Source organism: Sebastes umbrosus, chromosome 11 (genome assembly GCF_015220745.1).
Source record: "Sebastes umbrosus isolate fSebUmb1 chromosome 11, fSebUmb1.pri, whole genome shotgun sequence".
NCBI lineage: Eukaryota > Metazoa > Chordata > Actinopteri > Perciformes > Sebastidae > Sebastes > Sebastes umbrosus.
In genome coordinates this window covers 30,315,855-30,436,460 of record NC_051279.1, presented here as the reverse complement: position 1 = coordinate 30,436,460, position 120,606 = coordinate 30,315,855, and the positions used below count along the sequence as shown (strand labels likewise).

Sequence of the window (120,606 nt, the reverse complement as noted above, 5' to 3'; positions counted from 1 at the left end):
CCTTTCCCACCCCCAACAATAAACAAAAGACCAACAAGGTCTTGAGCCTTACCAGCCAAATAAAAAACATGTATGTCATAGTCTTAGCCATTATGTCAAGGTTGAGAAAGGGCCACAGACTCAGTTTAACTGACTTTTTAACTCCAAGGAGACGCTTACAAGTCTCTTTTTAGCATCAGTGTTTTTGCTCACAATATGTATTGTTGGAAAAGATTGTATTTCCCTTTATTTCACATGAAGATTACACACATGTTCCTCTTTAAATGTACTTAACATAGGTACATAGTTGCTCATTTTTCAATAAGGAGTCAGTCAGAGGTTAGATGAAGAGTGAAAAACAGGCAGCAGATAGAACTGAGTGGTGAAGTGCTTTTGATAATATAGACAGACTATAAGAAAGACGAGAAAGAGAGACAAAAATAGGAGGCAGAGAGGGTCAGACAGAGAGAAAGGAATGCTGTTTACTCATTGCACTCATCCATAAGAGGGCTCCATCTCAACAGTCAGTCAGCCGGACGTTGCCTTGAGTTCAGCACCACATCCAGCCAACACCCCCCTTCTCTTCCCCCAAACCCCCTCCAACCCCAACCCTAAACCGCCACCACTTTACCAACACAAAAAGATGCAGCACGGCACTTTCCTTTTCACCCTAGCATGCAACTCCCCCCACCCCACCCAACACACACACACACACACACACACACACACACACACACCCCTGGCCTCCCCCTTTCCCACCTTTGTATCAGTTGAAAGGCATATGGTTACTGCCATCCGATTCCCCTCGGCTGAAAGTGCCTTTCACTTTACCGCAGTTCACAAAGGGGTCAGACTACAGCAAACAGAAATATTGTGTGAGAGCTCACTTTTTCTGTGCCTGAGCTAAGAGATGTGAGAGACACAAGAGTAGCTGGAGAGAGAGAGTCCCTGATAAAGTTACATCTGGTCAAACAAACCTCACTCCATTCCTCATGCCAGAGCGGGAGAATTTATGCTGCAGTGAATAAAGAGCGGTATTTGAAAGAATTGACAGAAGCTAACCTCGGACATGGTCAGCCATACATCATTCATTCAGCTCCACATCCATGCACTGAGATTTCCCCCCAGGTCGGATTTCCTGATGTAGCTCAAACAGCTGCAGTGGAAGTTTGCTGTTTGGAGCCACAACAGAGGGATTTTTTTTTCCCCTGTAAAGTCAAATCATGAGACAAGAGTGTCTTGTCTGAGGTGACCATCGCAATGAGAAAATCAATCAGCGCTGGGCAGGTAGGGCTGATAGGAGCGACGAGGTGTCAGAAATGTCACAGTGGCCGTTGTGTGTAACTTGACAAGGCAGTGTTTGAGCCACAAACCCCGGGTCCTCTGGGCTATCTAGTCTCTCCAGCTCTCTTTGTGCTACTCTGGTAAATCATTAATAATGAGTGTTCCTCTGCTGACCTTGTTTGTTAAAAGACTTGTACCTGACAACTTTCCACAGTTTGTGCACGACAGGAAAACTATTTCTGACTCCTATTACAGAAAGCCTCTCTGTGCCGGTCACACGAGTCATAGAATAAGTTGCACTCTTTGAAGCTTTGCGATCTCTACCCCAGCGTCCCTATTGTTAACCTTAATAATTGTAGCCATGAGTTGAGGGTAAATTTTCAGTCCGCAGCCCTGTAATTAGACTGCCTATTCAGGCACCAATTTATGGCCGATATTTTTCTTGGCATAAAAGCTACCGAGCTAAAGATTTGATTTCCAAACGGGAACACTGGGGGAACCACACCAAAACAGCCTCTGGAAAGAAACCGCGCAGCCAAAGAGTCGTCAGCACTTCAAACACTTTACTGCCGGCTAAAAGAGATTAATTCTGAAAAGCTAACTGGTGTTTGCTTTGCCCTTTATGATGGTTCCTTTTAGTAGGATAACATTTGGTGAGAAAGTGTCAGACTTGGTTTTAGTCGAGGCCTGCTGCTTCTCGCAGATCGGGGACTCTTTGAGGAGATCTTCCCCTCAGCAGCCTCCCTTACACCCCCTCCTTGGGTAACAGGCTGACGACCGGCCTGGACGTGTGCCTTGTTCCACGGGGCCATCAAACATTTATTCATCACATGAGCTGCTGCCAACAGCCTCGCTCACAGCCGTGGGCACTGCAGTGAGCTGGGTGAAGGGAGGGCAGGTCAGGCTCACAGTTAAGACAGTGAAGTTATATGCATTTCTGTTTCGGTGTGTGTAAACACATGCGTGTGTGTGTGTTTGTGTATTAGGGAATGCGGTGGTGAGGTTTTTTTTTTTTACCCCTGAATGGAAGACTGCCTTGCACCATAAATCTGTCCCTCATTGGGGAGACAAAATGAAAATGGCCCCGTCATAAAACATCTGTAATGGCTCCATCCACCACCAACACATAATGGGGCAATTACCAAGAAGGGGGCTGGGACAGCATGAAGCCTTTAGCTCTCTGTGGTACACCACACAATGCTTTGGTGTATGTGTTTGTGTCTCATATGCATATGTCTGTGTGTATGCTTATGTTGGCGCTTCATTCCATCATAGGACCACAATGTGATAGATATTAAAAGACGCACAGAGCGAATCATATTGCAAAAACTCTCCACTTTGTACCTGCTCATTGACCCCGGACCCTGTTCCCCGAGAAGCCGCTCTGTCCGTTCTGCACAGTGACAGACAGGCACATCTAATCCGAAATTGCATTATTGATGCCTGATCTTTTGCACGGCCCGGCCCGGGCCCTGCGTCTTCCACACCTCGTAATCAAGCATAATTGAGGTTAACTGTACGGCACGGCTGAAACGCTAGACAGGTAAGCCGCAGCCTCTCATGATTAATGTAGTGTGTTAGTGTTCTGGGCTCTGACCTTTTGAGATAGGCCAGGCACCATTTTTAAGTGAAAGCTCTGCCTCTGCCGAGTTGTGGAGTTGTCCATCAAGTCCTCCTGCAACCCCCCCCCCCCCCCCCCCTCCCCCCTTCCAAAGTCAGATCCTTGTCTTGCTGCCTCATTGCCCCTGACCCATGTTTGTTTGCCTACATGTCTCGTTTTACAATGCAGAATCAAAACCTCTTTTTACCACCCAGGTCCCTCTTTGAATTTGGGTATGTTTTGTGTATTGTAGAGAAAAAGTTAATGGGCATTGATTGAGCATGGATGAGGAGAGAAAGAATTGTGCCTTTGACTCTGAGATGCTGGGTTATTCCTTACTTTTGAGCCATAAAGTCTACTCCTGGCTACTGTGGAGCTGCTTCGCTATTTAATTCCTGTCTTTTCCTTTGACACTGCAAGTTAAAGCATGCACTTTAGACCTAATTTGTCCTCCCGCGGGCCGAGCGATCAGGCCAGTGAATGCAATTGTCCGGCCCCCGTTGGTCAACGACCCTCCCTCTCCTCTCCACAAGCCTCCGCGGATGTGAATTGGCAGCGAGGTCATGTCCTTGCCTTGCTCCCAAACATGAGCATTGTCAGAGTTAACTGAGTAAATTTACTTTTGACTCGAGCCCATTCAGACCCTCACACAAACCACACGGGGACACAAAAAGATGAACTGCGAGCATACAAAAAGACAAGCTTTCCTTTCTACAGAGATTTGCAGGAGAATCAGGAGGTGTACTTGTTAATCAGAGATGGCGAGGACCCGGGTCACCATCTGTAACATAGACCAGGGGCAGTAAATGGATGAGGAGGGGTGAAAGGGCACCCTCAGACATTCCTTTAGAAAATAAACAGAACAAAAACCGGCCTTCTCTGGACAGGTATTCCAAGCAGATCTATCAAGTTGACTTCAGTCTTTGCTGTTATTTGAGTTTATAAATGCATTCAATGCAAAGATTTTTATTCCCCAAATACAAAATGCACTTCAAAGCAAAGTTTCTACTGCAGTTGAGATAAGCAACATTAGCAATGGCTTCATCCTCACATTTCAAACACCCAGTTGGGAGTGGGTTTAATGCAATTAGCAGGTTATCTGTGGTGAAGTGGAGGTGTCTGCTCTCTTCCTGTTGCCGTATGGTCTGACAGGAGGGAGGGATGGCTTTCTGTCGGACCACAGAGGAAGAGACGGGCAGATGCCCCGTTAGAGGAAACACCCTGATCTTTTGTTACACTATAGCTGCTGCTGTGTTTGGGGTTTATTATCTGTCTCTGCTTAAACAGCAGCTGCCAAGTGCAACCAACCGTTGCTATCTTAAACAGTTTTATAGTTTTGGTTCTCGTTCGGCAAACGATTTGTTTTATTTTTCCAAAAATAAGTTTTTGAAAAATTGGATCGCAAAAAAATAAAAGCAGTGACCTCTGGCATTAAGGCACAAGCAAATGTATTTAATGTTTGGGGCCTCCCCTGCCTTTGTGTTGAAGCCAGTGGTTCAATGAAAGGCGGCAGTAAGGGTCACTTCAGGCATCTGCTGCTCTCCTGCACCACTCATCTGTCCATCTGTGTACGCTGCTGCCCTTCTGTCCACTCACTCGCAGTCACACAAATACATACAGAAAGAGACACTCCTCAACGTTGCGTGTGAATGCACATATTATACTGTAGACACGTACGTCTGTCAGGGTGTTTTTGTTCTGCATCTGTTTAGCGCAGAGAAGCACCACCTTGCATTTGGCCTGTGTTCTTGGCTGGAGAAAGGTGTCAAGCTTTATTATAGAGGGAACTACGGTATCTGCAAACCATAATGGTGGGAACTAGAAGAAACCAGAGAAGGAGGGACCCCTCTGGAGGCAAAAAAAAGAAAAAGAAATCTGTGAGGAGAGAAGCAGTCGCTGAAAAATAAATAAGTTCTTGCTGGATTGTATCAGTAGCAGTTTAAAAGTCAGGCCTTGGCAGCGTCCAGGCTCCTCTTTTCTCTTCCCCTCTCTACATTTAAATGGTATCCGTTCAACAAATCACAGCACAAGATCTAAGTCCTCGCGATAAATTTTCTAATGCTCCTTAATGCCAGTTAAACAAATTTCTGCTTGCTTAGAGGTCTTCGCCGTCTGAAAGATCAGCGTGATTTATGCCCTTCCTGTCGCTGATGAGGACATCACTGATAACGGAGAGGTTAAGTATGAGGAACATTTACGTCTCCATACGAGCCAAGACTTTCTTTTACATCTTGGAGAGGCTCCCGGGACCTTCCACTCTGAGCAACACCTAGTAGATCTTCACATATGTAGCCTCACAGATCTCTAAAGAGGAGCCTCCGCGCACAGATGTGGGGTGTCAAGACTATTTGTGTTTCTGACGAAAAGGACCCGTCTCTTTGCCAACTTGGGTCTGCTTGGACTAATATATTAGGACCGAGTTTCAAATAAACACGACTCTCTGTTTTTGCTCTCGCTGCCTCGCCGTGGAGCGGAGGGACAATAAGGCGGTTGTGATGAAGAACTTTATAGGAACATTTAACTTGAGAGTGAGGGATTGAAGCGGGTAAACAAAGCATTCCTTTCCCTTTCATCACCATTTAACTGTTCCCTTAACATTCAGTCCCACCTCCAGGCCAGTGCCCACCAGACCGGGGAACTTGTCAAATAAATATAAATCAAAAAGGAAAAAGGGTTTATCCCACAAGTTACATGAAGCTGCTAAGAAAATTTAGACTTGATTGTGCAACACAACAGTATCCAGAATCAGCTGCAAAGAGTATCTCCCATAGTGCACTTGTGATGTGTGAGGGGATAGCGTAGCACCCCGGCGATGGTGTTCCAGACACATAGCCTAGAGGGCCATTTGGTTATACTCAGGGGAATGGTTGTTGTGTCAGTCATTTGCGGCGACCGCTAAAGAGTGCACTTAGCATCCTCTGTTTCCCCCTAGCAAACATGTGGGGAGTGACATGATACTGTACAAGAGCCTGGACAACATATAACATTTCAAAGCAATTTCCTAATTGTTTCCAGGCCAAGGTCGATAGCCTATATGGAAGCAATCCCTTCTTTCAAACTTTTTTTTTTTGTTTCTTCATCCACAGATTGGGAAACATTAAAGTGTTAAGTAAACTTGACCCAGGCGGGCTAATTCATTGGGAAATAGCCGGGGTTCGTACATTCGGTGCCATATCAATGACAGTCAGTCAGTGGATTTCCTTCTGCTTGGATGGTCACCATATGTTTATATGGCGCAATCTCGAGCCAGCCAGTCACTGAATGGTGACATTTGTTGTCTCTGATGAGAGACTGTTTACAAAGGGGAAGGATGTATTAGCTAGAATACCTGAAGGCAAAGGTACATGTGCTCCATATGCACTGTACACATCTTATTGGGGGATTCTGGTGTTGGTTTTGATGAAATCTTAAGCTTCTAAAGTCTCTCGAACTACGTGGAATGGTCTAAAAATGCCACAATAAAGTATTTTTCTTAAAAGGCCATTTAGTAAGATCTTAAAACTGTGTTTTTTTAAGATGTGTGTGTAATTTAAGCACATCTAATCATCCAGGAAGAAACAAATATAATGATTTTTTTCTCAAATGTGCATCATTGAAGACTTTAGAAATATAGGCTATAAAAAGTTATTCAGGCCTACATATATTTTGTATTTATTTATTTAATCCATTGACTAAAAAGACAAGCTTTTGGCCTCCTATTCCTTCATAAAGAAATACCATACCTTATTGATTTATGTGCTTTCTAGGGAAGCCACACTCTCTTAAAAACACTTAAAATGAATGAAATGAAAGCTAAAAATTAATCATCAGAAGTGCCAGACTGGTAGACTTTGTTTTGAATTTTATTTGTACAGTAATGGTGTGGAATATTATCCAGTAATATATGTATATAAATGATCTTATATATCATTGTAAAAGCTCTTTACACTCTAACTGAATGCACCTCAAAACTCAGATCCTATATGCAATTATGAGGTAGACATTAATAATGGTATTTTCCACCCTCTGCAAAAAACAACAACAATATCGAATACACCTTAAATTACTCTTATCAATGTAAGAAATATATGATTATCATGGAACTCTGTACATCACAAATAATAAAATAATTATAGAATAGAAATTATACCGATTTGAGTGCATTTTGTATATTTACAAAGAAATGCCGTTTTCCTCATTTCTTCATTCGTTGCACTTTGTAAAGTTTTCGACTGTACAAATATTTACAGCTCAAAAAAAATAATGAACAGCAGTGCATTCAAAGCTAATGTGCATTTAAATATCGTCTCGTTTGCGAGTCTTTTTTTCTCTTATATGTTCGTCATCAGAGAAGACAAACTCTCTCTCTGACTGACCGCGTGTCCTTGGCGCAGTCAGGTGTGGAAGTGCATTTCGTAAAGATGCAGACTTTTGAGCAAAAAGTTCGCCTCAGTAATGTGTGCTTTTTCTTTTTTACAACAGGGCCCCAGTCAGGCACAAGTCTGGTTTTGTGTCCTTTTCTGTCCACAAAGGCGCACGACGCCTCTCAACTGGTCTCCAGTAAGGCAAAAATCTCTTGAAGGCATTACCACCACCATCTTATCTCCTCTCCTCAGACCAGTCTGTGTGTGTGTGTGTGTGTGTGTGTGTGTGTGTGTGTGTGTATGTGTATGTGTGTGTTTGTGTGTTTGTGTGTGTGTGTGTGTGTGTGTGTGTTTGGTAGATTAGACATTCACCCCCTTTATTTGGAAAACGGGTACTTGCTCGGGCCTGTAATGACTCCAGCTGGACAGTGGCAATTACGGCCTGGATGCACATACCCAAAGGAGTCCGGCCTGGCAGGCAGGATCACACGGCAGAGCTGCAACAAAGCGCTGACAGGCAGAGCTCACTGTCCTCTGGCCTCGGCACGAACAGGTGCACAGCCTGACTCAACGGGTTCCCATCTCGCACTCTTGTGCCACATGGACGCATCTCACTCTCTGGGAAAAACAAAAGCCTGTTTGATGAGCGACGACTCGTTGCGTGGATGGGAATGAAGGCGTAACACGTTAAAGGCAGAGAGTGTGAATTATTGTGAGTCTGAATAAATAAGCAGAAATCGCCTTTGTGCGCATCCCTTTTAGAATAAAGACAAGGCGCGTCATGCGTCAAAGACCTGTGAGGACTTTATATCTTCAACCTGGGACCCATCAAGACTTCTCCTAGATTTGTTTCTGTCTTTTAAAAGTTTTTGTTGTAATGAATAAGGAGCGCTACCTGCACCCACACTGCTCCACCACCATGTCCTCGTACTGTTTGTACACCACGTTGTTGCCTGAGTCTATGTACAGGATGCTGATGGGGCTGAGTTTGGTGGGCACGCAGCAGCTGGGTGGGGTGCTGTTGGGGTCCATGGAGTTCATGAGAGTCTGTATAATGGCGTGGTTGGTCGGCTCCAGGTGCGACCGCAGGGGGAAGTCGCAGACCCCCTCGCAGTGGTACGCCTCGTAGTCCAGAGGAGCGATGATCCAGTCGTCCCAGCCCAGCTCTTTGAAATTCACGTGCAGCGCCTTTTTGCTGCACCTGGATTTGGATTTCTTCCCGTGTCTCTTCCCGTGCCGGTTGCTCAGCGCGGTTCTCCGTCTCCGCCGAGGCCCGTCTCCTCTAACCCCCCTCAGAGACACCCCATCCTCCTCATCCTCCTTCGTCTTCACAGCCTCCTCATCCTCCCCCACAGACCTCCGCGACTTGATCTTCTCCTTCATCTCGTTGAACAGGTTCTCCCTCTTCTTGGAGCGGGTGTAGGCCACCAGGATGGCCTTGTCCTGCTGGGACCGGCCGCTCCGGTCCAGCCCCAGCTGTCTCAGGTCCACCTCGGTGTCTGACTTGCGGAGAGTGACGCGGAGCTGGAGGCAGAGCTGGTTGCCCTGCTGATAGTGATGGGGATGATGATGATGATGATGGGGGTGATGATAATGGTGCTGGTGTGCTTTGAACATTTCCCACGCGTCCAAAACCTCCCAGCCGGCCTTGGTGGAGTCCAGCGGGTCCAGAGACCTGGAGTCCAGCAGCCTGTCGGAGCGGCATGGGTAAAGCTGGATGTCGTAGAGACCCGTCGTCTGCAGGGACGTCTGCACATCCCCGGGCCCTCTCCTCAAGATCCGCAATTCAGCCCCGACCAGCTCCTCTTTGTCTGAAAGGGTTGAGACATCAAACAGATACTTTTGTCTTCGCAGAGGAGAGTGCAAAAGATCGTCTGCAAGGATAAAAGAAGAAAATAATTGCAGTCAGATTCACTTAGGGTGTACAGTGTTCAGAGGGATGGAGGGAGGGAGGGAGGGGGGAGGGGGGAGCACATTCTCCCACAGAGGCCTTCTCTCTCTCTCTCTCTCTCTCTCTCTCTCTCTTTTTCTTGTTTTTCAAATGTCCACCCTGAACCTGCCTGAAACAAACTGACAAGTCCTCAGTTTGGAAAAGAATAAAAAGTTAACACCCCACGTTTATTATTGGTAAAAAAAAAAAAAAACTTTGGTTATCTATTATACTTATAAATCCATTTGACCAGTACTTCCCACTAATTTACTTTGAATTGATTACATCTAACTGAATTATCCTGATAATAATATATTTGATCATGCTAAAGGCTAAATAAGGGTTAAGTTTAACAGAACCTGCAGGCTTCCTTCCTGAAATTGTAGTTCCCCAAGTTTCTTAATTTCATTTCATGCGAATTTGTTGCACATGAACAATTTCAAATGATATTATGATGCAAAGCAAACAATGTTCATGATATATATACAGGAAGTTTCGAATCTCACTTGTTCCAAAAGAAATGTATATATTATAGATATATCCACCTGTCATTATAGGGCTAAAATTCGTTTTTGCTATTGCAGTGACAATAATCCAGTAGATGCTGGCTAAAATGTAATGCCACGCCACTTGTAATCAAAACCAGCATGTTTTAATGAAAATAGCTCTGCTTTCATTTCACTTGATGACAGATTGATTATTAATTTCCAGCTCTTTGACAGAGTGGAAGTGAACTTTTCCTTCTTTACAGACTCAAAAGCTCTTAAATCTGAGAAGCAGTCAGAACATCACAAATGTGGTTAGTTTTCTTTTCTTTCTTTCATTTTTTTGAGAACTCTTGCAAAGAAAGAAAGAAAGCAAGAAAAAAAAACAAGGGGCCTAGTGATGTGAAGGCCCCTGGGTGCTGCCAGACACAACGAACCAAAGGCGACATACTGTACACTCAACTGAACAATACACAATTAATGCATTATTCCCTGCTGGAGACCCAGGAGGCCTGCAAATATCCCATCAATGAGACTGGAATATAACACTGTGGAACAATGCACGAAAAGGCGTTAGCTTATCTGCATTTAACTGACAAATAAGTGTTTTATGTGTTATTTTACAAAATATATTTTGCATCAGAATGATTTATGTTTAGCGTTTGTTATTCATATCAAGCTGCAGTTTACAGCCTAATAGACACATTGTGCACGTTTTCTTGGTTTTGCTCCAACAAAATCCACTATAACCAGTTATTTTGTGTCATATATTTATATTTTATTTCTTATGAACACCTGAAAAAATTTAGCAAATAGGAGTTAATGTTGTTTTATTTTTATTTCCTGCCGTTTTTATTTTTTCCTCGACATTTTGATTGAGTAAATGCACAATCCGGAGCAGAATTTATCAAGAAAATCGCATTAAATTCAAGAAAATTCTTAAAATAGGTTTATTTAGTTATTAGGATACGTGAAATCCTTTCTTTTAAATGTCACATTTTTCCACTTATTAAAAACACAAGGTTTTAAACCTAAAAGCGGAGTTGAATTGGTTGTTGAGATGAATGATGTGTGGTCTTCTCTTTCTTATAAAATAAAAGTTGCTTCGGTTGATCGTCTCTCGTCTATCTGAACGTCTAAAAAATAAATAAATGAATAAAAGTGACATGCCTACATCTAAACACCCCTGTGCTATAATTTGTAAAGCTTGTTCTAAAGAGATATATGAATCTAGTTGTCAGTTTCCCCCCGTGAACCCTGCCGAGTCAAACAGTAAAAGCAGATTGAAACCTTGTGCTCGTTTCAGTGACTTTGCGCGTATGGTCTGCATTAGGATCCTGCTTTTTTTTATAAGACCTCAAACAAATCGAATGCAAGTTCACCAAATAATTAACAGTTCTGAATTCCCAACTTCCTCATTAAAGCACTTCCCCTCTTATATTTCATCTCATCCTGCCAACGACAACATTCCCCTTAAAAAGCGCCTGCACGGACTGACTGACTGAACACACTGTTGGAATTATTGAGACATATTCGTGTTGACAGTTAAAAAAATTTAGAGAGTTTTCTTAATTTCATTATTATGTAAAAAGCCAATTTTTTCCATTACGCGTAAGATGCTTGACGGTGGATAATTGGGGGAGAGTGCGGTGGACTTTATTGCTCGGTTAAAACGGCATCCTGTGCACTTTTGTTTGACCTTGTTGCTTGTATTTGAACAAATGCAAAACATGTTTTTGTCATCTATGCCTCTGTTTAGAGAGAGAGAGAGAGAGAGAGAGAGAGAGAGAGAGAGAGAGAGACAGAGAGAGAGAGAGAGAGAGAGGCCGGGCTGCACCATCTGCGCTTTAATGAGTTACCCCAAGTGCCAAAACTAATTTTCAGATTCGGGTTATTCTTTTCTGATCTTGCCTTTTCTGACCTCCAGGAAACACCCTGCCTGGTTTTATAAGAACATTTAATTTACCTACAAAAGTGAGAAAGCCAAAGAAGCCGTAGATCATAGGCGCACTCACTAAAACCTGTCTGTGCGTGGATGAATAATGCGTAAAAGACGTAAAACCTGTTACTTTACACTGCCTGCCCCCATGAGGATTTCTTTCCTGATGGTGGTGGTGATTTAAATAACGAAAACTCCCAGCTGAGGTCCGTTCTGCAGGTTAATGCAATGCAACACGTAGGGGATGCTGGGAGGAATCCCAAAAGAAACCAAGGCGCTTGAGCTGAAAGAACGGGAAGAAAAATAATTTTCCGTAATTAAAGTGGCGGTCGCAAAGGGAGGTTCCGCAGTAAAAAAAAAAAAATACGAACCACTTCACAGCAAAGGAAGTGCTCTTTCATTTTTCCCCCCTCGTCGTTTTTTTGGTGATGTGCCCATCGTGGCCGAGCTGGGTCATTATGGAAGAATAGACAGTGTCTGATATGTTATGACATGAACACTCAATTAGATCACCGAGTTCAAATACTCCAATCAGCCGTTCGATGCCAAGCAGCTCTCAGAGGGTCCAGCTCGGGGTCAGAGCCAGTGACACATCACATCACGATCACAGGAGAGAGTGAGGCGTTTTTATATCAAATCACTTCACACTGCAAGAAATGGCCACACGGACGAGCCTCTCAGTTTTATATTCATTCTTTTTCTCTCTGAAAAAGAGCAATTGTGGAGAGAGAACATCACTTATTTTAAATGCAGTTCGTTTTTTTGTTTTTTTTTTAAGCAAAAGGTATCAAACCTTGTAATAAGTATTGTAAAAAAGTACATTTAATTGAACATTAGTCTTGAAAAAAAGTTGATTTGCACTAGGAATAATTGCAGTTGCACCTTGCCAAGTAGGCAGATAGCAGTAGGATTTAAGCAGCCGACTCTGGAGTAGTGATGAGGATATTTTTTACAGCGCGCAGTCTCGGAGTGTTCCAGACCGGAGGGAACGCAAACAAAGATAGCTTTTATTTCTCCTGCAAAGATTAACTCGGCTTATGTCCCCTTGTGCGCGCTGGATGTGTTTGTGTTTATCAGATTGTGTTTGTCCTCGCTGGCCAGTCCAATCACTTGGTTACACATGTTAACTGACCCAAACACCTGCTTCTCACACCGACAGTACGAGCCGCTCTGCCATGGCCCCCAGCTCCCTTTGTCAGCACAACTTGGACAAACTGGGCACCAGAAAGGCAACAGACAAGACTTATGATTTGGGGGGGTTTAACCTCAGTTTGTATTTGAAATATTCGGATTTATTTCACGGTGTTTGTGTTTGGAGATCAATTTAAAAAAAATCGAAAATGAAACAACCACCGAGTGCTCTCATATAACTGAAAAAAGAGTTTCCCTGCATTCACGTGGAGGTTGGGAGCAGTGTAGTTTTGCTGCAGCCTGCACTGACAGTGATTTACAGCCTTCATTTAGAGAGCGCCTTAATTAGTGTTTTACTGTTGTGTTACCCAGGGGTTAATTTAAGTGTAATATAAGTTAATACTCGGAAAAAGTGACATAATTCGGCGACTGTGCGGCAAATAAATCCGAATACAACCACACAACTGCTCATGAACATCATATAATCCTGCAGCTTTCTAGACTTTTCTTTTATTTAACACTTATTCTTATGATTCATTGATATTTTGTGCGCGTAAAAGTGCATTTGCATATTATTTTTGCCTGATCTAAAACGTGCGTAAAAGTTGCTAAAAGTTTGTTTTTCTGTACCCCCTATGCATGACTGTATTTTTTAGAACACATTTTATTAAGATCTATACAAGAGGAGAATATTAGACCAGTCTGCTGAGGAAAAACTTTGCCACAGAATTATGCAAGAATGAGCTGATGGAGCTGGCAGCGGACTGAAACCAACCTGTTCCTCTGTCCACAAAACTTGTTATGGTGTTGGCAGATTTAGAGGAGCGGAAAAAGCTTGCGTTTAGTCCGAGCTTCTCTGCAGCCGAGTATGTCCTGTATATGGAGAGCATGTATTCATGCGGCACAATAGCGTCCTTTGGGTCTTCTTTGTAATGGCCCACGATAGGGTGCGTGGACGCGAAGATGTCTTTTAGGATTTTGGATGACCTTTGTCCGTCCCGATGAGAGATCCGGGCTCCTCTGTGTCTCCTCGGCGCAGAGGGAGAGATGATAGCAGCAGACTGGAAACACGGTATATTCCCAAGGAAAGCAAGGAGCAGGCCCAGATATAGCGTTACCAGTCGAGATGCGTCCATGGCTGGAAGAGTCACCGGGAGATGTCAAGAAACTCTCTATTTTCCGCTCAGTAGAGTTGGATTCGGGTGGCCGCCGGAGTTGGAGATGGTGTGCGCGCGTCAGGGTCGGAGATCTGCTACTTTTGCGCCCTCCAGTCGCACCAGAAGAAGTGCGTTTTGCGTTCTGGACTCCACACAAGAGCGGAGACTGTTGGGCCGAGGGAAACACGCCCACATGGTCGCTCAGTGCAGGGCTTCTCAAACTATTTCATGTCACAGACCTCCAAACAGACGCGCACTAGAGCCAACGGACCGACACAGACAAGAGAGTCCATGTGGGAAAGTTTTTGTTGGAGGAGGTTTAGTTGCCAAGTGTTCATCTACACTCTTTATAGATGATAATAATAGTTTACTTTATTTTGGATGACAATAACTTAAATTGCGATATCAAGTATTGAATCAAACAATGAAATTCAACTATTTTTGCAACAATTTTGTTCCTTCCTCAAACACTTATTTTAGACACAGGTTTAGACTAAAATGACATATTTCTGAGCAGCATATAGAGCTGTTGCTAAGTTTATAAAGTTGACCAAAGTAGATGTAGGTCCACACAATTTTCTGAAAAACTCAAATAGAGCTATAGTGCTCCTTATCACAAAGTCTGAAAGCGTCCAAGGACACGTCAGATCAGATTAGATTAGATTTTACGCACAGATAGACTGAATACACAATTTGTGCACAAGGTGATCATAAAGCGGCGGCATTTTTTTAAGAAAAACATCATACATTTTGATACTGAGTTTGACGCATTAATTAAAGGAATATTTTTGTAAATTCTATGAAATAAATAATATAACAAGGCAGATGAAATTTCAGTCGCCTATTTTCTTTTGTGTTGAGCCATCCGCTCAATGGCATTTGAAGAGAAGAGAATCAACTCCTCAGAAACAGAAACGTGGTTTGATAAACTGAGGACATTTAAATGTAACTAGAGGTGCGATCATAGTAAACATTTAGCCTTGATGTGCACTCATTCAAATGCACCAAACATGTTTAAATAACACTAGTGACCTCTAGTGGACATTGTCATTTATTACAACCCGACGTGTCCCCACATACAGAAACGAGGACAAATGCTGCATTCATGTCCTCTGGGAAAATCTGGCTGCATGACTCTGTGTTTAAGCAGCTTCAACTGTACAGTACAGGCCGGTGCTCACCCGTTCAAATGGGTTTAACCTCGTCCATTAGCCCTGATGAGATTTCATGCACGGACTTAAACGTCTGATTTTTGTCAATGAAACATGTCAATGTAATTCACAAATAGAAAACAATGAGTTGAGGGGTTGTCATCTCAAATGGTGAAAATAAGTAACTTAGTGAACATATAATGTCCAACACTTCTGTACAGGCCAGAATTCACATTTCAGGAAGTCTGAGACACCATGCAGGGTTCATTGAAGAACAGTAGCCATTGAAAGAATAATCAAGTATGTTACCTGAATGCATCATTAGGGCAAGCAAGATGCACGTGCAATCAGCAGACAGTAATGTATTTGTACATTTGACCTCATCTAATTCCCAAACTGTGTCATAATGTGTTTTATGACTCTTTAAGGTAGGCTTACTAAACCTCGCCATGTCAAATAATATTGTACCACATGCAGTCATTTGCCATATTACAGTCCTTTGCCATATTACAGTCCTTTGCCATATTACAGTCCTTTGCCACGTGTTAACATTATTTTGTCTGCTCTTTTTATCCAAACAATTGAAACAAGGCACAGTAATGCAGATCACTGAACAAAGAAAGGTGAATGGAATTTGTAAAAACATTTTAAAGTTTATTTGCAACATAACAAATAATGACAGACATGGGTTTTAGACTGGCATGGAGGGCTGTGTCACTTGCTTTAGGCCTAAAAAAATAATAAGTTGAGAGTTGCAGTGATCCAGCTCATAGTGATAGGGATCTTTATGTCAATCCATATTTAGTTATGTTAACCTGCAGCCCACTGTGTGACATTTGTGTGACATTATCTTGTCAGCCAGCAGAGGGCCTCAGTGATAAGAAGAAAAACTGCTGCCCATAAGTCACATGCTAACAATTGATTCAGTACCACCCAGTGCCCAGAGCTTCTTCACAACCCAATCTGACACACTTGAAGTGATGGACGCCTGAACAAGCGAAGACACAACTTTAATGTGTGGCCTACAGGTTATTTCATAGAGATACATGGCACCATAATATAGGCTACAATGACTGTCATTAGGGCACTAATTTCCCTACTAGATTCAGTGGTGCAGTTGTCCAGGCAAACACAATGATTTAAGGCAAACATGATGTTTTTCCATTACAGGACCTGTAAGTGTCACCGTGATTAATTAGCATTTAAAGCGCAGGCGCTGATTGCGAATCTAAACGGCTGTAAATGTGGACAGGGGCAGCGCCCACCTCCTGGTTTCAGCACCATGGAGAGCAAACTCTCCCTCACACTGAGAGGAAGTCCACACACAGACCTGTACACACAGACCTGTGTGTGTTGAACATATGCTAGGCCTCTATGTCATGTTGTGCATTTTCTAGTTGGCATCCTTTATAATGTGACCCATCAACAACATAGCCTTGATGAAATATTAAATGCCACAAATCCATGCAAGAGCATGTTTGGATAAATATTCTAAAATATAAAATAAATTCATATCATATTAGAATAGGCATCTATGAATAATGTATCTGTGTCATGTGTTAAAATGGCATTTAGATTTACATCATACGTTGACAGGCATGTCATAAATATGTTGATCATAATGCCAGATCCTCATGTAAACATGTCAGTACATATAGCCTATCATACGTCAGCCTGTCTACAGCTGTATGATGGAGGGCAGTGAGTGGTTAAGTAATGCCTCACGCGTTATGTAACACACTTGGGATGGTAGTCATATTGTGCATGCACTGTGTCAGTGGTCTTGCTTCTCGTCCAATCGTGTGTGTCCTCCTCAGTCTGCACACAGCTCTCTCATCCACCCGACATCCAAACAGCAGAGCAGAGCGGAGCAGAGCAGAGCAGAGCAGAGCAGAGCGGAGGCTGGCACCGCCGGAGCACCACCACCACCAGCAGCACCAACAGCACCGGAACGACCCTTTGTGCTTCACCGACTGACGCGCATCCTTCTGAGAGAAACCACCATCATCACATCCAGGCAAGCATTTCATTTACTGTCCTTTCACGAAAAAATCATTTCAAACCAATCCATTATTACCGTTAGGTTAAAACAAATCAACTATTCAGGGAGCAGGTGGGCTGAGGAGAGGAGGAGCTGTTTACAAGTTCAGTCTTTTGTCGAATCATCCAAATGTTCGCACACATCATCAACATACATGTTTTTGGGTGAAATGTGGACACATGAGATCTGAAGTTGGATGTTAAAATCACCATTGGTTACATCCTATATCGTACTTTGCCTTTTATTCTAGAGTCATCTCCCTGAGAAAAAAAACAACAACATTCCCAGCATCTGTGTGGGGGCGCCAGATGAAACAAAACAAAACCCCATCGCTGCATACAACATGATAGAATATAAAACAAGCTATTTGAAGGCAGTGTGGGAGAAGATGCTGACATTGTTAGGGGCTACCAGGACACGAAAATTGCACATAAGCCTTTATAAACAATGGAAATGGCTCTGAGGTGAGATGTGGAAAACAAAGGCAGGCATGTAGACATGTAAACACATAGGAGGGTCTTTTCAATGGTTAGAGCAGTGGCTCTATTTGATGGTTGGTATTCTAAAAAAATGTTCCACTTAGTTTATTGTGATAATTTTGTGTATTTTTAAAAGGTTTTAGCACCATAAAGGTCCTATATGGAACCATTTTGTGCAACAATACAGAGAATGATTTTGTAGAGTTTGTCATAGCAGTCAGCTGTGTTTTTGGTACAAGCCTAATAAACAATTTCTGGACTATCAGGAAACCATTTTATCAATATGCTTTATGCTCCCTGGAATGATTACTGAAAGTGAAAGTGATTACTCAGTCATGACATCATGCAATGATGACGCAGTCTCTTTAAGGGTTGATGAGCTCAGAGCAAGTGATGCAAATGAGGTGCTGCTCAAAAAGGAATGAAATCTTTCCATTTCCAGAGTACGATTACACCTTTCAAAACTGTACAACAATCTGTCGCTTAGGAGTTCATCAAATGTCGTCATGATGAACTTACACAACCTAAAGCCTTAAAAATCACTAACAATCAACAGAACAAATGGAGGAAGTGCATCATGGGGTTAATATCAAAACAGCATCCCATTATTCCATGTGCATGATTAACATTAGAAAGCACATAGACTGGGGTGGATTAGGGGAATTTATCATTCACGCCCACGCCATGCTGTTTTGAAAATAGACCATCTGGATAAGGGAAATAGCTTCAGTGGAGGCTTAAGGACTTGTTTACCAGTCCATGTACGCATGATCACAGCATCCCACTGACAGCGTTTATCCAAGTCTTCCTTTCCCAGTAGGCCTACATCTATTTCCTAAATCAGGGCACTCTTGTGTTTGGATGAGTAGTTAGGAGTGATTGTGTATTGCCTATGCAGGTAGTTTGGAGCAGTTCGTCATGCTTAAGAGAGCTTCAAATCCTGTGTTTGCAACTTAGATAATGCTTAGCCTGTCTCCCAGTGGGTAGCCAATCAACATTGTCTGGAGTCAAGCAGAGGATCCGGGTGCAGAACTGAATGAATAATCCTTCTTTACAGGAGCTAGTTCAGGACAAGTGTTAACACAATGGAAACAGGCAAAATGTCACCACAGCTAAGATGAAAAAAAAATCTAATTATGGTAACTAACTTCAGGCAGCAGAACATGCATGGGCAGGCATCTGTATCCAAATACCTCACAGGGTTTCAGGTTACAAGCTGACACTATTGAGTGACTATCAGCATATTATTTTATCCAGGCACTGGAACAAATAACATGATATGATTCCTTTTAAAATGATTTGGCTCGAGGACGCTACAGTCTCTCTGACTCGTTATTTTTCATGTTCTGATGCCACCGCCCTCCTGCATTTCCTTCATAATAAGGCTGCTAATTGCATGAATTTATAAGTCACTTTTTAAGATGGAAAAACACCCCTCAACCACACCCTATTTATTGAATTATTTCTCCCCCTATTCATTCAACTCAGATCTTATTTGTTTTCTATCACTTTACTACTGTACATAATCATTCCAGGCTCATTGGAAGATTTCTTTTAACACCCACCATCATGGCTTTATAACCCTGTTGTCTTCAGCATTAGTCTCTTTTCTGTGGTCATCTATGAAAATCTGTGTAAAGAAAAGGTAAATATTCCATATAAATTCCAAAATATACCATAATACTAAGCTACAAACAGCTGAAATGAAAGTCAGTAGTACTTGTATAAGTATATACAGAAGCTCCCTAAGCTCTCACACACACTGACTCAAGGACACAGTGTTCATTCAGTCTGAGAAAAATGTTGTACAGCTGAATGGCGAACACCCCCACACCACCTAGGCACACTCTAGATATTTTCTCAGTGAAGGACAGCGTCTGCAGGATGAGCAGCAGAAGCCTACACTCTGTGCAGATTTATACATAATTGGTCCCATCTAGCTGGAGTCGTTCGTGCAGCGCTTTCCCCTCGGTTGCTAAGACTGTTGCTAGGGCACGGCTCTGGTTGCTCTGCCCTGCTTGGTGCCTATGATCTGATTCTGCTGTGCCAGTACGCCAGGGCAGCTGTGCAATGCTACAGTGTGATGATGCTGTGGATGCCTGAAATTAAAAACTGTAGGCAAGGTGGTGTAGGCCACCCAGAACGCAAATCTATTTTTTGAGTCAGATAAAAGGAGGTTTGAGTTTGATTCCCACGAGTCTCTGCTCTATTTTTGCAATCCTCTTTGTGCCTCGGTGGTTTGAAGAAAGAGGATTTTGCATGAGTCTGGGCTGCTTGTACAGGGAACGTGGCTTATATTGGGTCAAGTGGTGATATCATTCTGTTATTGATGGGGGATTGTTTGAGGAAGCAAAATGATCAAAGCAAAATGTAAGAAATAGTGTACCATCTGGATGAAGCGAGGGAAGACAGGTTCAGGTTCACTGATGCGACAGCAGCACACAAGCCTTGGGGTCAATTACATCATTCCCAATGCAAAAAAAAGGAGAAAAAACACGTGTATACCTTACGCAACTGACCCCCTTAGGCACCGAGAGGAAATCAACAGGCGTGAAGAAGTGAAGTGATTGTATAAAGTTTATTCGAGCGTTAGAGAAATTCTGCATTATTTAGCTTTAAAGCATCAATAAAATATGTTTCTTCCTTGTTTAAATGTGTATGTGCAGAAGGAAAAGTTTTGACAAGAGTTCATTTATACTTTGGTCTCAACTTGTGACCTTTTTTTTTGTAAAGAGGATATACTGTAATATCGGTCCATCATCTATTATATCTCAATGCTAGAAGCACTTTGTGGCTCTTGGCAGGCAGCCCCACAGCTTTGGCACAGAAGGCTGATGAGGAGAGATAGCGTAGTTTTGCGTAGCAGAGTGATATACTGAAGTTGGGCACCTTTCATCTATTGGTGTGCTTCATCGGATCATCTTAATCCAAGATGACTTTGAAGAAAAGCTATATCTGTGTAGACATCTGAACTCTCTACTCATTTGAAACCACAGATGAGTTAATAGAGTTGTTTTTAATCTATTTGTTTCATAAATTTGCATTTGTCTTCTCGCTTATACTGACTTTTGCCACACTAGCATGGCTCTATGTCAATGTTTGGTCTGAAAAATTTCACAACTGTCAGGTGCATTGCCATACAATTTTGTACAGACCTTCATGGTCCCCAGAGGACGGATCCTAAAGACTTTGGTGATCCCCTGACTTTTTCTCTATAGTGCCACCATGAGGTTGACATTTGTGATTCAGAATGAAATAGCTCAACAACTTTTGGATGGATTGATATGAAATTTTGTACCAACATGCATGGTCCCCAGACAATGTATCCTCATGAGTTTGGAGATCCCCTGACTTTTCCTGTAGTGCCACCACAAGGTTGACATTTTTGTTATTTATTGAAATATCTCAACAACTGTTGGATCTCGGGCCATCTTTGGGTCAGACTTACTTTCTTTTTATCCAATACTTTGGTTTATGACCAAATACATGCTAAGCTAATGACAATCTTACCAGCATCAGCTGTTTGCTGATGAGCAATGATATCATGCTTACACGCTAAGCTAAAAATGTTAAACATATACCTGCTAGAAAGAAGTAACAAAGCAGGGGACTCACGGATAGAGGGTCAGCTGACGCTGCTGATGGCTTCTAACTGAAACACATTTTTTTTTTTGCCCACAATAAACAAAAAAAGACCCTTTATCTGTGAGTGCCGGTGCTTTGTTTCTTCTGTCCTTGCCACTACCGTGCGCTACTACTGTTCAAGATTTGGATCTGTGCTTGCTGCCACTTCCCAATACTTGCTAAATGTCAGCATAGTAGTATTATCACTGCAAGCATGTAAGCAAGCAGACTAGCAGGCATTTAACTCAAAGCACCGCTGTGCTTAAGCCACTAGCATTGCTATAGACTCTGGTCTTGTTATCTCATATATTTACACCTATTTATTCGATTTTGCTGTTAAATCCACTTGCCTTAATTTGACTGTTAAAAGACTTTACAATTTTTTATTTAAAAGGACTGTTTATTTTTAGAGTTGACCTGTAGAATTTGTTTCATAAGGTCAAAATTCAGTGTGTGTTGGTGGCTCTGGGCTTCTTGTGCCATCTGTACCAGACAGGATATGTGTGTGTGTGTGTGTGTGTGTGTGTGTGTGTGTGTGTGTGTGTGTGTGTGTGTGTGTGTGGTGGGTGGGATTTAGTGGCGTAACAGAGTTCAGACAGAGGGCCCTTGTTTGTAAAGGGTTTGAGCGCCACGTCGAAACGCTGCCTCATACACAGACCACAGAAAAAATGACTTACCTGATTTTTCTCCTCTTCTTCATTTAACAGAGGAAAACGCTGCGTGAAGCACAATGGGACCGTTCCAAGAATATGAGGTGAGACTTATCATTGCTTCTGGTTACTGGTGATGGATTTCTGCATGTTGAATGAGTCTTTTCCAAAAGTAAGTTTTTAAGCAATGCAGTAAAGAAAAAGATGGATTAAAATGTGACCTTACAGTTATCATCAAAAGGCAAACATCCAAAAATCTTTTATGAATTTGAAAATACTGCCATCTTGAAAAAGAAGAAATGCTGAGTTAAGGTGGGTGGCTGCGTCCCTGCCTGCGGCTCTGACAGATGTTGCTTCGAACAGGAAAAGAAGACACCTGAGAAAGGAAGTCCCCGCAGCCGCATCCCACGTTTGGTCCTCCATCCCTTCCGGCCAAAGGACAAAGGTTCGCCTCTGTCTGACTCACCTTTTTCAGAGGAGGAGGGGAAGGAGTGTGACGTCAGCTCAGACCACTCCAAAAGGACCATCAGCACCAACAGCTATTGCTCTGGTAAGAAGTTCAGCTCCAGTCTGAGGACACATGAGTTATTGTCTGAATTTACAGGCTGTCAGGTGTCAGATTGTATTGGTTGGTCGGGTAAACGTTAAATCCTTACTGTATGAAAGCAGTGGTGGCAGGTATTCAGATCCTTTACTTAAGTAAAAGTATCGATACCACAGTGTGAAAATACTCAAGTATAAGTAAAAGTCATGCATTAAAATCCTACTTGCAGTGTTATCAGCAAAAATGTGATTAAAGTATCAAAAGTTCAAGTGCTTATTCTGCCGAAGGGCACTTTTTAGAGTGTTTATCATCTATGCATTAATATGTGAGCTCCATTTTAATGGTGGAGCTGATTTGAACTGTTTTATATGATGATCATATTGTGTTTATTCCCTAAAATAAGTGAAAAAATCTGACAGTCAAACTAGATTGTTTCAACTGACAGAAATAAACTTGTTTCCTCCTTAGAAACAAGTGTGAGAATCTTGAAAGAATGCAGAATAAGTGAACAATGCTTTAGATTCAAAAGAAATGTCACCTTGTTCTAAAAAATTCATACAGCTCTTGTTGCGGTGGCAGATTTTTTCACTTTATGGACACAAATTACTCAGTAAAATTAAGATTTTTGCAGTGTTTGCACTATGTAAAATGTTAATCTGCAAAGTAATCAGTATCAATGTAGTATAGAGTAAAAAAGTACAATAGTTCCCTCAGCAATGTGATTATAAGTATTGTTAATTACCTCAAAATTGAACATCAGTACTTGCGTAAATGTACTTAGTTACTTTCCTGCATTCTGGATTATACAATCTCAAACAGAAAATGTCATATGTTTCTTTTATGTTCACCTAAATTGGCCTCCTTAACAAACAGAGCAAATGAAAGACAAGGACTACACTCCATAAAATGCCTGTGTGTGTTATGTGTACAGAGTGTAAAACACCACACAACGTGCACTTGACAACAACTTTCTGAACTCTGAGAAAGCTGTCACGCTATCTGTCAGATAACACCCAGTCTGAACCTTGAGCTCTGACTGACTGCCTGCCTGTGTGTTCGCTGCCTGCCCCGTGCTGCCTGTTCTTGGCTATTACTGTCTGTGTGCCTGTCTACAATAGATGACACCGGCTGCCCCACTAGTCAGTCTGTGTCCCCCTCCAAAACCCCGTCAGGCTCAGAGCAGAGTGCCCACGGCTCACCGATACTCCCCGAGCGCAAGGCCAAAGTGAAGAGGGTGAGGGTGATGGCCGAGTGGAGCGGCGAACCACGGAGCGCCCCGAGGCACAAGAGGGAGCTGAGGTCGGCCATGAAAGCCAGAGGTAAAGAGGAAGACAGATAAAGATAAAAACATGGAAATGTTTTTCAGAAAAGCTAAATGTGGATCAACGACATTTGAAATTATGATCTGATCCTTTAAAATAATCTGATTTGTGTGTTATCTTTTACATGCACAGAATTATACACAGCACACAGCATGTATATATACTGTACTTCTGCATGCCAGTGGTTCCCCAAAGACCAAAGTACAATAACTGTGTATTTGTCACATGTCAGCAGCAGATTTCCCTGGTATGTTAACTTGAACAAACACTGGCTGGGAAGCAGCTGCTTGCCTAAAAGGAGAATAATAACTGGAGTGAATTGTCATCTGTGCATCTATGCTCTCTTAACATCATATTTTAGAAACAGTGCACTCCAGACTTTATCCCAAAATCTCCCCACTTTTAATCTGAAGGAGGAGAGAGAGAGAGAGAGAGAGAGAGAACTGCTTGATCATGAGTCAAAATGAGGAAGAAAGCTGATTGGTTGAGGAAAAGGTTTGGGAGCTTAGCCAATTAGGCTGATTAGCAGGAGGTTAGTACACTAGTTGAATGTGCACAGACCATCAGTCGACTCACAAAGTGGTGGAGGATCACTTGAAGTTTTGAATTATTTTGTTTGTCACAGTCATCACTGTACACAGTAATATGGTTTTGTTTGATGGTAAAAGATGCTACTCAGGTACGGCTTTGAATTTCATCTTTGATCATTTCAAAAAGAATATTTAGTGACCAGTTTTATCTGCTTAAACAATTAAGATGGAGATGTTCTTGGCTGTGTCTGTCATATGACATTTGAAGAGATTGTGTTACACGCAATGAGTGGATGTTATTGGCTAATTCTCCAGCGTTAATGGCATTTGCAGTCTGTATGTCCTCTTCTAACTCACGTTAGTCTAACAAAGGGTATGGATTATGGGGAGTAGCCCATCTCAAAGCTGTTGTATGTTTCAGGCTGTGTTATCTAGTTGGTCCCTCCATCAGGGAGACATGATGGAAGTCCTGCTTACAGAAACTGTAACATGATACTCCTGTTTCATTCTCCTAACAGACGTTAGATGGTGTTTATTAAAGGCTGGTATTAACAGACAGGAAAACAGGAAAATTGGACCCATTTGCGATAACAGAAAAAGAGTGTATTTGTGTTTATGTTAAGCTGAATTTTGAGGCTTAATGTGAGACTATAGATTTTTCTGAACAGTAACTGAGAGTGAGTGGAATGGGACAACAAACACTATAATGTCTAAATATGCTGTTAAAGTAGCACAAGTAAACTGACAGCAAACTGACTCAATATAAATTTGCCCTCATTAGCTAATGTTTGTTCATTAGCCATCAGCAGCAGCTAAAACCTTGAGTGTGTTGAATTGAGCAAGGGTGTTTAATTTCTTATGAATTCAACTTTTCATTTAAGGTGAGACAGCCCAGGCAAAAACATTGTTTTTCATGCAGTCATCACTTTTGAGTTTTTGTGCTATTTTGCTTCCAAAAAACCCATTTAGGTGGTTATTTTACTGGACTTTCTCTATTTGTGTCTGTAGAGTTCTCCTAAATTCACCAGAAGTTATCATTAGATAATGCCTCATGGTGCTGGGCAATATGGCCAAAATCTTCTCTCCCGATATAGGTCATTTAATATCTTGATAATGCTATACTGTATATCATGTTTTCTGGTAATTCAGTAAATAAATAGTCTATATGAAATAACCACATGGTAAAACCTATTATTGTATACTCATGTGTTAATCAAATACTTGACAAATGAAAAGTATTTTTTCATTTTTTAAGAACTTGAGTGAATGAACATAGCAGTTTTGAGTGGAATTTTATATAGAGAACAAAATAGATGAATATAGGCCTAGCCAAATCGTTTTGATGATACATATCATCATATTGCCTAGCCCTAATGCCTCTTTTGCATATTTAGACAGAAAATTTCAGAAAATCTTTAAATACAAGAAAACAATTGCTTTAATTTAAGTAATCAACTGGGGAAGTTTCATATTCATATCCATTGGTTAAAATGTTCCCCTATTCACCTGGGGTGTCTCCCCTTAAAGAGGAAGATTGTATAACTGGTATATCACCTTTCAAAAATGATAGTGTCTCACTTTAAGTCTGCTTTAAGTACTAAAACACTGATGCTTCTCCCTGCAGGTAGCGAGGCTGACTTCAGCTCCTCCAGCAGCTCAAGCAGCCTAAAGACCAGGGAGAGCCTCGCCTCCATTTCAGCTGGAAAGAGAGCTCCTTCACGCAGGTATAAGGTTCATATATTTGTATCCTCAGTATGGTTTGCTGGGGTCACTACGAGACTAAGGCAGTTATTTTACTTTGGAATTAACAAGTCAATGATTTTTTTTTTTAATGCTTTCTTTTATGAAGTCGCGGCTCCCACATCAGACCGGTCCCAGTGTTCAAACCGGCTGGGAGCCCTACAGCCAACCGCGATGCAGAGCTCTACGCTCCCTACAGGACTCCTCCAAGAGTTGAATCCTCAACCAACAGCAGCAGCTGCAACTCCAGCCCCACCTCCAGGTACCAAACATGGCGTTCATATCATGCATTATTAATAATCACCGAACAAAGATTGTGGCTTTAAAGTTGAGGGATTAAAAATTGTGACGCCCCCTGGTCATGTCTAACCTTTCCACATTTCTCCTTTTGGCTTCATTTCAAATCCAACCTTCCCTGCTTGAGGGGGAAAACAAGATTTTTGAGAGATTTGGACTGTGGCTCAGGCTCATGCGCAGCATAACGATGAGTGAATGAGTGGGTGGCTGGATTAAGCTCAGACTGTTTTATCATTTCCTCTCTTGCAGTCGTCTGGGATTATATTGGTCATGATTTGGCTGTGGTTGGGATTAATGAGGATTTAATATAGCAAATGTCTGAATACAGTACCCAGACAGTGACCCTACAGACAGCATCCAATTCGTAACAGGATTAGAGTGAATGCACCTTGGTTTGGAGGAGAGAACAGGGTCATAAATATTTCAGAATTGGTATGTGAACTGAATAGCCTGAAGTGTTTGAGACCACCACGGATTTCTGACATGGTGCCGCAGGCTCTGTATTACTTTGAAGGTTTACTTCTTAGGTTTGTTGGCAGCTCAGCCCTGCATACGGTTTCACCTAAAAATCCTCTCTCAGTAGTATAAATGACAAACATTCAACCCACAGCCTTTTGAGCTTTTATGCAGTGGCAGAATCTGCCCTCTTTATCTCATGTTTACAGCTTCCATAAATGCATTATAACCCTCCACTCTTGCCACTTTAGGACACCTTGCTGTCAGCTTTCCTAAGAGTCATGTGACATCTTTTCCTCTGCTATGCTACCTTCTCCTGGGCTGTTTCTATTTCTGGCAGGGATGCAGAGCGCTCGCATCTAAGCCTGAAGTATCCCAGGTTGCTAGGATATTGTGCTAGTGAGGGGGGGCTTACATGCTGCTTTGCATATTGTCCAAATCCACCCACTCATCCTCTACCGAAAAAAACACAAACCCTTTTATCAGTTCTCTTTGAGCATGATAAAACACTGATCATAGAACATGGAAAGGGCATTTGAATGCTAATGCAATTAGCTTCTAGATTAACGTTTTTTTTCCAGTAAGGTGATTTCTTTCCTTGCCGACTGTGCTTGCATTTAGATAAACCGGCATTTTAGGGTTTTTTGCCTTTAGTCTACATGCCAGTAATCCTGTGTCAGACAGTAATTCCAGGCTTCAGAGAGCATCTGCCCTGACAGCACTCTCTCAGCCAGACAAATTACCGTCTGCAGGGAGCGATTTTACTCTTAAGCGTCAAATTGGTTTGTTTTCTGCTGTTGCTTCTAAATGTCTGGAAACGATGGTTCTAAATGGATAAACTTGGCCTTTAACCAACATAATTGTCTCTCTCTAACCTACAGAAGAGCGAGCCTGGGCCGCTACCACTCCTGCGGAGACAATCATGGCATCAGACCCCCGAACCCAGAGCAGTATCTCACCCCCCTACAGCAGAAGGAAGTGGCCATCAGACACCTGAAGACCAAACTGATGGAGTCTGAGAACACCGTCCATGACAGGTTAGTTCAGATTTAGCAGCACAGATGCTCCTGATTGTATCTGTAACGTTTTATGGTTTCAAAGAAAGATGATAGTGGTCATATCAGGGGGGAAAATGAAGTACGCTTCTACAACATAGGGAGCAGATCCTCTTCCCACAGTCCGCTGTGTTGCACCGGCATGTTTCTACAGTAGCCCAGCACGGACAAATCAAACTCTGGCTCTAGGGAGAGCCTTTCCCATTTTTACGTTACCTAAAGGCCACCGTAGTTCTCTGACACGCTTGTGAAACTGCGGTAATGGTGAGCCACAGAGTACAAATTGTGGGACCGCCAGCCGCCGTTTGACATCCGTTGGATGTCCCTTCCCATCTAGCGGCGGGAAGGGAGGATAGAGTGGATAGTGGGTATTCAGTTGGTTGCAATCTGCAACCACACCGTTATATGCCACCAAATCCTACACACTGTCCCTTTAGGTAACTCTGGACATTTTCTTCCCTCTTTATTAGAGAGACAGAGGTTGAGGAGCTTAAGGCCCAGCTCGGCAGAATGAGGGAAGACTGGATTGAAGAGGAGTGTCACCGGGTGGAGGCTCAGCTGTCCCTCAAAGAGGCTCGCAAAGAAATCAAGCAGCTGCGTCAGGTGGTGGAAACGATGAAGAGCAGCCTAATGGAGAAGGATAAGGGAATACAGAAGTATTTCATCGACATCAACATCCAAAACAGGAAGTTGGAGTCCCTGCTGCAAAGCATGGAGCTTGCCCAGAGCGGCACCAACCTCCAAGACGAAAACACCCTGGACTTCATGTGTGACAGCCCCAATAACGGTGAGAAGAAGATGGTGGGGGAGGAAGAGGGTGGGATGGAGCTGGGAACCCAAGGGGCTGAGGCGATGGCGGACAGCGGGCTGCTGGTAAACGATGAGATGGCCAACAGAGCGGACATTTTGGAGCAGGTCTTCATGTCCACTGTGATGGATTTTAGTCAGGACTGTAGTGGCAAGCTGACAGAGCCTGGGCCTGGGGTGTCTGCGCTGACAGATGAGGAACGGTTGATTGATGAATCTACTGCACCCCCACCAGCTCTACCAAACACAGTTTCCACCACCATCACCATCTCCTCCCAGCAGAACACAGAAGATAAAGGAATCCAGACCGACATACTGCCCATGTCTCCAGACCTGCAGACTCTGCTCCTCCAGCTGCTCAAGTTCCAGGGGGCAACGGCGGGGGAAACAGCACTGTCAGCCTCCAGCAGTCTTCTGGGTCTCCCAAACCTGCCCACCTCCACTTCTACCACTACCAATCTCCCTGACCCAACACCTGCCCCACCCAGCATGCCCAGCCCCGCTGCCCCCGAGAGCCCCGACACCTCCACCAATTCCGGCATGTGCTGCTCGGAACCCGCAGAGAGCCGACGGTTCATGGAGGAGCTGGATTTTAGTGTCGGCGAGGACGAACCTCGTCGGTCAACGGGACTGGATGTGGTCGGCAAGCGCTACTGGAGCAACAGCTTCCTGGTGGATCTGGTCGCAGTGGCAGCCCCTGTGCTGCCCACGGTGGCCTGGCTATACTCACGACACGGTGTGGACGGAAGCGCTCCGGTGTACAACATTGCTGCACTCATCAGGGGCTGTTGCATCATGGGATTGCACTCTCTTCGTCACGTCACTCACAGGCCGGATGCGTAAAGGCTTCCACCTGCATGCACACGCCTAACCTTGAACTAAAAGCACTTAAGCATCTTTTCAAAAAGTATTTGTGAGATTTGTTGCGTATTTGTTGAACACTCGATATCAATGCAGTTATTTTGGTTCCAACACTGTTACTTTGCACTGTACAGTTACCATGAGGTTGAAACTAAATGGTGACATGAGAGGGATTATTTATAAAGTGGGTTATTTATGTATTAATTTATCATTTACATGTATAAACTGATCATCTGGGTAGATGGTTGTGTTATCATCGTCCTGTGGTGTCCCTAGTTGTCCTTGTGTTTAAAAAAAAAAAAAAAATCTTTATGTTAGGATGAGAGTTTTAGGAGGTGAAAGATTGAATGTTAAGTTTCTGTTTGATGGGTTTGAAAATTCAACTGTTTTGAGTTATTGTTCAAGAAGAGACCTTCAGCCAAAGCTTTAATGTGAGTTCACTGTTATTGTTTTGTGAAAAAGTATATATATTTTTTTTCCTCCCTGGGAGTAGAGCTTTATTCGGTACAGCCTGTGTATTGTTCATAGAAATAAGTTGATGCTTCAAAGCAATTGACACTTGTTATGTGCCTGAGCTATGTGCAATACCAGTGGTTTACATCAAATGTCCTTGTATCTTTATTATTAAAGCATGATAAAATTCTAGCCATGTGTTGTGAGGCTTTTTTTGGTGCGACAAGTATGTAACGGAGGAGGAAAAATGACTAAACGGGGACAAATTGTTAAAAGTTTGTCTTATGTAAGACGTAAGTGCTAGCAAAGACTTGGAGAGCCCAAGTTTCTTCATTTGCACAAGATGTTCATATAAATTAATAAAGAGGGAAAATATCGAGTCTGAAGCCAAGTGCAACCAAGCAGTGTTCTCATGACAGCTCGGCTTACGTAAAAGCTTTCCCGGCTTGTATTTTCAGATGTCCCTTGAGTGGTGGAGCTGACAATGTGAAGTGCATTAGATCCACTTAACTCGGATCTCTAAGAAGCTGTAAAATGTCATCCGTGCCCTTATACTGGTGAAAACTGGGTCACTGCCAGAGCAAATGTTTGCCCGCCAAAAACTACCAATGCTCTCAGTCATTACATAACATCATCTGAAAGAAATAGCTGATTAAATATAAATGAACTAACACTTGACGTCTCTGCCATATGGTGATGTATCTTTAAACTGCATAAGCATGACCTCTCAGTTCATAAGGCATAAGACTAGTGAGTCATCAGATGCTGTAATCCTCACATTAGGGTCTATGGATGCTGGATTAAAATGAGTGGGGAGCAATGGTTGTAAATTAAAACAGTTGAGAACACACACAGTCTTGTATAATCAGTATATATGATTCTTTCAGGACAATTATTCACCCATTTAGCTTGTTCCCTTTCTGAAGACCCATGACGTGCATTTTCCCTTTTAGAAAGTGGGTCAGTCTCCGAGAGGTTTTGGCAGGCAGGCTGTGTCCCCTGACAGATGGGAGTGACATCATTGTGATGGGGATAAAATGAGTGACGACAACGGTCTGTCAATCCAGGTTAAAGGCCACTTCAGTGTCAGACATTAGAACGGTATTATAGTGCTATTAACACGACTAGTCTATGCTTGCAGCTCTGTGAGGCTGTACAGCAGTGAGCTAAATGCTAACATCAGCATGCTAACAAGCTGATGTTTCACGGGTATAACCTTTTATGTGTAACAAATTTTATGACACGTCATCCAAATAGTTTTGTGAGATATTGCAGCCTCGACCAAAGTGGTGAATCAAATCATTTTATTAAAAACCTGTGTAGGACTGATAACAGCAGGTATACAATCTGCCAAACCTTCTGGATTGAGTGAGCATGTGTTCCTCATTTGTGCTCAATCATGACAACTATTATAACATGAAGTCTTACACATGAATGAGAAAAAAATGGGTGAGAAGGGGTTCTCTGCGATTCATTTTTGGAAAACTAAAATGTGCAAAAAATGACAAAAGAGAACAACATGCAGCTTTTCTCAATGAAAAAAAGCGCATTTCCAAAGAAAACACAAATCCACACAGATAGTTTGCTGAATTCCCTTCAAATAAACACAACTTCTTTCAATCAGACTCCTAAACCTGATCATGCATTAATCGGCCATTTTTATCATATTACGTCTTAACAGAATCAGCGCCTCTGCGTGTCAACAAATCATTGCTAGATAACATCAACCCATCAATTAGCTTGCAAAGCTTTTCCAATTGTAACATTCAGTATAGAAATTTGCCTCCCTCACCTCTACTTAAGTCATTTTATCAGTCATCATAGACCAGAGACATTTTGTATCATGTCTGCACATTTCAATTCATAAAAAGGGCCTTTCTTCACCTTCCAGTGTTTCCATGACAACAGCTTGTCTATTGGCACTTGTACCAACTTTTTCCAACACTGACTGGTAATTTAATTATTATGATGCATAACAGGATGCTCGGTCAAAACCATTAACTTTATTTTTATTCATCTTCTTATCGGCCAAGGTAACCGGTCTGACATTACACTGTGATGGTGATCCATGTTTTAGAAAGACAGCGTCTGTGCAGTGAGTGCATCAACTATTTAAGAGCAAAGTAACATTCCCACCCCCTGAAAAAAAAAAAAATCAATGCAGCAATCTCTGTTTTTTCCTTTCAATATCAAAAGCTGACAAAGGAGGAAAATGAATAGCAGATCAGTAGCCATGAGATTACCATAGGAACCCACAGCTAACATTTATAGTTGGGCTAGATTCTAGTCTATGGTCGATCCTTACTCAATCTTCAGCCTTCATTGTAATACAGATTTCCAGTGTACGAAGGGCTGCACAGCACAGGGAGATGATGTGAAATATCAAGCAACATTCATTAGAAAAAAAATATGTTTTCAGACAATGAAAGACATAAATATAAAAGCACAATAATCAAGCAAACGAAGGGATGTCACTGGTATACAGTGATGCTTAAAATCAATTACACTCCTTTGTCCTTTGAGGTTATAAATAAGACAAAGAAAGGGAACTGTACTCCCTATTTGAGTTTCAAAAGGTAGTACAGGTACCTGTTTATTTACAAATGTTCCTGGGAAAAAACTAAACATTTTTCTACACTACCAATCTGAATCTAAATGGTACCCTCTAATGCTGCATCCAACCTTTAACCTAAGATGAACTGGATCGTATAAATACAGCTTTCCCTTGAAGACCAGAATGACCTTGCCACATGAACAGAGAGTACACCGAGAGGTGCGTTATCTTCCCTCGAGAATGATGCATTTTACACTGCTGCAGCTGGAAAACAGACTAAAATGGCTGCTTGTAGGAAACAGGGTGGAGATGACAGTTTGCTAACAGATAAGTAGTGTTGGGTGGTAATCCTGGTCGGTTTGATGATTTTAAAGACAGAGTGACGATTGATTCAGTGTCTTTGCCCCCTCCCATCCCTTTGGCTCAAAATTGAGCATTTCTAAAAATGTTACGAGAGCTTGACGGCAATCTTCTGATCCTTCTTCATCATCCTCTGAGCATCTTTCTCCAGCTTCTTCCTTTGCTGCTCCATGGTCCGCTTTTCTCTCTCAGCCATCTTCTGTTGTCTGTTAAATAAAAGGAAAGACAAACATACGATTGCAAGTGATGTCATTACAGCACACATCAACAGAAGCGAGGTCAGCTGGGAGTGGGGGAAAACAAGATCTTGTTCCTTGCTCTCATGTGTTGTAATAATGGCTTACACTGTCACCTGCTGGCCATTGTGTGAACCTACATCCCTCCAATAGAAAAATTAAAGTGAACTTACAGTATCATTTTCAACATTAGTAAGGTGGCCAGGAAACCTATTTTAAGTGTTCTTTATATCTTCCTTTCAACAAAAATCCACAATAACAAGAGCAGACCAAGTCCTGTGTGTTACAATTATGGTACACTGGTACTTCTAATACTGTATGTTTGTTTGTAGATGTTTGCATTATGTGAGGGTCCTCTACAGTTACAAGGAATCCTAAAGCTTAATAGATTTAATTTCCCCCAATTTCTTACATACAAAACACAATCTCGTGCACTTGTTTGTGTAACTGTCTGGTAAATTAATGAGGTTGAATAATTAACTTGATCAACTGAAAAAAATCCTGACTAACAGGTACTACTAGACGTCTATGTACTGTGTATAGGCACAGAAGCATTCTTGAACTATTACCTGAGCACAACCTCTGCCTCCCAGGCAGCATTACCCTCGTCCTCCCAGGCATTTGCGTCCTCCTGCCAGTTGTCCATTTCTCCCAGTTCGCCCTTTACAAAAGGAAAGTTTACAGTTATATCTAATTTCAGCATTTCTGTTTCAAGAGCTCTACTCTCTAAATTAGGCCAAAATTAAGTCACTCTTAACTAGACAATTAGTTTTGATTTTGTCTTGTCTAGCTTTATCAGAGTTGAATTGTATACTGTACAATTCATATTGTTGCATCGTTACTAGTTTCCACTTCAGTGTTAGATAATTACCTAGTAACTGCGATGGCTGCGATGACTACACAATCTAATGTGCAAGCATAACAGGGAAACTGTTACATCTGTCACAAACTAGTTTCTCATAAAATTGAAGGAAAATTCTGAATTTTTTACATCTCTGGTCCATTAAATGTGTATATTGAATTTAAAAAAAAAGGTCTGATTTGTCATTTACTATGGCCTGACAAATATCCATTAATGACCAATAGGATGAATAAAAAGTGATATGATGCTCTTTGCTGAAGGCTCACTTTGTCATTTTGAGTGATAATATGGGTTCTTGCCTCCTGCAGCTTTAACACAGTTCTTTACAAGCCTAACAAGTTACACAATCATTTTTTCCTTTTATATATAAGCAACCTCCCCAAATATTAAAGAGGTACTGCACACAAACGTGTTTTTTGAGCAGTAGACTAAATGATAGGACTGTAGTGTGATGAATCGTACCAATGTTGGTGTTAATATTTGACATTTCTTACCAAATTTATAAAAATCAACATTTCATGGGTTGAAAATGGATTAATATGCCATCTGCTGTTTCAGTAGTAATCAGCTCTGAACCTTGATAGGCCAATGCTGACAGAGAGTTGACTGGTTGGGACTCATCTACAGTGCCTTCAGAAAGTATTCAGACCCCTTCACTTTTTTCACATTTTGATATGTTGCAGCCTTATGCTAAAATCGATAAAATTACTTTTTTTCCTCATCAATCTACACGCAATACATCACAATGACAAAGTGGAAACAGAATTTTAGAAATTTTTGCAAATTCATTAAAAAGGAAAAACTGAAATATCACATTTATTTAAGTGTTCAGACCCTTTACTCAGTACTTAGTTGAAGCACCTTTGGCAGTGATTACAGCATTGAGTCTTCTTGGGTATGACGCGACAAGCTTTGCACACCTGGATTTGGGGAGTTTCTGCCATTATTCTCTGCAGATCCTCTCAAGCTTTGTCAGATTGGATGGGGACCGTCGGTGGACAGCCATTTTCACGTCTCTCTAGAGATGTTCGATTGGGTTGAAGTCAGGGCTCTGGCTGAGCCACTCAAGGACATTCACAGAGTTGTCCCTAAGCCACTCCTGCGTTGTCTTGGGTGTGTGCTTAGGGTCATTGTCCTGTTGGAAGGTGAACCTTCGGCCCAGTCTGAGGTCCAGAAACGCTCTGGAACAGGTTTTCATTAAGAATATCTCTGTACTTTACTCCGTTCAGCTTTCCCTCAACCCTGACCAGTCACCCAGTCCCTGCCGCTGAAAAACACCCCCACAGCATGATGCTGCCACCACCATGCTTCACCGTTGGGATGGTATTGGGCAGGTGATGAGCAGTTCCTGGCTTCCTCCAGACATGACGCTTAGAATTGAGGCCAAACAGTTCAATCTTGGTTTCATCAGACCAGAGAATCTTGTTTCTCACAGTCTGAGTGTCCTTTAGGTGCTTTTTTGCAAACTCCAAGCGAGCTTTCATGTCCGTCTGGCCACTGTGCCATAAAGCCCAGATGGGTGAAGTGTTGCAGTGATGGTTGTCCGATTGGAAGTTTCTCCCATCTCCACACAGGATCTCTGGAGCTCAGCCAGAGTGACCATCGGGTTCTTGGTCACCTCTCTTACCAAGGCCCTTCTCCCCCCGATGCTCAGTTTGGCCGGGCGGCCAGCTCTAGTGAGAGTCCTGGTTGTTCCAAACTTCATCCATTTAAGAATTATGGAGGCCACTGTGCTCTTGGGGACCTTCAATGCAGCAGATTTTTTTTGTAGCCTTCCCTAGATCTGTGCCTCGACACAATCCTGTCTCTGAGCTCTGTAGGCGGTTCCTTCGACCTCATGGCTTGGTTTTTGCTCTGATATGCGTTGTCAGCTGTGAGACCTTATAGAGACAGGTCTGTGCCTTTCCAAATCATGTCCAATTAATTGAATTTACCACTGGTGGACTCCAGTCAAGGTGGAGAAACATCTCAAAGATGATCGAGGAAAATGGGAGGCACCTGAGCTAAATTTCAAGCGTCATAGTGAAGGGTCTGAACACTTAAGTAAATGTGATATTTCAGTTTTTCCTTTTTAATAAATTTGCAAAAATTTCTAAAATTCTGTTTCCACTTTGTCATGATGGTGTATTGAGTGTAGATTGATGAGGGAAAAAAAAATGTTTATCGATTTTAGCATAAGGCTGCAACATAACAAAATGTGAAAAAAGTGAAGGGGTCTGAATACTTTCTGAAGGCACTGTATGTCATGAAATTAATATCAAAAACGTTATAAAACCACTTCTGATGGTGTAAAACTGTAACTTACTGAGGGTGGACTGAAGGACATCATATCCCCAGAGGCTGCCAGTCTGCTGGAGAAACCTGCTGAGCCATCAGGCACCAGGTAGTTCAAAGGCTCCCTTTTCTTCAGCACTATCTGCAACATGGAAACCAGAGGGACAGCACTTTGTGACACATCAAAATCCCACTACACATTTAGCAGTTTTTATATAAAAAGTTGACTGCATTCAAGCAAATTACAATGTATTGTACAGTATATGTTTAACTACGAAGCTGCACTATGTCATGCACTCATGCATTTACATTATATTTATATAATGAACAGACATTATAAGCATCTCAAGAACACTATTTCCAGGAAAATCAAGCGAAGTTTGAGGACAAGAGCATTGAAATCAGTCCGCTTATATTCCTATTACACTTGAGATTTGTTGACAGACGTATTCATTGGTCTAACCTGATTTTCCAGTAAAGGTTCGATAAACAGAAAATGCAAGTTAAGTCCATTATGGTCACACACGCCCATATTATTATATAATCTATCACTGCAGGATCATGTTGGTTTACCATTTACTTATTGATTTTTTTTTTATTCGCTATTTGTCATCTTATCGAGAGGTACATGGGTTTCATCTTTGTGTGTCCACTACAAAGATAGATCAGAGGCGTGTTTTGTCTAGTTTTGCACAAATATTAAAAGTAGGAGAACATAGTTAGCCAAAGTTTATCAAAGAAGTCTTCCAACAACTCAAAAAAAATCTCTTATTTACACATCATTGTATGTGAGTATTTACTGTAACATGTCTAGAAATAGCAAACTCGACACTGCAGTTTAACAAATTTATGCACTGCAGCTTTTCTTGACAACCGCTGGGAGCAGTGGCTGCACACAGTATCTCAGAGGTTCTAGTCCTCGTGGTTAACTTCCCAGCTTTGAACACTTTCTTAATTCTACAGAAAACCTGTCTGAATCTAGAATATAGTGGACACAAGCTTGGTAGCTAATAAGATACAACGTGTACAACTCCACTAACAACATAACAACTAATAACACTATTATGAAATAAAACAACCTTTAGGAAGAAAGAGCATATGCACTATTTCGAACAGTAAATGCCACAATTTGAATGGCCATTGTTTGTGCTGTCATCTACCAACTAAATTGATCACAAGATGACGTGTCACGCACTGGGTGGCTTACCACCTTGACTAAATCATTTCCTGGGAGAAACCCTGCATTGCTAGAAAGCTTACCCCTACTTCCAGTCTTTGTGATAACACATCAAGGAGTAATATTGAATGTGCAGAGATAAAACTGATATTATTTAAAAAAGACAGCAAACAAACACATTTCCCAAAATGTCCAAATGAGTATTCCTTTATTTAAATATCTAATCTATTTTAAGCTGCAACACGATGCCAGACAGACATGTAACGAATGTCACCAACTTGGAATATAATGTGTTCAGGATATTCACTATATCATTAGTTTTGCACCTGCTGGGTAATACTGGATCAGCTGCACCATCTGTGGACATACCTTCTGTGTTTTCCTGATGGTGGGGGTCATGTCTTTGAAGTAGTCGGGCTCTTCGTCCATCTCGTTGGGTTGAGGGGAAACGTTTCCGTTGCCACCTTCAATCTTAATGCTTGTAGGAGCCTCTTCATCCCAAGAGCTCCATTCTTCAATCTCTGGCTGCGCAGAATAGATAATAAAACTCTATTTGAAGTCAAATGTATAGGTGGAATTCAAGAGCAGGAGTTTGTGTAGTTCATAAGCAAATACAGATGTTTAGAATTTGTGTCCAATGATAATCTGTAGTTTACCTTTCTAAATATTGAACACTAGGCTCTGAACTTCTCAGGGCAGGTGCTGTTGATTGACACAATACTGACCTGTTTTGGTACCGATGATGAAAAATCCACAGTTGTCGGAAGAGTTATTTGATCACCACTGAGCTTGCGGCCCCTTCCAGTCCTGCAGTTAATAACACAATAAAAAAGGTCAAAAGGAACTAATTAAATGTTGGAAACAGCAACAACTGACAGAACATTGTTATCAAACACTACGGTCAGATCTCTTAAGAGAGATCTCTGTAGAGAGATCGATCCACTGACAGGGATTCAAACTGCCCATTTAATTTCCTTCCAACCTTACAGATGCTCTCGCCTTACAACATGAATTGAGACCCTTCCTGAATAACTACATTCCAGTGCTAAATCAGCATGCATGTGACCCTCCAAGCAATGATCTGGTTTGTGTTCAACCAAAATATACCAATGGTGGGCGGTAGCGAGTATAACGAACAAGTACTACATATAAAAAAAATCATTTAAATAAACAGCTATCTAGTTGTGGCTCAGATGTGTGCAACATTTATCAGTATATCCTGTCAATTTCTCAGGATATACAGGTATTAGGTTAGATTTTTTTTATGTATTTATGTTTGCCACTGAGCAAAGTAGTGCATTAACAAGCTCTTCATAAAAGACAATAGTATGTACCAGGGGTACATGCCATTACGCTTTTAAGTGTTCAGTTGTGCTCACCTGCATATCAACCGTTTAAAGAAAGAAAGTAAGGTGGCTAGACATGTGCAGATCTTGAAAAGTCGGAACTGAGTGATGGCCATGATGAAATTGAGCTGGTGGGAAAGAGAAGAGGAAATATTAGCATTTGGATTTATATTACCATGACTTGTTTTGCTCCAAAGCACCAGGATGTACAGTAAAGCAAATCTCCAGTACACCAATAAATATGCAGGGTAGCATGAAATACTGTAGTTGGCCAGGAATCAGTCCTTAAAAAGAAATGTGTTGGCGTACATGAACATTACGTCCCAATAAGCAGTCCTATTATTCATAATGTGGAGAGTCTGAGTCTGACACTAGCCTCTTATCTAAATGCTACCCTGCTTGTGGGCACACGGATACACTTCTGCTAGTAGAATGTATGACAATTTAACAATATATGCAATGAACATACTTAAACACTAATAAATGCATTTATACTGACAGATTTGTACTTTAGTTTAAATACACAGTGTTTACCAGACTACAACAAGGAGCTAAGGTTAACGTTAGATATACAAGTCCTGCCAATATGTATACTAAATGAACGTACAATAATATACAATAAAATCATCATATCAAAATGATCATACAAATGCTCACCTTGCAAGATGTCAGTAGACCGTCTGCAGAGCAGCTGCTGTCTTCTCGTGTGGCAGAAGAGAGCAGTTCATGTATGTTTCTGACCGCTGCTAGCTAGCTGAGCCCACAGCAAAACATCATATCTCTCTATCCTTTAATTGACTTCGTTTGACGACACATTGGCGGGGAAGAATTATATCGCTGTCATGTTAAAAGCGCGCATGTAACAGCTGTTCTAACCAGTGTGGTTTCATGACAAAGCTCCTAAATTGGTGTCGTCTATCATCTCTGTCCCATGGCTGCCATCTTTGAGCTGGGAGGAGCAGCAACCCGGAACAGGGAAGTGCAGCGTGGTGCTGCTGCGTTCAGGTACCGTCGGATATTGAAGAATGGTGTGTGCATATGTGGCTAGCATTCTTTCAACTCAGTGTATCCACTTCATTTCTATGGACGTCATGCAATTTATCTATTCAACTGTATTTCTTAGCTTTTTTATTTCCTCACAACATACTACGAGAACATCTCACATTCAGGGGTTTTCTTCAATAGCAATTAGTTATACAACACTCGTTATTCCTGGTTTAATTGTGAACCTTTGAATTTGTGTCTGAATATTTCATACATATTCCTATATGTTCGTAGATACAATTAATGCAAGGACTGTGTACGTTTGTATTCTTACCTCGAATTTTCTCCCATCATTATTCTTTTTTTTTTTCAGCAGACTATTTTTCTTCTACTGTAGACCTGGCTATTACCTTGACATCACAGGTCTGTAATATGATGGAACAGATGGTTAATCAGTACTTCTTGGAGAAAAGAGGTATGCGCAACACCATACCAAAGGATTTAGGAAAGGAAGGGGCACAGTGGAGTCAGTGTTGTGTCTGGAAGATGATATAAGAAAAGTTCAAGTCAAATCATAACATGGGAAACTGCAGCCCAACAGGCAACAACAGCTGTCAGTGTGTCAGTGTGCTGACTTGACTATGACTTGCCCCAAACTGCATGTGATTATCATAAAGTGGGCATGTCTGTAAAGGGGAGACTCGTGGGTACCCATAGAACCCATTTTCATTCACATATCTGGAGGTCAGAGGTCAAGGGACCCCTTTGAAAATGGACATGACAGCTTTTCCTCGCCAAAATCTAGCGTATGTTCGTAATGTTATTTAGCCTCCTTTCATATTAATCTGATATCTTCAGTCTAGCTTTAAAGCCCGCTACTACCTCCAAAAGATCGATTGCATTAATGCATTAAAGAAATTAGTGTTAAAACGACTTTGCGTTAACGCGTTATCGCATTAACGCTGACAGCCCTAATATCTATATATTTTTATTAAATATTTTAATCTGGAAATCACTTTGTACATAAGCTCGAAAAATGTTATACTACCATAATAATGATACTAATACTAATAATAACAATAATAATAATAATAATAATAATAATAATAATAATAATAATAATAATAATAAACCATAATGTAACTGTAAATATGTAAAAATGCATTGTAATTAATTCATTGTAAACTATTTATTACACATTTAGATGAAAAGTTGTCTTCGTGGCTGAGGTCAAGAGCTGGTCTGTAAACATAACCAACGCTGTCGTCACCACAAACTGTCCAATCAACACACGACTGAGACGGAAGTGGCAGATTTGAAAACTGGCAGTTGAAGGCTTGAAGGCGAGCCTCTTTCCTGCTCCATCAGATAACTAACTCAGTGCAACGGGATTCATATCAGCATAAACACGGTGAGAGGCTTTTGAATAGTTATATATATATATATTTTACTGTAAATGAAGATGCCTTTATACGTGTTCTTTATACTTCTTGAGTTTGCGGAACCAAGTCGCTAACCTGCTAATCGTTAACTACAGCGCTAACATGTTAGCTTTAGCTTGCTAACGTTAGCTAACTGAGCTAGCTCAGATTGTAAACACGAGAGAGTATATTGTTTTGTAAAGGAAACACGGTGTCTAATAATGTGTCTTGAATATATCAGTGGAACTCTTTCTTGCTTCGCAGCAGTTATACATAGCAGGTATTTTCAATAAAGTGAGTTAATAGGTGACTAAATAAACGATCCGCTAGGCAGCAGGTCATTGTGTTGACGTACTATTACATTGTTGGTGTGTCTTAACGTTACTCTGTTCACTACATCCTAGCTGCTATGTTATGTCACTTCTAACGGGGCCAAAGTGTCTTGTGAGGATTAATAAAAGGTCTGAAGTCATGTGTATCACTAATGCACACATTGTCATACCAAGTGAGGAATCATTAAATCCTCATTCTTTTAAACCATTTTTTTGCGTCCTTGGTGTTTGTCTGTCTTCATTCAAGAGAGCACGCTTAACCATATCTGTGCTGATGTTATGTATCTGCTCCTCAATTTCAGATGGAAGAAGAGGAGCATACAGACAGGAAGCAGAGGCTTGCCATGCTTTGTCAAAATATCAACAAATTTATGAAGTGTCTCAATGAAGGTAATGGCCCAGAAGTCTTGTCACTGTAAGATCCATACACATCAGTATCCACATGTACATACTTAACACCTTGCACTTGTTACAGATGACACAGGAAATCTTAATCGGGTTATTGGCTCAAACTCACCTGAGTCGTGCCTCTCATATTTGACGGACCTGGAGAGGAAAGGGGACCCTCACCTGGATCGTAACCACCTCACCAGACTTATTGACTTTTATACCAGAGTATTCTCCAATATGCCACTAGGAAAACATTGTCAGAATGAGAGCTATGCCAGGTTGTTGGTCAGATTTGCAGAGCTAAAAGCGTGAGTAACCAAAGTTATTACTTGTATATCAAATACCTTTGTCCTCTTTCTTCTAATTCTGTGTTCATCAGTGGATTGAGTAGGCTGGATGAATTAAATAATTGTAAAATGCTTTGTCTGTTTTCCCTGTTTTTTTTATTTTCTTTTATTAGAATTCAAGATGTCAATGAGGCAGAAGCCAACTTCAACGTGGCAAGATCTCACAGCCCGGACTTTGCATTTGTTCACATTGCACATGCAGAGTTTGAACATTCTCAATGTAGGTTGGTTTGTTTGTTGTTCTTGTACATATAAGCACATTCTCATGACATGTTATCTGGGGTATTTCAGTGTCTGCTTCATCATCTTACCAGGCAACACAAAGAGAGGCATTTACATATTGCAAAATGCTATTGAACTGGGTGCCAAACCAAAGGAGCTGCTGGAGGCTGCCTTGCAAAGAATGCAGACAGGGAAAACCCAACTCTTCTGTTCAGAAGATAAGGAAAATGTACCACGTGAGTATTTATTTATGTTTTATTCCATTCTATTATATGGTTCAAATATTTGACTGGTGTACAGCAATTAAAAAAATGGTTACAATGCTATATTATCATATGATGTAGAACTTTTCATTGTCTAATCTTCACATTTTGCTGTGTTTTCTTTCTGCCAGTATTGTCAAACAGTTATGTGCACAGTTCTGTCAAAAAAGGCTCTGCATCACAAAAAGTATGCAGAACATCAGACGGCACAGGCGACTTGCAGCTCTCCAGTATTTTTGGTTCAGGGTAAGAATAAAACAACTTCCAACATTTAGTAAGGCTTCTGTTTGATATAGAGAATATTGACATCTTATGTTGAACTGTGGCCTGCAGGACAGAGGCTCTCGGTGGATCATCAGATGACCAGCTATCAGGCTGGAGATCTCATAGCAAGAGAGCAGTTGGCATGGTGAGAGTTACATTTTATCCTTCCTTTTTTCTTTCAAAGATTGTATGAATTGAATTACCAAATAGTCCATGAAGTTTTGAAGTTGAGTTCTGACCTTTTGTATTTCAGCCAGGGAGAGTTCCCGTAGTACCTTTCTCTATCCCAGAAAAGGATGTTGATGATGAGGACTACAATAATGGGAGGCCCTCAAAGAGAAATGATTCATCACTCCACACCAGTTTCTCCAGGTAATTATTTATTCCAAAATATATTTACAAATGTGTTTAATTTGATTATGTCTTGAGGAATACTGTGTGAAAAACATTTTGTTTTTTTTGCCAAATTAAATACAATATTCTACATAGTATTGAAAATAGCTTCTTATGCTAATGATAGATTGAAATTACTTACTTGCTTTATTTTGTTTGTGTTAAATCAAACAAACATTTTATTTAACATGCCAGTATTAAATGAAATGTAATGTAATGTAATTTTGTGATTTTTTTTTTTTTACATCATAGTTCAATTTGCATGCATATTCTTGATTATTTCAATCAGATGTGTAATCATTAATTTTAAATGTTGTATTTTGATGATACTTAATTTGTTTAATTTTGTTTCAGGCAAACATCTGGTTCAAATGTGAACCCACTGTTTGGGCTGTCATCCTCAAAGAAAAATCCTGCCGATAGAGATAGTTTATATTCTCAAGTAAGTGTAAAACGAGCTACAGTGGTTTTGGTCTAGCAATGTCAGAATCAACACTCAGTGGTTTTCATTATCAGTGCTCTGCGAAGCAAAGCTGTTCAGCGTGAGTTAGAGAAAGAAGTGTATTATCTTTATCTTATATTGCTGTGTTCTCAGCCACCAGCTGTCAGCCCAGAGCATTGTCCTTGGGAGGACCAGGCAGCTGTGGACTCCACCACCACACTCCTTCACACTCATGACACGAGGGACGCCTCCAGAATGGAAGGTAGTATACTACTTGCTGACTGGTCAATAAAACGTTTAGAGCTGTATGAACAATGCGCATTTAGTGTTTTGACTGTTTTGATGACATTTACGTTACATTTTTCCCTGGCAGATGTAACGTACAGCTTCGACCAGGTCGTCAAAACAAATTCCCCCGAGTCGTGTTTGACATACCTGATGGACCTGGAGAAAAGAGGCAACCCTCACACAGACATCAACCTCCTCAATAAGCTCAAGGACTGTTATTCTAAAATCTTCTCCAGGCTGCCAATAAGACAGTTCAGCAAAAACGCCAGCTATGCCAGAATACTGGTCAGATATGCAGAACTCAAGGGGTGAGTGTGGAGGAAAATACTATATCTTCATTACAATCTTGGAACTTTGTGGTGTATGTATTTGGACATTGCAGGAAACTGATTAAGATCGTGATCATTTTCACAGCATTATCTCTATCAACGTGTTATCATATTTTCTGAAAAAATGCACAGAAACCCATTAAATCAAATGATTTTTCAGTGTATTACTGGAAGCTCAGCCTATCATTTTTATTATATATTTAAGTCGTCAAACTGTCATTCAGTCATGACACTGTGAATTATGTCGATGGGAATTTTGTCACACTACAATTTTATGGAGAGAAGTCAAACGACATAAATGACTAAATGCCCAGCCCCAAGTGTTGTGTGTTGTTGGTGATCTAGAGACAGAATTAGTGGCCCTGTATGACATTTATTAGCTGCGACCAACAGCTTGTCGGTTGGTCGGTCGGTCCACAAAAATGTCCCCATCCTTTGGCGGCCACGTTTTTGCCTTAGGAGGCTGAAATTTGGCATTGGAGGTCAAGTGTTTGTGAAGTTCTGTGTGTGTGAATGCATGTGCTTACAGGTTGCAGCTATTACAAATTTGCGCTAACATTGTCATCATGTCTCACGTATAAAAGCCTGTGTATCTGGATGTAGGCGTTTAAGTGTAATCAGATTTCTTTCTTTTTTTATTTTGAAGGATCGAAGACTCCGATGAAGCCAAGGACCACTTCATAGTTGCAAGATCCAACTGTAAAGGCTTTGCCTTTGTCCACATAGCACATGCCCAGTTTGAGGTTTCTCAAGGTACAGTAGAATGGCTTTGTATTTTAATGTCAGAAATCTGATATATGGAATAGACCGACACAGGCCTAATGCACACAAACACACATTTCATGGAATACATACAGGTTTACTTTTGGCAAAATTTATATTAAGATCTTTAAAATGACTACACAAGTGTTCACTCACTATCATGGTGAAATTGCAAATGTTCTTCCTCCTTTCCTTTTTAAGGTAATGTGATGAAAGCGACTTCAATTCTGCACAAAGCCCAGGCATTACATGCCAGGCCAGCAGAGCTCCTGGAGTTGGCCATACGTAACCTGAAAGCTGGGGAGAAACAGCTGGTGCCCACCAGGGAGGAGGAACAGCCCTCAGGTAGAGATTCACTGAGGAGCACTGTTTACATTAAAGCACTGAGTTGGACATGTTGGTCTGGAATTGAAATGTTTCTAATTTCTATTGTTTTTCTTGTAGATTTGCCAACAGGTATTCCAGAAAGTCTGCCTACTTGTGGGAGAAACCAGGAACTTCAGCTTCCTGCTCGGGTCCTTGTGAGGCGGTCAGTGGAACAGCCTAAACCTGCCAACAAGGAGCCCATATCAGAGTGGAAGATGCCAACTTTCTTCAACCGGCATGTTTCTCCAGAGGTCTGATGACATTCTTTATCTTCTATTTTCTGTGCAATGCATTTAGAGCAAAGTGTTTCATAAGAAGATAATTAAAAGTTCTTAAGTAAGCTTGAATTTGCATTTTGATAAGCTGCTGTGGAGTCTATGTTAGCCTGTGAGTTTATTATGTTTTGTCTGCTCTTTCTTGCTGACAGATTTTGGCACTAATAACTCATTTCCCTTATTTGTCACTATGATGACGAATAAGGGAATTTCTACAGATATGACAATGTGATCATTTTCTCTTAATTTTGCTGACTCATTTCCACCTCTTCATTCTGATAATATTGATTTGTTTTTTTTTGTTTGTTTATGTCCATCATTTATCAGTTTTAGTCTCGAAACCTTACCCTAGTGCTGATCAAATCGTTATTAATTATTTTCTTCCTAGGATAAACGCACAACACCCCCAGACCCCAGACCTGTTCCTCGTCTGTTTGAATCACTCCCCACTCCATCCGTCCATCTTCCGTCCAGACTGAACCCACAAACAGTCTGTCAGACACCAGACGGCTACAGGAACCCCTGTGCTAACAGGTATTATCTTGACTTGGGTGTCTGCTGGTCTGGAACATAATCAGTTAACACTTCATTTGCATTAAATTACTTCTCTTGTTTCTTTATGTGCTGCTTTTCCCCATTATAAAATGTTCCCAGTCACATCTACATCATCTTTGTCCCCCTCAGCTTTATGACTCCTGTTGTAAAGAGAGTTCCTGAAGTGTCTTCGTCTGCAGTGGCAGCACACAGAGCTGGACCTGTTCAGCAGCCATTCACACCAATAAACAAAGCTCCATGTTTCCAAACTCCACAGGTACAGCATGTTGCTTATCTTGCAGTATAGAATACAGAAAGGCCCTTTTCTGTTTTGAAAGTACCCACACAAGGAATCATTTAAACTTTAATGACATGATATACTTTTGTTTGAATTTCATTTTAGGCTTCTTTTACTGCATTATCCAATGAAACCATTACCATAAAGGGCAAGCAGTTCTTCATACTCAAGATGATTGGACGTGGTGGATCCAGCAAGGTCAAACATTAATAGAGAATTCATATTATGTTACAGCATTTATACATTTTTGCTTTTGTTGCTGTTTGCAACTATAATCACTGACCGTTGTTTTCTGTTTTTTTTCAGGTCTACCAGGTCCTTGATCACAAGAAGCAGCTGTTTGCTGTGAAATACGTCGACCTTGAGGAGGCCGATGCTCAGACAATAGAAAGCTACAAAAATGAGATTGAACATCTGAACCACTTGCAGCAGTACAGCGATCAAATTATCAAGCTCTATGACTAGTAAGTACATGGCCATGTCCAAAAAACAATGTATCAACGCATTGCACAGGAATCACCTTGAAACAGGTTTTAAAGTCATATTTGTATACAAAAAGAAATGTAATAGTTCATATCACCATGTTGGTTTTATATGTGTTTGCAGTGAAATAACCAACAGCTACATCTACATGCGGATGGAGTGTGGAAACTTGGATCTGAACACTTGGTTACGAAACCGCAAAACTGTGAATCCGCTGGAGAGGAAGTTCTACTGGAAGAACATGCTGGAGGCCGTCCATACCATCCACAAACATGGTACTTCTTTCTCTATAGCTCTCACTACTGTTCCCCCATCGATTCTCAGCATTGTTCACTCGATGGCACACTCAAATTATGAGTCATTTTTAACCATTCCAAATATTCTATATGTCCTCTGTGTCCTCTGTGCAGGAATTGTCCACAGTGACTTGAAGCCAGCTAATTTTGTCATCGTGAATGCTTCACTGAAGTTGATTGACTTTGGCATCGCAAACCGAATCCAACCAGATGTAACGAGCATTATGAAGGATTCACAGGTAAGATCTCTGTCATGCACTGAATAAACACATACGGTCTCTTACATGCAGTGTTAACATGCAGCCCTGGTGTTTGGATTGTGAGTTCTTTGCTGAAAAACAAATGAAATCCGGGTATAAATGCCCTTGATATGCATTGATAACCTGATCATCTACACTAGCTGCAACTGCTCAATGGGAGTTGTTAATGCTGAATACTGTGTGCACACAGTGTAGGAGTTGCATTCATGGAAACAAAACTTATGAGTAGACAAACCAGGAAATGCATGCAAAACAAGCCTATTCTCATGGGTGTGCAACAACCAAAATAAATGAGTCTGTGGAAAACATATTTTACTATAAGCATAATTAAGCTCTATCAGACCTACACTCCAGGTGGAAAGGGCTGTACCTATGTAATACATGGTTGTTTGTCAAACACAGGTTGGAACCTTGAACTATATGCCCCCTGAAGCCATCAAAGACACTTCATCCAAGGCAGGAAAAGCACGCTCAAAGGTACTCTTACTTAAATCAATTAAACATTCTAAGCAATCATTTCTGATTGCAGCGCTGTGGTGAAAACATTTTCTATTTGTTTTCCTGTTTTTCCCCAAAGATCAGTCCCAAAGGTGACGTGTGGTCCCTTGGATGTATCATGTACTGCATGACTTATGGGAAAACTCCATTCAACAGTATCACTAATCAGATCGCCAAGCTGCACGCCATCATCGATCCTTCACATCAGATTGAGTTTCCTGACATATCGGAGAAGGACTTGCTGGATGTGTTGAAGGTGAGAGACCACGACTAAACTATACTAGTCTGAACACAAAATGTCAATTTCACAAGTCTTACAGTATTTAGAGTTCTAGAGGGCATTTTAAATGAGAGATGTATACTTGTGTATTGGTTGACCTCTCAAAACACTTTATTGGGCTTGCAATTTTGTGTCCGTGCACTTGTGTACGTACAGTGTTTGTTTTGTTTTCGCTTTTTTAAGTACAAATGTACGAGACACAAAATAATGATATGAAGACATTAATTATTTTGTGAGTAATTAGTGAGTAAAAGTTACTGTGAGGAGCATTTAACTGGTTATGTAACCATCTCAAATTAATACCGATGCCTCTATATGACCTACAAAAGCAAACGACCATCAGCAAGAAGATTAGCTATTTCTAGAGTAATTCTTAATGCTTGGGATCGGTGCCACCGGGTCGGATTCCACGCTGAATCAAGCAGGTTCATTAGAAACTCAGCTCAGGCTCAAGTGCAGCCTCCAGCACCTCGCTGCTCCGCTGGTCCCCGCTAGGAGCCAACGCAGACACCACGCTGCTGGAGGCCCAGGCCGTATTGCTGGGGCCCCCGGAGGGAAGGGAGGCACCAGATAACCTAAACCAGGACTACGCGGGGCAGACCGTCAGACCCGGCTGCAGGAAAATGAACGGTTTTCTAAATGGACTCTGGTGCTCGGACACACCGCCGCTTCTGTCCACAGGGACCAACCATATAAACACAAAATTAAAGTTCCTCGTAGTAGCTTTAAATAAGAGTTAAACATACACTGAGGCCACATTCTGCTCTACAGACTGCTGTATGTTACGGGTTTAACTAAAATATTGATGCATATTTAGCTACAAGTTCATAGATTACAACTTAGAAGCGTTGTTGCAGTGATGTCAAATACAAATAAGATGTTTTATCTGGTTGTTTCAGAGGTGCTTGGTACGAAACCCCAGAGAGCGAATCTCTATTGCAGAGCTGCTGGAGCATCCTTACCTGCAGCTGAAGTCACAAGCATCATCTGGACCAGGTACACACACACACACACACACACACACACACACACACACACACACACACACACACACACACACACACACACACACACACACACACACACACACACACACACACATTCTCTCTCATCAAAGTCTGTGTACTTGGAAGCCAACTTTGCTGATGTGATACTGACCTGTACTCAATTCATCTGTTTCAGAATGTCCCACTAACAGTGATCTGCAGAAGATACTAACGGACCTCGCAGCCCTCCAGTCTCCAAACAGCATCATCCGAGCTGCTAATGTAAGATTCACTTGGTAGAACGTCAGACTTTGACTCCATCCATGAGTTTCTTAAATACTAACGCTGCTTTCTGCCTTTCACAGAATCTGGCCAGAATGTGCAGCAGTGGCAGGAAGTTGGACGTTGCAGAGTGTGCAAAGCCATCAACCTAATTATCCAAGAAAATGTGATGTGGATATTTCTGTTTCTTTTCTTTTTTTACCCCTCTTAACCACTTCAGTACAGTAACAGTACCTTCTGTAAGATGTAGAACTAACAAATCTATATTTGTATGTTTGTGCCTTTGACACAAAATCATTATATTGCTTCACCATTTACTTTTGTCATCCGATAATAAATTTAAGCATACAACATAGTCAAATAAAAGTACTGTATCCTTAGGAGTTGTTTCTTTTATTTGTCTCCACTGATACAAAGGATGCGTAACTGACAAGGTGTGCAATTTGAATGTGTTACAACATATTTCACCACAAAACTGCACAGTTAATGTTATAATTTCATAGTCAAGGTCATTCTTAACAGGACTCCATTGAAACTGCCAGCAAACCTCTGAAGGAAAATGTTTTATGTTTTAATGATTTTATTTTGCCTTTGGAGCTTATTTTCCTTTAATTTTCTCAAAAAAAAATTGGTGAAATCCAACATGGTCAATCTTCTAGCATCAACATAGAGGTAAACACTGTTGGATGATGTGCTTCTATTCCGTTATGTGTACAAAATAATCCCCCCCAAAAAAATACTCTGTATAACATTAAATAATTACACTAAATATCGTGTATTTATCATGTTATTTTGTTCATTTCCACGTGACCACGAGTAACTACACCTCGGTGTATATTGAAAGTGTTATCTTGAAAGGATTTACCGGAAGTGTGAGTATGCTGTAATATTTGCATTGACGCTATTTTGACTAATTTAACAGTTCCTCGCTGTCACCACTAGAGGGAAGCAAATACTCGTGATTTTATATACACAGAGGTAGACTCAGGAACTGTGAATGCTTAAAAAATAGAAACATTATTCAGGTTAAACAAATGGTAAATAAAAACAGTCTGATGCTAACTTGGTGAATTTGACACTCTGAAGAACTGCAATATATCAAATTCATCAAGTTAGCATCAATGCACTGGAGAACAATAAAACTCATCATTTTAAATACACAGGTCAAGTCTTTGCTGTGTACAACCGGTGAACATTTTGTTTTGCCTTTTACCTCAGATGTAACAGCGGTGACTTATATCCAAATTTAGCCACTCTAAACCCTTATTAATAAGATTTTAAAATGAAACCAAACAGTACATTAAAACCATTTTTAACGAAAAAAAAATAAGAAAGCTGCGAAAAACTTTATTTGTGCTCTTTGTTTAATGTTTGTATTTAAAAGATTGCCCCTAGCTCTGACATTGTTTGTCTGTATTAAAGAGTCATTTGTATGTATATATTTTGTTTGTATGTGCACTATTGCAATAAAGAATTGTTTAAAAAAAATATATATATTTTGAAATGATTTCCCGGAAGTGTACATATGCTATAATATCTGCATTGACGGTAATTTGACTAATTGAGCAGTTCCTGGCTGCCACCACTAGAGGGCAGCAAACAGATCAACACTATTGGGATGCTGTCCTTTTCCTTTATGTGTACAAAAAAAACCTAAAAAATAGTCTGTATAACGATAAATAATTTGACTAAATATTGTGTATGTGTCATGTTAATTTTGTTTATGGCCAATCAAATTGCCGTGACTATACACTACACTCCCGTGGTGACCACGAATAACTGCACTTCTGTGTAAATTGAAAGTTTTATTTTGAAATATATACCGGACGTATGCTATAATATCTGCATTGACGGTATTTTGACTAATTTCTCAGTTTCTCGCTTTCACCACTAGAGGGCAGCAAACACTCGTGATTTTAAATACACAGACCAACACTTCCTAGCATCAGCACAGAGGAACACTCAGGAACTGCTGATGCTTTAAAAATATTTACATTATTCAGATTAAACAACTCGTAAATAAAAAGGCCTGATGTTAACTGAACCTGTTTTTTTAAACTCACGAGTTTTAATGTCCTCCAGTGGTCATAGGTAGGAACTGCATCATAGAATTTGTCAAGCTAGCATCATTGTAGACTTTTATAAGAATAATACAGTTATCGATACAGATTATATTTGTTAGAGGTATCAATAAGACATGTGTATGTTCATATTAGTATTTTCTAATTTATACTTATAAAACAATATAATACCCTGCATCATGTAATGTGCTCAGAAAGGAGGTGCTGAGAGGAAGTCAGTCACTATAATGATGTCATCCTAAATGCTGCGCAGCATTCATGTTTCTGTTTTAATCTGACGAATGGCCGGGGTAATTTATATCATAATATCTAATAGTTAATAACATACTACCATTAGTATGCGCACGGACCGTCTATAAAGCTCCTACCGCGCACACCACGCACACCGCCCTCCTTCTGGACCAATCACAACCTTGATCTGCTGCTGGAGGCTGGCTGGAATGGAGAAGAAGAAACAGGAGAGCTCACTCTGCCACTATTCCCTGGTACCACAAAGAGTCGACGTTTCCTTTCCCTTCTTAAACTAGCCTCTTTTTTCACTTTTTCGACAAAATAAAAAAAATTTTCTCACAATATTCTAACCAAAATGGATATCTGCTGTAACAGCTTTTAAAATTTCAACACAAAAACAAAAACATATTTTATTGTGGTCCGGTGCTGAAAAAGATAAAAACAGTATCATGTGTCAGGATTTAGAAAGACTGATGAAAGAAGCCCAATAATAATAATAATAATAATAATAATAATAATACCAACACACTACTCAGAAATGGGACGGGAGTTCGACTAAAAACACTGAATATATTCCAGTTGTCTCCATAGAGGAATGAGTCCTTATCTGACCATATAATCATCATGATCACTTAATCCCCTTTTCTTTCTTTAACTTTGTTTTATTTAAGTCATGCTTTTTAAAAAAAATATTTATTTATTTTTTAATTTTATTATCTGTAAATGTTTTATGTCTATTGTGTTATCTGCTCAGTTTTGAGGATAATAACTTCGTTATTGTAATGATTTTGCCTTAATGGTTGTAAATTCATCTTGTGAATAAAAAAAGCGATGCTAACATCCTGGTTTGGCCTACAAAAATACGTCACCCCTGTAGCACTGTACTGGGTCTCACTTGAATAGGCGATCTTCGCACTGTGCCCTTCCTGGTCAGTCATAACAACAGTGATTATCAACAGTGATGGCGGCCGCTGCTCGGTTCTTCGTCCGCGGTGCACAACACTCCAAACTCTCCCTCTCCGGTGTTGGCACCGGACCCGGGACTCACAGCTCTTTTGCAGCCACCGTGCTCAAATTGTCGCCGAGCTCCAACTCACGTACAAAAACACAACGCAGACATGCGGCGCACTTTGCCTTTCAGCCTGACCCCGAACCCACACAGTACGGTGAGTGGCTGCTAGCCGGCTAACGCTAGCTAATGCTAGCTACATTAACAGGAAATAACTGTGTAGTTTAGTTTAGTTTAGTTAAAGCTAGTTAAAAGGCAAGTGACCAGCATTATTATTATAGTTAGTTAGTTAGAATAGTTCTTCTGTTCTGTTGTCAAGACTGGATAGAGACACATCTGTCATTTAAACTGCTGTGCAGGTATCAGCTGTTTAAAGATCTCTCCACATGGTTAACAATACTCTGCTAGGGATCATCATGAGTGTCTGATTAAAAAAAAAGAAGGTTAAATTACCTAGATGATTTCTTTTTAATTGATGTCTACTTCTCCCTCATTAAAAATCCAGAATTTATAAATATGCAATATACTGTTCATGTCAGAAGAAACTATTACTGCTATTAGACACAAGATGTCTCTTCACTGAAAGGTCAGTTAATGTGCATTAGAACTGTTGACATGACCTTTATATCACATAAGAGAGTGCTAATTATGATCTCTTATAGTCTGAGAGCATCCCAGACGAGGTATGAGCTCGTTGTTTATCCTACAGTTCATCTGACCAGGATGTTGGCACTCAAACTGAATAACTAACATTATTACTGGATCCAGAAAAACAACCCAGCACTGAGTATCATTTGTTCCTTTTTCTATAACAAAGAAGTGTCTCATTGATTGAAGGACAAGTTTCCTTACTGTGGTTTCTTTCCTGCAATAACTGGTATGGTGACTAACGGCTGTGTTCAACAGTGTTTGTTTAGGCAAAATAAGAAATTGTTGCTAGTGTCAAGTTATCTTTAAAATGTTTTTTTTTTTTTTATCTTTAAACCTTTTAGGTCCTACCCAGAAGATGAACTTGTTTCAGTCGGTAACAAGTGCCTTGGACAACACTCTCGCCAATGATCCAACAGCAGGTAGGACGCTAAAACGGGACAGTGAATTTTATAGCTGTTATTAGATAAACCTCTCTGAAAGCTATACCCTTTTACCTCATTTATCATCATGTAGTTTTTGAAAGATCACACTTCTGCTTTGGAATAATTTTAATACCCTTTAAGATTAGATGCGACAAGTCTGTGTCACAATTGGATGACTTGAGCTTCCAGGAACATTCATGATGTAGAAATGTTCCTCCTTTGTGTGTGTGACTGCATTTCGATAGATCTTTAAGACCTTACAAGAAAGGTGAACTTGTCGTATAATTATAGTATAATGGAATTTGTTGTAGACAGGGGGGTCATGTTATTTCAGGAAATATTAAAATCTCAAGTTGCATCCTCGTAGTATTGAGTCTTTGGTATTACTCAAAACAATGGGCCTCGTGCAAGAACATCTTTGTATCTTTGTCTTAATTTTCTGCCAGGTCAGATTCAGCAAACACTTTCTAACTTCAGATAACGGTGTAAATGACCCGCGTAAACATGATGAATGTCACCTGTGCGTAAATGAGAAATGTAAAATTAGCATAATTAACGCCCTCTTCTTATATATAGAGACAATTGCACAATTAGTGCATATTTTAAGTTGTTTAGCAGTTTTAGATGTTCATATTCATATTGTAGTGTTGGACAACAGCATCAGTGGCCAGTTTAAATGAACGAGTTCAGTGCCCGTTGAAAACATGCCTGTTCAGAATGGGCTGAATTCTTGGCCTGTGGTGTTGCTCTCTGCAGCTTTCTCAAGAACCACTTCTTTGGGTTCTGAGCAATACACCTGCCGTGACATAGTTGCATCACACACCCAAGTTACGGCTAATCGTGGTCAGAAACACCGGTAAAAAACATGTAGACTTTATCGTTAGGTAAGGTAGGCAACTGCCTGGAGCCCCCAACTGAAAGGGCCTCAAACAGCTATAGATTTATTATATTAGATATGAAAAGTATTGAATTATATTACTATTCTAACTAATTGTACCCCGAAATAACTTACAAAAGGCCCCAAAAGCGCTTAAAAATATGCACACTACTTACTGAGTACTTCTACTTTTAAGGAAAACATTGTAGTACTATTTACCTGACACAGAAATGTTACTGGTTACGTTGCAGATTCAGATTTGACTCACAAAATATAACGATTAAAATATGATGCATTATTATTCAGTAAAGTATCCAACATTATAATAGAATTGAAAGCTCCACCCTGAACAGACATTCAGTAAATTTAAGTACATTTTGCTGATAATACCTCTCTTTCATTCTTCACTTGAAGTAAACATTTGTTTTGAGTAGGTCTACTTCTTCTACTACTGCCAAAACCAACATTTCCAGTTAGACAGAGTAAAAAGTAAAGCAAGACAGAGTTTACCCTTGTGGCCCTCGCATCACTAAATCCACCCCTAAAAAACACACTCGGGTCGCGGTTACACCCAGTCGGAGGTGTTTTGCTGGCGGTAACGTTAACAGTAGTGTTATAAGTTGGTATCATGTCTGACACTGCTGAAATACAGTGTTACTCACGGAGGAAAAACACACATGTTGTGGCTTACAGTAACACCGGTGAAATACATTCTGGTTTGATTCTGCTTCCAGTTGACTATCCGCTCGTGTTGTCTCCAGGAAGGTGAAGAAAAGTCTGGTTGTAACGTTTTATCCAGCATCAATGTAACGTAGGCTATAACGTTAGTATAACTGAAGTGGATGAGCAGTGCTCTGCCCGCTGCAGTTGTAACATTATCCAGCGTTAGCGAGTTGTATCCAGGATCCAGCAACAGTGAACTGAGCCGCGGTCTGCCCACTGCAGACAACATGCTGGATTCAGTCTGCAGAGCCTTGAAGACCCTCCCTCGCTGCTGCTCAGAGAGCTGGCGTTTATTTATTCAAAGTTTATTAATATTGAAGGTGTCGTGTGTCCAAATTGCACCAAATTCGACAAAGCACTCCACGTGGTCCCCTGCAATACATCCTCCAAGTGTGAAGTCAATCGGATGAACGAGCTATACGAAGGACACACAGACGGAGAGTCCTTGCTTCATAGTTAGATTAGATGATGATATCGTTAGGCTATGTGAATACATTTAGAAATATATTATAATTCAAATTGCAGAGGTCCACATAATTATGAAGATTAATTTATATCGGAATATTCAAACTCAAAATTGCTTCAAAGGGATGAAATATTCAATCTATCAGTGACAAACGTAGGTCTGGATAACCACAGACTAATTGCACGACTCCTGCTACAGGTCTGGACCACTCGTAAATTCAAAATACAAGAAATTCGATGACTCATACAAGCCACTTCTGAACGAATCTGTTCGTTCTAATGGTTCTTGCATGAGGCCCAGTGTATTATGAGTAGAAATGTTGCTCGATTCATTTTCTGCGCCAGAGATCATCTAGCCCCAATCACAGAGCTAAAGGCTAGTTGTACTTAAAAATAATCATCATTTTCTCTTTCTCCCATCTCATGTTGTTGCCTTTTTTGTCAAATTTGGACTAATTTTTTCTTGCTTATTCTGTTCTTGCCATTTTATTGCTGATTGTATTGTGTGTTTACCTGCAGTCATCTTTGGGGAAGACGTTGCCTTTGGTGGAGTATTCCGATGCACAGTCGGTCTGAGAGACAAATATGGTAAGATGTTTCATTACCCAAAAGTTTCAACTGCTGAGTTTACTAAAAAAAAAAAAAACTGTCAGCCACCTGTTATTCCGCCTGCTTTACATGACTTTACCACCAGGTGGCAGCAGAGGACTGTGAAGAATCTCACCACCTCTTCTCTCGTGAGATCATATTTCTGTTCACTGTTCACCTAGAGGACCCAAAGGATCTGTTTGCACTTATTTGTCCGTTGCAGCAGGGTAGCCTTACAAATTTGACACAGTAAGCTGATATAGCATGTCAGTGCCTGCTGCTGTGAGTTTGTTTTGGAACCTACTGTTTTATTCTGGTGCTCAAATGTTGCTTGAGACGTTGCTAGTTCAGTTGTTTGGTGTTCCTTTTTAATATGCCTCCAAAGTGTGTATGATTGGAGTGTTTAAAGGGTAAATCAGCAGAGACTGATGCTGCTCTGTTCTCTTTGGATTCATTCTGTCCAACAGGTAGCAGTCGTGGCAGATATTAGCTTATTACAGGTGTTTCCAAATTGGCATATGCAAGAAATTGCAGTGCAGACATGCCAAATATGTGTTTGAGGAGATTTGACCGAAAGGCAGACATTTTGACTTGTCATAGTAGTACAATACCAGGACCCTGGAACTAAAGCAGCTAAATGGAATTCAGCCAGCAATCATTTTATTAGTTACACCTGTGCTCTTCCCACTGTAACATGTCAAAATACCTTACGTGAAAAACGTCGCGGGATGTCGCTGCTACCGCCACCTCTTTTGAAGTTTGAACCCACAGAGAGCACTGCATCTGCAGTTCATTACATTAGCAATTTATGTGTCTTCCTGGTATTAGTCAGTGAGGATTTTTCCCTTCCAAAGAAACTGGCTGTTCCAGTTTGATTCTTTAGTTGACAGTCGGACAATAATAATAAATCTCTGTGGGGACAGAAATGACCAAAGACATGGCAATAGCATAAAGCTGTTTTCTATATAAAATAGGCTATTTGTAGGCCCAGAATTGATGCTGAGTAGAAGAAACATTAGTGGTTGTAACCAATTTCCTCTAGATTTATTGAAAAATCTACAACATTTTGATCAAAACGATCTTTTTTATTAAGTAAATCTGGGAACAGCCAATAATCAAGCTCTGTTTTTTCCCAGTCCAAAGAACACTGAGCTGCCCAATGTGTCTTCAGCTAAATATAAAATGGTTGATCAAACAGAGTACACAAACTAGGTTCTAGGGCTGTCTTTGTCCAAAAAATTCTTAGTCTACTAACACTTTTTTAACACTTCACGATTTTGTTGACTAATCGATTGGTTGATTTAATCAACAGATTTGTAAAATTGAGTTTCTCTACAAAGAATCACACTAAAGAACCACTTTAAATGTTGTTTACTAGAGATGTGCTCATAAGTTTCTTAGAATTAAATCATTCAGCATGAAAAAGCATTAAAAAATGACTAATAGACTAAAGAAATCTTAGTTGGCTAAGAACAAAATGACAGATTAGTTGACCAATAGGACTAAGAAGGGGCAGCTCTCTCATAAAAGTTGTATAACATAATTAGATGCCAATAGATTGCCGTCTCTTTTTTCATTTTATATGTTATTTTTTTCAATAGCAAGGAGTATCAAATCCACCCCACAGTAGCCGGCTTTGCCTTTTGTTTTCATTGACGTCAGAAGTGTTGACCTTTTGGAGAGGGATCATTATTTTCCATCTCATCCTTGTGTACAGTGACGAGCGCAAAGCTGTTTTTATCCCTCTCGCTACTGAAAGGGACGGCGCACACCTTTGCCGCCCACATCCATTATACAGAACAGAGGTTAATGCAGGGCGGATACTATATGAATGGCTTTTTACGAGGCGGATGCATTCACCTAGGTGATGCCGCTCTCTCGTCGCTGGCTACCGGCTACCACTGAGGGCTTGTTTCCCTGAAAGCAACAGCACACATTGACCCTGTGCTCCGACTAGCTCTCCCTCTCTCTAATGTGTGAAGCCCTTTTCACTGAAAGCAGCGTTGGTGTAAAAAAGTTACCCAAGCATGTTGACTATTTAAATACGCATTCTAGACTCAACTGAGGCACACATGTCGATGCATTTGACGGTCACACGTTGTGTTATTGTTACATCTCTTGGTTGTGTTTTCCTCGTCATTAATTGATGACTTACTACTCATTGATTTGATGACGCAAAGAAGCACACACACTGTCACTTTCACATGAAGCTGCATATTTGAGGCTGGCTTCAGTCTTGAGTGGTAAGGCACAAGATTTTGATTGCTTAATTGTTCATTCCTCGAAGGGTTTGTGGTGCTGTGGCTGCTAATTGAACTTTGTGAGCACAGATCAGACTGGGGCACGTAAGGGCAGAGTTTCACTGCTGAGAAGAAGCCCGCTTCCCAGCGAAACAGAAAAAGAAAACTGGATTAGCGAATAAGATGAGAGCAAAAATAACACTTTAGATCCAAATTTAGAGTCCCACTCTTGCGGCTCTTTTTCAGATTATAGGGTGGAGAATGGAATTTTTAATTTTGTTTTTTTTTCTTCTGTTTTTACTCAGTGGATGTTGTGTGTGCATCACAGGCTTGGTTAGCTACAGCTGAGGAGGAGTCATCAGCTTGTCACTTCATTTATTTTAGGACTGCATGGCATTTTAAGAGAGAGAGTGTTTTTTGCAATCTCATCACTCAAGTGTGCGGCGTGAGCCTTGTTCTGTTTTCAGAAAAAACCCTGCTATTCCCTAGACACCCTGCTCTACAATTGTGGTCCCAAATAAATAATGAAATACAATGGGCTGTTCAGTGATCCCAGCTTGGATAGTGGCTGCCACATCTTAAACCTTAAACCTCCTGTGTGAACTTTTTTCTCTGAGGAAGTCCGCTCCCTTATCCACAGCAGCCACAGGTTGTCTTCCACTACTAGTACTTCAGCTTCTTATTCTCCTCCTCTCTGCTACTGTCTCCCCAAGGTAAGGACAGAGTCTTCAACACTCCCCTTTGTGAGCAGGGGATTGTGGGATTCGGTATTGGTGCAGCTGTTGCTGGTGCCACAGCCATCGCTGAGATCCAGTTTGCTGACTACATCTATCCTGCTTTTGACCAGGTAAGTAGGGCTGCAACTAACGACTGTCATTAGCGATTATTATCTGACAATTTTTTTTCTTGATCAATCATTTTGTCCATAAAATGTCAGAAACCTGGGAAAAATGCCCGCTATAATTTCTTAGAGCCATAGACTGTATATAAGAAGTGGACGTAGTCACTGTGACGTCACCCATTGGTGTTTGGACTGCCGTTTTGAAGCCTCGAATTCAGCATTTCCGCCGTCACCACCTTGGTGTTTGGCCGTCAATCAGACTTCTTTTTGCAACCAGAGGAGTCGTCCCCTGCTGGCTATTAGAAAGAATGCAAGTTTATAGCTTCACTTCACAGAGCAGGAGGTAGCCCACTGCTTAGAGCCCAAGTTGATGACTTCAAATGTCTTTGTTTGGTCTGATCAACAGTTCAAAACTTTACTGTCATGTATAACACAAATATTTCACATTCAGATTCTCACATTTTGGAAGCTGGAAACTGCAAATGTTTGGCCTTTTGCTTAGAAAATGACTAAAACAATTCAATTCAGTTATCAAAATAGTTTCATTTTTTGTCTTTTGATTAATCAGGTAACTAATCAGTTAACTAATCAGGCGACTGGCACCCCCTGCAGTTGCCGTAGCCCAAACGCACTGCCCCCATTCAAAATGAATGGGAAGACTTGTGTATTCGCTGCTTTGCTGGATCTGGTGTGAATGCAGCCTGACTTTTGTGTGACAGTACTGTGGCTCTTCTTAACCCCACAGAACATCTTGGTGTTGAAAAATAAGTTGTTTTTTGGCTTTTGTTTAACGGTAGAACTCTACTATTCTGATGCAGGTAGTGAAGCAGTTTTCACTACAATTTCTTGTTAGTACCGTCACCTCCAGACTCAAACGCTGGAAGCATGGCAGGGTTTCATTATTAATTTAACCTCTAAAGAATATCTTGGCAACGCCAACTGTAACTCTAAAGTAGGCCACCTATAGAAATATAATAGGAGCCCAGCCCTCCAGGTTCAACATTATGCAAATCTTCAGGTAAGGTCAGTGACCTGCTATCGCAGACTAATACAGTTCAAGACGACAACTTTTGATGTTGGAGAGACAAGACTTCCCTAGATATTTTTAACACTTTGCAAAGGAACACCTGAAAAAAATCCTATGCTTGTTTTAATGTTGATGTGGTCCAGGAGGAGCCTCTCTCCAGTGGATCACATTCACTGTTTGGTTAAAGGGACGGATTAGGATGAGGGAAAGTACGCTGACGTAACTACTAAAACCTGCCTTTTGCATCAAAATCCTTCTTCTCAGAGTCATAATTCAGGAATACTAGGACGCACAGACATCAGACTGTTATTGGTGGAATCAGCACACGCCTTCCAGTGATGGCTGTTTTTCTGAGATCTCTCTGATAGCTCAAGGAAGAAATTCTATATAAAGGAGCTCCTAAAAACTTGAGATTATACTTCATAATCATCAAATTTAAACGTTTTTCTTCTGCATCAAAAAAAAAAATGCTCAAATGAATACCCTCGCTAGCTCGCTGACTCACATCCTTTTTGCATCCCCCAAAGTATGATGAGAACTGTACTGGCAACAATCAAATGTTATTAATCACAAATGGAAGTAGAAGGAGAGGAAACACATGGGTGGAAAAAAACACTGTGAATACATTTTATGTTGTTACTAAGGCTAAGAATATCCCATCTACATGGGACTCTCACACGCTAAATGATGGCATATCTTCTATAGCCAAGACATTGAGTGACTATGCCATAGACCCGAGTAAAAGCAGTCTTTTAAAGCTTAAAACTGTCAACAGAACTATACTGCAGCAGATGTCTCTAATCAAAAGTTTATTTGTGGACTATAGTTTGAAGTCACTATGCTACTTGTTTCCGTGCTGCAGGAATGTAGAGTTAGGATATACTCTTTGTACTTGCCTGGTGTGCGAACACACCCGTTTGCAGTCTGGACTGTGTATAGCTAAGAGTGCATACCACCACAAAAATAAAGTGTAATCACTGAACTTGAACATCATGGTCCAAGTCAGCAAAATGATGACTCTTTAGAGAATATTTGTATGTAATATATCTTTGATTTGCATCCATGTGACTCTCCTAGTACTATAAATGTGATAACCCCCTGTGCAAATGCAGTTTTATTTGCGTAGAAGTAATGAGACCTCCTAGCATCTTAGGAAACACTTGAAAGAAAAAAAAAAGAAAGGAAATAAATTCTGTTTGCTAGTCTGGCAGCCACTAATGTTCGTGATTTTATTTATTCTTCTGACTCGTCTTCTGTCTCATTTGTATATCATATTCCATGTTGAATGCAGGTGTTTGATAAACAGACCTCAAATTGTCCATTTCATATTAAAAAAGTTAAACAATAGGAGCACTTTTGCATTTTTTTCCTGAGGAAAACGAATTACAGGCTGAGCAGGACAGTGGGCAGTGCTGCTGCTTTACCATGCGTACATGCTGACACGAGCGTCATTCTGTGTATTCTCGCCCTCCACAAGAGGAATGTTAGTCTCCGCTATGTCAAGGCAACACAAAACAGAAAGCGTGATAATGGTGCCAGTTTCTGTGAGGCTCCTGCTGCGATGCAGAGCAACACTAGATCAAATCTCGTGCCGGGCCTTGAGTGGGCTCCTTCTCTCTCCTTCTGCGCTCTCGCTTAAAATGGTGCCGTCCAAACTGACCTTAGAGAGACATAAAAGCTGAATTAACAGCCCACCTGAGTTTCAGGGAGGAAAACTTGGCACACCTTTCTGGAGGAAGCCCAGTATCAGAAACTGTAGAAGACGGTAGAATGAACCAGACACTTGAGGTCATTTTGCTTGTTAAAAATAAAATAAGGTTTTTAAAATCTTTAAGGGGAATAGCAGAGAGAGTGGCTCGGCACATGAAGTGTCCACTGGTGTGGTCTTTATTCATAAAAACAAAAGGCATCAATCTATTTTCTGGGGTGTTTTTTGTTAAATAGATCTGCAATTGATTAAACCAACATATTAAAGAACATTAAATGTTAACAACACATTGGTGTAAATTAAATTTGCTGCTTTTGCAACAACCCAGGTGTTCCATGACGGTCTTATGTCAACTAATAATGTGTGTTTGTGTTAACGTGAATTCTGTTGGTCTCTTTCTAGATAGTCAATGAAGCAGCCAAGTACCGCTACCGCTCTGGCAACTTGTTCGACTGCGGCAACCTCACCATTCGGGCTCCGTGGGGGTGTGTCGGCCACGGGTCACTTTACCACTCTCAAAGCCCGGAGGCCTTCTTCGCCCACTGCCCTGGCATCAAGGTCAGCCATGTGGTTTATTACAGATTCTGACTTTTATTTGTTTCCTTTTTATATATTTTTTTTCTGTTTGTGCAATTTTGAAATGTCACGTCTTGCCCCAAAAACATATTCAAAAGTATTCTGGCAGAACATCGAGGTGTATAGAGAGGTCTGATTACATTGGTGACAAGCACAGTCAAAATGATTAGTAATCAGTTATAGTCCTGCTAATACAACTGTAATACTGAAAGTAAACCGTAAGAATAAAATATGGAAAGGGAGAAATAAGTACAATAAATAGGCCTGCAAATGATTTGAAGGTCAATGTTCCAACAAGTAAAAACAAGTAAAGAATGTCTTCAAGCTGAAACAACAAAATCCTGGTTTCTCATATCTCATCTCTCATGTATCACTTGGATATTGTCGGCACACAAAGAGGAAAGCTGGTGAACGGTGCTGAAAAAGTAGCAGATGGACTGTTTCAACTGAATTGTAATGATTTTATTCAATCACAGCTAACCCCCTGAATTTGATGACTTGTATTTTTTACAAGGTCCCAGGTGTATTAATAAATATATTTTTTTTCATTCCCCTGCAACATCATCCACAAAACAGTGCAGTTAAAAAAAGCTTTACAAGAGTATTGTTTCAAGAATGGACTCAACAACAGTAAAACCAGAGCCACTTAAAACATCTTAAATAAAACCTGCACCATCCATTATCTAGAAGGATAACATGTTGGAGAAATACAAATTGGGCCACTGGAGGAGATGAGATGGTGGGAAGGTAACAAGGGTTAGAGGAAACAAAGGATTAAACTACTATCTAATCTCGCCTCACATAGAGGCTTGAATTTAGAAATGGTGCTCTAATTCTGTATGAAAAGAAAACCAACTTTTCTTTGGCTGCATTGACACCAGATCCTTATGTTGCGGCGATTCACCGCAAGGTTATGGGAGAGTCACTTTAATGACCCATTGACGGCGATGATTAATGTCTTGTGTTCTCTTATGGCTGGGTTTGACAGCTCTGGATTGCGTGTTACATGACTGGGTGTCATTATTAATTTAACCTTTAAAGAATATCTTGGCATCGCCACTGTAACTCTAAAGTAGGCCAGTTATAGAAATGGAATAGGAGCCCAGCCCTCCAGGTTCAACTTTATGCAAATCTTCAGGTAAGGTCAGTGACATGCTATCGCAGACTAATACAGTTCAAGACGGCAACTTTTGGTGTTGTAGAGACAAGAAGTCTCTAGGCCAGCCCTCCAGGTTCAACTTTATGCAAATCTTCTCTGGTAACAACCTGTCGTGCTTGTTTTGATTCACAAATGAAAGCTCAGCTGTTTTCTACTCCAACTTAATGAAGTTCAAGTACTTAAAGGTCTTATTGATAACATTTCTATGTAGACGAATATATCGATTTTTTAAAAATATATATATATATATATATATATATATATATATATACATCCACAGAGCTTTTAGAAAGGTGCCAAATAAAAGTATGGCTTTTCCTAAAGAAAATATTTTGATTGTAAATGAATAATTTAAAAAGTTTGACTGGTCCAAAATGAATGTTTTGTTTATTTTTGTGGAAGATATCTGACGGTTGGTTCCCACTTCAAACAAGGCTTGTGAGCCAATAGTATAACGACGTTGGTATCACGTGGTATCTCTGGGTTGTCAGCGATCAGTGTTGCCAGTTGGTGTAGAAAAAAACTGGCTGAGTTTGACGTTAACTGCCTGGCAACCACTTGTTGTGAAGTGAATGCAAGAATAAGAATGTGACATCTAGTGGCTGAATGTTATCAATAGCACCTTTAAGAACAAACTGGAGAGATTGTTGCAGTCAACAGCTTCCCCATTGAGTATGATATAACTTAAACAAGCTACAGGGACTTGAATAAGAAAAACGATGTTTAGAAACTGATCACTTTTGAACTACTTGGTTGTTCGCCATTGTAGTGGCAACAGGAGAAAATAACTGTCCAGTCATATAAATTTAGTAGTATATAAACTTCATGCTTAACACTAAACACACCTGCAAGCTCCAGGCTTGTAAAAAGCCATGAGAGAGCCTGCTAGTTTGAGTTTGTGTGTGTGAGCATAATTCTCTTAGACACAGAAATCTTAACTTCTCATAGAGATGTGATGTGTTCTCTGAACGCTGGTAGCATCACTGAGATGGAATTAATAGCATGTGCTCAAAGTAAACAAGTTAAAATGTCAAGATATAACATCCCTCCCTTTTTTTTCCCCCCCCCCTGAGCATACATATAATCATCATCATCAAAGTATCTCATACATACGCCACAGACCGGGAATGACTGTATGGTTTACAGCTACAGTTGATCCGCTGTGAGTTACCATCGCTGAGAGAAATAAACATGTTGTCTCGCAGCGAAGGTCAGGCTGATAAATCTTAATATTTGTGTATACGATCAGCACTGTTTGCTCCTTCTGAGAGCCAGTCCCACCACACAGTCTGACCGGCTTGATTCAGCTTTGGCCCAGTGTTGTCCTGTTACCCGCATTTTGACCTAAATACACTTAAGAGATTTAAAGGTCCAGTGTGTAAGATTTAGGGATATTCATAACTGTTTTCATTAGTGTATAAATCACCTGAAACTAAGAATCGTTGTGTTTTCATTAGCTTAGAATGAGCCCTTCGTATCTACGTAGGGAGTGGGTCAGCTTTGCGGAGTCCGCCATATTATACCGCCATGATTCTACGGTAGCCCAGTACGTTTTTACGTTACCTGAAGGCCAACATAGTTCTCCGACACACTTGGAAAGGGAGTGGTCAGCAGAGGGGCATTCAGTTGGTTGCAATTTGCAACCTCACCGCTAGATGCCACTAAATCCTAAACACTGCTCCTTAAATATCTGATGCAATTACCATGCCAGAGAGACAACAGTTGATATGAAGCATTTATAATATTTTTTGTAGGTTTTGTGTTTGTCTTAGTCCAGTCTATACATTAAGCAGTTCTGTATCCAAGTCTTAACAATTAAGGTGGACTGGGCTGGCAAGTTGGCCCATTTGATGCCGTTACTTTCTTCCTCTGGAGCCGTTCACCATTACACATTATGAAATGAGATGTGAATACAAGTTAAAATATTATAACATTCAAAATGGGATGATTTTCAGACAGAGTAGTGAAAGTGAAATTGTCTTAACATCATTACTGGCTCTAATGAAGTGTTTCCTGTGTTCCTCAGGTTGTAATACCTCGTAGTCCAGTGCAGGCCAAGGGGCTGCTCCTCGCCTGCGTGGCTGACCCGAACCCCTGCATATTCTTTGAGCCCAAGATCCTGTACAGAGCAGCAGGTAAGCGCGATTTTATCTGAATATAAACCTGAAGGTGACAAGTAACTAAGCAGCACTTTTTGCAGCAGTTTTGTTCATTTGCTCCCCCTCCCCTGATGTTCAGCATCGTGCCTCGGTGGCCCTCGATCTGTTTGCCTCGGAACCTTATTGAAAGCAAATGTTCTCCCTTTTAGAGGTGTGAGGCAAGACAACCAAACAACATGCCGGACCGCAAGCAACGCAAGTTAGATCAGAGTGTGAAGCAGGCCGTCTAAATGGGCTGTGAAGTGTTTACAGTGCCCAGTTGAATCCTCTCTCCCTCCTCTCCCTACGCGGAGGGAACATCAGTGTTGAGGCCAGCATGGCTTTGGGCAGGCTGCCGTGCAAAAAGGCGTCCAGCAAAGTCGTAATAAACGCCTGACAGTTGTTGGCAGCTGTTGCTAAACAGTGCTGCCTCGGCTACATGATGATAATTTGATGTGCATGATTAAGACAGCGTTGGAGGGCTTGAAGATGATGTCTGAGCCCATTATTGTAATGAAAGACAGAACCAGAACAGATTGGTACTACCAGCCTCGAAGCAGAAACTTTTGATTTTCACAGGTTTTGTTAGTTTCCCGCTTTGATAAGAGCCAGATGAGATTGGGAAATATTACAGCCGACTGCTGAGATTGTTTCAATTATGGCACGAGGTTAGTGATCCTTGTCCAAAACATTTCTCATGTTACCGTGCAGTGTGATATTAAAACCACTCCTCAGTACAAAGGGAGTGACTCCAATCATCACATCTCCCTCATTGTTTCTTGCAACAAAATGTATAACTCACAGCCCACTCACAGCGAACTTCATTTGCATGTCTTTTATATTTGGTTCTACAGTAGAAGCTTGGTGACGTAGTGACTACACAAAAAAAAAAACTAAGGTGCCAGCTAGTTGTTGCATGTAAGTGCTATTCACAACAGCTTCTCGAACTTCTTTCTATTGTTTCTGTACTGTGCTGTTTACTCCCCCTGGCATTTTGTTGTCAGGGTTGTGCATCATTCAATGAAGAGTTGTTTTTTTTGAAGAGGAGAAAAAAATATTCCTAGTTAACAAGCTTGCTAACTTCTTGATACCTGTCACCGAGCAACCATTTAAGTTTGCTTGCCAGTAGGTCAATAAGTTCACATAGTTTATTCAAAAGACTAGTGCAGTGACCGTTCAAAACGTGCCTTCTCAGAACGGGATGATTGCTTGGCTTCCAGTATTGCTGCTTGCAGCTTTCTTGAGAAGCGCTGATCCAAACAACTTCACACTCAACACTGGGCTCTCTTGGGTCCTGAGCAATACACCTGCCAAGTGTGAAGTCCATCGGATGAACGTTTATCGAGAAAATTGACGGACAGGCATGCATACGGAGACTCCTTCCATTTTAGTTAGATGTATTTGTACCATGATTCCTGTCTCCAGGGTTGTCCTCGACCAAGGGAATTCTTAGTCGACTAACACTCACAATTTTATCGTCTAATGGATTAGTTGATTTAATCGACAGATCTGTGAAACTGAATTTCACCACAAAGAATCACACAAAAGCACCACTTTAAATGTTGTGTTTACCAGAGGTGTGCCCATACGTTTATTGGAAATGATTCATAAAAATCAAAAAGCATAAAAAATGACTAATTACCTAAAGAAATGTTAGTCAACTAAGAACAAAACGACGAAGAGGGAGCAGCCCTACCTCTGTCATAACTGTCTGCAAACCATTCCTCTCTGCAGAGCAGTTTATACTCCAACAGAGAAGGTTGATTAGAGCTGGATGGTGCAACAGAGATAAAAAGCTAAAATAGCTTACACTTTTTTTTTATATGTCTGGATCTCAATTCCCTCAAAGGTCAGCACTGTCAAGACAGCTTGTTATGGTCAACGGCACAAATTTGTGGGTCAGAGTTCACCAATGTTTAACTGGGAAATGCAATGGAAATTTGCAGGGATTCACTTTGCACTTGTGAGCGAATTCACTGATTGACTGATTTTGCTGCGAGATCTTGTCATTTTAAAAGCCTGTGTGACCAGGCTTTTAGATCTATAAACTACTGATGATGAATAGTTATATACATACTGTCTTGCCTTTTCTACTGTTATGAAACACAAAGTGCAGCCTGAGAATATATAATAAAACATAAAGGCAGATAGTTGATGCAAGCGTATTATTAATGCCTTTAATACCTCACAGCTGTGGTAAGACTAATAATCTGTCACAGCTGTGTAGGATTCAGTGGCTGTGAAATAATTGACTGACATTTAAATGGTCCAATTATGATCATGCGTGTTGGAAAATGTATAGCACTGTGTCAGAGCAAGTCATTCGGTATGATGATATAATACAAGAATGATGTTTCAGATTGATGTGGTTCAACAGAGCAGCCAGGAGCAGGTGTCTGAGTTCTTGGCAGTGTTTTGTTTGTATTGGTGCTCAGTTGATATGGATCTTGGTTTATTAGCCTCTTAGGAAGTGATGGCATAGTACATCAGTAATATGCTGTTTGTAAGAGAGGTCTTGCTTGCCATGTTATTTCTTGCAGCATTTCCAGATGGGCTGATGCCAGATAGAATAGATACATACAAGTCTGTGACAAGATATGGGTCAGTCAATCAAGTCAACATGACTCTTGAGACATGTTTGTAAGAGGATGTGCCTACTGACCAGCTGCTTATCTCAAGCTGAAATGAACATATCACTTTCTGGTTAACACGTGGTCCCTTTTTTATTTCTGGGTTGTTTTTTTAAGATTCTTTATGTTTTGAAAGCTGTATCACAAATCACTCATCCATCTGACACAGGGGGCTTAGTAGTGGTAGCATTTCAGGAGTTATTTTGATGTCCTGAAGGGGCAGAGCGAGCCAGCCCTCGTGCCATGATCTCTGCCTGGATTATGAAGTCATGTTTTTAATTGCAGCGGCCTCTCTTTTCTCGTGCAGAAGAGGATAAAAACCACACATTTGTCTCGTCAAGGCCGTACTGTGCTGTGGGGCCTGAGACTCCACTTATTAAACCATAACCTAGTTTTCATAATTCAATTTTACCATTGTGCAAAATGCTATTATTCCACTCTAAGGGCCTATTTTCTGTCTCGTCTGGAAGCCTAAATCAGGAGTTACTTATGATTCACTCGAGCCCTTTTATGTTGTTTTAATATAGTCGGCGGGGTGGGCAATTTTTCTTTCCTTTACGGCTTCTCAAAGGCTTGAAAGGATCATGGAAGTCATTCAAGGTTTCCAGAAAGGTCTCAAACCCAGCGTCTCCCCAGAGTATAATTACTCGGCCTAATTGTAAATTTGACTTCATGCGTTGCCGTGTAGGAATGCTTTCAGCAGTTCGGCTCAGCGTCCACTCACACTTTAAGATCCCGTGCTCTGTGTGTTTTGCAGCCAAAGCCATGATGGCGAATGAGATTAAGATAGTTAAAATACTGCATTTAGTGATAATACGTTGTGTCTGGACAGTGTAAATATTGCTAATAAGCTGCATGTTTAAGAGCGATGGCAGTTTGAGTTTATGATAAGTTTTTGCATTGTAATGATTTCCATGACCGTGCTTCAGTTTTCCAAGACATTATTAACTATTATTCAAACCATATACTTACATGCACTTTGTCTTGGACTTTGGTTCAAAGAGAGGCTGGCGGCGAGGCCCCCCTTTTTGGACCGATGCCCCGTTTATGTGGCCTCTTTTCTGATTGATATCCCATCCCACCGATGTTTTGTTGTCAAGATTAATCAGGGTTATGGACTCGTAGCTGGCAAAAGATATCATTAGGTCATGCATCAAATTGTGCTGATCTCTGTTTGAGCGATGAGGTTCTGGAAAAAGCATGAAAAAGCATTTGTAATGGGCCAGATAAAATGTTCTAGAGTAGGAATTCTGCTCTTTGACGGTCTGTCATTTCACCAGTTTGTCATCTAGTCTCATCTAATCATTTTGGGTCCGGTCAGTATGGGATTTGAATATTTTACATAAAAACCACAGGGTACATAGTGTTCAGAATCGACCACAGTTTATTTTGCGTGTGAGCTTGCATGTAATGTGTTTGCACGTAAGCACTGATGGAATATTAATCTGTCATTGAATGTGTGTGTGTGTGTGTGTGTGTGTGTGTGTGTGTGTTTCCTCAGTGGAGCAGGTTCCCGTGGAGCCATACACCATCCCACTCTCGCAGGCCGAGGTCCTACAGGAAGGAAGTGATGTCACTCTGGTTGCCTGGGGGACACAGGTAGGCGTTCCTGTGCATCATTGACAGACTCAGTGGGTGACCTGAGCAGTTTTAAGTTGCCATCTATCTTTGGATCATTTTCCGTGGCCACAGGAAAAAAAGGAGTCCAGCCTCATCTCCACTAAATGACGTTTAAAGCCACAGAGGCGAGCAGTGGATTAACTTTAAGCCTTTCAGAAGCCCCCTCTGTCCCAGCGGGGTCTCTCAGCTGGCAGTCTGTTGCCGTATCTGCTCCGACATCTCCACATCATCAAGGCTGTTCTCGTCTCTCCGCGTGTTAACACCTCATGTCTGCCGCACACTTTCCATTGTTGCCTTTCTTTTCATCCGAGAGAGTTTATTTTCTGCAGCTCTGTATCAAGATGCCTGTAACTCACCGGGGGTCATCCCCGACTTTTATTCTACCCGGCCACTTTAACAGGCTTATCCAGGCCGTAATGTACCTGGTGCACAGGAGGGGGGTCGGAGGGCATTGAAGGAAAAGTTCTCCATCAAAGCCAGTATTATTGTTGAAGGGGTGGACAGAGAAGAAACGGGGATCCAGTGAAGTAGTGGAAAGCATGGCTCTCCTTTATGAAATGCCACTCTTCTTTCCCTTCACCTCATTACTCCCCTCGTCTGTCAGGTTTGTGCAGATGAGAGTAAAGAAAACAACTTTCACAGAGTGGAGTGAAAGGATGAGTGCCCAATCCTCAGTTTCTGATCGCCCAAACAGAGGACGTTTTCCCCCTAGTCTTAACAGTCTCTCCATTAATGATTTCTCTCCCTCAGAAAGATCCTCTTCATCAGCTGGAAATAATGAAATGGCGGCATCATTCCATAATAAATCTTTCTAGTTATTGAGTTTATTTGTTCTTTGGGCCCGTATCTTTCAAACTGGCTCGACTGTTGAGTGCTGACACTCTTCTAGTTGAGATGATTCAGATTCATCACAGTGATTCTTATTTAGAAGCAGCCAATAATGACTGCCAGTAAATATGGACTCCACGAACTCAAGTACTTTATTACACAAATGATGAATTAATGGGAAAAACTTGCACTCCATGTTTTAAAGTTTAAATAGCTGTTTTCAACTTTCTGTTTATTAGGCACTGATCTGCAAGAGGCTGTTCGTTCCTCAGCAGCAAGTACAATAAAAATGCTTTATGATTAATTATTTTTATTCTCTATTTTCATTTTTTAGCTCTTACCCGATTGGGCAAGTGAGTTAGCAATTTTCTTGTGCCGGGCAAGTGGGCATGCTTTATTGTTGATTCCTGTTTTGGTGCAATGCCAATACTTTACCGTGGATATTTAGAGCAATCTTGATGCCTTTACATGATGAATGTTTGTTTTTTGGACACTTTGCAGCAGCTTTTTGAATCACAACTAGGCTGCTTGTGTTCTAATAAATATTGCAGCTCTGCAGCATCTGGAGGTAATCAATCACCATAGATTTTTTTTAGTGCCCATTAGTATTGAAACGCATATAATGCACAACAAATGTAGGACAGAGTTTATGTTGTAGCAGACGAGAAAGCCTTGCCAAACTGTAAACTGCCATAGCTCATTATATTTAAAGGCATTGCTCCTTTTTCTTTATCCATTTAGATCCATGTGATGCGGGAGGTGGCCAATATGGCTCAAGAGAAACTGGGAGTGTCCTGCGAGCTCATCGACCTACAGACCATCCTGCCCTGGGATGAGGAAACTGTTGTTAAGGTAAGAGAAACACACATACAATCACAAACACAGCAGCCTGAGCAAAATGCGTCCCAAAACTGTGAGCAGCAGTAAAGGAAAGCAAAGGGAAATTCTCATTTTCTGCTGAGAAATTATTTCATTTATTTTTGTGGCATTCCTTCTGGTGACTATTAACCAATATTCTAAATATATTTTTGTACCATAGTCTGTTTATTTCTCTATTTCCATCTTTGGTCACAAACTGTGTAGCCATGCTCTGCATCCCCAAGTGATTACACTACAATAGATCATTTAGATCATCATTTGGCATAAATAATGTTGCCACTGAAGAGCTGCTGTTCATCGGAGTCGTCCTCCTACTGTAGATGTGTTTATTGTGATGCAGAGGCAATGTTCCTCTGGACTGTGTGGTTCTCTTCAGCGCTTGATAAACAGGATTCCTTCCACATCTGGTAAGACTTGACTACTAGTTTATGTTGCCACAGCTTAATGCAGGCTATGGCACTCACCAAAACAAAATATTTTATTTGGGATGCTTTCTAGTGGGTATTCCATCTTTATTTATTTTGAAATAGGAGAAGGAGCACAACGCAAGGCAATAGTGACATCTCTCCTGGTCACCATTGGTGAGTGTCGGTAGACTAAACCATCAGGAGAGAGTCTGATTTTTTGAAAAGCTCTTTGGATATGAAAACCAAAGGTGTGTGTTAAGGCAGACCTCAAGGAGCTTCACAGTCGTATATATAAATCCTCTCCACTCTCAGTACACTGCTTTTGCAATGGCCCTTGAATATGTCACAGGCTGTCGCCTTGTGTCAACATGGCTGCTTTTTGCAGCTGAATCACCAGATACATTTTAATTAAGGAGTATTTATTGTCCAATTTTCACGCTCCTCTGGTGAAACATACGACTTTGTCAGCGAGCACAGTGCTGTTCCTGCTGCCAAGCAAATCTTATAACCAACAGTTAAAGCACAGGATGAACTTGTGGTGGGAGGGTAGTAATTTAAGAGGGAGTCAATTGGAACGGATGGCAGAGACTGTAGTATTGTGCTGCCTCTGAAGGACTTGCAACTCGAAGTGAGCAGTAGTCAGTTACAGATTGTTTGCTGAAAGAGGGGACTTCTCAAGTGAAAGTGGTAATTTTTTTAGTAGTAGTTCCCCATTAAAACCACTGCCATGAAATTGAATAGAGTGTTTATGTGCTGCTTTGTGGGCTTAATGCCAGGCCTGCCACCTCGGACTTGTCAACAGCATCTCTCCTTGCCATTTCCTCCAGCCAGATGCCCTCTTGAATGTCTATTCATGTCAAACCCATAAACCAATTTCTCCACAACCCTGCTACACACACACACACACCACACACACACACAGAGATCCTGTTCCCTCATTCATATCTGGCAGTTAAGTCACTGTTGCATTACACTGATACACTGGTATCCCTACAGTGTTTTTTTTGTTCTCCATTGAGACCCTTTTTTTCCTGGCGTGTTCTGCTGGCTGAGCACAGAAAGTGAAGGCACATAATTAATTCCAGGCTAAATCATGATTCTTATCACCCAGACTAATGCATAGGAATACACATTAAAGGCCTTTATTTTATCTTTTAATTAATCTTAAGTGTATAGACAAAAATTCCAGACATGCATTAGTCAGAATGAAAAGCAATGTGCAAATGCCACAGTTCTGACAAGCTTACATAAGACTTGTCAATAAAATAAAAGGTGGTGGAATCAACACTGGTTTGATGTTCCTTTGATGCATAAAAGGTGCTGAAGGCATAACACTGAGATAACCTCTGGTGTCCAAAGGGTAGACATGTCTGCCTTTGCTCATTTGCAACACTTGGCATGAACTTTGCCCGTGTTGATGCCACCTTTTTAGAATTTATGTACATGCGTTACAAATGTGTTTTGACTTGCATAGGAAGTGTTTGTGTGCTCTTTGTGTTTCATATTTAGCCTATTCAGCATGTGATGGAATGAGTTAGATCTGAATCAATTAGTCCATTAATTGCCTTGTCATTTAACAGAAATGTAATCACAAACAGTGTTGATAATCACTTCATTGTATAAATTATTTTTTATGTAAGAATTCAAAAAAAGCCTCCAGCTCCTCAAATGTGATATTCTGAAATCTGATTTTCTCTGTTTTATATCATTGTAAATTTAATATCTTTGTGTTTTGGACTGTTGGTTGGACGAAACAAGCTAAGATGTCACCTTGGGCTCCGGGAAACTGTGAATTTATAGACCAAACAATTAACTGATTAATGGCCGATGAAATAATTGTTAGTTGCAGCACTAGAATGAGTGAAATCGGCTTCATTCATACAGTGTAATTGTGATGTATACTGCTATATGCTTACCTGAAAAATTGTCAAGCTGATTATATTCTGTCATTGACAAAAAAATATTCTGATAATTATTATTGTATTAGCCCCTGTCTCAAGGATATACTCCAAAATGGACAGGAACAGTGAATACACAGAGTTCCGTTTATACTACACTGAGTGTCTGCATAGGCATATAGTCCTTTGCAGCCATGCACATGCCAAACGTATAATGCATAAATGAGAAACGCAGCCCTTTGTGTCCTCAATAACCCTGCACAGTGGTGCCCTAACTACTGGGTGCTGCAGCTGCTCTGGGCTGGCATAACGTCTAGATCATTCTGTGGCTGCAGCTCTGCTGATTCTCAGACATTAAGAGTTGTGTCACACAGCAACCCACCCATGCAGAACTAGTTTAATTTATATACTGCACAATTTTAGGGCTACAGGTAATGGTTATTTCCATTACAGATTAATGATTATGAGATTATTGAGAAAGTTTTCTCCGACTGGTGGGCGGTGCTTGGTATTTTCTCAACTTGATCTCAACATGAGTGCCTGGTCACAAACGTTCTCATTTTACAGCTAAACAGTACACTATAAGATGTTTTCTGAAAACATTTGAGGGGAGAAATAGGCATTACAGTAACAGAATATTGATTCATATTTGATCAGCGCTGCCTAGTTTCACCGTTTGATCGAAGTTCCTTGAGTGATTGACAGCTGCTCAGAGACGGGAAGTCTCCAGCTCAGCTCTGATTGGTTGTTTTCATCCGGTCTGTGAAATCTTGCAGATGCCGTTAGGACACAGGACACAGAGGCACATTTTTTTCAGATTACCTGTCTCATGCACTACTGTTAGGACATAGTGACCATTTTATAAAATAACTTTTTTTTAATCATATTTGTTCCAATTCTACCCACTGCAGCTTTAAGGGAATTTCTTCAAATTTGGCACAAACATCCACCTGGACTCAAGGATGAACTGATTGATTTTGCTGGTCAAAGGTCACTGTGACCTTATGTCCGTCCCATTCTCGTGAACGTGATATCTCAGGAACGCCTGGAGGGAACATGGCACAAACATCCACTCGGACTCAAGAATGATCGGATTCGAATTTGGTGGTCAAAGCTAATTATGACAATTTCACCGAAATGTCACAGGATAAAATTATGAAGTGATGACATTTGGGACAGACATGGATATAAACTGCAATTTAACTGGTTGGCGGAGGCATACAACTGCGAGGCAGTAAATCTAGTTCCATGTCAAATTACTGAAGTGATGAATTGATAACCAAAATTGTTGACAATTAATTTTCTGTTGATTGACTAATCGCTTCAAGTCTTTAGAGTTTGCTTATTACGACAAGGCATCAGTTGTCAGCATGTATAAATTTTATTCTTGGACCTGTAGTAGTTGAACATGAGCCATGCCTTTTCTCATAACTGATGATAGCAGACCATAATAACAAACTATTACCAGGAGCCTAGATTATATTTTCATCCCTGCATATAATATGATTTATCCTGAGGCATGGTGTGGTGTAAAAACCTAGCTGACGTGCCTTTTGGCTTAGTAAATAAAGAGTTTGTGGAGCCTTTTGTAAAGGTTGTTATCCTCTGATAAATGGATTTTTGGGACCAGTGCTATTCTTAGCTGTAGAGAGGGAGTACCCAAGACATTGTGTCCACTTCTTAAATCAAAAGATTGGACACCAGGTGTTAAGCTTTTTCCGGCTAGCACACATCTCTGTAAAGCTGGCCCTTTTTGTACCGCTTATTAACTGGCCGTCAGATGCGGTGAGATAGGCCGTAGACACACATCCGGCTGCTGGCAGAAGCCGTTTCCATTAAAATTCCATGTGAGTCACATCTACCATGCGCATCTTTCTGTCAAGGATGTGTGCGCATGTGTCTATGTGTTTTATGTGGTGAGCTGATTTGTATGTAGCCGGCGTGTTGTTTTTGAGCGTGGTTTTATGTATAACACAAATGAAGAATGATGCGTCTTTCAGCATGAGAGATCATTAAGGCAGCGCTCTGAAGGGACATGCCATCTTTCTGTTTCCTGAGGGATCCATTCTGGCAGCCGCCGTCTATACTTGGATCTAAATATATTCAACCCTCTCGTTGACAAAAGGAATCATGGGCAGAAATTGCTGTAAATGTAGAGAAAAAAAGTGAGTGTATTTTGACCCGCCGTCTAGAGCTGAGCGGTCCAGTAAATGTAATAGTTGTTCTTTATGGGATGAACAAAATGGCTGGTTTACCTCTGCCAGACCAATGGCTCAGATGATATGCTGTGGAAAGTCTCCCTGTCGTGTTTGGGCAAAGTGCGTGTGGAGATGTAGTTGTGTAAAGATGCTCATGGGCGCACATGGCTGCATAAGAGCATTTAATTCCTCACTGAGTGGTCTGCTTCACCCCCTGTTGTTTAATGGCTTTCATTGTTGTTCAGATGGCCAGTTAGCAAACATTTCCGTCCGTTATTACATGTATCCAGTCTTGTTTGATTTGGCTTTGAGTTGGCCAGTCAGCAGTATAAAAAAATCTCTGCTCTCATTATTGTATTAGTCCATCATTGCTGATTCAGCCTCATTCTCAGGTTTTCCAGATTCCAGATCCGGCCAGTCAAGTATCGGAGTGGCTCGCCAGGGCCAGTCCATAATACAGTCATCGGTTCTTTAACCATGATTGGAGACGGCACTTCCCACAGCACCACACACACAGGTCCCGCTGGGCAGCAGCTTGTGGACCTCGACAAAAAAGCCTCTTATTTTCCCCTCAGTGGTTCTCCACTTACTGTAAGTTCTCCACTGTGTGACTGCTCTCCAACATCGAGCACATCTGCCCTTCTAAATAGGCCTGTCTAAGACAAACTCACTGGCATCAGTTGGCTGATGTGGCCATGGTGAAGTTGCAATACAAGAGAAAGCCCCACAGAAGGGCTCCAAAGTCCGTGTGCACTTGTCATCAATATTGAAATATTGAATTGTTTCCCATCTTTATCCCTCACAGGGCTGTTCATTCTTTTTTTCAAAAAGTTCTAACAAATTCGAGTTTACACGTAATCCGTTCAGATTAATTTAAATGTAACACATATAGCGTAATGCTTTTTATGAACTTCTCACAAGGGTCCTGAGAATGAGTGTGGCAAAGTACGCAGGCAGATGAGGATGTGCAGTTTACGTCGCTCTAGAGATGGCACGGTGAGGAAATGTTCCAACCGGTTGATAAACTTGTGACAACACGGGTGTTACCAGCATTTTACAAGAAAAGATGACGCTCAATATCTGTAGAGCGCTTACTTTGATCTTTAACGCCCTATCTTTGTTGGTAATTTTGCCATCAGGTGTAGAAGCCAAAATACTATCACACACTGTTTCTCCAATGCTTCGGTGTCATGATTAACCAATCAGCGTGACATTGCTAGTGTTGTCCTTCATTTTTATGCCTCCACGGCAACCACCGTGGCTGAAAGCATTATGTTTTCAGGTTGTCCGTCCGTCCGTCTGTCCAAAACATTTTTTTGAACGTGATATCTCAGGAACGCCTTGAGGGAAATTCTTCAAATTTGGCACAAACGTCCACCTGGACTCCAAGATGATCCGATTTTGGTGGTCAAAGGTCAAGGTCACTGTGACCTCACATCCGTCCAATTCTTGCGATATCTTGGGAATGCCTTAAGCAATTTCTTCAAATTTGGCACAAACGTCCACATGGACTTGGACAATTCCAATATAAATTGTTTTCCCATGTTTGAATATCAAATAAAAAGTGGCAGCCATAATCTGTCCTGATCGATGTTTTACAGTGCTGAAAGCGAGTAATAAACACTGCAGTGTTTATAGCTCGCTTTCGCTTTTTATGACTGATGTATTCAAAGGCTCAACTTTACATCCCTAATACTTTTGCTAAAAGGTAACTGCACAAGATTCAGTGGGCCAAGAGGCTGTTACTGAATGGAGTGGTAAAAGAGAAAAGCTGTTTTTATAGCCTCTGTTGTGTTGGTATCTCTTAGTTACTCGCTGAACACAAAGCTCGGTCTGTCATTTCTCTCCTTTTATTATCTCTGCCGTTCTCACTCTCGCTTAGCATTATTGGACTCATCCCACAGATGTTTGTTCATTTCAATCACAGGGAGTAAGTTAGCGGGGGCATGTCCTCTTAGCAAGTCTGTGCAAGCCTGTGAGTTTGCAAGTCCCATCTGCTCCCATAAAAGACCATAAGTCATAATCCATCTTGAATCTGTCTTGAGTATCGTCCCCTGTAGCCTTGAAAGGTGGATGATGAACATTGAAATTTGTATCCCTACACCACAGCACAGCAATAAACGCGTGGTCTGCAAACACAAACACAAAGATGTGTGAAGACAGTAACTTTACATTTGCTACTTCAGGCCCAGAAGCATTATATTATTCTCACTGTATTCATAATAGCTTAGGCTAATACTGTATAATGCATATAACCAAAGTCCTTATGACCAAAATGGAATTTAGCAGGCATTACCAAGCCTAGCATTTTAAACAATAGATGCTTTGCATGTGAGTTGCAGCTATTGTTCAAACTATGACTTGTCAAAGCAGTTTTTGAAGTTGTGTAAAATAATGCCAAAGTGCTTGTCATTAAATGTTTGATATTCGGACATCTTGATTTGCTGAACCAACTACCGTGAATGTGTATTTGGGAGCAGTGCTGATTCTGATGCTATTCTATCAGGAATTGAGCTGGCCTGTAAGGTCCCTGGTGTGCCTGGTAACCGTTTTCTCCAGCTCATTGTCTTCTCTTAAATGTGTGTAAACTTTCTCCCTCAGTACATGTGTCTTCTGGCCTGCGCTCAAGCTGAAGTCTCGGTGACTGCAGCGCTGCCTGGATCTCGGCCCCTCGCAGTGATGCAACCAATTTGGCTGAACCTGTTCAACCCTCAACAACATATGCAGAAGGAGTCACTTAAGGACTTGCAGTGCACAAGTGCATAAATGTGTCAAGTCTTGCTGCATATAAAAACATTTATATCCATGTCCTGAACAAAGACAGAATTTGTTGATAGAGGAGGAAGAGATGTGGGGGGGGGTTGCTTTAAGGAGGAGTTCGCAGCAGCAGCTGTTCTGATTCTTGGAAGTGATGCAGGTTGCAATGTCTGCGTGTTCTGAGTGCTCTGGAGTCTGTTGACTCACTGTACAGATAAGACCTCCTTATCAAGGCTCTGCTTACCCCCTCACTTTCCCTTAATGGTTTCAAGCTGTAATGTGTGTCCCGAGCCAAAGACGGCTGGTAAATACGGTGTGTGGAAGCAGGCGGGAGTCAGGCAGGACGCAGTACGCTCGGATATGTTTGTTTGTCATGCGCTGAGGTGGAAAAAGACAGGAAAGCAAATTGACTCAGGGGAGCCACCAGTGTTTTGTGCTCAATGTCAAGTCCAACATGTTGTTCTAGTTTTGACGGCTGTGGTTGTTATTGTTTTTAATACCTCTTACCATAATTATATGGGGTGAATAATCTGTCATATGAAGTTGTCGTTAAGAGATTTTAGCAGAGCAGTGCACCCTGGACCGATGGAAAATATTCAAAAAATTGCTACAACACATTAATATGAAACATTAAAAAGATGGCACTTTAAAAAAAATATTTGATTGTCTGTATTTATGCAAAACTGATCCTGGCTTCCCCCAGATGGAAACAATCTTTTGATAATGAATAAAAACTTGCTTTACACCATAATTTAAATATTTATGACCAATAAAGTAGCCTGGCTGTTGCTTTCAGTGGGAAAATCAAACAAGTAATATTAATGAGTTTTACCCCCCAACCGCACTCTTCTCAACCTCTTCTGAACATGTTTTGGAAAAAAATGATGTAATATCAAAATGTTGGAGTGTCAGAATTATTGTGGGTAAATGAGCTTTCAATTTGATGATCAATTTTCCTTCTGGAAAGAATCTGCCAGGGGTTTTTCTGTTTCCCAAATTTTTACACATGATTGTTCTGCCATATCTGGCAGTAGCGTTTTTAATAACTCCATAGTAAACATCAAGAGTTTTGCTCTATTCACAAGAGACCCTGCGCTCAGTTACAATTCTGATGATGTCAGCTACGGTTCCAAAAACTTGAAGCATTTATATTTTTGTCAGGTGGTCAAATGGGAAAAATATTTTTTTTAATTTTGATTTTGACTGTTAAGAAGCCAGAGAAAAGTGACAAATTTATATTTTACAAGGGCTGGATACTTTCCCTATCCCACCACTCTGCTTCGACATCTACCACTCATAGCAGCCTCATTATCGTTGTGTTTCGGCTACAATCATGTTGAATTATGAAAATGTGTGGAGCTCTTCCAGTGAAGCCAGGTTTCTGAACGGCCACGTGGAAATTTAACAAATCTGCTGGCGAATGCTGGTTCAGATCACGTTTCCTTGATCCTATTTCGCATGTTGCATGTGGACATGGCACAGCGGGTTTTATTTAAGATGTCATCACATCAATAATGCTGAAACCCTACCTTTTAAACTTGTTCATCAGTTGTGCTCCACCAACAGAGATCCATCTTACTACTTCAGTTAAGATACAGCAGTGTTTCGCAACATAATCTGAACCCGGCGACATCGCTTCTCGTCTTTGTTCCAGCCGCAGCTTCCTATGACTTTTGCATTTCGATGAAAGCCAACGGAAGATCGTACAGTAGAAATGATGGCCAATCCTTTTTGCTTCATTTCCCAATAAGTAAGATGAGCCTTGAGTCTTGTCATTATAATAATGATTTAGAACAGCAAATTATGGCTACCAACAGATGGCCTCCAGATAATGGTCCAGGACCTGCCTGTTTCTGCTGTGAAGACGAAGAAGGGCTTGTTTCCACTGGATTTTAGACTAGGCTAGTGTTATTCAAATAAGAGCAAGGCTACAGGAAAAATTAACTGCGAAACTGTCTGGACAGTAATAGCAGGGTAAATGAGCATCCGTGTAATCGTAACCATATGCTGATACAAATTTGTATTTGTTTTCTTGCAGTAATCGCTGAGTATGATAAAATGATAACAGACAATCCCTACCAAGAACCAACAAAAGTAGTAATGTTAAAGCAATAAATAAATATACAAATAACAGAATAAATCATTGCTTTAATGTGAATCTATAAAATATTTAATGTTGGATAACAATGCAAGTAAGGTTTTTTTTCATTTTAGTAGTCTTTTTAAAGTTGCATCTGAATCGATGTGAAAAAAGTCCAAAGACATAATTTATAGTTTAGCCTTTTTTTTTTATCTGCTTTTGATTTTTTTCTCGTCTTACCCTTAGTGATGGCACCAAATTTAAGCTTGGATCTGTAGAGATTTTTAAGCTTCTGTAGTTGTTGAAGACATAAATGGTCTATTAAGACTCCTACTTTGGTACTTGTACCACAGGGAGTACTTATGCAGTTGCCAGGGGGTATGTCGAAAGATTGTGGTGTTTCTCAGATAATTTGGGGGAAAAAAAAGAAATTCTTCTTTGGTAAAAAGAAATGCGTATAATGGTGTGAGACTGATTTTCAGCAACAAACTACGAGCTACAACAGGCCGACTGCACAGAACACCCCTCTCAACGAGCTGTTGTAACAACTTCACAGCTCATGCTGTGATAAAAAATACATTAAACTAGTTAGCAATCGAGCAAAAGTCAAGAGATGGTTGAAAATGCTTTTGCAATACCAATGCAAACTTGACCAAATCAACTGGGGAGGAATAAATAAGACCTCAAAGACCAAATGTATACTTAGTTATACTCATGCTCTCCCCATAGTGTAACTGTGTCAGTAAGCAGTCTGTGGAAATAGCCTCTCACTGTCTGATTTTCTTAATACATCATCCATGGTCTGTCCCCTCTGTCCTTGAGATAACGGCAACTAAAATTACACTGACGACAGCCAGGAAAAACGGCTCCAGTGATTTCTGCACATGCTATCAAATACAAGGAGCACCGAACTGCTGTTAAGCTTATCTGATCCCCGATCAGTTCAACCACTGAATGATCTGTGAGAACAACTAATAAGAGACAGAAAGAAGGGAAGGGGAAAAAAGAAGAACGGGTAAAGTAGTGCCATAAAATTAAGAACCAACCATCCGCAAACACACTCATGTGCGTGTCTAAGATCTCATGACGCCCATTGGTGATTGGCCATGATGTCTTAGCATCTATCAACTGTTCTCAAAGTTTGCTATTAACACGTCAAATGTTCGAAAATTTAACAAATGAGAATTCCACATTATTGGTCTGTAGGATGTTGGAAATGTGCAGGAAAAATATTTTTTGAAATGATGGCAACCCCTGCTGTGTGCCAGAGGATTGTTCCCAGGAAAAACGTACCAGACAATGGGTGTTTAGAACAGCAGACCGTCAATCAACGAGCTGTACATTCAATCAGATGTGTTTTAACAATTAGTGGGAGAATCCAAAATGGATTTTTATTGAAAAGTGTCATATTATTGTGAACCTATATATCATTTAGATTATCTTGCCTTGGTGATACCTGGCCAGATTTGACACCCAGCGCAGTGGCGAGCAGACGCTGCCTTTATCTGATACTGTGGTCTGGAGCCGGGACAGGGATGGGGGCAGGCAGCCTGCTAGTGATTAGCACACAGACGGACCGGGCTCCTGCCTGTGTTTCCCTTTCAGTTGTGGGGTCTCAGCCAGTATCTGCTCACTGGCCCACCGCAACACTCCTAATATCTTTGGCCCACTGTCACACACACTGGAAACAATCAAAGTAGAAGAATATGGCACAGGAAGAAAGTGGCCAGAGGTTTGGGCCCCACTCCCTGCATTCTTATTATTGTAGCCCACGTCTATAATTACAATGTTAACACTGAGCTTTTTGGACCGAACCAGCAGGACTTGGTGGAGAGAAATAAAGGAAACATGTGGGGCAAGAAGGAGCTCGATAAAGATTGGAGTCAGGAAGGGGGGGATTTTGGGGGAATGAGGGGGCGGGGGTGGGGTGGGGGGAGTGAGGCATACGTGCCTTTTGGCTGATGTGTGTGTGTCAGAACTCTGTCATGTGTCGCGCCGCAGCAGTGTTTCGATGGTTATATCAGTGGAAAATTACTCATGGTTGTTGTTCTGTGATGGGTCCAGCTCCTCTTTCTCTCTCTCCTGGTGTCGCTGGTTAAAAGTATGGCGTAATGCAACACTGCAAAATAAGAAAAAACCTTTGACCAGCACTTCAGTTTCCAGCATTTGGGTAATTTATCTAGATTAGATGTGTACATCACAACATTTGTGGTTGATGAAGCCCAGTTGTGGTTTACCCAGAATTGTTAAGGTAGAGTAATGTCCCCTCTGTGTCTCCTCAAATCCCCCTTCTCCGCCCCTCACTTGAATGTCTGCTACTGACTTCTTTTCCATTCTTCCTCCTGGCAGTAGCTAGTGCGCACATACCACAGCTAGGCACTGGAGATTTCTCAAATTCTTCCCGGTGTCACTCACCGGAGAAATGTGGCCAAATCCACAATTCGACGCATTGAAAAATCATATAGGCTCATGATAGATAATAAGAAATAGGATACATTTTGAATTTTAGCCATGGTTGCTCTGTTGTTTTTGAAAGAGACAGACTAGCCAGTGATCAGCGCACTGTGCCACTCACCCCAGGATGTCTCCCATACAGATCAAACAGATGAGATTAATTAACAGACACTGTTGAAAATGGGCTGACACGTTAAAATTGGGCAGAGAAAGCACACTTTTTCTCTTCCCTGTCTCTCATGCAGTGATTGTTGGCCGAACGCGATTTCGGTACCACATGATAATGATAATGTTAATGATGATGAGCCCAGTGACCATTTTTGTTATGAAGCGAGCCCTCTGAAAGCAAAAGGCACTTTAGATTGGGCCGGTTGTTGCTGTTTTTGGGCCAGGTCGTCATTTTTCCGCTGGAGAGGACGGTTTAGTTAAGGAGCCTTGGCCAGGGGTGTGGGCAGATTGAGATCATCGAGGTCAGCTAGGCCGATAGCAGGACTGAGTGGAAACGGCTGAATGTCTGAAGTCACGAGGACACGGAGACATCCAAGAGGTCCGCTCAGATACAACATACACCAGCAGATAGTCTGTTGCCCAGGGATTCTCCAGGTCCTTTTTTTAAAAGTTCGTTATAAATCATGAAGTCTGTTACATAACCTGAAACCAAACCAAAAAAGTAATAAACTTTTTCATCAATCTTAAATGGAGGTTTTTATGTTTTTCTTTTCTCAGCAGCTCTTAAAATGAATAAGAAACACATTTATTAATGTGTTATGCATTTTTTTTTTGCAATATTTTGAAATTCCCTTTCGAAATGAATGATTGGCAATTGTTAACAATTATTTAAACTCAATTATTTTAATTTTTTTCTTAGACTTTCCATTTAGTCTTCAGTTTTGTTTTTTTGACTGCACTTCACAGAGTCCGTAGTTTGGCCAGCAGCTCTCTGGTATCTTTTATACTGGAGTTGCTGAGTTGTCATAAAGTTAAAGCTCATTTTTCAAAAAAAGGAAAATACTGTTTTTGGACATGTTGGTGTAAACAGTGTAAAGGCCTCTGGATGGGTCTTTCCCCATGACATTTTAGAGCCAGTGTTGTTAGGAGATGCCTTTCAGCCTCTGTGGTGTGTTACTGACTGGAGCATCAGGTCCCTGTATAGCCTACAAGTGTTGATACACATTTACCATGCAATTTAAGACATTTGTCCCTTTGCAACATTCAACATTTGGGAGGACCCATTGTACAGATAAGTTTGTTTTCCACTCAGAAAATGGAAGCTAGCCAGCTACGCTAACTAGCTTCCACTCAAAAAGTTGAGGCCAAGCTCACAGGAAGAGTGCCGGGCTGTGAAGCAAATGTTTGTAGTGGCCAAACAGTGGAATTACAACTTCCGTGTCCGTCACGTGATGCCATTTGACCCAAAAAGACCTTTTCCCACAGACTTGCATTGGGAAAGAGACGCCTATAAGTCAGCGGATATTTTTTTTTCAGCTAAATTAACTCCCCAGTATGAACACTTGAATAGCCCTTATTTAATCATTAGGTCCTAAAAGTTGTAAAATGCACTAATAGCCGAATCCAGAGTTATTTCCCTCCCTCCGTTAGTGTGAATGAGCCTGAGATCGAGGGCTGGAGCGAGGGCTGGGATGCGGAGTTAAAGGAAACGCTACTGCGCCTGCTCCATAGGCCCAGTGGAAGATCGCCAGAAGATACGGGTACTTTATCACTCGGCAGTATAGCCATTTAAGCGTCATGCGCCACTGAGCAACTCTCATAGGAATGAACGGGAGCCCGCCTCCAACGCTGTATCCAGTTCTCTTTATACATCCATGGTTGAAGCTAGTTAGCCAGATATTCCCACCAGATGTTACTTTTCAAAGAAAAAGAGAAAACAAAAGAAAGCTGTTGGCTGAGGGTGAAAAAAATGTGTCAAGCCTATGTATTTGTGCTGAGTGTGCTTTTAGTGGAGCGTATCACGTCATAGCACCTAGCGCTTTCAGATTGTGTTAAATTGTTGTTTGAGTGGGTGTTCTGTGTTGAATATCTGTATTCTAGTCAGTCTGTATGGTTTTATCTCAAGCTTTTTATGTTAACATTTGGGTGGGGTTGGTGTTGGGATTGAAAATAGGGCCAATCTGTTGCAAATGCTTGGGGTGTATTTTGATCCCAGTCCGTCACTGGATCCAGCTGTGATGACGGCAAATAACCAGACAGACAAAACACTCAGGGTATATACACTCAATACATACATTCATCCCCTTTTTTAACATAGTGTATATGCCCAATGGCAATTGATATACAATTGAAATTATTCCAAAAATTGTCACGGTAAATTATGTTGACTGTTGTGTGACTGTCACAACAAAATGGTTTAGTCACTGTTTATAGAAGAGACAAATATATTTGGGACATGGACACTGTTTGTTTTGCCCAGTATTGATGGGAGCCAGATGCATTTGCCTCTATGATGTCGTTATGCTCCTGTAGGAATGTCACTGGTACTGGGACGCATTAAACAAGCTTCCTGTTGTGTAGGTTTGCGAAGTGCTGTTGCAGGGGGCTTGTGTTAGTCTTCATAGCTTCCTCATATTGTATTGTCTTGTGGTTAATGCAGTTGTGGTGTCGTCTTGGGATGTTACTGTCACCATAAAGCTCCACTGTATGCCTAGTATTTGCTTTTGATTATTGTCTTTATTTCCATAAAACTTCACAACAATGGAATAAGTTCTCTTTTCATTATCCAACACTGTAGTATTGAATGAATGAAAGTAAAGAGAGAGTGAGTTTTTACTTTACTTTACACATTCTTTGCTCATTCATTTTAAATGCATAATATAACCAGTCCACTCAGCATCCCTCATCACACTGCGCTCCTCAAAGTGTTCAAACATTTTGGTTTAATTAGCACTCAGTAGTCACAACTTGTCATAAACAACAGAAAGGTTTCACACACCTCACTGAAGATAGAAGTTTCTAAGTGAACATAAAATCACCGCTGGAGGATCCACCAAAAAATATATATTTTTGGTCACGTATCTGACCCAGGCACATCACAAAGCTCAGAAACAGAATGAAAAAGAGCTATCAATGCACAGAACCGTAACAAATGGCAATAACCGTAACCAATAACACACTCTATCTCTGTCAACCAGTATCTCCCTCTCTCCCACCCACACATATACATTTCATTGCCAATTCTACATTTCAGGGTTGACAGAGACACATTTTCAGTAAAGCACTTCCATACTTGTGACCGTCAAAAGCCAGATGTTTTGAAAAGCTACTAAGCGTGGTCAGAACTGCATCACATGAGAAAACGTTGATTTGTGAAAGATGTGATTGGCGGTGTCGCAACCCGACCCGTACATCCCAAACCCGACCCGCAAACCGCCAACTTTATGCTTTAATATTAGCACAATTGTCAGGACTGAGGAGACAATTACAGAGACGAGGACTGAGCACTGCGGTGTGTGTTTATGAGAGAGAGAGAGAGAGAGAGCCTGACACACGGGTCAACCCGCGTATCATGTCAGGGATAATGTAATAATTCGCGTCAGGGTGCCGCATCACTATGAAGAGGTTTATTTCACAACAATGACCCACTAGCTGTACATTATCCCGCTTATTACACGACTACTTACTTAATAAATCAATAATGACGCAGTTCTGACTGTGGTCATTCACAGCCAGAACTGCGTCCATAGCAATGCTCTGTAAAACTGCATAAAGAAATAATAGACCATAGAACGCTGTGATTGACCAATCAGAATCGAGTATCCAACAAAGCCATGTAATAATACTATATATTTAGTTTAGTCTACAAATTTTGTCATATGTGTATGTATGCTGGGCCACTCAGAGGTTGCTTCTGGGCCAGATGTGGCCCATGTGCCGCTAATTGAATGGGCCTGGTATAGACCGTTTTATAGTTCCTTTGAAAGTAATTGATTGGTTTTTACTACCTCATTGTCTACTCATACATGTGGCAGAGCTGTCACCACGTTGGAGCGTGTACAGTAGTAGTCGTGTGTCTGTGTGTACACACGGAAGCAGTCGGCGGTACAGTGTAGTTGCAAGGCATAAAGGTAGAGAATGTGTGCATGTGTGTGTGTGTGTGTCAGGGAGTAATTGAGATGAATTGGTTTTAATGGGACTTTATGGGATGTTTGGAGTTATTTCTGTCTGAGGTCTCCTCTGGCGTCCTGGCTCCTCTGGAGGATGGCTTGGCCCTCCGCCCAGCACCGAGGCTGCTCTACACTTTCTCCTCTGCTCTTTCATTCTTGTGCTCGCTCACCCTCTCTCTCCCTCTCTCTCTCTCTCACTGGTTCTCATTTTCCTTCTCTCTGTCGTGAGAGAGAGCGAGTGATTGTATGGCACAGAGCGAGTAAGTGAGTGTTTGTGTTTCCTCCCGCCCTGCTATCCCTCCCAGCGCTGTGATTTAACAGAGGCCTCCGGTTCGCCGAGCACTCACCCCTCTCCGCTAATCGCGGAGTGCCACTTTAAAGGCCCCAGCAAGTAGTCAAGCCTCGTCCCGACTCTCATTTGTCACGGAGATCACATGGTGGCGCATGAGTTAGGACCCTGCGGTGGCCGCGCAATTACAGGGTCAGCGGAAGGGAGCGAAGCCAGCGGATCCAGCGGCAAGGATGACTCCTCGGTGGCGGCACAGAACTTAAACTTTCTCTTCCTGTCGCTTTTTGATGGACGGCCTGAGGAAAGAAGAGGCATACGATCTGAGAAGGCGGGGTGTCACTTACAGTCTAGCGTGTGTGTGTGTGTGTGTGTGTGTGTGTGTGTGTGTGTGTGTGTGTGTGTGTGTGTGTGTGTGTGTGTGTGTGTGTGCACGCTTACAGTACAAGCACAGCAGATTTTGTTTTTGTCATCACCCGCTATTTTTAAATTATTCTCGACCAATTTAGTGGCGTAAAAATACAGATCCAACAAATAAGTGTTGGCAACTTCTTCTGGAAAGACTCTTGCATGTGTTTTGAAAACTTTAAAAAGCACATTATGTGATTCTGCACCAGTCAAACCGCAGCCTAGTTTAGCTCCAAGTATGGACTGTTTTTATTCACTTCTCATCCCCATAGTCTGTGCACTGTAGAATGAATTAGTGCACTGTGTACTACATACTGTAGAATACTTTTTTTTTTGCACTATATATCTGTCTCCTTTTCGCTAAGATGACACTTTAATGCCAAAATACCACAACAGCATCAGCAGCAGGAGGCAACCTGTGAAAGTAACTCGCTGTCACTATCAGGAAATATAAATTAATCAATCCTGAATAAGAAACGTATGACATTCAGTGTGTGTCTGCATGTGTGTTGTACTTGAACACACTATATACACGTGTGGCAGTGTGGTCTGTGTGCGCATGCCTTTTGCGGGCCCCATCTGCTTATGTGTATGTGAGTATATATGCCATGGGAGAGGGACAGCTCTGACTTTAACCTCTAAGGTTATGCCAGGTCATTGGCCACCAGCCTCTGAGTGGTGAGGACCCATAGTCGGGAGCGCTGAGACCAAGAGCATAGGCTTCATGAGAGCAGAAGGATAAATGAATGGTTTGAGGGATGGATGGAGGGAAGAGCAAAGAGAAAAAACTGGTGACAAGGATGAGACAAACCACAGCATGGATCAACGATGGAGTCAGGAAGAACAGGACGGAAGGAGCCCGATGGAGGAAGAGCCAGATTGAAGTAGTGAGGACGGAGTGAATGCAGAAGGACAAGCTCTATGTTGCTCATTAGGTTTGGGTGTGTATGGGAATGGCTGTAAACATGACATTTCCACTGCAGCCAGCGGAACGACTTCGGCATCTAATGACAGCCCTGCAGCACAATGAATAGTAAAGCTGCAGCCACCAGAGCTGTCGCCCAGCCCAACTACCACCAGCCGCCACCATCCAGGGGCCCTCATTTTTGACTCGGAGCCCGGACCGGGGCAGGGAGGAGGATGTCTCAAGCCAGCAACTTACAGAACCGTAATTGACCAAATATTCCTCCAATTAGGAAAAGGGTACAATCTAATGTTTTTTAGACATAAATTAAGATGCTGCATGAAGCAATTACAAGATTATCTACTCAGACTTACATTGGCAAGTGTCCACACTCCACTGAAATGAAACTGGTGTCATTGAGGTGATGCCACAGTGTCCTAGCTGGCACTTAAATTAAGCACGGCTCCGGGGGTGTATCCTTGTTTTGTCATGTAATTATTGTCTGGGAAAAGTTTAGTAGCAAATGACATGTTGACTAATTTATAGCCTGACTTCCTTGGAGACTGTTGGCTTTTCTCAGAAGCTAGACAGTGTCAGGAAATATTCCAAATTGATGCTCGACTCAGTCCAAGAATATTGTGCAGTACAGCAGATTGATTGAATCAAAATGTGCAAAAAAGCAATTTTAAGTTACGGCGTTGACCCCATTCTGAGTCCCAGTTTAAATGTCATTTAAGCGCTTTGAGTGGTTGGAAGACTAGAAATGCGCTATATAAATATAAGTCCATTTCCATTGACCAGAGGTGGCTGTCATGGGCAAATATGAAGCCTGGATGACTTTTGAAAAAAAAGGGTCAAACCGCACAATGAGAGTGCATGGTTCTATAACCTGAAAACCCATCCAGCAACCGGAAGCAACTGGGTTAAAGGCTACAGCCACAATTACTATGTAGAAGTTAGTCTCCTGTCAAAGATGCAAAAACGACACAGAGCGAGTGTGTCTTTTGTTTTGTCTCTTAAAACTGTGTGTAATTGAACCTCTGACAGTGAAGTGAGTTGAATGAGTTGGACAGTTGAGGCGTGAGGCCGGCCATGAGTAGGTTGCAATCACACAAGAGAAGTCATTGCATTTGCCCTTTTGTATAGACTGTGAATACATTGAAGTGGAGAGACAAATGTGTACCAGAAAAATATTTATAGAGACAAATTTAAAACCTACATCCATGGTGACCAGAGAATCAACAAACAACTTTGATGGTCCCCTGACTTTTGCTCTAGCGCCACCATGAGTATGACAGTTGTGGATTTAAGTGAGGTGTCTCGACAACTGTTGGATCGATTGCCATGAAATTTGGCACAGATATTCTTGGTGCCCAGAGGATGAATTTTTATAATTTAGGTGATGCCCTGACCTTTCATCTAGCACCATCATCAGGTCAACATCTTTGTGTCCAATACTTTGTTTTCTGACCAAATATCTGCTAAATTAATGACGTTCTCATCAGCCTCACTTGTACTTTGTGTTTATTTATTCATTTATTTATTTTTACTAAAACTGCTGTCAATCGATTAAAATATGTAATCGTGATTTATCGCATGATTGTCCATAGTTAATCGCAAATTAATTGCACATTGTTTTTATCTGTTTAAAATGTACCTTACAGGGAGATTTGTCAAGTATTTAATACTCATATTAACATGGGAGTGAACAAATATGCTTGCTTTATGCAAATGTATGTATATATTTATTATTGGAAATCAATTAACAACACAAAACAATGACAGATATTGTCCAGAAACCCTCACAGGTACTGCATTTAGCATAAAAAAAAATGCTGAAATCATAACATGGCAAACTGCAGCCCAACAGGTAACAACAGCTGTCAGTGTGTCAGTGTGCTGACTTGACTATGACTTGCCCCAAACAGCATGTGATTATCATAAAGTGGGCATTTCTGTAAAGGGGAGACTCGTGGGTACCCATAGAACCCATTTTCAGGTCAAGGGAACCCTTTGAAAATGGCCATGTCAGTTTTTCCTATACAAAATTTAGTGTAGATTTGGAGCCTTATTTAACCTTTTTTGCGACAAGCTAGTATGACTTCACTCTAGCTTTATAACTGAGCCCGCTATAACCTAAAAATTAGGTTGTGTTGATGCGTTAAAGAAATTAGTAGCGTTAAAAAAAATGTGAGTTAACGCGTTATCACGTTAACTTTGACGCCCCTAATTTTTACTTTGTCTTTGGTGCTAATTAGGGATGTCCATAATTAACCGTTTAACTGTTAACCGACATTAAGCATTTTAACTGATTAACGCTAAACCGATTAACGCTATCGGTTAAAACGGTTAAAGGAAATGTTAATAATTCACTCAAAAGCTGAGCGGCTCAGAGGAGCGGCTCGTCACTTTAAGGAGAAAAGCTGGTCCACCTTAACAGCCCACCTTAAGAGGCAGAGCAGGAGTTGCGGGATACAGGAAGTCGGCTCCGGTCTCTGGCTCGCTTGAGCGGAGGAGTTGTAGTTTCGTAGCATTTATCCACCGACAAGTAAACTGTACACACACTGCTACACCTACATTCACAGTTAGAACGCCACCAACAACCTCACACTCACCGCCAACACACACACACACACGGTCTGTTGGAAACTTGCTAGTTACGCAGACTACGTGTGCGGCGGCGAGCACGAAGCGTCCGGCAATGCTAGAGCTGCTAATGTAGCACAAATACACACACTGTTTGTTGGACACTCGCTAAAGTTATGCCGGGCAGACAAAGTATCGTTACGCCGGGCAGACACACAGCTGACAACCTGCTAAACTAAACTAAATGTGCAGCGGAGACTTTTACTGGGAAAGTGGCTGCATGTCCGCAACACTACACGCAGCATCGTAGCTGCTGAGTTAACGCTCCCAGAGGAGTGAACTGGGGACTCCTGTCAACGAATATCTGTTGTGCTCCTGCAGCTAGTACACCGGTTAAGAACATTTGTCAAAATGACCATCTCTAGTGCTAATGAACAATTGTTTGCATGCTAACACTCTAAACTAAGAAGATGAACATGGTAAACACTACACTTAATAAACTAAAAACTTACTAGTGCACCTGCTGCCACATTGCTGTCCCCGACATTTTGCCTTTTTTGGAACATATTATCATATTATACACCGGCATGCAGCACTACTTAGAATAGCCCACTGAACTAGTGCCCGCTAGTGGGCACTTTGCCAGTGACTGACACTTTTGTTTAAGCAGCAGGGTTTTGGGTCAAGTTTATTAACTGGGTCACGAGCTTTCCCCAGGCCCCAGAGTCTGAAATTCTATCCCACGATATTGTATAAACAGTGGCAGGCTCCTTTTGTGTCAAAAGCATCTGAAGAATGCACTCCTGATGCCGCGAGTACTATGATGGGTCCCCCTCCCCAGGGAGATGACCCAACAGGGATATCAGGGTGGTGCTGGTGTGACAGTGTAAATTGGAAGTTATGTTAACAGTCTCTGTGTGTAGAGTGTGTGTGTAAGATGAGGACATAGTTCAGCATCAGGGCGGGGTAGAGGATTGGGCAGCGCAGCACCTGTATGAGTCATGGTGCTGAGGCGAACCTAACGGCAACATGTCATATCAAGACATCGCCCCACTCTCAACCCCTCGCTTGATTCCTCCTCACTGTGCCGATTGCTAACTGTTGTTATTGTCTTCCAGTGTTGTTATTAACTTCCACATTCCTGAAGACGGTGTCATATAATCAGTGATTTTTGCGTACTGAACTCATTCACCTCAACTGGCTACACTAAATATGTAGCCTCTGTAAACTGACATGAACATTGGTTTTAGCTTTTTCTACAATAATGTTAAATGAAAAACTTTTAAGAATCTTTGAAGCTTCTAAATACAAGGTCTTCCAATGTGCCCCACCAGATAGAGGCATGTTGGCTTTGCATCAAATATTAGTACCCTGGAGTGACACAGTGCCTCTGACTCATTTAGCCCCCCATATTAGTGTATGATAGTGGTACAGTTTGCCACGGGTATTTAGTGTTTCAAAGCCAAACCCAGGACCTCAGCAATGTAAACATTTTCCTGTTAAGCATCAACATGAAGCCCCAGAATGCCCCTGTGTTTGATACTATGTGGTCCTGTTGAAGGGAAAACATGTCAGGCCTGATTTACAGTGCCATGTGGACATGTGTGGCTTTGAGGGAAGCAAGCGAAGCATCTGATATTTACCCAGCTGTGTTCAAATGAAGAGCGCATTGTTTAGTGCCGTTATTTCAGTGGAAAATCAACACATATTCCTAAACATGGCCCGGGGATTCCACTCACACGTATTAGTCTCTCCTATTGAATGTTTTAAATGATCAAAATAAGCACGTACATCACTATTGCTAATGATTCTGAGTTGAGTTTCAGAGGTGTTTACCCAATTTATTGCTGGAAACCAATAGAAATACAACAACTGGGCAGAGGAGAGGAAAGGTTTGCTGAAGTTGCATAGAACAGACATAGCTTTGGTCTGGACCAGTGGCAAGTGGATGAGATTATAGTATAGTATTGGTTTTATGCTGTGGTAGATAACGGGTGGAGCAGAGGCATCCTTCTGCAGTAATGTCAGGTTGCAGAAAACCCAAATGCAAATGCCTGGGAGGCTGAGACCTCTAATGTCCATGATTGTCCCGTTGGCCCTGTATACCAGCCTAAATCAGCCCTCCAGCTCATTCTCTTGTGTCATATCCATTTTATACATGCACACACGGCGACACAGCCAGACACACATGCAGCCTGAGGGTAGCACGCAGATAAAGCATACCACAGCAGGCAGTACTAACTACTCTTACTGGGTAACAGCCACATAGCAGAGACTGACTAGTTACAGGTACCTGTGTGGATATTCTTTAAAAAAAGGTTTACTTGATTTGAGTGATATTTGGTTCCGTTCACACGTTCAGCCTAGCAATGCAGGTCTTAACTTCGATGTGACAATGGCCAACTTCCCCTGTTTTAATTTAGCAGATAATGTCAACCACATCATTCAGAGCCATAAGCAAAACAAGAAGGAAACGCTGAACCTTCTGTAATCATCTGTATGTGTCTTTGTTTTTCAGTCGGTGGTGAAAACCGGACGTTTGCTCATCAGTCACGAAGCACCAATAACCGGAGGCTTTGCTGCTGAAATCAGCTCTACAGTACAGGTAAGTGTGTGCCGTCTGTGTATCAGAACATACAGTGTTTCATGAGAGTTTATTGGGATCTGTAGCTCCCCGGGGTAGGAGGTTGTCTTCAAAGCTATTGGTCTTAATGGGTTGCAATGGTTTTGGCAATAAAAGTCCCACTTTGTAATAAAGCTAAAATAGCCTTTCACTGAGTGCCCCAGAGCAGCGGCTGTAAAACTGTGAGGTGCGCAGTTCCTGGAGAACTTGAAGGGAGGCATAGAGGGAGAGATGTGAGGCAAAGATACTGCAGGAGGTGAAAGGGACAAGTGAATGTCGGTGTTCCTGTTCCAAAAACAACGGGAAGTAAGTTACTGTACAGTAATTTGGCCGCTCACCAACACGGTCAACAGTTGGAGCAGCAATTGTGGCTGCGACACGAAGCTCATAGAGGCAATTATGGTACTTTAAAACCTTTAGCACTCGATTGCCTTAATTTGTGTCAAAAATCATACTCCTCAGTCGTAACTTAGTCAAATCTGAACACAAAGAGGCTTCTATTAATCTGCTTAGAAATCACAGAAAAAAGGTGCTCTTTATATTCCAAACATAATCTTTTTAAGTAGCTGTCTATACATCCATGGGAAACTACTGTACTAGTAGCTAACTCTGCATACTTTTAATGATGCCAGCCAGTTTGCCAACATGTAAACGATAGGGCTGTCAACATGGCGTTAAAATGATTTTGCATTATCGCGTCAATGCAAAATCGTTTTAATGCCACTAATTTCTTAAAGGCATTAATGCAATCAATCTTCCGGAGGTTTTAGCAGGCTCAGTTTTAAAGCTAGAGTGAAGATAGACGGCATCATACGAAACTAGAAAAACCTAAAGAATCCATTGGTACCAACCATGTCATACTAGCTTGTCGCGTAGGAGGCTAAATAACGCTCCAAACTTGCGTTACATTTTGGTGATGAAAAGCTGGCATGGCCATTTTCAAAGGGGTCCTTTGACCTCTGAACTCAAGATATATGAATGAAAATGGGTTCTATGGTTACCCACAAATCACTGCATGTGATTATCAAGTGGACAGACATGCCCACTTTATGATAATCACATGCTGTTTAGGGCAAGTCATAGTCAAGTCAGCACACTGACACACTGACAGCTGTTGTTGCCTGTTGGGCTGCAGTTTGCCATGTTATGATTTGAGCATATTTGTTATGCTAAATGTAGTACCTGTGAGGGTTTCTGGAAAATATTTGTCATTGTTTTGTGTTGTTAATTGATTTCCAATAATAAATATATACATATAGTTGCGTAAACTAGCATATTTTCCCACTGCCATGTTGATAAGAGTATTAAATACTTGACAAATCTTGCTTTAAGGTACATTTTAAACAGATCAACAAAATGTGCAATCAATTTGCAATTAATCGAAAAACGGGGCTCAAGATAGCCCATAGCCATCTATCTAACTGACTACATGACAACAATATACAGTACTTCCTATGTACGTCCCCCAAAGCATCATGGGAAGATACAGAGGAGCGGCTCCATTAGTTGTCTGCGTAGCTGTGCAGAGGTTGTTTTGTGAGTTTATACTACTCATCTGAGATTGTTGATACAGTGGGCCAAACTATCCATATAAGGTTTACGAAATATCGCTTGTTGCTGGCAATACAAAAGGCCTGGACAGTGTAACTAAGACATGCCAGAGGCAGCTGATGACAAATTCTGAGCTAAGTGTGATGCATGACTAAATGAAAAGTCTTCCCCTTCCCATCATCCCAATTACTGTATATCTATTTTTGCGTGGTGGGATAATTATCTTCAGTATGTGGGGTGTTTTCTACCCGTGAGGCTCTTAGCAGTGAGTACCACTCTTCAACTCTCCCCTTTATACCCGCCTCCTCACATGTCATCGGACTAATTGTATGCACAACACTGTATGTGTTACCTGGAGCAGTTTACCTTGTTAATGCGCATGAACTCAAAGTTGAAGCAGTAACATCAATCAATCCTCTCCTCATTTACAGCCAGTCAGATGTTGCTCTCTCCCCTGTCAGTGAGGGCTTAAATGGCCAGTGACTCATCCCCCTCATTTCCATGTTTCCATGTTTTCACATTGTGTACGGGTGATGTAAGTTGTTGGTGTGTTCACTGATTCCCTTGATCTGCAGTTTTCACATGGCCTCAGGCGATTTGGATACACTCGCTGGAAAGAAAACTGATTGAAGACTGGTTAATAGTTGTTTTATAAAAGGATGCAGCTTGACATACAGGCCTCCATCACGCTGTTAAACCCATAACATTATATTATAGATATAGTTTTTCTTCAAAGAGAAGAGATATGCTTGTTTTGGCTTTCTCACAAATAAAAGGATTAATGACCAACAGTAGCCTGTAATACCCAATAAGCCATTCCTCTCAAATGATGTTTTAGTGCCATTAAGGCTTTATAAATTGCAGCTCTTATTAATAACACATAATAACTCTTATTAACCCATCTGCTTTGCCTAGTAGTCAATATCAGGCTTTGCCTTGTGCCAATACTGAACAGATAAAAGTGCCTGATAATGTCAGAGCCTCTTTCTCAACTGAATTTGACAGTTCAACCCAAAAGCCATCTTGTATGTATCTTGCAGGAAAGGGTAATGAGTGAGTCACTCAAATTGAAGTTCAGCCATATTTTGGCAGAACTACAAATGTTTGGCACAAGAATAGTTTTGTTTTTCCTTCACCGTGAAACTGGGTCACCATTGGAATCTATTGTTACCACTGTGAATCCAAGCTGACTACAGCCACCACAATCTCACAAAGAACCAAGCTAAATCAAGCATTTAAAAAACAAGGATAGTCAAGGAGATAAAATTCTGTTTGGAGTATTGTTCATTGGAATTTTTGCAGTTTATAAATCACAGAATCAACAAATGAAATAATTCCAGTATAATCCCCACTCCTCCCCTGCTCCCCAACATATCCCCCACCATACGAAAATAAGTCAGTGAATCTGAAAACAGTGCATAAAATATGACCCTTTTTAAGCATGTTTTTGGCAGAACAGATAGATTATATTACATTATTCCTTCATTCATTCATTATCCTCAAAGGCAGCGTTGACCATGTTCTCCAGTGAACACTATTTGCTATATTGGTTGAAATGGTCTTTACACCCCATCAGCGATCCATTACTGATGAGCTCTGAAATAGGACCGGAAAAGAGCCGTCATCTGTAGCTGCTGCAATCCTGTAAAAACATCTACCAATCACTGCCTTGCGGTCCGCTTGGAAAGAACCAATCAGATGCCTCCCTGTCTCCCTGCTCATACTCTACCCTTGGCGTGCACCAGCCTGTACTCAAAGCGTATTGCCGCCGCAAGTTTACTGGAGAATGGAAGAGAAAACTCAGCCCTGCAGTAGCACTGCATTACTTTGTCATGAGGTAGCGTTGTTGAGTTGAGGTCCTCTCTCCGCTCTGTGTCTGTGAAGTAGTTACGATACGGCGGTGCTCATGCATGTGTGTGGGGGGCGTTGCCTTGGAAGGAGCCCCGATGGGAGGGGATCCTGAGGCGGAGCTACTTTGGAATGATGTTAGCTTTCCAAGATCATCGACCCTATCTCTAACCGCTTATCCAATTGAGGGTCGCCGGGGGGGGCTGGAGCCAATCCCAGCTGACATTGGGTGAAGGCGGGGTACACCCTGGATAGGTCACTAGACTATCACAGGGCTGACACATAGCCAATGGTACTGTATTGCAACAGTAGCTACTCTTCCTGGGGTCCTCGCTTTAGTCAATTATTTCTGGACTTCAGCTACTACCTGTCCACCTCAGGCCCTTCCTTAAAGATCCATTTGTGGAGGTTTCTCTTTTGTATGAAAAACAGAGAAGAGATTAATAGGGCTTGGCAAATTTCCTCTATCAGGCTTTGGCTTCAGCCCTTAGTGATTTAATAATGTGTCATTGGCTGGGCCTTTCCTAAGTGTTTTGCTGATGACGGGACAGTACAGAGCAGGACAGAAAGAGAAAGAGATGTGGCTAAAGACAATTCTTTCATGGACCTCAGGGATGCACAGAGAGAAATGGTGAATCACCCTCCTTTTCTTAACTCTGCAAACCACGGCCAACTTGACTATTGTTGATTCAGATTCCCGAAAAGTACACACTTTGGCTGATCATTTGGATTTAGAAAAAAAAGTAATAATTTTTCCATTGATTGTCAAAGAAATAATAAAAAACCATGACCACTGGTATTACAAGAACTCTTGGTTGCTTAGAGCGATGAAATACCAAGTGTATGAAGATGGTAGTTTGGTAGCTAAAGTTGTTTTAACTACAGTTTATTCTCCACACAGCCATATTTTACACTGCATTTAATCATTTAGCATTGCCACTCAGGGGGTCTCAGAGGTCTGCTTTCCATTATTGGTGTGGAATTTAAACCAACAGAGTTCCAACATCCAACCCAGCACGCCCCACTGAGTTGTGGTACTGCTCTGGGCCGCGGTTCAAAGACTACGGACTCCACTCTGGCCCAGTGTATGTTAGCTGAAGATGAAGGATTACACGCTTTATGCCATAAATGTCTTCTGAATGTGAATCAGACTACTAGTTGCCTGTCTGGCTTAATCTGAATAAGAAGCAGAGTAGCCACGAGGCCTGGGGCGTCATGCCCAACTGTAAAAGTCATGGCCGTCCCTTCCCATGTCTTTCTCCATGAAGGGATACACTAAACTGCCTTCAAAGGACTGTGTTTATACAGGGGGGAAGGGAGGGAGGGGGTCTTTTAAGAGACTTGAGGATTGGATACATGTACCACCATGTTGGGTAAGGAGGTTATATAATGGTGGTCTGCTGCTGCTCAATCCCGTCCAATAGCCTAAAGCCCAATTCCCTCATTAGTCATTTCTACCTTCATATAACTAAGGTGCAAATAAAAAAAAAACTTCTGAACTAAAAACCCTCATGCAAGTCTTTTTATCTGTTGAGTTTAATGTCAATTTCACTCATTCCAAGTCTCCTGACATACTGAATGCATACTGAATCATGTTCTGCAGACATTTTTCAATCAAGCCTGCACAAAAGCAAAATTATGGTATGATTGTGTGTAGATCTGAAAAGACAAAACTCTCTTATGAGTATATTTTTACATGGACCTTCCATCTGCCTGTCATTAATTCAAAGAAGATGACATCCACATCCAGATTTGCTCCAGGCCCAGTCCATTCAAGTACACAACTGTTCAACTTAAACATTCCCAAGTTTATATGTTTCCAGTAAACGAGACAAGAAATCACCTGTTGTTACCTTTTTTACCTACGTAATTGCCAGTTAAGGCATGCATTAATGATGTTTAAATCATCTTTTGAACAAGACTGAACTGTTTTAGTGAGCTCATGAGTATAAAATCAGTATTTTAATTAATTTAATATCCACTTCTGAAGATCATAACCCAAAGAAAGCTAAGACATAGTCATGGTGTAGCCTGCTGGATGCTATGTGAGCAGAAGACAGAACATGTCTGAAGCAAAATGTAGCATCACTCCAATTTTCAAAGACATTTTTTATAATCCAGAACCATAACCTTTTTTTCTCTACTATATGGTATGGTATTGATTTCACTGTACATTATACAGTAGTTTTTAGGACAATGCAGACTGTGCTTGTCAGGGTTATCTCTACATAGTCAGACTCAGGTGTACATTGTCAGATTATCTAAACTGCACTTTGTCAGCCTCAGCTATACTGACATACAGTACATAGGCATAGTAATATTTTACCATTTATTATGTTTTGCATAAATGTTATGAAGATAAGAAGAGATATACTAGCTTATCATTCCCAGGTTATACAATACACGCTATAAGTGACAAGTGTTGTTTGATCTTAACCGCATTTAGAGAGGTTTAGAGACATGTTGAAGAGTTCTCGGCCTGTTCTCAGTTGTAATCTAGCTGGTTTGGATGCCTTGCACTGTCTTTTCTTAGCTGATATAGCAAGTGATATTGGCATTTTCCTCCCCATCTGACTGCAACCCCCAATGTGCGGGTGTTTCTGACCAACTTTTTGTGCGACAGGAGACACAATATCGTCACTGCAACTCCAAGCCCCCGCTGTGAAGTATTTTTAAATCCCGCACCACTACAGGATGCGAGCGTTTTGGCACTGCCAGGTTTACATATTTTTGTTCTGACATTTAAGTATATTACACATAATGATGCACTTCCCAAAAGATAAACACCGATTTGAATGAAATCTGAGTTGTGTGGCCATTCTCTGTCCAGCTGTGGTGGCAGGCAGTCAGTCTACTGTACTTTTCTCCCACTTCCAGTGAACATATTTAGAGGAGATTACAGATGTGATCCAGACAAAAGAGCAAACTCCCTGGTACTGTCTGACTGGTTGTCTGTCGTTGGGCAGAGAATAGATCTCGAGGTTATAATCTCGATGGACCCGGATAATCTCATTGTTACTTTCATCAATACACTGAGATGAAAAGAAAACAGGATACCTTGTGGTGTTATTTGGGGTCAGCGGTAGGAAAAGTTTCCATCAGAAATGTTCACCATTTCATAAATACCCCGGACAAAAGCTCATTCACTGCATGACATGCTGTCAAATGAATACTGTAAAAAAAATAATGTGTTACCGTGTGATCTAGACCTGAAAAGACATTCTATCAGCTTGTCATTAATTCAAAGAAAATGATCCTTTATATGTTTTGCTTTGTATGTAGTTTATGTCACTTCTATACTGTATGTTTTTGTGTGTTTTGCTGATGTTGCTCATTGCTGCTTTTATGCCTCCGCGTCGGCAACAGCCATGGCTGGAGGCATTGGCTGTATTCAAAACCGCCTACTACATACTACTGAGGAACGCAGTATACAGTACATACAGCATACTGTGTTCCTCAGTAGTATGCAGTATGAAACTGTTGAAGCAATTTATTTTTCAGTATGCTAGGCCAAGCTGTAGCCTTTAAACAAGCTCTTAAAGCACTGGACAAAAAACTCGTACCACTATTGCAATTTTATTGAAAAATACAACGTCTACTGACTAACTTATACTAATAAATACTGCATGGTTTAGCTCCACCACCCTTAAACAATTTATTCTAACAGCAAATGGTGAAGTAAGACAAACAGGATCATCAATGAGGGGAGACGGTAAATATAAAGCCATTGCTCAACAAAATTGCTTTTTCAGTTATAGCAAAAAAATTGTGGAATGATATCCCTACAAATATTAGAGTAATGTAAAAGGGTCATGTTGTCTCAGCAGGTATATCTCTGCCCCATTAGAGGCTGCTCTTTTCCTCGCCTCTTCCTTCCCCACTACCTTCTACTCTGTAGCCGGTCTGTGAATGTGAATGGCCGGCTGGCAAGCAAGCTACGCCCGCGGCCAATTGTGGGGGAAAAAAAGAAATTCAGAAATGACTTTAGTGATGAAATAGCTATGAAAAATGTGCCATTTTTGGCTGCTGTTGTGACCATAGCCTGTACCGTTCCAGTGTTTTGCATTGTAGGATACAGTAAGCGAGGTAGACTGGTCCGATGCATACTGGAGATATTTTCAAAATCAGTACGACATCCGGGTATACTGGAGATTTTGCTTTTGTTTGCATACTGCATACTAGATGCTACATTTTGGCCAAATCAGTATGAAAGTATGTGGTTTCCATTATGTTTTCGGGTTTGTCCATCCATATGTACGCCCACACCATTTTCCTGAACGCGATATCTCAGGAACGCCTTGAGAGAAGTTCTTCAAATTTGGCACAATTGTCCATTCGGACTCAAGAATTAACTGATTAGATTTTGGTGGTTAAAGGTCACTGTGACTTCATGTCCGACCCATTCTCGTGAAAACAATATTGCCTATAGGGAATTGTATTGCATCCGGCACAAACTTTCTCTTGGACTCAATGATGAACTGATTTTGGTGGTCGAAGGTCAAAGGTCACTTTGACCTCACAAAACACGTTTTTGACCATAAACTCAAGAATTCATATGCTAATGACATAGCAGGTTACAGTATGTGGGCGGAAACACAGAACATGTCTGAAGCATAATGTAGCATCACTCTTCAATGAAAGGTTCATATTTTCAAAGAACCACTTTTAATACACAAACTGACTTTTACTGCGCCTCATAGACCCCAAGGCCATTGGCATTTGTCAGCCCATGAAAGCAATGCGCTTAAGGAGAAAGTATTGGAAAATGCAAAGATTAGGCCATCATGTCACCAGTGGTACAGTGGCTGTTGCCAGTGGCTGTTGGAGAGAATCAGTCTGAGGTTGTTCTGAAGTCTACAAGGAAGGAGGAAACGGAGCAGTGAAGAGGAAAGGCGGGGTTGTTAACCTAGTTGTATCCATTCAGTGTATATTCATTAAAGCTAATCACAGTTAATTAGCTGGGTGGAACAGACCGAGCAAGTACTAGGCTGCAGGAGTCTAGCTGCCAGGCAGATAGCACTGCCAGCAACATAGAGCCCTGCTCAGCAGATCAGATTGACCCCCCTGGTTTTGGGGTTTCATTCTTACTGGCACCAAAAGAGAGAGACCTTGTGGCTCCTGGGCTGGCCTCTGCTGTGTCAAAAGAGTCGATTTGAAGACCTTACTGACAACTTGACTGGTTTTAACAAAATAATGTCTACTTCATATGTCACCATTGTCCTTACTCCTCAATTGTCCTCCAGATGTTTTAGGTCATCTTTGCATGGTGCCCAGAGGATAACTCCTAATGACTTTTGTTGATTCTCTGACTTTTCATCTAGCGCCAGCAGAAAGTCAAATTTTTCCCTTTCCAGTGAATTATATGCATTGTCACACGTTTGGTACAGACATTCATGGTTCCCAGATGATGAATCCTATATACTTTGGTGATCCCCTGGCTTTTCATCTTGCGGTCCCACAAGGTTGACATTTATGGTTTTGAGTGAAATGTCTCAATATCTATTGGATGGATTCCCTTGAAACGTGATGCTCACATTCATGTTCCCCTCAGGATGAATTTTAATAACTTTTGTGATCCCTTAACTTTTCATCATCAGGTCAACATTTTGATTTGTCCAATACTTTGGTGTATGAGGAAAGCTAATGGCATTACCACCAGCTTCTACTGTACTTTGTGTTTACTGTTAATTAGCAAATGTTGCTAACACACAAAACGTTGATGGTAAACATGGTAAACATTATACCTGCCAAACATCAGCATGTTAGCATTGTCATTGTGAGTATGTTAGCATGCTGGCCTTTTAGCATTTAGCTCAAAGAACCGCTGTGCTTTAATACATCCTCACAGAGCTGCTAGCGCGGCTGTAGACTCTGTCTTGTTCTTGTTTCATTAATTGCTTCCTGCATCCACACTTGATGGTTCTGGATTTGTCTTCCTACTTGGCAATCCTTTGAATTCATTAATACAACTCAACACCTCTCGTCTCGGCGGGAAAGCTCTCACTGTACCATGTCAACTCAGCAGGCACACAGAGCAGCAGACTTCTGCTGCAGTCTCTCTCTCTTTTGCTCTTGTTGTGTTGTATTTTTACAGGCTGTAAAAGCACAAAAGGCTTCTCATAAAGACTGACATTACCCTGGTCTCTGCCAGATGTTATATAAGAAATGAAAAATATAGTGTGAAACATACAAGTCCTGCACTGCCAAATGCCAAACTGCTCCATGGCGGCCTGTTGGCGGGTTTATAATGTGGGATTACATGGATAGCTGAGTTTGTGATGCTGTCAGTGTCACAAGAAAACAGGTCCAAATCCGTTCTGTGTCTGTCAGAGACCGACTGAGCACAAACACGCAATACGCAAAGAGGGTGCTGTGCAACTTCCTCGGAGTCAACTCGTATGCTTTTGTTTTGGTTTTGATTGAGTTGTTTACAGGTCAATTTCGTCTGAAAGAGGGTACTTCAGGTCTGTTTCTGCAAATCTGTGCACGAGTCCAAGTGTGCTCATTTAACTCATCAGGGGGTTTGTCCTATTTGGAGTGTTTTGGCCAACTTCTTTCTGCTTTGTCTCCATGGGAAGAGGTCAAAAGCCAATATAGAGACACGAGTCATGGCTTGTTTTGCACTCTGGCCAAATTGCCTGCTTTGAGGAGCCTGAATGAACCATTTTGACTTTTAGCATATAAGTCAGATCTGGCAATAAAAATGAAATTAACTTGTTTGATCAATTCTGAAGTAACTATTTGATACATGTTTTTTCCAGTCAATATCTCATACCCCCTCTTGATAGTGTTGGGAACTGTGGATATGCCCGAGCATTGAGAAGGAGTAAACCAGACCGAACATACTTGTGAAATCCAGCTGCCTATATGAAGCCTCTTTGATTTTCTCAGTGTCAAACATCAGAGCTGCTGTAGTCTGAACATGTTAGCTTGGCTTCCCTGTCTGAATGAATTATGTCTGAGCACTGACAGTATTTGTCCTCATCTGTGTGTGTTTTTTTCCTTGCAGGAGCAGTGCTTCCTTAACCTGGAGGCTCCCATCAGTAGGGTCTGCGGTTATGACACCCCCTTCCCTCACATCTTTGAACCCTTCTACATCCCAGACAAGTGGAAGTGCTTTGAAGCAATTAAGAAGATGATCAACTACTGAACCCGTCAGGTAGGAAGGATCTGAAGGCTTCCTTTGAAGGAAGAGACATTATGTGATTTTTAAACACTTAGTGTATATTAAGGCCTGTCAACCATTGCCCTATAATCTACCTTATATATTCCAGTAATCTAGTTATAGAGACATGAAACCTAGCTATGACCTTCCATCAGTCACAAACAACCATCATTAGAGAGAAAATTCAATTGCATTTTATATTTTTTTTCCTACACGCTCTTTTACTTAGTTGTCTAATATAATCCTCCACTAGACATACTACAGTATGTCTATTTATTTATTCTTATCCAGACATCACAAGCTGATACTCATTCCAGGGCCCTATTCAGACATAGTGTCATGTACCTCTGACATGCAGTTCTAGTAACCAAGTGGGATTGTATTTTCTTTTTCCAGCTCACATTGGATTTTATCTGTGGAAAGATGCAACTGCTAAATAGAATATAGGGGTGCTGTGAGGGCGACACAAAACAAAAAGGGATCAACATTGTTTCTGCACTGAATGGTACATTTTTAAAGTACCATTAATGCTATACTGAAGTCCATCTCAACTACAAACATTAAAGGTGCTAGTTGCCTCCGCACAGCTCTCAACATGGCGACGGCTGAGCAGGCGGCTCACAGCTAACCGTGCTAACAGCCCTAATAGTGAAAACAACAGCAACAGTGCTGACAGAGCTAACAGTTGCTAGCTACTAGCCAGTAGGGCACACTCACATGCACGAACATGCACTAAAAGCATGCACGGCCGGCCTGGTTATGTCAACACAGCATGGAGAAACTTAGAGCAGAAGGTGAATTCACTCTCTGCTCAGATAGACATTACTCCTCTATATCTTTACATAGCAAATGCTGCTATATTAATGCTCTGGATATCATAAGGAGCACCTTTAACAGTTATTTTGACAGGGATATTTAAGCCTACAGTGCACATCTTCAGACAATATCCATCGAGCATATCTTTTCATCTTACTTCTGCATAGTACAATAAGCTTAGCATTAATTCATGTTAAAATAAATACTTTGATCAGGTGGGACTGGAGTGTTGAGGGGGAATGGGTCAAGCTTAGGATCTAGAGCTGAACAATTAGCTGATTAAGTGATTAGTCGATGAATTGGCAGCAGCAATTTAGGTTTTCTTTGTCTTCTATGATATTAAACTCTTGATCGGTAAAAAAAAAAAAAAAAAAAGCAGTTTAAATATGTCAAGTTAGGCTCTGGAAAGTAATGATAAGCATTGTTCACTATTTTTGACTCTGTAAACCCAATTAAATCAATTAATTAGGAAAATAATCAGCAGATTAATCGATAATGAAAAGTATTGGTTGCAACTCTATAAGTTACTTCTCAACAGTAAGGAAGTTCTAAATAAATTAGGTAGCCACATTCATTTTTTTTTTTTTTTTTTAAAGGTAGGAATATTTTCTTTCCATTGTTTCTCTCTTTAGAAGCATAAGAAAGGAGGACAGACTTCATAAAACTTCCCTTGATAAAAATTTGTCCTTGCAATTAAAGATTCAAAAGTCTGTCAATAATTTTAACCATTAACCAAAAACAGGCCTCGTCTGACTCTTCCAATGGCGAAGAACGATCCTTGACACGCCAATAAAGCCTGCCAATGCAAGTCCACATTTTTGTTTGGATATACCTGTTGATAGGAGAGACCTGTCTCCTAATAAGCACATCTGGGGACGTTCTGGCACCCAATGTGAAGCTTGAGTGTTTAGAGGATACTGAAGCATCTGTTTTGGGTGTATTCACACCTGTATTTAGAGCTGCCGACTTATAATCAGACCACCCAAGACTGATTTTAGTGCCAAGTGTTAACAGGGCCTAAATGTCAAGGATACGACCAATTTACTTGTGTAAGCCCATACTGCTCTCATACTGTTGGTATGCTATTGTCTTTCATTTGTTGCAGAAGTGTTGAATAATCCTTCGAGTCAGTCCGCCAGACTCTTTCTTAATCCCTTTTTAATTGTCAGTCATCTTGAGTTATAGCTATTAAAATGTTGGCCTTGATTAATAAGGTGGAAGGAGCCATTAATAAAACATTTAATTTGATCCACGTCGCCTCTCATCCCAACTGCTCACCATCTCTGTCCAGCTCTACTTTTCCTCCTCATCTGCCATCCACTGTGAACCGCCAAGTTATTCCCTTTAACTTATTGAACCTCTCTCCTCCTCCAGAGCCAACTTCTGGTAGCCCTGAACTCCACGCTCTCTCCTTTTCCTCTTCCTTCATCAAATCAGTGGAGAGCAGCCAGGAAAAGACACTTTGTTGACCATCCAATCAGGAAGCAGCATCCAGATGGGCTCCATGTCCCCCTGGTGTCTTCCAGTACAAAGACTGTTACAGCACCTCTGCATTAGTGAACCTCATTCTGCTACGAAGGGAAAAAATGACTTGATCCGCTCTACATGGTGAAGCTCTGCTTTGGTGTCGACACATAATCTGATTTCCTCTTAAATAAGTTGGATACTGTTGGGAAAGCTGTCAGCTGTCTCTCTCTCTGTGCTGTTATCTTTGATTGACTGTGTCCAGCTCTGCTCTAATCTTTATTTAGTTTGACATTAACTGAATCTTATATTGTACCTATATAGTGTATCTTTGGTTTTTAAGGAAAATAAAGTAATCCGAATTGGTGAAAACATTTGGTTTGGTGATTTGCATTGCTTTGAATTATTGGGATTTAACAGTGTCATTTTGGCAGCAAGTTACCTACACGGTTGCAACTGGTCATGGGGCTAAGGGAAATATATACCAGAATGGCAAATCTGATAAATCTTCTGATGACCATACTTGTCAACCCTTCCAATTTTCCCTGGAGACTCACGTTTTTCATTGTCTTCTCCCTGGTTTCCTCCCGGGGTCACAATTATCCCTTATTTCTACCGATTTAAAAAAATTAAAATAAAAAATGTCACATTTTTTTGTCCTTTTCATTATCACAACCTGTTTCTGGCGCTCTACAGTGTCTATAAGCTCTACTGTTTCCACCCGGACGACAATAGAGCTACAAAAAATGTAGTTTCCCGGCGGAAGAGAGCGGTCGATGCTCGCGACACAGCACAGTTTGAGCTGCGCTCGCCACACATCACAAAGTTGGGATTTGCTCAACGTAGTGAAAAGCCGTCATGGTGCGACGCAAGCTGTTGGAAATAACGGGTTTCAAAGCGCAGTGGTGCCATTGACGCATTGTGTCTGAAAGGACCTTCAGTGAGTGAGAGAAAGAGAGAGAACTGAAGAGTACTAAGAGAAAGAAATACTCCAGCAGCGGCAAGAAATGAATAAAAACTGATGAATATTAGTTTATGCCAGAGGGGGAAATTATTCTGTTTTCTTTACTGAGAATTAAAGGCAAAATTAAAAGTTTAACATAAAAATCCTGTTGCAGTGTAGGCTACTTAGTAGATTATTACTTTGTTAATTTCAGTCTTTTAAAGTCACCAGAATGCAGGAAAAAAGGTCTCTGAAGCTCAATTGTTTTCTGTGGGAGGACCGCCAGACCTCCCGCTTTGGTTTTGAAATCCTCCCTTTCTTTAAGGTCTCAAGGTTGGAAAGTATGCTGATGACGTCTGGGAATTTTACGCCAGGACATGTTTTAAAACTTACGGAACACATTTATTGCATTAGATTTAAATTATTAGGCATAACTGAAGAAGAACTGACATTTTTCAGTAATAGCAGCACTTTGATTTACAAATGTAAAATTGTAAAACTACAGAAAAGGCATCGAATGTGAAATCATGGCCACTGTGCAAACTTTTGTCCTGCTGTAAAGTTTTAAGACTTTTCCATTTTATCAGTGCTTCCATGAGGAAATTGTCTTTCCTTGTTAAACTTCTTATCCATACCATCTAAAAGTTTGATATGGAGAGACATGGAATCAATCAGGGCCATTGTTGGATCACTGTGTCCTTGTACTGCACGTTCGAGGAATTGTGAGTCATAGGTAAGCTGTTACCTAGACGACAATGAAAACTGCACATTAGAAGTTGGAATTCTGCCCGGGCCTCCATTAGGAGACGGCGAGAAATGATAGTGTCCTCAACCGCTCTGCCGCTTGGACAGTTTGTGTGTGCTCAGGGAAAGCACCAGTGTGTCATGAGTGAAATCATGTGTAAAACATGCTAACCTTTAGAGGCTGCAGAGTTCACCACATTGTGACAGAATTAGATGAGTGACTATATATTTACAGAGTTATGGTAATCCCTAAAGGGGGGGCAAAAATTGTAAAGTCTGACCTCAGGATGGAATTAGAGGACTCTTACTACTTGGCAAGCCTGTAAACTTAGACAATTCCTTGTATACAAGCGGAGGTTTTGGTCTAAGGGTGGTCCAAAATACCATTTTTTTTGTTTTTTAACTTATAACTGCACTGCCCACTCTAACCGCTGAATGTTTTTATACTGCTCATACTATATATATCTAGCGTATTCATATCGTTCCCTTACCATTTATTCCATTCTATATTTATTCCATATATTATTGTTCATTCTAGCGTGAGTGGTTGTCTGTGTCTATGTGATAGTCTGGCACATGAAACACGGGGGTAGTTCGAGGCTGGTTACAAAGATAAGGTGAGCTGGGGAGTGAAACAGGTGCTAAAGAACAGAGGCTATGTTCAGGATGGAACCACAATGGAGTGATACATTATTTCAAAACAGATAGTATGGAATATTATCAACATAGCTGACCCAACACTTGATGAAATGCTGTTTAATTATGATGTAAAAAGGGAAAAATTGCACTTCAATAAAATAACACAACATAACTAAAATAGTAAAAATACCAATAACATTTAGCTAAATAGTCTAACGACGTTAGCTGGGCTATAGCATAATCAGATATTCCAACTCATTCTAAACTGCATTAATAACTCTGAAACACAAATAGTTCTCCTTGTACACATATATAAAAAGTCATACCTACTGTACATTTACAAAGGATTAGCAGTTGAGTATCATTTTCCCCAATAAAACTAATTTCTGGAAGTTATGCCACAGTGTGATGCCAGTGTCTTCCTTTTTACATAGTTGGTTGCTTTTGATTGGACATAGATATTTCCTAGCAACTAATTTACACATTACTTAAGACTTTACCAGCTAAATCAAGTTTTTAATTAACTAAATTTAGTAAATTGCTAATTTGAAGCCAGCTAGTTTAGTACAAACTTCACTGGTGCACCCCTACGAAGACCACACAACTTTCTTGTCACTCCTAAATATACAATTTCTCTGATTTTCAAACTTAAACACTCCCAGAGCTACTTGTGGCCACCATGACTCCCGTCTCTCACAATCAAGTTCCAATCTAGAGGTTTGTGGAGCTCAGAGTCAGAACATACTAATGCTAAACAGAGCTTATGCTTTATTACTTCCTTGTGATGGGGAGATATGATGCTAAGCCTTTGTTGGACTTTGGAGGAGTGCTGCTGAATGCACTGCATGGTTACAATTCAATTAAATGGGCATACTTTTAAACAAAACATGACACATTTTTATGTGTATTTCCCCCCAAATATGTTCACAATTAAAAGGTTTGCTTTTTATAATTATGTTATTAAATTTCCGACCCTTGCCGCCCTAGTTAAAGGTACAGTGTGTAGTATTTGGCAGCGTCTAGTGGTGTGGTTACAGATTGCAACCAACTGACACAACCTTCCGCTCACTCCTCCCTTTCCAAGACTGCGGTAACCTGAGTGCAAAGCCGTGGTAACGCCGTTCACCTCGCTCAGAGGCCATCCTTACCATAACAACACTACTTTAGTCTCAAAGGATATCAGACGGCGGCTGGCGGTACCACGGTTTTGCACTCTGCGGCTCACGTTACCACAGTTTAACAAGCGTGTCGGAGAACTACGGTGGCCTTCGGGGAACGTAGAAACACAAAAGGCTCTCGATAGAGCCAGTTTCTAGGTGGTCCCTTCTGGGCTACTGTAGAAACATAGCGGACTCAGTGAAGTCGAGATATAAACTGCTCATTCTAAGCTAATGAAAACACAATGATTCTTAGTTTCAGGTGGTTATAGATTAATGAAAGCATAGTTATGAGTGTTACATACCATTTATGCAAATAGATCCCCCGAAATTTTACACACTGTTCACTGTTAAGATACAGCACCTCGACCCACACAGTACTGCAGCTATGTCATGTTTCTGGGGTCTCCTCCACTTTTTCAACCACACACTGACCTCATACAAGAAAACATAAACATGTGGAAACTGCTGTTTTGTGAAATGTAAACCGAAAAGGACTTATTTATTCCTTATTGTGGTATTGCACAATTTATGCGGCAGTTTTTGCCAAAGCATACTCCAGTAGTTGTTGATGTAATTGTATTACTATGTACAGTAATGCTGCTTTATGGTCATTTCTTCCTCAAGCAGTTTTAAGCCTGTGGGGAAGGAATAATCTGCCTGCTAATGAAACGTTTACAGTGAAGCCACGAGACAGACTAGAGCAGATGGCACCGTGCCTCAAGGTCTTTCATTTTGGGTCTCAAGTGCTGAACTCAACCCATCAGTGAAGTTTAGGAGAAAGGTGAGAACAACTTCAAAGTCTGACTTATGAATTAATACTGCAGAATGATGTTTTCCCCATGGCACAGACCGGGCTTTTGAAGAACAAATCTGGACACCAGAGAGAGTCCTATGGTTCGGTCCCATGTAACGCAGCCATCTGGAAAATCTTCTGTTAAAATCACGAACATTACTCAGTTTGTACTTTTGGCTATTTCTTGTATGTTATTTGGAAATATTTTTAGATTTATAAAGATCAAGATGTGTGCCGCAGTGTGCTCAACTTGCTCTATTTTTTTTTTTTTTTAAGAACAACTGCTTTCAATATGTCACATTGTGAACAATTTGTGAAAGTGATGGGAGAGGCTTTGTATGCAGTAGAAGAAAAACTGCATCACTCATGTTTTGTTGGGTATCCAAACCAAATAAAGCCAGTTGGCAGCATGCATGTTGAATTGTGGCTTGTAAGAATAAATACATCTGGATTGGTTGTGATAGAAATGAACTGTTGTATTTCACGGTAACAATGACCAGACCTTTTTTCTGCAGTGCATGCACAGCCTATCGCCATCTGAACTTTCATAGGAAGACATTTGTAAATGTCTCCTTCGATTGGCTCAAAGCTGGAATGTATACGTGCCTCTGCGCCAAATGCTCTCCCCCCTGTTTCTCATAATCGCAGAGATATGTTGGACTCCCTCTCATCTTGCCAGTGTGACACTTATCATAACTTTTGGGCAGTTTGGAGCACCCGGAATCGGCAGTCACAGGCGAAAGAGAGCAAAGATGAGATGGTTTACCCAGTGTAAAAAACATTCCACTAATCAGCGTGTATCTCCTAAATCCTTGTAAAGTTTCAGATAGGATTCTCAGCACTCTCCACCACATACACTGGTCAAAATGTAAAGATAAAATCACGTCTGTCATTTTGGTCTGGGTGAAAGCAGTGCCTGTAACCACGGTGGTGAGGCGGCCCCTCTTTTGGGCGGGGTGGCAAAGATGACCTCTGCTTGGTAGGATGGCCATAATAGCATCTGTGCTCTGACAGGGTGTCATTACACACTATATTTACATGAAACGCAAAAAACAGGGGTGGTAGGTCACGATGCAAAGCAACGGGGGGTGAAGATGCTCTGGTGCATGTCGAACCATACAACCAGAGATTACTGGAGATTATAGAACCGCTCAGCCTGTAATGTGGCCTGTTGTGCATTTTAATGGTTGTCGGGGGGGCACGTTTTATAGCATCATTACACATTCGTGGGATTGCTATGATTGTATTTATTCAACATGTTTTATTTTGATAGTTAATTATAATAGGTACAGCCCGGGATAGTTTGTGGTTAAAGTGGAAAATTATAATGACGGTAAAATAAATGATGTGTGGTGGACAGAAGAACTGTTAGTTCATTTCAGTTCAGCATCACTGACGGGTTGTTTTCCCTTTTCTTACATCGCTGCATTAATTGAATTAGGAAGTAATTCCTGAGAAACGTGTTCATTTTCGCTGATAAGAAAAACACTAATGGGTTGATTGAAAATAGCAAATGAGCAGTACACCGTATCACATCCCCAGCTTCAGATTTACATTACCATATTTGTGTTCAATATACCTGCAGTAATGACTGCTGGCTTTGTCAGTCATTTCAAATCAAAAGTCACCTTGCATTAGCCTTGCAGAGAAATCCTCCTTAGTGGCAGCATAACTTTAAACTTAGCCTATTTGTCCGTATGTGTTTTTCTAAATATAGATGTATGCGTCACTGAATTAAAACAGGGTGTACCACACAAAATAGTTTACCTACCAGGTGTAACTGTTGCGCAGCTAAATGAACCAACTGGCAGAACTTATGTTAGCTTGTTTTAGCTTGAAGTGAGAAAGAGATAGTGTTGCGAACAATCAGATCCCGTTTGTTTTGTGGTTCATACCCTCTAAATTGTCATGTACTGGTTTGACCCTTGTGAGACGATTCTGAAAAGGTGACACAAAGCAGTTCAGTTCGTCAATGTTCTGAAGTTTAATTAAACACATACGAGTATATACAGTATATATAAATGTAACAACATACATCCTACTCGAGTGTAGAGTAGATATGGAAGAAGCACATGAAACACAGGGGGGTAGTTCAAGGCTGGTTACAAAGATAAGGTGAGCTGGGGAGTGAAATAGGTGCTGAAGAACAGAGGCAATGTTCAGGATGGAACCAGAATGGAGTGAAACATTATTTCAAAACAGATGGTATGGAATATTGTCGACACAGCTGACCCAACACTTGATAAAATTCAGTTTAATAATGGGAAAAAATTTAAAATTACATTAACACAACATAACTTTAATAGTAAATTAAACTCATTCTTAACTACATTAATAACTCTGAAACACAAATAGTTCTCCATGTACACATATATAAAAAGTCATATCTACTGTACATTTACAAAGGATTAGCAGTTGAGTATCATTTTCCCCAATAAAAATGTAATTTTTGGAAGTTATGCCACAGTGTGATGCCAGTGTCTTCCTCTTTACATACAGACGTGGACAAAATTGTTGGTACCCTTCCGTTAAAGAAAGAAAAACCCACAATGGTCACTGAAATAACTTGAAAATGACAAAAGTAATAATAAATAAAAATTTGCTGAAAATTAAATAATGAAAATCAGATATTGCTTTTGAATTATGGTTCAACAGAATCATTTTAAAAAACAAACTAATGAAACTGGCCTGGACAAAAATGATGGTACCCTTAACTTAATATTTTGTTTCACAACCTTTTGAGGCAATCACTGCAATCAAGCGATTTCTGTAACTCTCAATGAGACTTCTGCACCTGTCGACAGGTATTTTGGCCCACTCCTCTTGAGCAAACTGCTCCAGCTGTCTCAGGTTTGAAGGGTGCCTTCTCCAGACTGCATGTTTCAACTCCTTCCACAGATGTTCAATAGGATTTAGATCAGGGCTCGTAGAAGACCACTTCAGAATAGTCCAATGTTTTGTTCTTAGACATTCTTGGGTGTTTTTAGCTGTGTTTTGTGTTATTATCCTGTTTGAGGACCCATGACCTGCAACTGAGACCAAGCTTTCTGACACTGGGCAGCACATTTCGCTCCAGAATGACTTGATAGTCTTCAGATTTCATTGTACCCTGCACAGATTCAAGACACCCTGTGCCAGATGCAGCAAAGCAGCCCTAGAACATAACCGAGCCTCCTCCATGTTTCACATTAGGTACAGTGTTCTTTTCTTTGGATGCTTCATTTTTGCGTCTGTGAACATAGAGCTGATGTGACTTGCCAAAAAGCTCCAGTTTTGTCTCATCTGTCCAAAGGACATTCTCCCAGAAGCTTTGTGGCTTGTCAATATGCATTTTGGAAAATTCCAGTTTCACTTTTTTATGATTTGGTGTCCTCCTGGGTTGTCTTCCATTAAGTCCACTTTGGCTCAAACAGTGACGGATGGTGCGATCTGACACTGATGTACCTTGACCTTGGAGTGCACCTCTAATCTCTTTGGAAGTTGTTCTGGGCTCTTTGGTTAACATTCGTATTATCCGTCTCTTCGATTTGTCATCAATTTTCCTCTTGCGTCCACGTCCAGGGAGGTTGGCTACAGTCCCGTGGACCTTAAACTTCTGAATAATATGTGCAACTGTAGTCACAGGAACATCAAGCTGCTTGGAGATGGTCTTATAGCCTTTACCTTTAACATGAAGGTCTATAATTTTCTTTCTAATCTCCTGAGACAACTCTCTCCTTAGCTTTCTGTGGTCCATGTTCAGTGTGGTACACACCATGATACCAAACAGCACAGTGACTACTTTTCACCCTTTAAATAGGCAGACTGACTGATTAAAAGTTTGAAGACACCTGTGATGCTAATTACAGGACACGCCTTAGTTTAATATGTCCCTATGGTCAAATTATTTTACATCTTTTCTAGGGGTACCATCATTTTTGTCTAGGCCAGTTTCATTAGTTTGTTTTTTAAAATGATTCTGTTGAACCAAAATTCAAAAACAATATCTGATTTTCATTAGTTCATTTTCAGTCAATTTTTATTTATTATTACTTTTGTCAGTTTCAAGTTATTTCAGTGACCATTGTGGGTTTTTCTTTCTTTAACGGAAAGGTACCAACAATTTTGTCCACGTCTGTAGTTGGTTGCTTTTGATTGGACATAGATGTTTCCTAGCAACTAATTTACACATTACTTAAGATTTTACCAGCTAGGTCAAGTTTTTTAGTGAACTTGATTTAATAAATCGCTAATTTGAAACCAGCTAGTTTAGTACAAACTTAGTAATGGGTTTAGGAATCACTGGTGCAGCCCTACAGTGACCACACATAACCTTCTTGTCACCCCTAGATATACAATTTCTCTGCTTTTCAATCTTAAACCCTCCAAGAGAGACTTGTGGCCACCATGACTCAGTTATGTAAAACGTAGAAGAAGGTCTGCACACTGTAGCTCCATTTAAGTGCAATTTATCGGCACATCTTAGTTAGTGACGTTTCGAGCACCAGCTCTTCTTCAGACTTAAAGTCAGACTTAAAGAAGCTAACTAAGATGTGCCAATAAATTGCACATAAAGGGAGCTACTTTGCTGTCTTCCACTGGTCCAGCGCCGGCCTACTATGGTTTTGGATGTGCGCAACCACCTTGCTTTGTGTTTGTTCACCATGACTCAGTTCCCATCTCTCACAATCCAGTTGTGATCTGAAAGGTTTGTGGAGCTCAGTTAGGAAGTACTAATGCTAAACAGAGCGTATGCTTTATTACTTCCTTGTGATGGGGTGGTATGATGCCAAGCCTTTGTTGGACTTTGAAAAAAGGCATTTTTGTACAGTTCCTTGTACTGTGATCAAGTCTTCACATTGTGTTTTAGTGAGAAGAACATTATGATGTATTAGTACTACAAATCTTTAACCTGACGCACCAGATGGTTTGTTACACAGAACCAGCTGAGAAGCCGTCATTGGAAACTGTTTGGAAAAGAGCAGGCAGTTTCAAAAAAATACTTGGAAGGCGATAGGCTGCCGGTTTGATTGACAGATGGTTCATCCAATAGGAGGCCCTTTTCACAGCAGCCATTTTGACATGTCACTGCAGGATAAACACAGGTGTAATTATTAGCATTAATTATGGCCCTGTTCCAATGAGGTGGGCCAGGACCCTGGTATTGTGCATGCTGGCTCACTGGAATGGCTGTGACACACTAAATAGAACGGGACCATAATTAATTGTATCAATTACACCTGTGTTTACCCTGCAGTTACATGTCGAAATGGCCTATTGGATGAACCGTCTGTCAATCAAACTCTTGCCGAAGCCAGTTGGGAGAAGAGCGAAAACATCTTTTCCATCGAGAAAAGCCTTTGGTGCCGTTCTTTGCTCTTCTTTGAAATTAAGAAATACTCTCCAGTTCTGATAGAACTGTTGCTATTGCATCATCTACTGTACGCTAACCTCTTCAAGGGCCGCCATTGTTGTTTGGAACAAACAGTCGCCTCTCCGTGTCGTTACACACCTACCTGAGCCACGCCCCGTAGCAGCCAGAAGCTCCTCACAGGACGCCGATTGGTCCGAACCACTTGGTACAAACACATTACTTGAAGCTTGACAAGATGGATTTTTGTGTGATCCTGCAATTCTCACGTGATCTTGTGATATCGCGAGAATCCAGCTGCCGTGCAAGGTAAGCAAATCGTACCCTTCCGGGCAAAACTGAAACTTCTCCGAACAACCAAAGATTAAATCATGTTGAATGTTCGGGCATAAATTCAATTCACTGCCTATAAACTACTGCTCTTGTGTATTTGCCTTTAAAAACACAGACTCCAGTGTTTGTCTACTAGAATCACAAGGGACGGATGGAGAACACCGGCTGTTTTTGTTCCGTTTACCCAAAGCTTCATTACCCCATCAAACATTTACCTGCAAGCAGTGTGCTCTCACGGGTTCACACACACATAAAGTATGTGCTGTACATTAGTCCACTGATGCCATAAGATTGAAAGAGCTCACCACACAGCATATACTGTTTGGGTTTCCGAGCTGTGGTCCACAGAGCACTCACAACGGCGTTAAAACACAAAACACATGTAGGCTCCATCTGCCTGTCTGACTGTCAGACCTTTCCCCTAACACACAAATGAGCTGGATATTATGAATTTCTCTTCCTTCATAATCGGCATTCAAAAAAAAAAGAAAAATCAGGCAAAGGGTGGTTTTAATTTGACTGTTGGAGCAGACAAATGGTTGCTAAGGCGAGCGGGTGCAGGGGGAGAGACAAAAACACTCTTGGTCCAACGGAGGTAATTTTGCCTGGCTGTCGGCTTGACGGGGTGTTTGTGTACCAATGACATCCTGTTCGACACAGAGGGTCGTTCAGTCTCATCTGACGTAAATGGTGCTAATTTGTGTGGCAACGGAATAATTTCCAGCCCTAATTGAAGGAGCGCACGCTTTCACCCTCCATGGCAAAAACAGGGAGTCTGTTTCTAAGTCAGGGATGATACTTTGTTGGGGCAGCATTTCCATTCTCCGGCTTGGTGGGAGCAACACGTTATTGTCTGTGAAAGTTGATACGACACAAATGCGTACCATCTGTCCTAGTCTGACTGTGAGGAGAACATGATGTTTGTAAAGCTCCAGCTCGCAGTCGACTTTTGTAGACCCGAAAGGCTTTTTGGTGAAGAAACATCATAGTTATTGGTGAGATTATGTCATCATTGGTTGCAGGAGAAACATATTTGGTTATATTTTTGAACTGGGTTCTTTGGGAGAGATAATTAAAACGCTGATAGATGAGTTGCCAGAATACTTCTTGTGTACTGTAGGCTACCTACAAAGGAAAACATGCAGAGCCTCTGGCTGCTTGTTTCTTGAAAGCCAGCTTGTCAAGCAAAGCTTTTTAGAGTTAGTTCCATTTCCTCTCCCCATCTTTTTTAAATGTACTCAGTAGCCTTTTCTGGAGTTTGTGTGGAGAAAATAGTCACATGATGTTAGAAAGAAAATGTTAAATAAGAAGGTAGATAACTAATGCGCTTTCGCACCTAACCTTAGTTTGGTAAACTCAGGTCCGTTTGCCCGGTTCATTTGGGCTGGTGTAAAAGCTGTCAATCGAATCCTGGTGTGGACCTAACAACTGAACCGAGACCGTTTGAAAAAGGTGGGTCTCGGTCCACTTTTAAGCAGACTCTGATTCGGTTTGTTTGTGGTGTGAAAGCAAACTAACCAACCACAGGATTTATGATAGCAGATATGTGATTTTAGCATGATTTCAAAAGCTAAACTAATAAATCCAACTACTGATTGTGAAATCTGTTCAGGAAGCTTTATTATAATTGATCTGTATAAGGCCATGTACATAGGCCTATTTATGCAAATCAACACATATACACGTCAGCGTGGTTATTTCCCCTTTTTAATAAGTCAAAAGCTGTTAAAACTGCTCTACTCTGTGTACTTTTTCAGTTCATTAAGTCCATTGAAAAGTGTGTGACAGTGATCCCACAGTAATAAGCCCTGAATCATTACTGTACAGGACGCCTCCTTTTCAACCTGTCTCTGCTTGTTAGTCATTATTCCTAACATGCAGTCTATGTATAGTCTAATAATAGGCTACTGATAACGCTTATGGTTATTTCTTCGTGAGCTCTTTGTGACACCAAAGAACATACATATATACATCAGAAGTATTAAAGTGCTGCATAGACTTCTGTTAGTCACTGGAATTTGATTTGCATAACTTCATGTTTACTCCTCTTGGTTTGTTTGTAAAAAGTAAGTGTGAACAGGAACCAGATTAGTACTAAAATAGAACAATTTTCCCCCTTGGTCCGGACCAAATGAACCGAACTACCATTATGAAAGCACGGATCCTACTTTTTCTGTCCCGACCGATACCCAGTGATACCTGGGCTTTGGGTATCGGCCGATACCAGCGTTTAATTAATAAGCTGTATGCATCACTGTGTGGAAATGACTGGGATCATTCTATTATGTTTAAGGCACCATCAGGCTTGACTTAAACATTGCTTTCCTAACTTTGTAAAACAAAATGTGGCCAATAAATACATAGATATATTTATTTAATTGTTTTTTATTATTAAAATAATAAATCATACTCCAGCAAGTTGGTAAAAAATCTTCAAAATGAACAGGAATTACAATTCAGGTGTAAACCTTTTTAATGCAGCAAAAAAAAAAAAAGGTCAAAACTCTTAACAGGAATTCAAATTCCAGCATATAATGTATATGATATATAAACATAGAATTGAAAAAAAATAGATCAGCCCCGTTGACACTGGTATCCAGCTATTGGTATTGGTGCATCCCTATTTAAAATTTTGGTTTGGGTTTAAAGTTGGGTTTGAGTCGGTGAGTCTTTCAACACAGAACACAGTTTGTGTGGTATGTTCCACCTGACATAGCACAGCTTAT

At 41.1% G+C, this 120,606-nt stretch overlaps 5 protein-coding genes across 9 annotated transcripts; 3 read left to right on the top strand and 2 right to left on the bottom strand.

The window, feature by feature from the left end:
• Positions 1-6,695: 6,695 nt before the first annotated feature.
• Positions 6,696-13,965, bottom strand: gdf6a (growth differentiation factor 6a). Its single transcript, XM_037783897.1, has 2 exons — positions 13,467-13,965; positions 6,696-9,080 (listed from the first exon to the last, which is right to left on the bottom strand). The coding sequence occupies exons 1-2, from the start codon at positions 13,825-13,827 to the stop codon at positions 8,098-8,100; spliced, it is 1,344 nt and encodes a 447-aa protein (XP_037639825.1). The 5' UTR covers positions 13,828-13,965; the 3' UTR covers positions 6,696-8,097.
• Positions 13,966-16,756: 2,791 nt separating this feature from the next.
• sybu (syntabulin (syntaxin-interacting)) lies at positions 16,757-30,050 on the top strand. 4 transcript variants are annotated; one of them, XM_037784717.1, is made up of 8 exons: positions 16,757-17,016; positions 21,851-21,897; positions 22,141-22,343; positions 23,456-23,656; positions 25,814-25,913; positions 26,039-26,191; positions 27,564-27,719; positions 28,208-30,050. In XM_037784717.1, the coding sequence occupies exons 2-8, from the start codon at positions 21,893-21,895 to the stop codon at positions 29,385-29,387; spliced, it is 1,998 nt and encodes a 665-aa protein (XP_037640645.1). In that variant the 5' UTR covers positions 16,757-17,016; positions 21,851-21,892; the 3' UTR covers positions 29,388-30,050. The 4 variants fall into 4 exon arrangements, with proteins under 4 accessions (XP_037640645.1, XP_037640642.1, XP_037640643.1 ...); XM_037784714.1 differs by having other exon boundaries at positions 16,858-17,016; positions 22,157-22,343; XM_037784715.1 differs by having other exon boundaries at positions 16,859-17,016; positions 22,157-22,343; positions 23,510-23,656.
• Positions 30,051-31,145: 1,095 nt separating this feature from the next.
• ebag9 (estrogen receptor binding site associated antigen 9) lies at positions 31,146-39,659 on the bottom strand. The gene is made up of 7 exons (XM_037784719.1): positions 39,325-39,659; positions 38,701-38,795; positions 38,047-38,128; positions 37,691-37,846; positions 36,176-36,286; positions 33,578-33,669; positions 31,146-32,978 (listed from the first exon to the last, which is right to left on the bottom strand). Exons 2-7 carry the CDS (start codon positions 38,781-38,783, stop codon positions 32,861-32,863), a joined length of 642 nt encoding a protein of 213 aa, XP_037640647.1. The 5' UTR covers positions 38,784-38,795; positions 39,325-39,659; the 3' UTR covers positions 31,146-32,860.
• Positions 39,660-40,908: 1,249 nt separating this feature from the next.
• Positions 40,909-50,431, top strand: ttk (ttk protein kinase). The gene is made up of 25 exons (XM_037785915.1): positions 40,909-41,062; positions 41,707-41,794; positions 41,880-42,102; positions 42,255-42,361; positions 42,456-42,599; positions 42,758-42,872; positions 42,960-43,035; positions 43,144-43,262; positions 43,638-43,725; positions 43,879-43,987; positions 44,099-44,321; positions 44,989-45,095; positions 45,306-45,449; positions 45,549-45,721; positions 46,134-46,279; positions 46,430-46,556; positions 46,683-46,775; positions 46,884-47,041; positions 47,184-47,335; positions 47,471-47,595; positions 48,019-48,093; positions 48,194-48,370; positions 49,294-49,390; positions 49,577-49,662; positions 49,746-50,431. The coding sequence occupies exons 2-25, from the start codon at positions 41,707-41,709 to the stop codon at positions 49,812-49,814; spliced, it is 3,021 nt and encodes a 1,006-aa protein (XP_037641843.1). The 5' UTR covers positions 40,909-41,062; the 3' UTR covers positions 49,815-50,431.
• A 2,447-nt stretch (positions 50,432-52,878) lies between these two features.
• bckdhb (branched chain keto acid dehydrogenase E1 subunit beta) lies at positions 52,879-108,292 on the top strand. 2 transcript variants are annotated; one of them, XM_037784965.1, is made up of 11 exons: positions 52,886-53,140; positions 53,976-54,053; positions 56,641-56,709; positions 59,663-59,796; positions 62,928-63,083; positions 66,287-66,395; positions 70,530-70,627; positions 72,218-72,328; positions 94,970-95,056; positions 105,483-105,632; positions 107,829-108,292. In XM_037784965.1, exons 1-10 carry the CDS (start codon positions 52,936-52,938, stop codon positions 105,621-105,623), a joined length of 1,188 nt encoding a protein of 395 aa, XP_037640893.1. In that variant the 5' UTR covers positions 52,886-52,935; the 3' UTR covers positions 105,624-105,632; positions 107,829-108,292. The 2 variants fall into 2 exon arrangements, with proteins under 2 accessions (XP_037640894.1, XP_037640893.1); XM_037784966.1 differs by lacking the exons at positions 94,970-95,056; positions 105,483-105,632; positions 107,829-108,292 and adding an exon at positions 79,460-79,671 and having other exon boundaries at positions 52,879-53,140.
• The last annotated feature ends 12,314 nt before the right edge of the window (positions 108,293-120,606 follow it).

Coding starts and splice junctions, on each gene's coding strand:
- ebag9 (XM_037784719.1), bottom strand. CDS start 38,783: ATGGCCATCACTCAGTTCCGACTTTTCAAGATCTGCACATGTCTAGCC. Junction 37,847..38,046: donor CATCATCGGTACCAAAACAG/GTCAGTATTGTG, acceptor TATTCTGCGCAG/CCAGAGATTGAAGAATGGAG. Junction 33,670..36,175: donor TGTCCTTCAGTCCACCCTCA/GTAAGTTACAGT, acceptor CCTTTTGTAAAG/GGCGAACTGGGAGAAATGGA.
- bckdhb (XM_037784965.1), top strand. CDS start 52,936: ATGGCGGCCGCTGCTCGGTTCTTCGTCCGCGGTGCACAACACTCCAAA. Junction 53,141..53,975: donor CCCCGAACCCACACAGTACG/GTGAGTGGCTGC, acceptor TAAACCTTTTAG/GTCCTACCCAGAAGATGAAC. Junction 95,057..105,482: donor AAATCAGCTCTACAGTACAG/GTAAGTGTGTGC, acceptor TTTTCCTTGCAG/GAGCAGTGCTTCCTTAACCT.
- sybu (XM_037784714.1), top strand. CDS start 21,874: ATGGGACCGTTCCAAGAATATGAG. Junction 22,344..23,455: donor CACCAACAGCTATTGCTCTG/GTAAGAAGTTCA, acceptor TGTCTACAATAG/ATGACACCGGCTGCCCCACT. Junction 23,657..25,813: donor GTCGGCCATGAAAGCCAGAG/GTAAAGAGGAAG, acceptor TTCTCCCTGCAG/GTAGCGAGGCTGACTTCAGC.
- gdf6a (XM_037783897.1), bottom strand. CDS start 13,827: ATGGACGCATCTCGACTGGTAACGCTATATCTGGGCCTGCTCCTTGCT. Junction 9,081..13,466: donor TTTTGTGGACAGAGGAACAG/GTTGGTTTCAGT, acceptor TTATCCTTGCAG/ACGATCTTTTGCACTCTCCT.
- ttk (XM_037785915.1), top strand. CDS start 41,707: ATGGAAGAAGAGGAGCATACAGACAGGAAGCAGAGGCTTGCCATGCTT. Junction 47,596..48,018: donor GCATTATGAAGGATTCACAG/GTAAGATCTCTG, acceptor TGTCAAACACAG/GTTGGAACCTTGAACTATAT. Junction 49,391..49,576: donor ACAAGCATCATCTGGACCAG/GTACACACACAC, acceptor CATCTGTTTCAG/AATGTCCCACTAACAGTGAT.